Genomic DNA, 111,407 nt, shown 5'->3' with positions numbered 1-111,407 from the left:
ACACTACTATCTACTATGTAGTCATCAAACTAGATGACTACCGAGAGCCTGCTGTATAGCGCAGGGAACCCTATTCCGTGCTCTGCGGTGCCCTAAATGAGAAGGAAGTCCCCAAAAGAGGGGTATGTATATCTGACACATGTATAGCTGGTTCACTTTGCTGTACAGCAGAAACTAACACAATATTGCGAAGCAACTCTGCTCCAATAAAAAGTAATTCAAGGAACTTCTGTGGTGGTTCAGTGGCTAAGACTCCAAAATGCCAATGCAGGGGTCCTGGGTTCGATCCCTGGTCAGGGAACTAGATCCCACATGCCTCAACTAAGACCTGGCACAGCCAAATAAATAAATAGATATTTTAAAAAATAATAATTTAAAATAAATAAATTTAAACAAGCAAACAAACAAAACGCGCAGTTCAGTAGCCATTCCCAGAGACGTCTATGACAAAGCCAAGGGCTCCCTGGGCCCTCAGGGTTCTGTCCTTGGTCCTGAAGATCACAAACTTTTAATAAAGACGGATGAAATCACAGAAACTGTATTGGTTAAATCTACATATTAGTCTACATATTATTCAGGAAATGGGAGTTAGGCTTTGACAGAACAGGAGAAACAATGAACCAGGTGAATTTTAATTAGGATAAATGTAAAATCTGATTTAGATTTCAAAAAAATCAACAGCATAAGGAAAGAGTAAAGTCTATCTCGTAAAGAAAACCTGGGGATTTTAGCAGACCACACCCTCATCGTGAACCGAGGGCCATGATGAAGCTACCTAAAAAAGTAAAAAGGGTACAAGTGATTAACAGATGTAAGGCACCCAGATCAGGAGTGGTGACACTCCTTTTGCCCCCCCACTTCTGGAATATTGTCCTGGACACAGTATTTTAAGAGGGAATTTGGCAGGTTGGAATTGATCCCAGAGGAAGATGAGCAGTTAGTAAGCCAGCTTGGAATACGGTTTGATGAAGATTTTCTCTTTTTTTTTTAATTAGGTCTTCTTTGGGGCATGCAGGATCTTCAGTCTTCGTAGAAGCATGTAGGATCTTTTAGTTTCAGCATGTGGAATCCAGTTCCTTGACCAGGGATTGAACCTGGGCCCCCCTTCATTGGGAGCTCAGAGTCTTAGCCATTGGACCACCAGGGAAGTCCCCGATGAAGACATTCTGAATCTACTCATGTCTCAGGATTGAAGGTGCGTTCTCAAACTAAAACATAACAGGCTCTGTGCACCATACATATCCTAATGAAAGTTGGCAGACCCATATGGAAGGGCATACCCTTGTCCCAGTCTCCAGGAGAGAGAGAGACAGAGGGCAAAGAGGCTGTATGCAGCAGGAGTGCAGGGTGGCCAGCCCTGGAGAGCAGGTGTGGGTTCCCCTCTTCAGAGGGGAAAGGTGACACCCACCCAGGCAAGTCAGTGAGGCCTTTCAAGGAGATGACTCCTCAGGACTGGCCATCCCACTAGAAGCACACTGGGGTCCCACTTCTGGGGAGCTGTCTTCTAGGGCAGGGGCCTGGTTCATCTGCTCCCTGGGCCTTGCTGAGTAAAAGACACAGACGCTGAAGAGAGGTGGCTAGGAATAGAGGGGACCACCAAGAGGGACAGGTGAGGTTCTGTGTGCCAAGAGGGCTCTGTAAGAAGCTCTCCAATGGGCAGCAGGCTGTGGGAATCACCACTCCCAAGGGAACCTGAGGGAGTCTGGCTGTAGCACTGGATAAGTGCCAGTCACTCCCGTCTCTTGCCCCCTCCTTCAGAGAAGGAGGTCTCAGAAGGGGGCCTGCCAAAGTGTCCTTAAGGGACAAGAGAGAGAGACACAACAGTGTCATTTCCGGCAGTGGTCAGAAAGATCGAAAGCCGCTCATTCTGTTAACTCCCCTGCCTCCCGCATCTTTGTTTTTTAATGCAGAGGCTAAGGCAGGGGTGGGAAGTCACCCATTTTTTCCTTTTTTTGGCCATGCAGCATGTGGGATCTTAGTTCCCACCCAGAGATGGACTCTCTACCCGCTGCATTGTACGCGTGGAGTCTCAACCGCTGGACTGCCAGAGAAGTCCCGAGAAGTCACTCTTGCCTCGCTCCTAACTTGGCCCCTCTTTTTTATCTCCCTAACCCCCTTCTCTCTTCCAGGACTAGATGGGTCCTGCTGGACATGTGTGGCAGGCGTAACATCAGCAAGGAGTCATAAGTCTTTTGGCAACAAGAGATGGGAAGAAGGAAGAGAGCAGGATGGAGACCAGATGGTAAGAGAGACGACAACTTTGGGAAGCTCTGTACAAAGAGATCTGGAGAACTAGAGAGGGAAAGACAGCTGGTGCTGAAGAAGTGATCGGCAGAGCAGAGAGCTAGCCCAGGGCCCCTCGGGGGAGTCTGGCTTTGGCCTGAGAGCCTTGGGTCCTGGCTGGACCCTCCCTTTCCATCCTGCTCTTCCCCATCACATGAGGGAGGCTTAGAGCTGGAGCTGGAGCCGGGAGGCAGAAATGTTTCTTCTCTCTTCATTTTCTCCTTTCCCAGCTGGAGGGGTGATGGGGCTGGCGTGGCTCTGCACCCTTCTCCTTTCGCTAAGTCTCCAAACAGTCCAGATGGCCTCGGCATCCTCCATGCTGGGGGAGGGACTGAGGGACTGCAAGCAGGATGGGAAAAGCATTGCACAGAGAGTCTTATCTCTCGTGTGGTCCTGGCACAAAAATAGAAATAGAGATCAGTGGAACATGATGGAAAGCCCAGGGATAAACCCACACACCCATGTTCACCTAATCTATGACAAGGATAAGGTGGTATCTCATACCGGATGGAACGGGCATCATCAAAACATCTACAGACAATAAATGCTGGAGCGAGTGTGGAGAAAAGGGAACCCTCTTACACTGTTGGTGGGAATGTAAGTTGACACAGCCACTATGAAGAACATAACCGAGTTTCCTCAAAAAACTAAAAACAGAACTCCCACATGAGCCAGCAATCCCACTCCTGGGCATATACCTGGAGAAAACCACAGTTCAAAAACACATGTAGGGAACTTCCCTTGTGGTCGAGTGGCTAAGACTTCCCCTGCTCCCAGTGCAGGGGGCCTGGGTTTGATTCCCGGTTGGGGAACTAAGATCCCACGTGCTATAACTAAGGCCAAATACAGAAATATTTTTCCAAGACACATGCACCCCAATGTTTATTGCAGCACTATTTATAGGAGCCAAGACAAGGAAGCAACCTAAATGTCCGTTAACAGAGTAACGGATAAAGAAGATGTGGTCCATATATACGATGGAATACCACTTAGTCACGAAAAGGGACAAAATAGTGCCATTTGCTGAGACGTGGATGGGCCTAGAGACTGTCATACAGATGAAGTCGGAAAGAGAAAAGCAAATGTCATCTAATAACACATGTGGAGTCTAGAAACGTGGTACAGATGAACTTACCTGAAAAGCAGAAATTAGAGACACAGATGTAGAGAACAAACATGAATATCCAGGCGGGAAGCGAAGGCGGGATGGGTTCAGAGGTTGGGACGGACACACACACACTTTGCCGTCATTCACTAAGTCGTGTCTGACTCTGCTGCGACTCCAAGGACTGTAACACGCCGGACTCCTCTGTCCACAGGACTTTCCAGGCAAGAATACTAGCCTAGGGTGCTATTTCCTTCTCTAGGGGAGATACATAATACGTAAAATAGGCTTCCCAGGTGGCACAGTGGTAAAGAATCCACCTGCCAATGCAGGAGACCTGGGTTCAATCCCTGGTTGGGGAAGATCCCCTGGAGGAGGAAATGGCAACCCACTCCAGTATTCTTGCCTGGAAAATTCCATACACAGAGGAGCCTGGCGGGCTACAGTCCATGGGATCGCAATGAGTCTAACACGACTGAGCGTGCGCGCGCGCGCACACACACACACACACACACACGCACATATAAGATGGGAACTAATGAGAGCCTAGCATACAGCGCAGGGAACTCTACTCAATGTTATGTGGTGACCTAAAAGGGAAAGAAATCCAACCATGAGAGGATATAGGGATATGTACGACGGATTCACTTTGTTGTGTAGCAGAAACTAACACAACATTGTAAAGCAACTATGCTCCAATAAAAATTTAAAAAATAAAATGGAGCGAAAAAAAAAGTCTTGTCTCTCTATGCAACCTTGGACTAGTCAATTCACTTCTTTGGGTCTTGGTTTCCATATTAATTTATTCAAATAATATTTATAAAGCACATATTGTGTGCCAGGTGCACCAGAGGCACTAAATAAATATTATGAAGGGATAAAAAAAAATGACTATGGGGAGCCTCATCCTCAGGGAGCCAATAGGCATGTTGGAAGACAGGTGGAAACTGTAGAATGCAATTGGGTAGAGAGGCTTGATTTGGAACTGGTTCCAAATCAGGAAAGGAGTACTCAAGGCTGTATATTGTCACCCTGCTTATTTAACTTCTATGCAGAGTACATCATGAGAAATGCTGGGCTGGATGAAGCACAAGCTGGAATCAAGATTGCCGGGAGGAATATCAATAACCTCAGATATGCAGATGACACCACCCTTACTGCAGAAAGTGAAGAGGAACTAAAGAGCTTCTTGATGAAAGTGAAAGAGGAGAGTAAAAAAATTGGCTTAAAGCTCAACATTCAGAAAACGAAGATCATGGCATCAGGTCCCACCACTTCATTGCAAATAGATGGGGAAACAGTGAAAACAGTGACAGACTTTATTGTAGGGGGCTCCAAAATCACTGCAGATGGTGACCGTAGCCATGAAATTAAAAGACGCTTGCTCCTTGGAAAAAAAGTTATGACCGACCTAGACAGCATATTAAAAAGCAGAGACATTACTTTGCCAACAAAGGTCTGTATAGTCAAGGCTATGTTTTTTCCAGTAGTCATGTATGGATGTGAGAGCTGGACTATAAGAAAGCTGAGCGCCGAAGAATTGATGCTTTTGAACTGTGGTGTTGGAGCAGACTCTAGAGAGTCCCTTGGACTGCAAGGAGATCCAACCAGTCCATCCTAAAGGAAATCAATTCTAAATATTCATTGGAAGGACTGATGCTGAAACTGAAACTCCAGTACTTTGGCCACCTGATGAGAAGAGCTGACTCATTGGAAAAGACTCTGATGCTGGGAAAGATTGAGGGCAGGAAGAGAAGGGGATGACGAAGGATGAGATGGCTGGATGGCATCACTGACTCAATGGGCATGAGTTTGAGTGAACTCCAGGAGTTGGTGATGGACAGGGAGGCCTGGCATACTGAAGTCCATGGGATCGCAAAGAGTCGGACACGACTGAGTGGCTGAACTGACTGACTGACCGAAGTGATGAACTGGGGGGAGGGGACAAAAGAAGTTGCAGCAGGTTTAAGTTTGGGCCTTGGTCCTCCAGGCCAGCAAGCAGCCTTGAAACGGTTTTAAATTTAACCTATGTGATGACCCAGAGAGACGTTATGGGGAGGGAGGTGGGTGGGGGGTTCATGTTTGGGAACGCATGTACACCCGTGGTTGATTCATGTCAATGTATGGCAAAACCAATACAGTATTGTAAATTAAAATAAAGGAAAAAAAATTATTACAAAAAAAATAAATAAATAAATAAATTTAACCTATGGTAACCTGACCAGCTCTGCATCTTAGAAAGATAGAATTCAGGTGGGGTGGAAAGGAGACAGTCATGACCTAATGGCCGATGGGGAGGCAATTGCCACCTCAGAGGTGATGAGACTGGAACCTAGGGGTGGAGAGGAGGGAAGAGTATGAGGATACTTAGGGTGCATCCATTCCAGGAAGAGTTAGATGTGAGAGGAAGGAGGGCAGGGAAGATTCCCATACACGTGGCGTGGCCCTAGGGCAGCGAGGGATGGTGGCCCAGGGAGAGATGCTTAATGTGCAGGGCTGGGGATCACATTTAGAAAGAGGATGCCTGAATGGAGTGGATAAGGGGAACTGTGGGCATGGACTAGGTCATTCAGGGAGGGAAGATAGAGGGCAGAATAATGAGCTGTTCCCTTCTGACTCTCTGGGTCTGTGGTTTGATGAGCAACTTGCTAAGAAGCAGTCGCCTGACTCGGGCTCAGCTCGGGTGTCCACCCCCGCAAAATATTGAAAGGGGCTGCAGTGGGGCACAGCCACCAGGGGGCGCTATTGCCTCCAGAAAAGCTACATTCCCTGGGGAAATCCTAAGCGCGCGCCCAAGATTTCTTTTTAAAATTATATCTGGGTAGTGAGGCCGGTTGGAGAAGGAAATGGCAACCCACTCCAGTATTCTTGCCTGGAGAATCCTAGGGACAGGGGAGCCTGGTGGGCTGCCGTCTATGGGGTCGCACAGAGTCGGCCACGATTGAAGCGACTTAGCAGCAGCAGCAGCAGCAGTGAGGCCGGTAATATTATCATTGTCATTCATGATTTCCTACAAAGGAAACAACCCAGAGAACATAAGTAACCTATCCAAGACCACACGAATAGAAATTGAACTCAGAGTTCTGACTCAGCCTGTACCTCCCTATGGGGAAAAAGGTGATGATGCGGGCAGAGGAGTGGGGTGGGGGGTGCACCGTGGGGTCAGAGGATGAATCAGAGAGGACCACGTGGGGAAGACTAATTTTTTTTTTCACAGACAAGTTTGTGTGTTTCCTGTGATCCTATGGACCCACCAGGCTCCTCTCTCCATGGGATTTTCTAGGCAAGAAGAATACTAGAGTGGGTAGCCATTCCCTCCTCCAGGGAGCTTCCCAACTCAGGGATTGAACCTGGGTCTTACTGCATTGCAGGCGAATTCTTTACCATCTGAGCTACCAGGGAAGCCCCCAGGTTCTCGTTAGCTATCTATTTTAAACGTAGTGTCAACAGTGTTGTCAACTTTTAAAAAATGCACTACAGGAGAGTTGCGAGTTAAGTTTTATTGGAGGCAAAATGAGGACTGCAGCCTGAGAGACAGCACCTCAGATTAGCTCTGAGAAACGGCTCCAGTGAGGCAGAGAGGGAAATGTCAGTACATGTGTGATTCTGGTGAAGAAGGAATACATGTCAGCAAGCATGTATCTTTCCAGAAGGTTTCTGCTAGTCTTGGGAAGCTTTGCTAGTCATGAGGAATAGTCATCAACATGAAGGACTTCCGTGCTTTTCTAGATATGGGGAGATACAAGAATTGGGCTCATAAAATGCCTCCTGAAAATATCTAACTATCTGAAGACCTGTCGTGCCAATTTTCCCCCCTGAGTGCTCTCTACCCTGAACTCGTTCCAGGGGTGTGGAAGGTGCAGGTCAGCAGTGCAGTAGCACGTGAATTAATCCTTGTCGAGGTATATGGCAAGTGCCAATTTGTAGTTGACAGCGTATGTATGTCAACCCCAATCTCCCAATTCATCCCATCTCCCCCTTTCCTCCTTGGCATCCGTTTGTTTGTTCTCTGTGTCTGTCTCTATTTCTGCTTTGTAAATAAGGTCGTCTACACCAATTTATTTTCATATTCCACATATATGCGTTAACATATGGCACTTGTTCTTCTCTTTTTAAAATACCGCTTACCTGTCAGTTGCACCGGGTCCTCATTGCTGCAGAGGACTTTGTCCAGTTGGCAGTCCAGAGCTGCTCTTCGCTGTGGTGCACAGGCCTTTCACCATGGCAGCTTCTCCTTGCCCAGTGCAGGCCACAGGCTCTGGGCGATGGGCTTCAGCGGGTGCAGTGCACGGGCTCGGTGGCCGTGGCACACGGGCCTAGCTGCTCCACGGCATGTGGAGTCTTTTCAGACCAGAGATGGAACCTGCGTCCCCTGCACTGGCAGACGGATTCTTATCCACGGTACCACCGGGGAAGTCCTGTTTTTCTCTTTCTGACTTACGTCACTCTGTGTCTCTAGGTCCACCCACGTCTCTACAAATGACCAAATTTCGTTCCTTTTTTTGGCTGAGTAATATTCCGGGGTGTGTGTGTGTGTGTGTGTGTGTGTGTGTGTGCACGCGCATCCGCCATATCTTCTTTATCCTTTCCTCTGTTGATGGACACTCAGGCTGTCTCCATGTCCTGGCTGTGTGTTCAGTGGAAGTCCTTCATCTCTACCATCCCTCACGCTTCTTCTGGCATCTCACTCAGAACCACCTTGGGCCACATGGAGCTGGGAGATGATTAACTTTAGACTCAAACCTCTCTCCCCTGGTTAAAACCATCCAGTCTTCACCCTACCACAGCCCACCTACCCGATTTGAGAAGTGGACAGAGAAAGCCATCTGGGGCTGGACTGGAGCTGGAACTGGGGGCCAGGGTTGAGGCCGAGCTGGAGCCCCAGAACAGACACGGAAGGTGCCATCTGTGTTCGGCGGTACCCGATGCCCTGCCTGCACTGAGGTCCCCTCCGGTGTTTGCTGACTGATTGTCTAAACCCACGTTGGTCTGGCCACATTCCATAGCTGAGTTTGTCTCTGGGCACCCCTCTAGAGAGGGGCACAGACGCTCCATAATGCACCCACTGAGCGGCAAGACTGCTAACAGCATAGGCTTTGTGGACTTCCCTAGTGGTTCAGTGGTTAGGAATCTGCCCCGCGGTGCAAGGGACGCCGGTTGGATCCCTGGTCAGGGAACTAAGATCCCACATGTCCCCGAGCAACTAAACCCGCTTGCCAGAAGCAGAGAGTGTGTGGGCTTCAGTAAACACAGCACAAGGGTCAGGGTTAAGGCTAGGGCTAGGGTCAGGCACCACCACTGGCGAATCCAGGCACTGTAACGAAAGATTCCACGTCTGTAACTAAGGCCCAATGCAGACAAATTAATTAGTTAATGGTAAAAAAGAGTGCAGGCTCTGGTGGCAGACTTGAGTCCTGGAGAGACACTTAACCTCTGGTCCTCAGCTTCCTCATCTGTAAAATGGGGGCGATAATAACCCACCCTACCTGAGCACAGAGAGGTCACCCCTCAGTCTGTCCAAGCACCTGATCCTCAACAGGCATTCAGTGTATGTTTGTGGAATGAATGAATGAGTGAATAAGCTGAGGGGTGTTGGGTTGTTACCCCCCATGCTGCTGCAAACATTCTTTGCTGGGTCTCCTGGTGTGCTTGTGCGTCCTGCTCTCTTGGGATCCAACTGGAAGGAAATCGCTGCTGGGAGGGAAGGCATGTCTTCACCTCCACTGGACACTGTCACATCAGTGGATTTTCATGTTGTTTTGTTTTGGTAGTGAGGCTTGTCTGATCCCGACTAAGCACGGAGTGTTAACCCCGGACCACCAGGGAATTCCCGCCACACCATTTCTTACAGTGGGCATACTAGCTTACTCTCCATCCACAGTGCACAGAATTCCCATTGCTCCACGTTGTCTTGGTACTATCAGGTTTTTAAATTTTCCACAGTTGTGAGATGTGTTCATTCAGTGCAACTGTGAAAACACATAAACGTGGATGAACCTCACAAACATCTTGTCAAGAGAAAAAAAGCAAGCTGCAGTAAAACCCGCACAGTAAACCATGTGTTATTTAGAGATATGCACATATGTAGTAAAAATATTTTTGAAAGGCAAAATAATGGTTTGAATAAAAAAGGAGAGGATAGTGGTTCCCTCTGGGGAGGAGGGAGGAGATGTAAGGGGAATGGAGAGGTGCGCCTCTGTGCATAAGGTAATTCTTTATTGATGGAGTGCGTGAGGGGCTAAGGGGCTCTTGGGTAAAAGGGCCCAGACTTTTCTTAGGGGGCCCAGAAATGAGAACCAGACCTGATGGGTAGAAGCTATGGGCCCAGATGCCAGCCCAGACAAAGGAGGTGACCGCAGGACTTGTTTCTGTCCTGGAGGAAGTTGCCACTAGACGGAGTGTGAGCCCCGTTATTGGGGGGCAGGACACTCTAGGGTGATCCATTCTGGGCTCTGTCCTAGAGGACCTTGGTGGCTTCTTCAACCCCGGGGATTCCAACACTTCAAGAATGAAAAACAGTCTGTCTAGACCCCAGCCCCGCTCCATGTCCTCTCTGGAAAGCTGCAGTTCCAGCCAGGAACAACTGTCAGTGGGTTTTGTGTTTTTTTTTTTCCTGGGTGTGCTGAGCAGCTTGTGGGATCTCAGTTCCCCAACCAGGGACTGAGCTAGGGTTGTGGCAGTGAAAGCGCCAAGTCCTAACCACTGGACCACCAGGGAACTGCCTGCCAGAGTTCAGTTCTTTGAGCCAAAGCAAGAGGCCTGAAAGTTAATCCCAGGAAGAACTTTTCTGCCTTGTGGGATCAAGAAGAAATGAAGTGGGGTAAGGGAGAGGAAGAAGCAGTGGGCTCTTGGCCACCGGCCCCTCACCTGGTCAAGTAGAAGAGGGGTCCAAGGGCCGAGGCTGCGGCCAAGAAGTGACTCCTGGCCAGAGCCTCCTTCCCAGGGCTTTCTGAGGCCTGGCTGCAGCCTCCTGAGGGCGCGCTGGGTGTGATGTCTCAAGAAGCCACTAGGTGGAGCCAGGACCCCAGGACACTTCCCACCTCATCTATGGAGTTTGGGGGTCAATTTGTCTTCCTGCTGGGAGTCTAGGGTGGAGAGACCCACTAAGAGGGGCTGTCAGGGGAAAGGCATTTATCAAGTCTGAGGAGACTGGATAAATGGTGGGAGAAGGAGGGAATCTGGAGGAGGTGTCGGTCTGTCTCGGGCAGCTGCGGGGAGGGGAGGTATATTTATCTTCCGAGCCCAGGGCATTAAAAATAACCAGGGCCCCTGAGTAATCCAAGCTCTCCAGGCTTCTGTGGCAGAGTAGAAGCCGTCAGTGGGGACTAGAAAGCCCAGCAACGAGGAAGCAGAGGATGGAACCAGAAAGGTCTCGTCTCACCCCCGCACTCTAGCGTGGGGCTACGGGGCGGGGGGGCAGGGACTGGGCAGGCTGGTGCCCCTTGGGCTGGCTGGAGGGAGCAGGGAGGGAAGGAGGAGGGGAGCGGGGAGCCAGGCAGGAACAATGCTGGCACGCAGCCAGGAGCTGGAGTCGGGGACTGAGGAGAGAGGAGAAAGGGAAAAGGATCAGGGTGGAGAAGAGAGAAGAGAGAGGTGGAGAAAGTGTGCCCACGGGGGAGTGCCCACACTGCTCCTCTTGCCAGTCCCTGAGCCCGCTTGAGGGAAGGAGCCTGTCCTCTGGGTTCCAGCTGCCAGTGAGGAGTCAGAGCTACAGCAGGAGGCACTCCAGTTAGCCTCTAGGAAGGACTTCCCTGGAGGAATGGGGGCAAGAGAAGGAGTGAGCCAAAGTGGACTGTGGGAGGGGGGACTCCCTCCTGTTCTGTTAAGTCCTGGGACTCAGCTGGGTTGTGACCCATGTTCTTGCCTTAACACAGGTTACTGGAAGGATGACCTCACCTTTCTGTTTCCTTGTCTGATTCCTGAGTCGGGGCTGTGATGACAGGACAATTGCAGGAAAGGTTTACTGAAAGATTTAGCTTCTAGACACAGCTTCGAGGAAAGGGGCTGGCGCTGAGACCCAGGCAGCCTGAGGATGGCAGAGGCTGGCTATGGGAAGAGAGAGCCCTCCCTTGCGACACCTTGTCCCACAGAGTTTGCTGTGGGGGTTCCATGCTGGCTGCGGAACTGAGGACAAGCAGCCAGAATGATGTGCTCGGCACCTACGGGAAGGTCCGAGAATATTTCCTCAGTGGATGGGAGGATGGTTGAAAATCCAGGACTGCATTGACCCTGCTCAGCACAGGGTCTGGCACATAGCTAATGCTCCGTAAATGTTATCAAGGAAATAAATGCCACCCATCTTCCCAAGGCCGGGCCCGGGCCCTACCTTTGTCAGCATCTGCGGAAACAGTGATGACGCCCGTGCCATAGTTGACCCAACAGGAAGACCATCTGGCCCTTGGGTCTCCTTACACTTTGGTGCAACCCCTTGGGTGGCATGAGATGTATCGGAGCTGGATGATCAGACCTCTGAGGAAACTCCAGTATCCCACCCCAGAGCCCGGCCAAGGGAAGGAGACTGTCCCTCCCCGGGCAGCGCTAAGCTGAGCCCAGGAAGGATCCCCTCCCCTTAGGCTCCTGCTGAAACTTTAGCCCGTAATCCCCCACCTGAGGCTGATGGCCTGCCACACCTGTCCTGGCCTCGTAATCTTCAGCCCGGAAGGAGAGGAGAGGCCCAGCAAGGGGCAGAAGCTTGTCCCCTTCATGGGTGAGAGATGGAGGAGAGCCAAAGGGGAAGCGTAACACCTCTCCACCCTGGAGCACCCGCGTCCCCGGCTGTGGAGAAAGAGGGTGTGGAGGGGTCGAGCTGACATCTGTGGGAATCAGGCCTCCCCCTCTGCCTGAGTGACCCTCCTGCGGGCCACACCACTTTCTGGTCCTCGGCTTCTTTTTGAACAAAGGAGAGGCGTGATCCCTGAAGGCCCTTCCTTCTGGGACTCTTCTCTGGTTCTTGAGCTCCCAGCTTCTAAGATTCCACCTCGGGGCGGCCGGAAGGGAGGGCTCACTGCCGAGGACCGCGCAGGTGTCGGGCCGCTCCAGTCTGAGTCACCAGCTTGAATCCCAGCCTGACCTGACCACACCTGCTCACCTCAAGGAGTGGGGGTGGGAGCTGAGACCTGGGTCCAGGCGCCCCCAGACCTCCCCAGATCCCCCCGATGGCTGCCACTACTGCCTTCTTCTCTTCCGCTCCCCTGCAAGTGCCCTGGGGGGAGCTGGGAGAGTCTGGCCAACCCTGTGGAGGGCTGGGACAGGAGGAATAGGGTTTCTAGAGCGCTGGGTAGGGGCAGAGGTCAGGCAGACGTTTGATGAGGAGGCAGAAGAGTGGAGATGACCTTTTAAAGTCCCTTCCAGTTGGAGGAGTGGGGACAGGCGGCTCCAGGGGACGAGAAAAGGACGAGAATGTCAGGGAACATGAATGATGGCTCAAGAGGAGACCAGGGGCTGGGGTTAAGTAGGGTCAACCCTATCTCACCCTACCTCCTTTGGTGCCGGTGACCGGGCAAGGGGCTGAGCCTGCTGTCTGGGAGCTACTGCCACGGTCTAGTGGGGAGCGGGTGGGGCGTGGAGGAAGACAGGGGTAGAAACAAACCCCACCAGCCCAAACGGAACGGGGAATGTGGATGGCAGGAGAGGAACCCGAGGGCTCCTGGGAGACCCAAGGAAGAAGGCAAAGGAGGGACCCTGCCCCCTACAAGCTCCCACTCTGAGAACTTTTCTTTGAGTGGGTATGGGGCTGGGAAGGAAGGTGGGCCTGGACTGTGGGAGGGATGGCGAGGAAAGGGCCAGGCCGACCTCAGGTGGGCCTGGGTAGGGAGCTCTTAACAGCCCAGGCTAGGAGTGGGGGTGCTGTCAGCCGGCCAGGTTTCTGCCTCCGCCTGGGAAGAGCCCAGCCCAGAGATCTTTATCCAGGGCAGGAACAGAACTGGTTTCTCGACTGACAGCGCCAAGGGGTACAAGGACAGGAAGAAGCCAAGAGGTCAGGAGGGCTGCGGCAGGTCTGAAGGAGAGGTGGGAAGACCTGACCCGGGGACCCTTGTCCTTCACTACAGCAGCCGTCAACCTCCAGACTCCTCCTGGTGCCTCAGTAGGCATCGCTTTTGCATCTTATTTGCACATGATGGAATCACTTTCTGGGTTTCCCTGGTGGCTCAGACGGTAAAGAATCTGCCTGCAATGCAGGAGACCCAGGTTTGATACCTGGCTCAGGGAGATTCTAGATGGGCCGAAGGACTTTCCCAGGTCCCCTGGCTGTCCGGCTACCCTGTCCCTCATCTTTCAGGTATGACTGGCCCAGCCAAGAGAAATACCTGGTTGGACTCCTCTCCCCTGACCTTGCCACCCCAGTCTCTCCCTTTCTGATGACACTTGAAGGGTCCTGAGGTCACTGTGGAGAGGGGTAAGTAGGGGAGCCCACAAGAGGCGGGGGGGACTCTGAAGGACTCTCCTCAGAGCCTGGTCCCTTTAATCCTCCGCCACAAAGGGCCTGGAGGCCCCAGTCCCATCCATCTTGCGCCTGTGGTGGTCCTTATGCAGACCTTTGTTGGGACCTGGGGTCAGAGGCCCTGACCAGCATGCCTCCTCTCCTCTGACCCCCAGCCCTGGGGCCCTTTCTTCCCTCCTCTTCCCCTCCTCCTGAGTATCTCAGCCCTCTCCAGCCTAGATCTCCTCCTATCCCTGCTCGCTGCCTTCTCCCGTCTTCCCTCCCCTGGTCTCCTCCCTTCCCTCCCTCTCTCTCCCTCCCCCCCTCTTCTCTGCTCCTCTCTCCAGGCTTCCTGTTGGTGGCCCCACTTCGGCCAGTCCCTCCCATGTGGAGTAACTTGGCTCCTCCTGCCACACATGGGCACAGAGCTGCCCTCAGGTTCTGGGGGCCTCAGCGGTACCCCGGGCCCTGGCTTCCCCAGAGCCTTCTCCTCTCTGGTCTCAGCTGTGCCCTGCCTCTCTTGGTTTTGAGGCCTTTCTAGGCCTTTCTCTCAGCTCCATGCTCCTGTTTCTTGGTGTGTGCGTGTGTGTCTGTGTGTGTGTGTACCTCAGTTTCCCTGAGATGTTGGTATAGACTGTCTCGGTGCCCATCAGTGCCCCTGCGGGTTGAGCGCAGCGCCGACCCCAGGAGAGAATCACACACACACTCTCCCTTGTCTTTGCCTTCCTTTCCTCTCGGGCTCTGCTTGTCCTGACCCTTGCGGGGGCTCGGTGACCCAGGCAGGCCCCTCTGTAGCTGCCTCAGAGGTTTCACCCTCTCCTTCCCCTCTGAGAAGCTTGGACTCTCGAGAAGACACTGCCCACAGAGATTTCACAGAATTTTCAGGATACAGGCAGGAGGTGGGGGCTCCTATGCCTTTTCCCTCAAATGCACCACTGAATAATACGGGCAGGTAACGGAAGAGGAGCCCAAGAGGCCTCGGCGTGGGAGGGGAAGCTAGAGGGACTTTCTCACAGGTTGGGCTGGGCCAGATGGGTGAGGTGGCCACTCCCTGATCCAATCTCCTGTGTCCAGGGCTGTAACTTCCTTGTCATCTCAGGCTGGCAGGCAGGGAGGTGCTGGAGAAGCAGAGCCAGGAGGAAGGGCCCGCCCAAAGTGGGGCCCCCCCGTCTCAGGGTAGACAAATAGCTACTGTTTCCAGAGAACCCCCATTCTGAGGGGGGAGACCCAGTACTTGCCCTCCGAGATCTGGGAAAAAGAAATGTGTCTTCTCCCTGCCATTTTCAACAGCTGTATTCAGAGACAAACTAGGCAGAGAAACAAGAGCAGATGCCCCAAACAGACAGACAGAGCTCCACCCACAAGGGCCTGGGAGATGTGCAGGAAAGGCTTGGAGAAAGGGCTCTCCAGGGTGGGAATGAGCAGTCAGGCTGAGAGGGGATGGGGAGGCTGGGGAGCCAGCAACTGGATGCAGGTCAGACAGGGCCAGAGTCAAGGATGGGGTGGGAAGCGAGGCGGCGATGCAGAAAGAAGGTAAAGGAAGGGCTCAGGCTGACGAGTCAGGGCTCTTCTGGATTAGACCAAGCACAAAACTAGTATCCAGAAGGCCCACCTGATTCAATTTTCATTTCTTCTTCTTTTAATTTTTGGCTGCTCGGGGGCTTTGTTGCTTTGCGTGGGCTTTCTCTAGTTGCGGTGAGTGGGGGCTGCTCTTCATTTCGGTATGCAGGCTTCTCATCGCAGCGGCTTGTGGCACGCAGGCTCAGCAGCTGCAGCTCTCAGGCCCTAGAGCACACTGGCTTCAGTGTGTGTGGTGCACAGCCTTAGTCGCTCTGTGGCGTGTGGCATCTTCCCGTACCAGGGATCGAACCCACGACCCCTGCATTGACAGGCGGATTCTTATCCACTGCACTACCAGAGAAGTCCCTCATTTTTCCATTTCTGAAACCAGCACAAGCAGCAACCAAAGCCAGACAGCCATTCTTTTTTTTTTGTTTTCTTCAGTTCAGTTCAGTCGCTCAGTCGTGTCTGACTCTTTGCAACCCCATGAATCGCAGCACGCCAGGCCTCCCTGTCCATCACCAACTCCCGGAGTTCACTCAGACTCACGTCCATCGAGTCAGTGATGCCATCCAGCCATCTCATCCTCTGTCGTCCCCTTCTCCTTCTGCCCCCAATCCCTCCCAGCATCAGAGTCTTTTCCAGTGAGTCAACTCTTCGCATGAGGTAGCCAAAGTACTGGAGTTTCAGCTTTAGCATCATTCCTTCCAAAGAAATCCCAGGGTTGATCTCCTTCAGAATGGACTGGTTGGATCTTCTTGCAGTCCAAGGGACTCTCAAGAGTCTTCTCCAACACCACAGTTCAAAAGCATCAGTTCTTCGGCGCTCAGCCTTCTTCACAATCCAACTCTCACATCCATACATGACCACAGGAAAAACCAGCAGTATCTTAAAAAAATAAGTCATTTATTTGGCTGTGTACCTGGTTTTAGTTTCAGCATGGGAACTCTTGGTTGCAGCAAGTGGGGTCTAGTTCCTTGACCAGGGATTGAACCCTTGCCTTCCGAGTGCAGAGTCTTAGCCACTGAACCACCAGGGAAGTCCCCAGACAGCCATTCTTGACGCCTTCCTTTTTCTTCCCCCTTTCTAATGCGTCACAGTCTGGACCCTCCACCGAATTTATCTCCACCTTCTGCCTGAGCATCTCATCAGTCTCCTGATGGCTTTCCTTCGCCCCCGTGTTTCTCTGATCTGTCTACCTGGCTGCTAGAAGAAGCTCCTCAAAACACAAATGGAATGCCACTCCCTTTAAAAAATCCTCCAGTGACTTCTCATGGCTCTTAAAATAAGAAATGCTGGGAATTCCCTGGCCGTCCAGTGGTTAGGACTCCAAGTTCTCACTGCTGAGGGCCGGGGTTCAATCCCTGGTCAGGAACTAAGATCCCACAAGCTGCAAGTCTCAGGCCAAAAAAAAAAAAAAAGAAAAAGAAAAACTTACTGTGGCCCACATGTCCTTCAGGCTCTCCATAATCGAGTCACTGATGGCCCCCAGCTGCCCTGCACCCCAGTGCTAAGACCTTGAACTGCCCGAGCTGTCCGTAGGGCCTTCACCCTGTGATTCTCTCTGCCTAGAGCACCTTCTCCTCTGCTCTACCCCACTGAGGCCTCCAGGGCATCCCTAAGCGCTTTGTCCTCCAAAACACCTGCTCTTCTGACACTCTACCCACTCCCATTCGGAGTGAGCTCTTCTCTATGGCACTCTCTTCCTCCTCTCCCCTTCTCCTTCATAGCACTTACCACAACGGGTGATTGCATCTTTATTGGTGCATTTATATTTATTTATTGGTGCATTTATATATTTTATTGGTGCATTTATTTTGAATCATCTTTTCCTACTTGAGATCTATTCCCTCTACCCCGCCACATGCCCCATAAGGGCAGAAATCTTGCCCATTTTATTCATTTCGGTGTTCTCAGCATCTAGTAGAGTGCCCAGCACCCAGGAGACTCTCAGGAAGCAATAGTTGGATGATAAATGAAAGGGCCCCTCCGCTGCCCCAGCCCACACGCAGAGAGGGGCCTCACTTGCCCGGGGGCTCTGCACACTGTCTCCCTGCCCCCTGGTTCTGGTGCTCTGCCCTCAGCCGCAGCCTGTGGCCTCTCACGGGCTGCAGCGGCAGGCCCTGGCTCCAGGGCACCCTGGTCTTGTAGAAAGAGGAGGCTCCCCAGCCAACACAGAGTCTCTGAAGCGTGGCCACTGAGTGTCAGCACTGATGCGAGACTCCTTCAGGCTATGTGCGGTGCTAGGCTTTGAAGACGCATCTGGGTGCCAAGGGCCGGCGAGAGGGCGGCATGCCGTGCAGGGGAGGTGGGAGCAGAGGCCTGCCCCGAAGAGCAGCGCAGGAAAAAGCAGAGGCCACATCTTCAAAGGCTTCTAATACCTGTTTGGACTTTATTTTGGACAAAATGAGGGGCAGCAGCTAAGGGGATTTTGTACCTTGTTTTATTGTTTTTTAAACAGGTCGTGTGTGCTGAGTCACTTCAGTCGCGTCCAATCTTTGCAACTCTATGGACTGTAGGCCACCAGGCTTCTCTGTCTATGGGATTCTGCAGGCAAGAATACTGGAGTGGGCTACCATGCCCTCCTCCAGGAGATCTTTCCCATCCAGGAATCAAACCTGTGTCTCTTACGTCTCTTGCATTGGAAGGCGGGTTCTTTACCCCAAGCCCTTTTAACAGGAGACTGACAGAAAACATACTGGGTTGGCCAAAAAGTTCGTTCAATGTTAGAGGAAATGCAAATGAACTTTTTGGCTCAATTTGTTTTTGGCGGGGAGCATGGGCTTTTTAAAGTTTATTTATTTATGGTTGTGTTCAGTCTTCACTGCTGTGCACAAGCTTTCTCTGGTTGCAGAGAGCAGGGGCTACTCTCTAGTTGCAATGTGCTGGCTTCTCCTTTTTCTGTAGCTTCCCTTGTTGCAGAGTACAGGCTCTAGAGTGCAGCTTCAGTAGCGCTGAAGAAGGAAACAGACAGAGCTGGACTCCATCTTAGGCCAGGCTGCGAACATTGGGCTACACGCATGGTCTCCCAGTGGACTCTGAACGTGGTGCCCGGTGTCTGTAGAAATGGCATACCAATGGAAAACCAGACCCCCGGATAAAAGAGCCTCAGGCTTGTCCTTGGACCCTCTGTCGCCTAAAAGAATATGCTAATTATCTCTGAAACAGAACAAAGTGGTAAATTCCATTATGTTTATCGGGATATGACCACAGGCCTATTGATAAATGTCCACTGTTTATCTGGTCTTGTGACACATGAATCATGGATTAACTTTGATCGTATCTCTCTTTTACCTTGTCCCAGACTAGTTTCAAGGAATTTGGGGAGGTGGGTTTGAGCAAGTACACTTAGGCTGTATGAGGTTTTCACAAAAACTGGTCGGGGTCCTTGGCTAAGAGGAGACTCTACCTTGGGCCGCCGGGGTGATAAACTGCACTCCACTATCTGCATCGTCCTTCTGAGTGAGTCTGTTTCCCGGAACGCGTGGCTATAACAGTGCGCAAGCTTTGTTGCCCACTGCGTGTACTATCTTCCTGGGCTGGGGATTGAACCCATGTCCCCTGCACTGGCAGGTGGATTCTTAACCACTAGACCACCAGGGAAGTGCCCCAATATGTTTTGAAGGATCCCCTGGCAGCATTGTGAAGGCTAGATCAGAGACACCATGAGTTTACTATTGCTAAGTGCTATATACTTACTGAGATTTATTTTATTTAACTATTACAACATCCTTGTGAGGTAGATGTTATATATAATTGCTGTTTCCTAGATTAGAAGCCTAAGACTCATAGCAGCCCTCTTCACTGGATAAGTGCTTCTTCCCATCCCATGGGATCCTGATGGGATTGTTAATCACCTTGCCAGACCTGTTCCTTGGCCATGGGTGTGGTGTGAGGTCCAGGCCTGGCCAATCAGTGGGCCCCTTGCCCTGACAACAGCAACTAGTCCAAGGGGCCGAGGGATGGTCATGTGGTATAAACAGAAGCAAACTGAATCCCGGGATGTTCAAGATAAAGACTCTGGGAGAGAGTCCCACTTCTTTGGGGTTCTCACGCTGTTACAGTGTTAGCTGGAGGCATATGAAACTCATTTCCCATGACTTAGAGATCATGTCTATGCGACAGGATTGAAGGTGACCAGTTCACAAACAAACAGAAGAGCAGGATGTGGATGCAAAGGGAGCGGATGGTGTACGTGTTTGAGTCGGTGGATTTAGCCACACCTGAAGTTAGACCCAACTGAAACTTCCCAGTCCCAGTACGTAAGCCTTTCAATTACATTGTTTTGTGTTTTAAAAAAGCCAGATAACTGATTCCACAATCCCATATATCCAGAAAAGACGAAAACTCTAGTTTGAAAATATACACACTTCAAAAATATACATGTACTCTGCCCCCATGTTCAGAGCAGTGCTATTTACAATAGCCAAGACGTGGAAAAAGACCCAAGTACCCGTTGACAAACAGCTGGCCTAAGAAGATGTGGTATATGTGCTGGAACATTACTCAGCCACAAAAAAGAGTGAAGTATTGTTATTTGTAGCAACATGGATGGATGGAGATTATGCTTCTAAGTGAAGTAAGTCAGACAAAGACAAATGTTATATATCACTTCTATGTGGAATCTAAACAGTAATATAGGAAACTTGCTGGTGGTCCAGTGGTTAGGACTCGGCACTTCTACGGCAGGGGCCAGAGTTAGATCCCTGGTTGGTTGCGGAACTAAGATCCGTAAGCCACAAAGTGTGGCAACAAGCAAACAAAAACAGACGAACTTGTTTACAAAACAGAAATAGACTCACAGACATGGAAAATAAATTTATGGTCACCAAAGGGGAAAGGGGTGGGAGAGGCATAAATTACGAGTGTGTTATGATATTAACGAGTGTTAGTCGCTCAGTCGTGTCCGACTCTCTGTGACCCCATGGACTGTAGCCCACCAGGCTCTTCTGTGCATGGGATTCTCCAGGCCAGAATACTGGAGTGGGTTGCCATTTCCTTCTTCAATGATGTTAATAGATACACACTAACATATATAAAATAAACAAGGATTTACTGTATATTCACTCTCTTGTAATAGCATGTAATGGAAAAGAATTGCAAAGAATCACTTTGCTATGTACCTGAAAGTAACACAATATTGTAAATCAACTACGTGTGTGTGTGCAAAGTTGCGTCCAACTCTTTGCGACCCCATGAGCTATTGCCCACCAGGCTCCTCTATCCACAGAATTTTCCAGAAATACTGGAATGGGTTGTCATTTCCTACTTCAGGGGATCTTCCCTAGCGCAGTGGTAAAGAATCTGCCTGCCAGTGCCAAAATCAACTATACTTCAACTAAAAACAACGACCCAGATAACTGAGGCTCAGGGAAACTAGGTAACTTTTCTGAAGTCACAACTGGCAAGTGGAAGAACCAGGATTTGAACCTCTCTTATCACTTGTGCTCACTTGGCCCCAATCACATCGTGATAACATGAATTGCAAACAGGCAAACCAGTTAGGAGCTGCTGCTGAATAAACCAGGTGAGCAATGAGAAAGGAGGGTCTAGGCAGTGGCGTGTGAAAGAGATTCTGATGGAATTTGGGAAGACACAGAACTGAGCGTGGAGGCTCAGGGAGGTGCGGGGAAGGAGGACCTAAGGGGCCTGGAAGATCCAAGAGATGGGGCAGACGGGGCAGAGTGAGAGATCTCAAGGCAGAGATAGGCTTGTCTCAGACACAAAGAGACATGGGCAAGAGCAAGGCCATCCTGTGGGCGGTGATGAGTCATCTGGAGCCATGTGGGAGGCCAAGGCCAGGCCTGGGGTTGCCCACAGATTGGGGTTGGAAGAGAGAGAAGGAACAGTCGGAGGAGGAGGGAGCTATGTCACCATCGCAGGAGAAGGTGGGAGTCAGTTCCTCAGCACCTGCTGAGAGTCAGAGGATGAAGCCTTAGTAACTTTGGAAGCCAGAACTGGGGACAAAGGAGGCTGGAGGAGGGGCAGTGAAGGTGATGGTCATGGATTCTGCAGCAAAGGAAGGGATGGTGATGAGGAGGGTGGAGGCCAGGTGGTTCCCTCCCCCTTGTGAACTGTGCACCTATGCTGCTGAAACATCAGACTCTCTCACACTGCCTTTCAAAGGCGAAGTTGGACTCAGGTGACTTACCCAGCCCCTTCCCAGTGAGCCAGAGACAGGTTTTATTTCCTAAAACATTTTAATAAAATTAACCAATAAATATTCTACACTGTATGGGCTACAGGGACAGAGTGGAAGACAGAGGGCCAGTCTTTCCTACTTAGGCCCTTGGGTCCCCTTGCAGAAAAGGAGAGAGAGGGTGCTATGGGCTGGTTTGGGGCTACGACTGGGGCGGGGGTGGGGGGAGTGATCCTGGAATCGGTGGTCTGGGCTCCATCCATCATGTTGATATATGGGAGGAGAGGAGGGGTCAACAAAAGGAGAGCCCCTGCAGAAGGCAACCCAGAACCCCCAGAAGTGACTGGGGTGAGGGGAGAGCTAGCCTAGACGAAGGGTTGGGGCAGGAGGCAGGGAGCATGGGCCGGTGGCGGCTCTGGGGGTGCAGCCGCTTACTCTCGGACATAGACCCTGGTGCACACGATGTCATCCGCTGTCATTGTCTGAAGGGAGAGAAGTCACTGTTAGCCTGGAAGGCTCCTGGTTCCTGTGCTTGGGAGCAGGAAGGTTGCGTGGAAATACTCTGCTTGGCCTCCAGGTCCAAACCTACTTCTTGGCTCAGGACGGTTCACAAAATGCCTGGGCATCATGTGATGGAGGACAATAGAGGCCCAGGGTCCATTCTACATCTCCCTCCCCAAGCCAGGAAGATCTCCCTCCCCACCCCCACCCCCCCCTTCACCGCCCCAGAGATCTGCTGCAGCCTTTCAGAGCAAGTCCTTTGCTCCACGTGGAAAGGACACCCTTTTGCATTTGCACAAGGGTACTGCCTGGGACACAGACAGCCTAGTTCTGCCCCAGCAGCTCCATCAGGAGACAGAGAGACCAGCCACCACTGTTCTTAAATTTCCTGTACTGGGGAATGTCCTGGAAAATCTCTGAAGGTAGCACTGGGCTTGCTCTGTCTGAGCTTGGAGAAAAGCAGGAAAAAGCCTTACCAGGATCAGCTCTCCATCGTTGGTCAGTTCTCTGGTCCAGGAGGTCTTGGGACCCTCTCCCTTCAACAGCCTCTGCTCGCAGACCATTTTGTTCTCACTCTCCCATTTCACCAGGCTCTGTACGAGAGGGCGGCCAGGTGAGTTGGGCCCACAGCCGGGACAAGGCCGAGAGAGGGACAGAGGAAGCGCCACCTTTCTACCCGCCAGCACTACCTAGGGACTCTCCCCACTGGGAATGGAGGAGAGACTCGAGGGAAAGATTGGAAAAGATCCACTGGCGAGGGACCCCAGACCCTGGGGACCCCATCCCTGCACGCACCTTACAGGGCCTCCCATCCACAGTCTGCTCTTCAAACTCCTCTCCGACCTTGAAGTTGATCTCTGTGGTACGCACGGTGGTGGAGGTTTTGATGTAGAAAGTGTCCCCCTCCTGTTTGATCTCCACTGCTGGCTTGGATGCTGCAGCCACGGCGATCTTTCTCAGCATCACATTCACCCCTGCAGGGAGGGGAGAGGATGGACGGTCCAGGTACCTGCCTCACACCCTCCCCAAGAGACAGCAGGAGCAAGCTGAATTGTGAGTCGACTGGGAAGAGAGGGAGGCTTCCTGGGTGTCTGAAGAGCGCCTTGAAGGGAGGGCGGGTGGTGCAGCCCTGAGGGCTGGCGGGCTCAGCGAGGAGGGGCAGAGAGGCAGTGCCCTCCCTTTGGATTTCTGCTTTTAGCTTCCACCTGGATGAGTCAGCAGCCCTGGATTGGGATCCCCAAGTCTCAGCTTTGCAGCCAGTTCTCCCGGGTCCCTTCAGCCTGCTACAGCTCCCTTTGGCTCCATTCACCTCACTTTAGGTCCTTTGTCCACCTTGCTTGAGACCATCTGCTGGGGTGGGCTCATCAGAATCACTGTGTCCACACCCCGACTCACGTGCAGGGCAGACCCTCCTCAGCCAGCCCTCACTACTCATGTCCTGAAGTAGGGGCCACTTCCCTCTGTGCTTACTCACCTCCCCTGTCTGGTGGCCTTGATTTGCTGAGTCTCTGTCCCTCCAGAATGAGAAGGAACAGGGATTCTCAACAGGGGAGGGGGTGTGGCAGCTGTGTCCCCCTACAGAATGGTCTGTAGCCTGGGGAAGCCACAGGCTGTGAAATTAGATCCATTAGGCCATGATTTCCACCTGGCTCACCCTCCCTTCAGGCTGGGTGACCCTGGGCTAATGGCTTAACCTCTCTAAGGCTTAGATTTCTCAATTGTAAAATGGAGACAACAGCTTATTCAAGAGCCTATCAAATGGGACAATGTGTGTTTAGGCTGGAGCACACACAGTGCCAGGCACATCTGTAAGTTTTCAAAGGAAATGGCAACCCACTCTAGTGTTCTTGCCTGGAGAATCCTAGGGACAGAGGAGCCTGTTGGGTGCCGTCTATGGGGTCACACAGAGTCAGACATTACTGACGTGACTTAGCAGCAGCAGCTACTCTTATTGTTGTTGCTTTTACTGATTAAAGGAAGGCAAAGAAAAAGCCAGAGTTGGGGCTCAAAGTTCCATGCATCAGACTCCTTCCTGTTCACCTGCCCTCCTGGAAGACATCTACGTCCCTCTCCCCTCAAGGGACAGAAAGGGACACTCCCCTCCCCTCCCGTGATGTACCCCGACTCCAGGATCACCCACCCTACTTCAGGGCCCAGGTCTTCTCATTCAGCTGAGCCCCTGTGCCTGTCCCCCTGTCCTTTCCCAGACTGGACCCCTTCTCTCCTCTCCCTACTTATTTAAAAGGAATGGGGTAGCCGGAGAGAGCAGCCCTCTGCCAGGAAGTCAAGCAGGCTGGGAGGCACCTCTAGCTGGGGCCTAGGTCCAAGCCCTGCACCGCTTCACCTGACCTGGCCTCCAACCCTGAACTGGAGCAGAACCATTCCTGGAAACAAAGGGTAAGGATGAGGGGCCAAACTGGGCTGGGCCAGGTGAGTGGCCTGGGATTCCCCTGATGCGGGCCAGACCCCCTGCTCTCCTCCAGACTTGGATCCCTAGAGAAACAAATCCCCTTTTCCCTTGGCACCAGCACAGACCCACTCTCCTGCAGGCAGAAGGGAGTAGGAGGAGGAAGGCCTGTCCCTCAGGAGCGCAGGGGCCCACTTCTTGGTTGCTGATCTCTTGGGACCAGGGGGCAATGACTGAGGTTCCTAAGACAAATTGATCTGGTAAAAGAGACACATCCTGCTCCAACTCCTTGAACAAACAGACTGCTTCACTCTCTGGTGCTACCTGGGAAGTCCATCCTGCTATCTAGCAATTAGCTTTCCCATTACAGAAACAGGAGCTGCGAGCTATGTGCTATGCATGTATGCTAAGTCGCTTCAGTCGTGTCCAACTCTTTGTGACCCTATGGATCATAACCCGCAGGCTCCTCTGTCCACAAGATTCTCTAGGCAAGAACACTGAAGTGGGTTACCATGCCCTCCTCCAGGGATCCTCCCAACCCAGGGATCGAACCTGCATCTCTTACACCTCTTGCATTGGCAGTCAGTGCCACCTGGGAAGCTATGTGCCCTGACCATCATATTGGATGGGACGAAGAAGTGGAGTGAATTAGAAGTGAAAGTCGCTCAGTCATGTCAGACTCTCTGTGACCCCATGGACTATAGAGTCCATGGAATTCTCCAGGCCAGAATACTAGAGTGGGTAGCCTTTCCCTTCTCCAGGGGATCTTCCCAACCCAGGGATCAAACCCAGGTCTCCTGCATTGCAGGATTCTTTCCCAGCTGAGCCACAAGGGAAGCCCAAGAATACTGAAGTGGGTAGCCTATCCCTTCTCCAGAGGATCTTCCTGACCCAGGCATTGAACCAGGGTCTCCTGCATTGCGGGCAGATTCTTTACCAGCTGAGCCACAAGGGAAGGGACAGGTATCCTCCAAATACCTGAGCATCCCTCCCCAGGAGAGAGACCCTTGAATAGGACAAAGAGGAGTGAGAAGGGACTGAGGTTCCTGCGGAAGCAAGGCTAGGTTCAGAGGGGACACCCCTCCTGTGGCCTCTGGGGCCTGTGGTGCTGGGGCCAGGCTCAGCTGACCTTGGCTGATTCAGGACTGTGTTTGTCTAATGGGTCTGTTTTCAATCTGTCCCCTCAGCAAGCCCTGAGGAGGGCACGTGGCTCTGAGAGACCCCACAGGGAGTACAAACAGACTGAAGACAGACAACAGGGCTGGGCTTGGGCTCTAATCCTCCAGCCGGGGCCTGGGGGTGCTCAGTCCACTGCTTCGTTCACTAGGGAGAGACGTTCACTAGCATCCAGAGATGATGGGGGAGGGAATGGCATCCAGGCTTTCCGAAGGGAAAACTTTTCTCCTTTCATTTCAACAAGGGTAGAGCAAGAAAGGTTGACAGGAGTCCGAGAAATATGTGGTCAGATTGCAAGAAGAACTAACAGTGAGGAAGGGTGGGGAAATCCTCGCTTTCCTCACAGCATTCCAGACCTTTCCTCATTCCTAACTCATTTCTACAGCTCCCTGCCCCACGCAGGGTGCCCTCTGCCCAGTCCAGCCAGAGTCTGTTCGGGCCAGAAATGGAGGGCTCCAGGGTTTCCAGGTGGCTTCTGAGTCGCTGAATTCTTGACTAATCTCCGTCTTTCTTCAAAACCCTCTCCCCAGCGAGTCCAGGCTTTCTCTGCCCCCCACGCCCCCCGCCACCCAAACCCCAGACACCGGAGGGCACACAGGAGTTGGGACAAGCAGTCTGGGTAGATTCAACTTCTTCCACCTTTAACCAGCTGGGCTGCAGCCCGGCTCTCCAGGGAGGGAGGGAGGGAGGGAGAGGAGAACTCGGATTTTCCGAAAAGGAGTGGGTGGCTGGGGTTTCACACGAAGCCATTTGTTGAAATCTAAGAAAGTGATAATTATCCAGAGCGATTTTAGGACTCTAGTTGGTCGCTGTAGGAAAATATTTGTCTCACAGATGGGGGGTGGGGGGAGCACAGTGGAAAAGTTCTGAAAGGGGAAGAAAAGGGAATCTGGGGGCCCTGCTGTGACGGATCAACTAGTAGGCAGAACCCAAGGCAAAGAGGTAAGGAATCTGCCCCCGGAGATTGGGTTACCTGCAGGGGGCAAAGGGGAAGGAGGCAGGAATGCCTCCGGGGGGTTCGGTTGGGTAGAGACCCAGGCACTCAGCCTGGACTCAGTGTGTGCAGCTTCTGAACAGCGGAGAACCCCCTTGCCTCACCCCAAGAGATACCGACCTCGTGCTTCTGGTTTCTACTTGATTCAGAGGCTGAGTCACCGCAGCAGCTGGCACCGGTGGGCGTCCCGCCGGAGAAAGAAGGATTTAGGTATTCCGTCCGGCCCAGCGCCCCAGGACCCAGGCGTCTGGCCCCTATTCTTGGGGATGTAGGCGCCCAGCTTCCCACGCCCTGGTTCCAGCTTCCCTTTCTTTCTCATACCCACCTCCGATGCCTCGGCACCCCCTCTCCTCTCTCCGGCGATCAAAAATCTCCTTACCCAGCACTTTGAGCAAATCCTCGAAGTTCTCCGATCGGATGATTTTCCAGTTACCAGAGAAGTTGGGCATGGTGGCGGCGCTAGTGGCGGGCCCCTTAGATCTTTCCACTGGAGCACTGGACGCTGAGTCTTTTACTCAAAAGGGATGTCTCCGCCGCCTTGCGGGACTCAGGAAACGGGCAACGTCCGAGGACAACACTAAAGCCGGCCTGAGCTCCTGTGCGGACAGCTTTTATACCCTTCGCGGACCCGCCTTTGCCCAAAAACGAGGTGGCCCCGCCTCCCGTCCCGCCCGCCTCCCCACCTGTGGGGGCCTTGAGCCCGGTCCCTTCATTACCGTCCCACCCCCACCACCACTACGGCCTCTGGATCTAGACCCATGGGCGGGTCCAAAATTCGCAGAGGGGGCCCGAGATTGCTGGCTCCGGTGCCAGTGGGTGGACGAGGAGGCGGATGGGGGGCGAGCCCTAGGATTGGGCTCTCCACCGAGAAGAGAGGGCGCCGCCTCCGGGGCACAGAGGCTGGGGTCTCACGTCTGCAGTCCGAGGCGCAGGGTCGCATCTCGCCTGTTCCCCATTCGTCCCCAACCTGACACTGTGCACTCTGCTCCTTGGCGCCGGACAGCCGGCGACACCACCAGCTGGTGAACCACTCCTTGCGAGTCGGAGCTGGGGCGGCCGAGCTCCGCTCCGCTGAAGCTGGATCCAGGGTGACCGCTCCGAACTCGAGAGAGGCTGGGGAGTCCTGGGGTTCAGGGACCAGGCACCTAAGTGAGGCAACGGCACCCCCTGCTGGAACAACTCGAAGACGCTGGGAGGGGGTTCACCCCCGCCCGCCGCCCGAGACTCCCCACCCGGGTCTCGGGCTCCAGTAGTGCCTGGTGGGCTGAAAGTTGGCGCAGGGAGACTCATTCCTTTTAAAGAATTGGGCGGGCGTCGAAGGGTTAAACAGGAGCCTTGAGCGCGAGCCTGCAAAGGGCAGAGGTCACAGCCAATCACTTGACACGAGCTCTTTATTAAGGCGCTTTCTCTGTCGCTCTGCTCCCCAGACCCCCGAGGGGATCGCAGTACGTGGCAGGGAGGGGAGGCGGGGTCAGAGGCGCTGAGCCCCCGGCGCGCCGAGCTGCCACCTCCGGGTGAGGGGGCGGGGGAGCGGGGGCTGGGTGCCCCGGGAAGGGGAGGAGCAGGGTCTCAGGTGTCACCGTTCTGAGCCGTAAAACGGCGGAAGGAGCGGCCGCCCCTCGGCGAGCGGCTTTGAAGTGGGAGATCAAAGGAGGGGGGTAGGGCACGGCTCCACGCGGAGACCCAAGTGGGAGTGGGCGACACAAGAGGGAGAGGGCCGGGAGACAAACAGAAATGGAAGTCAGGCAGGGAGCTTCGGAGACAGGCCAGGAGGCCGTAGGCCGCCGACCGCAGAGGAGCGGGGTCGGGCGTGGGGAATACGGTACTCCTGAGCGAGCGGAACCCGGGGGCCTGTTCCGAGTTGAGGGAAGCTGCGGCCCCGCTGCCCTCGGCGGATCGGCGCACGTGGTCCCGATGCCCTTAACGCACCCCCAGCCCCGCCACCCTCCCGGAGCTGTCCTTCCAGCTTCTTCCGAGGCGGGGAGAAAAATCCCCACATCTGGTCCCAGCCCTGGCCCCACCCTGCCAGCGTGGCCAAGGGTGGAGCTGAGCACCAGCTCTGCGAAATTCTGGGCCCTTTCCTTTAGAGCTCTGGAACAGTCTAGGAAGTTAAGGGCCTTAGTTGGGGAGGACCCCCGTGGAGGAGAGCCAGCGGAAAGGGGCTGGAGGATTTACCAAAGGCTGGAGAACACTCTGGAGGTCCAGCCTCTGTGCTGTAAAGAGGAAAACCTCTGAATAACGGGTGTGTAGGGGAGAAGGAAACGGCAACCCACTCCAGTGTTCTTGCCTGGAGAATCCCAGGCACGGGGGAGCCTGGTGGGCTGCAGTCTATGGGGTCGCGCAGAGTCGGACACGACTGAAGCGACTTGGCGGTAGCAGCAGCAGCAGGGGAAGATAATGCAGCTAGGGTGACTCTGGCACAGGAAGGATGGAGATTAGACTGTAGAAAGGGCTTTTTGACGCCCCCCACACCCCTCAAAAACCAATGTCAATTCTGAAAAAGGAGCTGGAGGCTTCAGCCTGGTTTTAGGGTTCCAGGTTTTGTGTAGGAGACTTTAATTGTGGGGAGCTGGGTGGGGGTTGGCCTGGTCTTCTGCAAGTGAGGGGGCAGCGGGCTCTGGGAAGATGGGTAGACAAAAGCAGAGATGGTGGAGGGCAGGGGTGGTCCCTGGGGGGTGCTTGAGGCACTGCTCCTCCCCCATCATTCGTCTGCAGCTTCGCTGTAGGTAAAGGGAGGGGGATTAGGTTTTGACAGTGAAATCAGGCTCCCAGCCAAGGGGATGAGGAGAGGCTGGGGGAGGGAACAGGGCAGAAACCAGACTCCTGCTGCCTCTCCTGCCCCCTCACTGCCCCCTGCCTCTTACATCCAGGTCGCCTGTCCCTCTCCCCTCCAGCCTTCTTGAGCCCCCAGCCAGAAGAGTCCAGTCTCCTCCTCAGTAGGCATCTCTCCTACTGCAGAAAAGAAGGGCCAGGGCTGACCCTCTCCTCCGCAAGCTTGTGACCAAGGATGTAGAAACCTCACCCAGAAGATGGTCAGCAGGATGAGGGGGGCCTGGACCTACAGGAGCGCAGAGGAGGGATGTGGTCTGGCTGAGGGAACTAGACGGGTTGGAGGGGGGGCTCCCTGGGGTGGAGGCAGGCCAGCCTGGGCCCACTCCCTCCCTCCACTTCCTCACTCCCCCCACCCCACCCCACCCCCACCCCCACCCCCACCCCCACCCCCACCCCCACCCCCACTGGCCAGGCAGCCAGAATTACCAAAGAGACAGAAGTAAGACAAAGGGAAGTTGGGCTGGGAGGAGAATTTTTTCCAGATGTGAGTGTTTGTGGTTTGGCAGCTCTGGCCCTGAGCTCCAGCCCCTGCACCCCAACCCTGGCTGAGAGAGTTTGGGCAGAGGGTCCAGAGCATGGTGCTGAACAGCCAGGCTGGAGGTTTCAGCCTCCAGCAGCCCTGTTCCCATAGGAGCATGGAGGCACACGTGTAAGGGGTACTTAGGAAAAAATGCAGGGGAAGGGGGTTGGGGGGCGTGAGGTTGGGGAGTAGTGGGATGAGAGGGCTGGGGGACTGGGAAAGGGGGCTAACAGAGGAGGCTGGGGGAACCTAGGGGCAAGGGGTAGTGGCTAGAGCCCTGGAACCAGGTGATGGGGAGGAGCTTAGCCAGCATCAGTCACTCAGTCACAAACAACTGGCTTTAATTTCCCGCCGGGATCCATAAGGAGAAGGAATTTCCTAGTGTCGCTGGCCTTTTAATTATTACCAAATCTGCTGCAGATCTGCCTGGGGCAATGCGTTCCCCTTTCTAGGAGCCTGGGTCATACCTCTCTTGGGGATCCCCCAGGAATTTGGAGACTCAAGTTGGGGGGGGTGCCAGATTGGTGAGAAAAGGTGGGGGAGCAGAGGCAGGATGGGGTGAGGAAGAAACAGACAAGCTAGAGTTAGGAAAGAAACATTCTGGAGCTTTGTTCCCATTGCAGTGTGGCTATGTGGAAAATGGCTGGTTTTGCAGAAGGAATGCAGATGGGCAGGCTCCTGAATGGTTGCAAGAGTATGGGTGTGAGTGGATGTAGATGTATGCATGATTGAGGGGTCTGGGGGCTTGGGAAGAGGAGGCTGCCCCACCTCTCTCCATCATTCCCTTGAGGCTGAGTGGGGGAGGAGTGATGGCAAGAGTGGGAGTGTTGTGAACCCCTCACCCTCACCCCCAACGGGGATGGGGAGATTCTCCAGCCAAATGCAGCACTTGTAGAAGGGCCTCACCCTGTGCAGTGTTATTGCATCTGCTGGATCAGAGAGTTTGTTGGCGGAGAGTCATGTAGAAATTAAAGCCAGGTGGGGCTGTGCACCTAGGTCTCTGCCATACAGGGTAGGGGCCGCAAAGGAAGCAGGAATTCTATAGAGGGTGCTGGGCCTTCCCCTGGGCAGGACAGCTGTATCTCCTAGCCTCCCTGAGCCCTCAGGATTCCGGCAGCACCCAGCATAGACTTAAGCATCCTGCCTCCAGGGCTGCTCTAATCCTCAACATTGAAGGAAATGTTCCATTCGTGTGTCTCCCTGGGCTTAAGGACCCAGCCTTTATCAAATCGGTTAAGGCCCGGCTCTGATCCTCCCCCAATGAAATTGCCATTGCAACGGGATAGATGCAAGACCGAAAAAGAGCTTCCAGCAAGCTAAAGTGCAAGCTGGGAGTCAGAGAGTAGAAAGCAGGCAACTCATTCCCAGGAACATCTGGGTGCAGGAGAGAGATCCTGGGAACTAGGGAAGGTGTGGCCAGAGAATCTGAGTGATGGGGGCAGGGGCAGCCAGACTCAAAGGAAGGGTATGACAGCGAGCGCTCCGGAGCCAGCCCTGGGGCCCTGGCAAAGGGGGAGGCAGGTGGGGTCAGAAGCACAGAATGTGAGGAGGGGGCTGCCTGTGACAGGAGGGATCACAGTGAGACCAGGGGAATCTGCAGGCACCCGGGCAGCCAGGCGGCTCCTCTGTTGTTTTTGGCTCTGCTACCTGGTTCCCAGCTCCATCTGCCAACGCTCTCCTCAGGGCTGGGCTGGGTGCAGTGAGCCGGGCAGGCTGAGCAGTGGAGGGGGAAGGAGGAGCTGGGGGCGCACTGGCGGAAGACGTGTCCGGAGATCGAATCTCTGTCCCCTGGGAGAGGCCCCTGGCTCTGTTCGCCTCTTCAGGGGCAGGCGCAGAGGTGTGGGCAGTCATCGAAGAGCCTGGAGAACCCCTGCACGAGGCCTGGGCTCTTTTTCTTCTGTTCCTCTACCCTGCCTCCACCACCCAGACTGTGCTTCTGGCCGATCTGGGGTAGCTCAATCCCTTCCCCCACGTAGGCCCCTGCTCCGTTTTCTCTCCTACCGACCCCCCTTCCTCTAGAGCCTCCTTGCTTCTCAGAGAACCTCCAGGCTGAGGTGGGGATTCAGTGTGGCCGGGATTGTTGGTGGCAGCTGCCAACATCTGAAGCCACATGGCCCTGGGCCTGACTCTGGCCTGCCATGGCCCCTTCCCCTCTCCAGAAGGAATCCCCCCAGGGCAGCACTGCTGGATGAAGAAGCCAGTCAGCCCTGTGACCTGCTGTTAAACTGGCTTTCATGATGCAGCGACTAGGGCCAGACCCCTCTGCCATTTCCATTCTCGGCACTGGCCCCTTAACCCCTGGAAGCCCAAGGCAGGAGGGAGAAGGCTATATCTATGATAAACCCAGAGTGGACCTTGGGTTTGCATGGTACCTGGGGACAGTGGCTAACCTTGGAAAAGATGAACAGCCTGCGGTCCAACCCAAGACTTTTTCTGGGGAGTTCAAGCCCCCTCCCAGATATCTCTTCTCCCACTCTCTGGGGATGAGAAATGAAAGAACCAAGGCTCCACAGAACCCCTCTGTCCATTGAGACGATCTGGAGTTTTTGGAGGAAGAAAGAAGTCGATAGGGCTGCAGGCTGATTCAGGGCTACATTCCTTCTCTGGCCTGAACTGTGGAAGGTGGGCACTGGGCCAGATAATCAGACTCTGCGATTGAAGAGGAAAGAAGTAGGGAGTGGTGGGGGAGAAGGGTGAGATCCCAGAGAAGAGACTGAGGGGGCCCTAGGCCTAGGCTTTGAGGTTCTGTATGGAGATAGAAAGAGAGTATTGGACCCACTGTCCCTGGGGCACAGGGTAAGTGGGACTGATGGATCAGATTCAGGAACATCGGCCAGCTTGGGGGGAACACCTCTTCAAAGCTCCTTAGCGCTCCCATTTCCCTCCCTCTCTAACCTCCCAAATGCAGCTACTTTCTCCAGATAAGACCTGGTAGTTTGGCCCCCAGCCGGGCTCCTATGGAAGCTGGTTGTGCTAATGGCTCCAGGGAGGAGGCTGGAACCCCATGAGCTGGGTAATAAGGACCAGCTTCCCCAACCCCAGGTCCCTTCTTGCTGTAGACCAGGCCCAGGACAGTGGGCCAGACTCCCCAGAAACAAATCAGAGCTGCAGGGGGATTTGAGCAGAGTAAGGGTGGGCCCCAGGAGCCCAGATTCCTAGTCCCTGCCCCCATCCTCCCATCTTGAGTAGGGAGGGAATTAAGAAGGGATACAAGAGTTCAGAGTCTGGCCCCTTCACCAGGCTAGGGCCTTGTCCTTCCAGTGACCCCACCAACCTACCCCTCCTTAAATTAGGGCTGGAGACACCGGCGGGTAGGGGAGGCCCCAGACTGACCTAGCCCTAATGGCTTTCCCTGGGCAGCATGAACAAAATGGGAAAAAGATGTGTGAGGTGGGAAGCTCTGATTTCCTTTCCCCTGCGGGCGCCAGCTCTGGAAAATGTTAGCTGTCAAAGAGAGACTGTATAGTCAGTCCCCCTGCCTCCCTCAACCCAGTACCCCTTCACCCCTCCCCATCCACCAGCACCCCCCTCCCACTGCCTGCCCAGATTCCCAGGGGGCACCGGGCTGGCTAGTGCCTGTGAATTTCAGTTCATTAGGCTGAGGACACACACTGTCTGAATAAAGCCCCCATCTCTCCCTGCCTGCGTCTTTTCCACCAACCTGGGAAAGACATCCAGACGGGAACTTTGGCACTTGGGGATCCTCAGGGATATGTCCCTGGGGGGTCAAAAGAGCCAGCAGATCCTGGATTTCACAATTGCCAACCTCCTCACCACGGTCTCACGCCTCTTGATTCCTAGCGCTCTGGGACTGTTGGCTACACATTTCCAGGTTTCCAGATGATCTGGATTTCCTGTTAGCCTTCCAGCTGAGCTTGCAGCAGCTGGCATAGAGAGGGTGCCATCCTGAGTGGAGGACACACAGGGTGTGCCTTTCTCCCTGCCTGGGGACAGTGTGGTCTCCATGGGCCAAGTCTCCTCTGATGAGCTCCCAGACCCCCTGGTACCAGGTTCCTGGGAGTCCCAGGGAATTGATTCCAAAGCTGGGAGGAGGCAGTTCCTGCCTTGGAGTGGAGAGTGGGCATGGGGGTGGCTTCTAACCTAGCAGGAAGGCAACAGAACACTCTACCCAGGCTTCTTTGATCCAATCCCAGATCCACCCTCCCACCCTTCAGGAAAGCTTCCCAGATCCACCCACTCTGCCAGCCTAGCCCAACATCCCAGCCCCAGCCTGAGGTCTCAAGCTGCCAAGGTTGGATTATCTGCCTCTGACTTCCCATTGGTCCTGGGTGTGGGCTCCATCTCCCTCCTCAGCTCCCAGGGCAGGGGCAGTCTGTCTTCTTCCTCCTTTGGTTGTGGTTTGGATCCATCTCACAGAGTCTTTCCAAAGAAGGGACTGAGTAGGATTCCGCAAGATAGAAGGGAGTGAAGGACCTGACCTTTCGGTGAAGCTGCCTCTGGTCTGGGGATGCCAGACAGTTTAGGTTCCTGGTGCTGCAATGGGACAGGAGAGTCAGGGTCACGGGCGAGGGCCCAACCCTCAGTGCCCAGGTCTGGGAGAAGAGTGTCTCCGAACCCACCACTGTGCCAGAACTTCCTATACGCTGCCTGGGGTCTGATCCCAAAGCTCTTAAACACTTCAGAATGGAATCTGGTTAAGCCTGGGAGAGGATTAAGATGTGCTTGTCTTTCCATGCCAAATTCTTAAAAATATCTTCTTTCTCTGCCTCTCCCTCCACCCCCACATCTCTCAAAATCCTATGCATTATATACACTCTTTCAAAGAAAGCACAGAGTTGATGGCATCCCTAAATAAGGCTAGGAGCCTCACATATTAAAGAAAAAAACAAAACCAGCGAAGTCAGCACAGTGAAGCGGTAGAAGGGCAGAGAGCAGAGCGGGAAAAAAACCTGTGCAGCAGTTCCAAGAGACCAGGGGCAGGGGTGGCAAGGGCTCACCAGGACCCCTCCCTGAGCTCAGCAACACTGCTAGATGTCACCTACCCATTCAGTCACTGCCTGGAGGAGATGGTGCAACCCTGACTGTCCACCCAGAAACGGTGGCAAACCTCCACCCCTGACCACACACGGGTCCCCTGCTGGTGAGGGTGCGTGTACGTCCTGAGCTATCTGGTGGGCTAGTATGAACAGGAACTTGGGTGAGAGTTGAAAGGCCAAAGATCCCAGTCTTGGCTTGAACGTCTGTTCAGCATCAACCGCACAAGAGATCATCTGTGTGTGCAAAGTTAATCAGTTTCAGATAAGGCTACTTACCACCTCCTTGGCCTCAACCCCTGTCATCTCTTGCGTAGATTACAGCAAGAACCTCCGCTTTGGTTTTCTGTTCCCAGTCTCTTCCAGTCTCAGCACCCAGGGGGAGTCCTTTAAATCCTGAGTCAGTTCACACCATTGATCAAAACCCTGCACTGGGGCCCATTTCATGCAGACAGTACGTCCCAGTTCTTACAATGGCCTACAAGGGTCTATATTATGGGCCTATATCTCCCCCTGCTCACTGACTCTGTCAGCCCCTACCCACTTCCCCTTGGCTTCCCCTGTTCCAGCCATGCTGCTGCCTAAATATATCAAGCATTACTCCTGCCTTTGCACTGATCTCTTTCTCTGGAATATTCTTCCCCCAGATACTTACCTGACTTGCTCCCTTACTTCTTTCAGGTCTGCTCAAATGTCACTTCCTCAAAAATGCCTCCTCTAAACAAACCATCTAAAATCTTATGTACACATGTCTGCCTTATCCCCTTGCTTTTCTTCATATCACTCATCATCCCCACTACAAGGGAGGTCTGTGCAGACTTCACTGGCCCACAGCAGCACTTGGGTTGTGCTCAGTAAATATTTCTTGAACAAATGGATGAAAAGTGAATGACTTCGGCCAAAATCAATGATGGCTAAGGCTGAAAAAAATGTCTGTCTTTCATTAGTACACTTGTTCTTGATTTAATCACTTATTTAACTGTCCTTGAAGACTGAAGGCAAGAGGAGAAGGGGACGACAGAGGATGAGATGGTTGGATGGCATCACCGACTCAGTGGACATGAGTTTGGGTAAACTCTGGGAGTTGGCCTGGCGTGCTGCGGTCCATGGGATTGCAAAGAGTCAGACAAGACTGAGCGACTGAACTGAACTGATAGGTGCATGAAAGAGGTACTCTGATAAAAATCAGGTCTGAAAACGAGAGGGATACAGCCGTGGCGGAGGCCACGCCCACTGGCTGGGAGAGTTCAGAACTCTCCATGATGCCTCAGCTGCCCTCTTAGAAATCACAACCCAGCTCATTAAGGCTCACACCATGTGTTTATTGCATCTTCAACTCCTTGTTTGCAGCATCTGTCCACCTCAGGTCCCTGAGGATCTAGCTCAAGCTCCCCATCCTCCTGTTTCTAGTCCTGGGGCATTCCCTGGTGGTCCAGTGGTTAAGACTCCGGGCTCCCACTGCAGGGCACATGGGTTCCATCCCTAATCAGGGAACTAAGATCCCCACACACAGTGCACAACCCCCCAACTTTCCCCTCAACTATATATGTGTGTGTGTGTGTGTGTGTGTGTGTGTGTGTGTGTGTGTGTGTGTGTGAAATCCTGTGGCCCCCTGGGGGCTTCCAGCACCTACTCAACAGGTCAGCCTCTCAGGTCCTTGACTCCACAGACTCCATCAACCTCGTCTCCATCTAGGTTTAGGCACTTGCCTCGGGGACCACACACTGTTAGCTGTGAGCATTTAAACTCACTTTTCTGTTTGGGTTGCTGAATGATGCTAGAAAAAAATGTGACGAGCAGTTTGCAGGGGCCCTGCAAACTCACTTTCTGCCCTCAGTCAGGAACTCTGCCGCTGCTCAGAGGCCCTTCCTTGTGTTCTCAGTCAGCTCACTCTCCTGTCTTCTTAGCGGCTGCTCCACATCATCTTTACTCTAAGTTTCTGTCCCTTGGCTTCCCTCTCATACTCAGCCGACCACTCTGCTTCCAATTTAATGAGCAAGCAAGGTCACCAGGTCCTAATCACTTTATTCCACCATCTTCCCAAATCAGCTCCAAGAATTACCTTGCAGTAAAGTGGTTAGGACTCTGCGCTCTTAACACCAAGGGCCTGGGTTCAATCCCTGCTCAGGGAACGAGGACTGCACAAGCTGCCACGTGGCCAAAAAGCACCCCCCAAAACAAAACAAAAAACCAACCATCTCCATCTGCCATCTGCCTTACCGTTTCCTTTTTCCTTTCTGACCCAGCAGACGAGGGATCCTGATTGCTGGCCAAGGCTGAGCTTGGCATCCCTCCCCTCTACTCTTTCAGGATCCACCGTAGCTTAATTCACCTGCCCTTTTGCGAGCCAAGTTATGCTCTGCTGGCTTTGTGTATTGGCGCCTTCAGGCCTCACACTCCCACAGCAACCCTCATCTGCTTCTCCTCAGAGCCGAGAAAGAACAGCCCACAGGCTCTCCTTCCTCGCCTCGTTCATTCTCCAGCCCGCCTTGGCTGAGCTGCTGCTGCCCTCCTCATTGCTCAGATGAAGGGCACTGAATTGCTGCAAAATAGACCCTTTTGTTTGCTCTCAGCGGGCTGGCTGTCCATGCTGCTAATGCTACCTCCTCCCTCCTGGGAGGAGTCTCCTTAGCTGTCCTCTTACCTGATGGTCCTCTCTCAGACCTCTCTTCCTGCAGCAGCCTCTCAGGACAGGTACTTCCTGAGACTCCGATTTTGACCTGCTCTTTATATACCTTTCCAATCCAAGGCTTTTATCTCACTGTTATACTCTTATCTCTCAGGTCTTAGTTCCCAGCCCCAGATCTCATTTACTCTGCTAAACTCCAGTCTGGTACATCCAGCTGCTGGCTGGACGTCTACACTTGGGTATCTTCAAGAAGCTCAAAGTCAACCCAATCAATACCAAGCCATCTTCCTCAAAAACCTGCTCTCCTGCCTGCCATACACTCTGTCTTGGTTAACACTGCTGTCTATTCACTGTAGTTCAGAAATATCAAGGCAACCTTGCTCTGATCTCTAAATCTTATTGACTCTACCCCCTCAGTGATGCTCATATGCACCTTCCCACTTCATTAATTCAGGACTACATCACTGCTCATCAGATTACTCAAACAGAAGAACTCATGTTCTGGCCCTACTCAATCCTGCTTCCATTTGGCTGCCAGCACTGTCTTCCTAAAACCGAAATCTGATCACATCACTCCCCTATTTTAAATTCTTCAGTGACTCTAGACAGTGCTTGCCACAGGGCATTGATATTAATTTACTGGTTTCTCTGCTTCAGGTTACTGTAAGCAACTGGGGGGACATGCCATTTCTGGGTGCCTAGCACAATGCCTGGCACATAGCAAGTGTTTAATAATAAACATATGAGTGGCAGGATTCCAACCTCATCAGATGCTGCCTGGCTGTGTTACCAACCGAGTCGGAGAGTGGTTAAGAGCTGAGGCTCCAGACACAGACCTGGCAGGTCTGTGTGCCAGCACTGCCAACTTCCAGCCATTTAGCCTAGGGAAGACTTCTTACTTTTTGTCAGCCTCAGTTTCCTCAACTGTTCCATTGGAATACTACCATCTCCCTTACAGAGAATAGGACCACGTTCCTGAAGACTCAGCACAGTACCTGACACAGAGAAGCACTCAACAAACGGCTGCCATTATTATTACTGATGATAGCAACCATTAGCTAGGCTTCAAAGATAGAAGCCAGGATTTTAACGCTAGGACCACTGAGGCTCCTAAGAAGCAAACTGACTTACCAGCACAAATTGAGTAAGTAGCAAAATCCAAACTGATGCCTGGTATCTACAGAGCAACAAAATGCTGTTCTGCTATCAACTGTTTGGTGGACTTGCCCTAAGTTACAGGGTAAATGAAAGTGCATTGTGAACAATACACAGAGTGTAATGCAGGATATTCGTAAATGCACTTGCCCACATGGGAATCTGTCTCTAAACTTGGACTTGGGCTAATGTGCCTCAGGGCAAGTTCATAATTACAGTACTGTTCATCTTTCCTGCTGTCAGCTGTAATCATCGTTAAACTAGGAATCAAATGATTCCTTGTTAGAGTCTTGATTCAATCAGTATTGTTTTTTTTTGGCTGTACCACGTGGCTTGCGGGATCTTAGGTCCCTGACCCGGGATTGAACCTGAGCCCTCTACAGTGAGACTATGGAGCCCTAACCACTGGATTCCCAAGGAATCCCCTCAGTCAGTGGCTTTTAAGGGTAGAGAGAATGGCAGCGCTATGGCCTGAAATTTCCAAACACACTTCCCCTTCCAAGAGTCACTTTACTATATGAAATTTCAGAAGATCAGTATGTTTGGCAGGATATACTTCTCATATTCTTTTGCCCTTTATCATTCTCACCTGCAGAAGGGGGTTCAGCATTAGAAAATATCAAGACATGGAAACAGTATTATCGGAAGAACATTTGGTCTTTTGTGCATATGCTCTAAAGGGCCTCAAACTTAAGGCAAACCAGGACTTGCTGACTGGTATTTAGGTAGAAATCTGCAATGGGGCTTATCTGTCATCAACTGGATGAAGCCTGCAAACAAAGGGGCAGAGAAAGAAGGGGATTAAAGTACAGGGATCCCCAGGCTCCCTGAAGGGTGAGCTGGGCTCTGACCAGGAAGTATCATACGAGAAAAGAGCAAGAAAATGGTTGCAAGGTCCTCTGGTCTCCAGATTCTTTTTGGTGAGCAAAAGTGAGACTTAGCCCTTCCCAATGCTGGACTGAGGGTGTCTGAGTTGGGGGGTGAAGTAGAGCATAAAAGCCAACTGCAGCTAGAGATTATCATATTAAGTGAAGTAAGTCAATAAGAGAAAGACAAATACCATATGATATCACTTATATGTGGAATCTAGAGTATGATGTAAATGAACTTATCTGTGAAACAGAAACAGACTCACAGAGGGCAGACGTGTGGCTGCCAAGGAGGGAGGCGGGGAGGGATGGATCGGGAGTGCGGGGTTAACAGCTGTAAACCATTAGATGCAGAGTGAACAAGGTCCTACTGTGGAGCATAGGGAACTATATTCAACTTCATATGATAAATCACAATGGAAAATAACATGGAAAAAACTATATGATTGTTACATATAACTGAGTCACTTTGTTGTACATCAGAAACAATATTGTAAATCAACAGTGTACTTCGTAAAATAAATTACTAAGCCAGGTACCCTAAAACCTGAACTCAAAGGAGAATTTTCCACTTAGCTTCTAGTTTCCTGATAGTAATGCAAATAAGACTCACATTCATTTCAATTAAGACTTGTAACCCCAGTTTTTGGTGTGGCCTTCCTACATTATTCCCACTTAGAGGTGTGTAAGAACACCTAGCGCTTCTTTGTGAAGTGTCCTGGACATTGCTTATGTTGGGTTCAACAAGAACCAACTTGCTCAGAGCTCAACAGCTGCCTGTTCAAGCAGATGCCGTAGTGCAGGACACCGCAGCAAGACCATGTCCGAGGTCTCATTTGGCTGCAGCAAATTCCCTTCTATAGGCAGCCACAACTGTGACTCTGGCCTCTGGAGCCAAAATAGCCACTCGAGAGGGCACAAGTCTCGGTGTATACACGGAGTCTGCATTCTCTCAAGACAGAGTGCAGACAGTGATTCCAGCCACAAGGTCAGACCTGTGACTCACGTTCCCAACATCAGGGTGTGTACCACCAAGGAAGAGCTGGCAGGAGCAACCAGGCTGGCGTCACTGAGCACCCCCTCTCTCCCGCTCCATCCCTCCCACACGCCCACTCTGAGTCACTCTCCAGGTCACATACCCTGTGTGAGGGTGTTCGCGCAGCTTCAAGTGTCATTTTTGGTGTGCTTGTTGATTTGTGGTGGGGCGAGAAGGCAACAGAGCACACGGGCCACAGACAAAGGCTTCGTCAGCGCTTCTTGATGACTTCCAGCAAACCAGGGTCCATTCAGCGTCATCCACAGAGACTCTAGCCCCCCTAACAGAATTACAGCGCTAAGGAATCTGTGACAAAGCTATTTAATGTGAAGTTTAAGGAAAACACCACACAATTGTTTTTCCTTTATAAAAAATTTATCAAGGGAATAATTTGCATTTTCAGAGGCTTGGTTTAGCAAAGTAAAAGACTAAAACTCATTGAAACATTTAAAAATTCTTCTTTAACCTAGCAAGTGGGGTTTAAATTAAATAAATTCTCTATTACTTTAGGAGACTGCTTTCCTAAATCAGAAAAATTGATTTCCAAGTCACTCTCTTACCTGTCCTGCCCATAACCCTAAGGAGAACTAAACCTCACCAGGAATGGCTTCTCTGGAATTCAAGGCGGAAAGAACAGGTGATATCCCAACACAAACCAGATGTAGACTCTGAGCAGAAAGCAGAGTCTGAGAGACGCGTTGTGATCGTACAAGTTATCATCTGAGAGTGAAAGAGGGTGCTGTTAATTGCTTGAAAGGAAAGGCATGATGGGACACATAGCCACCCTAGTGATAAGGCAGTTTGGGAAAAGACATTTCCCGGTTTGCCGTGCCCTTTGAAAGTCAAAAGACTTTCCCAGAAGCAAAGCACCTTGGGACACACGGTTAGCACCATTTAAGAGGTAAACGGCCTAGGGGTGGGTTCTGACATGGAGGCGTCCTCCTTCCAAGTAACAGTTAACCGGACACACAACACCTGAAGTGGACCTCAATGGATGTTAAGTCTGGGGTGTGGCCTCCCTCTCCCCAAACCCCCTAGCTTCCAAAGGCGTGGAGCTGGTGGAGCGGTCCGTGGCCCACTGCCCCGTCCTGGGTGTGGTGCCGCTTCCGCCTGCCTACATCGCCAGTGTCCCCGCTGGCACTAGTCTTTAGGGGGATTCTGGGCCAGGTGCTGTTCCCATTCAACTTCAACCAACTTGTACAGCTCCATGGTGGCCTGAGCATCTTCCACTGAGGAATGTCCACTTTTCCCAGCCTGAACAAGGGAGGAAGAAAAGAGCGTGAGGCTACAAGAGACCGTTTCCTCCCTTCCCAACTGGTGCTCTCCAACCTCAACGATGCTGCTGCTGTGCAGTTAGCTGGCTGCAAAGGCAGACCTCTGGTGGGGCCCCACTCATCATCTGCTTTCAGGGGTTCAACTCTTACACTATGGTCTGCCTCAGTCCTTTCTGTGGCAACAAGTACACACCATATTGTTCTACATTCTTCTGCAGAAGCAGAACAGACCAGATCACAGACAGACCTTCTGAGTCTTCCATCTTCCCCAGTTCTTTAACTAATGTATGACATGTGTCTATACCCTCATGACAGGCAGACCACCCCCTCTTCGACTGCCAAACATATGAAATATGTAAGAGGCCCCTGAAGCCACTTTATGGTCATTTAGGCCACCACAACTACCTGCTTCTCTCTTTTCTTACTTGGGGTTTTAGTCCCACTTTTAGGCTCTTTTCCTTTTCCAAGTACCCTGTGGAACACTCTGGGAGGTAGGAAACAAGAACTGCTTTGCCTAAGTAGAGGGGGGCCTCTCTGCCCAAAGCTCTTCCCATCAGAGCACCTCCCCCTGGATCTCTCTGCAATCAGAGGAATCTGAGTGTCAGAGCCTGGAGAGAGGCAGCAGCCGGCCTTTCCCGTCCAAGCCAGAGGTCTGGCAGCTTTTGGGGAGACGCTACCTGGATGTCCCGGTTTAACAGCTTCTTGGTGAGACTCTTCAGAGACATGGTGGCATTCTCTGGGCAGTCAGCCTTACGGTTGAGGAGGGGGATATGAGAGGTGTCTCGGGTGAGGGACTTGGGATGAACGTACTGAAGGGCTTTGAAGTCGTTGTGGATGGCATGCCCCACCACTATCTTCCCTGTGAGAATCTTCAAGATCTGAAACAGACACGGAAGAGGAGGTGGAGAGGAGCACGATCCACAGATGCAGCCTCTGCATTCTAAAAGCCCAACACGGCTCTAAGTCCTTCTAGGCTCTTTTCACCACTTGCTCACTTGCCTCATCTTTGAAATGCCTTCTCCCCCAAGTTTTCTTTCACCTGAAATCCATCTCCTCTCCCCGAGGTAAAGGTAGGCATTTTTCATGGTGTAACCGTTTGGACATACCTAGCTAGTGGTTCCTTATTGTCACATTAATTTCTACCTCAATGTGATGTTCATGCAATTACCTAGTTCAGTCCTGGCTTGATACTTGAAGTTCTTTAACCATGATAATTGTTACGTCGGCCTTAGATACAAGCTGGGACAAATACTGTAAAGATGGGCTCCAGGGAGGTAATGGAAGCCCCAAATTATATGCAAGTTGATATGCATATGTTTCTGTGTTTGTTTTTTGGGAGGGAATCTATGGCTTTCATCAGACTCTCAAAGGGCCTACAAGCTATAAAAAATTAAAAATTGGGAATTAAGAATTGGCAGTCCAGTGGTTAGGACTCAGCACTCTCACTGCCAGGGGGACCAGGTTTGATCCCCGGTTACAGAACAAAGATCTCACAAGCCTCGAGGTATGCCCCACCCCCTAAAAAAAGATAAAGACTCACTTCCAATGAGGACGATAAAGAATATGCCATGAACTCGGAGGGCCATTACCAAAATGGAGTTCCAAACAGACTGCGAAAGAGTTAACAGGCCTGGAATCAATGCCTGGCCTCCCAATGGGACCCTTTGGAAGGGTACAGACTCATCTGAATGTACCTTGGTCTCATACCCCAGCTTGGGCACTGATTTTTATGATGAAAACCAGATATAGTCTAATCAACTTGGTATTTAGTTGCCCCTACAGTTTGCTGACCACTAACACCTTTACTTTGCATTAATTTCAACACACAGCTTTCATTAAAGCTAAGTGGATGTGCTGTTTCAGACCCACCCGATCTTCTGACTCTCCCAAGCCTTTGCTCAGCTATGCCCCTGAGGGTGCACAGGATGTTCTTCAACTCTTCATGTTCTTTCTAAAATCTAGCTGTTCTACCTCTGATGAAATTCCTCCAAATGACTGCTCTGGCATATGAGAGATTACTGGAACAGTGTGTCTAGACAAGACAAAGAATGTAGAGCTGAAATTACAAAGTGGACCAAGGGTGCCCTCTGGAGGCCTTCCAAGACCAGCAGCTCCTTTCCCCTTCTCCTCTACCAGCTCATCTTCCTTTCCTGTTCATTCAGCGTGCCTCCAGTTTTCAGCATAGAGCTTACAGTGGCTAGGATTGCTCAGTGAATGAGATGAGAACCCCAGCATATCAGCCCTGTGTCTTTTACCCCCTTCATTGCAGGCTGCCTGTTCCAGTTATCCACCAACTTTCCACACTGCCACAGACCACTTCTTGCTTGGGAAGCGCCCTCCACCTCTCTGTTCTCAACCCTAGACCCACCTTTACAAGGTATTCTCAAATTGAACCCTTTCCCCCTGGCATTCACGCCTGCTACTCTGTCCATCATGGGTTGCTGTTTTTCTAGCAGAGTCCCAATTATCCAGATGAGGATTCCACTTGGGATCTAAAACAGATCTAATACAGTTTATTACACCAGCTATTTTTAAGTTTCCAGGTTCTTACCACTCTTCATCCCCAAAGAAAAGCCTTCTCTATCTGCTACTCCATCCACTCCAACCCTCCCTCCACAATCCTTTGGTGCCTTCCCAGAGTGATATCCTTTGCTGAAAAATGATTTGGACTTCACCCTATCTGCTTCGCTGCTACCACCATCCCTCACGCCTCTTACCTGGTTCCGAGCAATCTTGAAGGGCGTAGCATTCACCATGTGCTGCTTCCGGATACCACTCCATCTGGTCCGGTAGTCCACAATGTGGCAAGGGGGCAGGATGTACTCATCATAAAGCACATCTCCGTTGTAGCTGACAATGCTACATCGAGCCAAGGAACTGACATGCCCCTTGGGTCCAGTACCCACCATCTCACAGTCAATTGCCACCATCTTCCCCGGTATCTTCTGGGATGCCCCAGAGTATTTATTCTCTGAATGTGTTTGGGTGGAGTTCTGTGGGCCATTCTTGGGTGGAGGATTCTTCTGGGAGCCCTTCTTCTGGGGGCGAGTTGGGTGGCTCTTAATCTTTGGTAGGGCGCTCTGGAACTCCCCCAGCAAATCTACTTTAGCCACAACAGAACCAGCCTTCTGTGAAGGGGCAGGAGTCAGCCAAGGCACTGCAGCTTTCTTGTCCAGGGACTGCTCTGACCCACTGCTGGAGGCAGCTGTTGTCTTCTTTGGAAGGGGAGTGGCCTTCCAAGTGCCATCTACCCTGGGAGTTTCCCCTTTCTTTGAAGGTTCTGAGTGCAGCTTAGGCACCTTGCTAGGGGGCTGCTTCTTCTTATTGAGGAAGCCTTTCCGTTCCAAGAGTCGCCGCTTCTTGACAAATTTTCGGTGCTTGGCATTTCCCTCTAATGCCTTTTTGGGGGGAGGCTCGCCAAAATCCAGATTGAGGAGTAAGGTAGACATGATGACACTGGATGGTGAGAGAACAGTTGGGAAGAACAGCTTACAGATGAGAGGAAGATAGAAGACTCATCTGCTGAATCCCACAGACCAGCATTTGGAGGTTTGCAGCATACCCTAGGGAAGAAAACGATCCTGATAACGGAGCCCATAGGCTTGGGAATCAATAAGACCCATCTTTGCAGGACTTAAGAGAGGGGAAAGACATCAGAGTAACCTCTCAAATAATGTGATATGATGGAAGGAGAACTTCATTCTGAACCAGGAAGCCTGGATTCTAGAAAGCTCCACAATTCACCAGCTGTATGGTATTAGGAAGGCCAGGTCTCCTCTCTAGATCTCAGTCACATTTGTAAACTTAGGGGGTCGCAGGGCCAACTAGCTGAAACAGCGATCTACAACGCCAGAATAGGTGAACTCTATCATCTACCCATGGAGGGAACGTCTAGGTATGCTCAAAGGCAGTGACAGGTTTTGCAAAGCTGATCTCTGCATTACCCTAGCATCCTCACGCGGGTCTCACGAGTGGAGATACAAATTCAGGCACTCATCTCCCTCGTTTCCAGGTGGGGGAAATCTCCACATGCATCTCACTCAAGTCTTTGTGCCACGAAAGGACCTTTGACAACACACATTGGTAGGGGAAGGAACCGAGTCTAAGGAACAGGTGCCATGCACGCGGCGGAGCCAACCTCGCACGCTCTCTCACCTACCTCCTAGATGGGTCCGCTAAGACCGGAAGCGCCAAGAGCCGGATGCGGAAGTTGGCGCGCGTCGGCGATGCCCAGGCCGGCAGGCCCGCGGGTTGGGACGCGCTGGAGGCCGGCGCCCGCGTACCCGCACGGCCCCTGCCTCCGGGAGCGAGGCCAGGGATTCGGAGTGTGTGGGCAGCGGCAGCGGCGGCGGCGGCGGGGGCGGTGTGGGTGGGGGCGGGGGCGGGAGGCGCTCCCCGGCCCCTCTAGCCCCGTGGAGGTACAACTCGAAGGTGTGGGGAAGCCGCGACAAACGGGAACTGAAACGCGCGGGACAACCCGCGGCCTCACTTCCGGAGAGGAGAGAAGTGTACGGGAAGGGGCGGGATCTGGAGGCGGGACCTCGGACTTGGCCCGCCCCTATTCGTGAGCAGCGCACTGCGCGACGCCTTTGTGGCGTCACTGCGCTGGCCCCCCCCACCCCCAGTAGTCTCAGACGTAGACACCTTGGCGCTGTGGGGCGTCGCGACCTGTGACGTCAGGGGTGCGCCTGAAGTCTGCGTCCCGAGCCTGGAATCCCGGAAAGGCAGCATCGGGCACCAGATTCCGAACACTTTTTCTTCTGAGACCACCTGAAGTGCTGAGCCCAGCCCGGGTCCCAGACCCGCGTGGTTCTCACCCTGGTCCTCTCCTCGTTGCTTTCTCGCTTCCCGCGCCACCGTCTGGGCCCCGGAATGCCCGGGGTCTCCGCCCGGCGCCTCTCTCACGAAGAGAGGAGACAGCTAGCGGTGAACCTCACCCGGGTCGTGACGCTCTACCGTTCCATCCTGGACGCCTACATCATCGTGAGGCCATAGGGATGTGGGTGGGGTGCTCCTGCTTGTGTGATTGGCTACTAGCCACGACTAGGGGAGAATCTGGAGAGTTAGCGTCTGATCTTTTTTTCTAATAGGTTTTTTTCAGTTTTTTGTCTGTACAAGAAAGGGTTAAAGCTAGGGCAAAAACCCCGATTCTTTTTTTTTTCCTGATGACCTAAATATTAATATTTCTAGCATCTAGGTTGTTTTTCTAATTCTCGCGTCCAGTAATAAAGCGCATGGACATTTGAGCCATGCTGCTGCGGCAATGTTGAACTTTCCCAGGAACATGTGAGGTGTTTTCAAGAACACACATGATCGTTCATTCAGGTTTTGAATAAGTTCCTGGTTTTGCCGTGTAATGGACAATTCCAACTCTGAAGTCGACTGAGTCGGACTAGAGTCCCGCCTTCCCTATCGTGTTAACATTAGGCATAAAAATTCCTCCTAGCCCCAGATCCTCATCAGTAAAATGGATCCCATTTTGAAGGATCATTGTGAAGAATAAATGAGATGATGTATAAATGCCACCAGCATCCACTGAATTATTCAATTCCCAAACCCAGAAGCCATCCTTGATTCAGCTCTTTTCAACAAGTCTGTTGATTCAACCTCCAGAATAGATATCAAATTCACCCATGTGTCTCCATTGACACTGCTACCACCCTAGGCCAAGCCAACATCATCTCTCTTCTGGACTGCTTCCTAACTGATTTCTGTATTTGCTTCCTCCCTTCCATTCCCATTTCTTCACAAAACAGGCAGACTGTTCTTCTAAAAATGTAAATCTGATCGTGACATTTCTTGCTTCCTAGGTACTCTGGGATTTCCCAGGTGGCGCTAGTGGTAAAGAATTCGTCTGCCAAAGCAGGAGGCCCAAGAGTTGCGGGTTCAATTCCTAGGTTGACAAGATCCCCTGGAGTAGGAAATGGCAACCCACTCCAGTATTCTTGCCTGGATCCTAATTATAGGTAATGGTAGTTACCATTACCGATAGAACCCTACAAGCTCCCTTTAAAACCTGATCACATTTCATTCTCTCCCACATTCACTATACTACATCTACACTGGCTTGATCAGGGCCTTTGCACTTACTGATCTTCCTGGAATGTTTTTTTTTCTCAACAGAAAGGCAATTGAGTAGGGTGGTTGACAGCAAAACTCTAGGGTTGAATTGGTTTCAGATTCCAGCTATACTACTTACTAGCTTCTTGACCTGGACAGATTAATGAAATGCATTAACATATATAAAATGTTTCAGACAGTATCTGGCATGTTAAAGTATTCTGTGGTTACTGCTACCTGAATTTTTAAAAGGGGAGATAGAACTGACATGTAACATTTTAGTTTTAGGTGTGTAACATAATGATTCCTATTTGTAGATATTATGAAATAATTGTTGTTCAGTGGCTGAGTTGTGTCTGACTCTGTGTGACCCCATGGACTGCAGCACATCAGGCTTCCCTGTCCACCACTATCTCCCAGAGTTTGTTCAAATTCATGTCCACTGAATCAGTGATGCTATCTAACCATCTCTTGCATCAGTTAATATCCCATCGCTGTAGTAATTTTTTTCTTATGATGAGAACTTTTAAGATCTACTCTCAGCAACTTTCAGACATACAATATAGTAGTATTTACAACAGTCACCATACTATACATCTCCATGACATTTACATTGTAACTGGAGGTTTGTACTTTTTGACCCTCCTATTTTATTTACCCCCACCCCTGCCTCTGGGCAACCAAAGCATGCAGTGTTTCACATGTGCTGTATTACTCTGTCTAAGAGTACACTCAAACTCTCCATTATGTTACTGTCTCATTAGTGTTTTATTGTCTATGTGGCACTTGATGTTACTTGAAATAATTTCTTTAAGTGTAAACTCTGCAAGAGCAGGGATCTTGTCTGTCTGTTTTGTTGCTTGTATCCGCTGTGCTTAGGATAGAACTTGATGCCTAAGCAAAGCTCCAGAATTGGTGTTGAACAAATAAATGAATAAAAATACATTCTGGCGGGGAATCCCTGGTGGTCCAGTGGTTAGGACTTGGCGGTTTCACTGCAGAGAGCCCAGGTTCAGCCCCTGGTCAGGGAACTAGGATCCCACATGTCACATGTGATGACCAAAAATAAAAACCAACATTTTAGCATATATAATGTCTGGCATCTGTGGTGTCTGGCACATGTAACAGTAGGTTACTAGATGGTAACATACTGATAGTGTGTGTTAGTCACTGCTGTGTTAAGGAGGCAAGTGCAAAGCAACCACACACACCCTTCTGTTCAGTTGAGTGGCAGACACACATATAAATAAAGGGGACACTGCTAAAAGAAGTGTGTCCAGATTGCAGTTTGGGCTCAGGAAGGAGGGGAAGGCTAGAGCGGACTTCAGAGAAGTAACTCCGATGAGGAGAGGTTCCTGCTAGTTGCAGCTGGTGGCCGTGTGTTGTGTGGGTAGGGAAGAATGGGAGGGGAAGTAGCCTGTTGACTGCTTCTCCCTTTCCCCTCCAGGAATTTTTCACCGACAACCTGTGGGGCACACTCCCTTGCTCCTGGCAGGAAGCCCTGGATGGACTGAACCCGCCACAGCTGGCCACGCTGCTGCTGGGGATGCCCAGAGAAGGGGAAGTGGCCAGGTATGGGCAAGAGGGACCCTGTGCCGGGGGACTCGGAGCTGAGCCCTGCAGGGAGCCATCGCTCAGTCTCACGAGGGCTTCCTGGGTTGTAGGCTGGCACACTCAGGATGCAATGGGACTATTCACTGGGGGCCTGGGCGGGCTATCTCAGGTACAGGTCGGTGTGGCCACTCACCCTGCTGGCCCTGAAGTCCACAGCCTATGCCCTGGCCTTTACCCGGACGCCTGGGTTTCAGACCCCCTCAGAGTTCCTGGAGAATCCCAGCCAGAGTTCCCGACTGACAGCTCCATTCCGGAAACATGTCAGGCCCAAGAAGCAGCATGAGATTCGGAGGCTGGGAGAGGTGAGATGGCTGGGGTTCAGGTAGTATCTGGGGGCCTTGGGGACTCCTTAAGCCTATGGGTTACAAAGGTTTGGGCACCTTTTATCACCTATAGGACCAGAGGCCCTGGAAGGTCCCTTTCTTGGCATGTGTACTATAATCCTATCTTCATCCTTTTGTTGGGTTGGTGGCAGCTATAGTTGAATCACTGTCTTATTCTTGTTCTGATAATCTTCACAATCTGCTGATGGCATCACCCAGGGCTCTTGTTCTGTGGGGACTGAATCACTGTCCTGAGAGGAGCAGAGACAGTAGCCTGAGCCTGGGGTCAGCACACCCTGTTTTGGTTCCCATGTCTCTTGTCTCTCCCATGGCACCCCCTACCCGTCTTCCTCTGCCATCCTCAGCTGGTCCCTGCTCTCCTTATCAGTGTTTGCCCTGGGTGCCAACAACCAATGGCCAGGGGCGTTTGTTCCCTCTGCTTTCAGCTGGTGAAGAAGCTGAGTGACCTCACAGGCTGCACCCAGGTTGTGGATGTAGGCTCAGGCCAGGTGAGCCAGACCCATAATAGTCTGCTTTTTTTTTTTTTTTTTTGCTTTTGTTTTTTGTGTTTTTTTGGTCATGGGGATAGAACAACTAGAAGGGGGGTTGTCAGGCCACGTGCCCAGAGGTGCAGGTAATAAGGAGCGCAGGAAGTAAGCTGGGCAGAATTTAAGCCTCTGGGGGGGCCTGGTACCCAAGTGTCCAAACCATAGATAGGGATGGGGACGATGTAGGGGACCCTGAACAGGACTGTCTTTAACCCCCTTCTCTTGACTCCAGGGCCATCTCTCCCGCTTCATGTCCCTGGGGCTGGGGCTGATGGTAAAGAGCATTGAAGGGGATCAGAGACTGGTGGAGAGAGCCCAGCGCCTAGACCAGGAGCTCCTACAGACTCTGGAGAAAGAGGAGAAGAGGAACCCAAAGGTAGACCAGCCCTTCCTGCAGCCAGGACCATGAGGCCAGGATTGACTTGGCTGAAACTAGGCACCAAGGCTGAATTCTCTCTTTTAAGTGTCTCAGCTCGAGGTGGTGTGTCCCTGTTTCTGCTACCTCCTTCACCAAAGCCTCACCTTAAAGGCACTTTCTAGTTAAAAAGTGCTTTCTACACCGATACATCCTTCTCACAGCCACCTGTACAAAGTGGCCAATCAGATATCAGCCTCATTACAAATGAGGCAGCTGGTACTCAGAGATGAAAACATTTGCAGTTAGTAATGACCGACGCAGAATCTATCCCATTTCTCTGCCCCAGCTGCTCTCCCACCTTCCTCCTTGGGAAGGAGCTCAGGACAGATCCCTTCCTGTGGCCTGAGGTGGCGTATGGACAGGAAACAGGCCTCTCATCTGCCTTTGTTCTGTCCTACCTCCACAGGTGGTCCAGACTGGCCCTCGCCACCCCCCACACCACGTGGTTAGGTGGGTGGACCCCACGACCCTGTGTGAGGAGCTCCTGCTTCCGCTGGAGACCTCCCCTCAGAGCGGGGCCCGCCTGCTGCTGACGGGCCTCCACGCCTGTGGGGACCTGAGTGTGGCCTTGCTGAGGCACTTCTCCTGCTGCCCTGAGGTGGTGGCCCTGGCTTCAGTGGGCTGCTGCTACATGAAGTTGAGTGACCCTGGTGGCTACCCACTGAGTCAGTGGGTGGCTGGGCTGCCCGGCTATGAACTGCCCTACAGGCTTCGGGAGGGGGCCTGCCATGCCCTGGAGGAGTATGCTGAGCGGCTACAGAAAGCAGGCCCCAGCCTCCGAACCCACTGCTACCGCGCGGCACTGGAGACTGTCATCCGGTGTGCCCAGCCTGAGCTCCGGCGGCCAGGCGTGCAGGGGATTCCCAGGGTCCACGAGCTCAAGATTGAAGAGTGAGGCTGGGGGATGGGGAGGGGGTGGTGGTGAGATGGGGGGCATCACCTACTGGGGGTATGATTCCCCTCCCACCCTCACTTGTTAGCATGTCCTAAAGAAAATCTAGATGTGCTGGGTTGGGGGAGGGGGTAGTGACTGAGTTCTGAGACAGCTTCAGATTGTCTTTAAAAGGCAGTTGTCACTCTTATCAAATTTTTGAAATGATAAAATACGGCTAAGTAATTGGAGATGTGTGCGTGCTAAGTCGCCTCATGTCTGACTTTTTGCAATGCTATGGACTATAGCCCACCAGGCTCCCGTCCATGGGATTCTCCAGGCAAGAATACTGGAGTGGGTTGCCATGCCATCCTCCAGGGGATCTTCCCGACCCAGGGATCGAATCCCACATCTCTTAGTCTCCTGCATTGGCAGGTGGGTTCTTTACCATTAGCGCCACCTGGGAAGCCCAAATAATTGGACAGGTTTATCTAAAAATAAATTTTTGGATTGATTTGCTATTGAATGGACAGATCACAGCCAGAAAACTCTTTAAATAAAAATGCGTCTTAAGGGACTCCTTTGGTGTTCCAGTGGCACTCCCGCAGGGATCCCAGGTTCAATCCCTGGTCAGGAAACTAGATCCCACATGCCACAACCAAGACCCAGAACAGCCAAATAAATAAACATGTATATTTAAATACACCTTAAGGTAGAAAAGCAGAGCTGGAATTGAATTAGAAACAGTTTGAATGGAGTGACTTTCTAAGCTGAGTGCTGTCTATGACTGACCCAACAGATACGTGCAGCGGGGGCTACAGCGGGTGGGGCTGGACCCCCACCTGCCACTGAACGTGGCTGCCCTTCAAGCTCACCAGGCCCAGGAGAACCGTGTGGTGGCCTTCTTCAGCCTGGCCCTGCTGCTGGCCCCACTGGTGGAGACTCTGATTCTACTGGACCGGCTGCTCTACCTTCAGGAGCAGGGTAAGGGGGCCCGCACCAGGGACCCGGGGCTAGAGGGGCTAGAGCTCTAGGGGTCTCCTTCAGGTCCCTGCCCCTACACCTGCTGGGACTTGGCCCATCACCATGGTGATTCTAGGACCAATAGCTGTTTCAGCATCAGACGGGGGTTGGGAGGGCCTGTTAATGCAAATTCCTGCTGAACCTGGATGCCTGTCACCATAGGATAGGTGAAACATCCCTGAGGTGCATCTTAAGCCAGCATCCCTCCAACGTGCTGAGGCTTGCCTCTTCCCAAGTCAGCGTCTCGGGCACTCATGTTCCTGGTAGAAAGCGGGGTTTCCTTAGATCCCCTTGGGCCTCTCCTGTGCGGAGAGGAGCTATGCCTAGAGGTCAGGCAGGAAGTGGCTACGAGTTTGTTTCATTTCTCTCCTGAGTAGTCCTGCCTTTCTCACAGGCTTCCACGCTGAGCTCCTACCCATCTTCAGTCCCGAACTCTCTCCAAGAAACCTGGTTCTGGTGGCCACCAAAGGGCCTCTGGGTGAGGCCCTCTCTCTTCTGGAGACTGAAGACAGCTGACGCAGGCAGAGGAAGGGAGCAGCTCAGCCCCCATCTGAAACTGCCAGGCACCACGCTAGGAGGCAGTCTTTGCCTCCTCAGCCAGAGAACCAGCATCCTGCATCCTGCCTGGCATCTGGGTTCCCTGCAAACCAGCGTCATACCCTTTCTCTCCCTGTGTATGTTATATAATGTTATGCAGAGGTTTATTTTCAATTTATTAAAAAATTGAAATCTTTACTTGTCTACCATTTCTATTAGGTATAAAGGACAGACCAGCACCCTCCCTACTGAGTCCTGCTGAGGTTCTAATTTAGGCCTCGTACTCCCAGTCCTTGCGGTCTTCCTAACAGGCAGCGCCCCGTTATTCAGAGGTCTCTGTGAGGGGAAGCTCTCTCCCTTCGACCTCCGAGAAATCTGCAGGCCCTGCCCTGTGAGAGGACCCCCTTAAGACTGTTAACTTCCATCTAGGTTTTGTCATAACATCAGGACAGATGCTCCCTCCCTCAGCCCCTGAAACAGGGGTCAGGGTGCAAATCTTACCAGAAGACAGAGGACCCAAGGCTCTTTATTAGCGTCTGAAGAAGAGGTGGCCGCAACCTTCGAGGCTAAGACGAGGAGAGAAGTGGCTCCCCCAGACTCAATACCAATAGACTTTCTTGTGTCTCCGGGTCTCCTGGATCCCCATCGCCTCCATCACCTCCTCCTCCAATGTCTTTAGACGAGGCACATAGGTTTTTTCTAGAGCATCTTCCACTGATGTGTCTTTGGGGCCATCTATTGAACCAGAGGAAGGAAGATGGGTGGGAGGGCTTCTTCACATCTCTTACTCCCCCACCCCCACTTTTGTTCCTGCCCCTCACCCAGCCTCACCAATCCATGTTTCAGGGACGATGCCATCAGCTCTGGGAACATCAGGTTTCGGGATGATCCTTCCTGACCTTGTGGACACTCGTACTCGCTCTCCTGCCTCGGTGAATCTCCACTCCACTTCAGTGGGTTTCCTAGTAGATAGAAGCGAGACCTCCAGGGAGCAGTCTCCCTGCTATCTTTCAGCCCAAAAGTCACCATCTTATTTCTCTGCTACCCCTGGACTGGGGCTTCCTACAGGAGGTCATGTCCATGAGATGGCCCCTCTCAGTTTCCAGCACATCCAACCCACCATTCCCTTTGGATAAATATGGTCAACAACTTTCCAACAGAAGGCAGGAAACCCTCTGACCAGAGCCCCTTAGGCTTGCCTGTCCATAGGATCCACAAGTTTGACTTGGTTGTGGAGCAAGGGTGCTTCGCTGGGGACCATGGTTCCTCGGAAATCCACAGTCTTGCCAACATAGCGGTAATGCTGTCCAAAAGAAGGGGGGATGGTGGCTATCAGAAACCAAAGGGTGTGAAGGTGGCTTGTCTACCGCAACTCAGAGCATTCAGTCCACGCTGAAAAGTGAAAGGTTTGGAGGCTCGGCTGCCGCACCATCCCCTCAGCCAGTCTCCTTCTTCCCCGCGCCGTCCTTCATAGACGGGGACGGATGGCACAGGCTTCCTGAGCATCACCACCTCACTCTTTACTTACTGTATTCAGTCCCTCGACAACCACCCAGTTTCGCTGCCGGATAACTTGAACCACTTTGCCTTGCTTCCCGGCATCCTTGCCTTCTAGGATCTCTACCTGTGGGAAGATAGCGAGCGTCAGGGAGGGCGATCCTTGCCCGGGAGCACTCCACCACCCAACCCTGTCTGAGACTCTCACCCTGTCCCCACAGAACAGATGCCAGTCTTCCTCAGGGATGGGCTCCACAGCCACCCGGCGCCGCCTGGTCCCTGGAGGGTTCTTCTTCTTATCTGCCAAGGAGCCTGGGCGGCTCATCCCATAGCGGTAGTTGGGAGGCAGGGTGACCTTAGATGCCAAGGCCAGCAGAGCAGAGAGCCGCATGGCTGGAGGCTGTGAGAAGTCTCCTGGCCAGCAAAAGACTCAGAAATCTTCCTAGTCAGCTCTGAGCTAGACAGAAACAAGAGGGCAAAGAAACAAGGGAAGAAACACCTTTTTAAGCACCTGCTCCATGGCTCAAGGGACTCCCTCCTACTGAATCCTCATAAGACACTGTCTTCACTATTACAGATGATGATACAGACTCAGAGAATTTAAGTGACTTGTCAACGGTCATAAAGTTACAATGTGGGAGAATAGGCATTCAAACCCACAGATACCTGACTTCAAAGTCCAAAAAAGTTCAGTGAGGCCAAGACCATGTTATCTAGATTGCCTCTGAATCTAGAAGATCCTAGTAGGGTCTGGCACGTATTGTTTAGTCACTCAGTTGTGTCTGACTCTTTTGTGACCCCACGGATTGTAGCCAGCCAAGATCCTCTGTCCATGGGATTTCCCAGGTAAGAATACTGGAGTGGGTTGCCATTTCCTTCTCCAGGGGATCTTCCTGACCCAGGGATTGAACCCGAGTCTCCTGCATTGGCAGGTGGATTCTTTACCACTGAACCACCTGAGAAACCCTTGTCATGTATTAGGTACTCAAAAAAAAGTCTTTCAATAAATACACCAATTGCAAGATGTAAAGAAAACACTGGCGTAAGTCCCCAAACCAGGCAATTATAGGGTAAGACAAACAGGTAGCAGAGATAAAAACTGGGATTAGGATGTCCCTATGTGCACGCACAGTTGCTCAGTCATGTCCAAACTCTTGGCAACCCCACAGACTGCAGCCTGCCGGGCTCCCCTGGCCCTATAAGACTTCCAATTCCTAATCTCAATCAGGAAACAATCACTTCCCCCTGAGATAGTTTGTTTTCTAAAGGAAAATCATCCAGAGCAAGACTGTCGGATTACAGAGACCTACAACTCCAAACTAAGTATGTACTCTAAGCTTCCCAGTTCCTGAAGGAAAATGGACTAACCCAATGGGCACTTGCTACCTTCCAGCGGCCATGCTAAGTGCGCTCCTGTGTCATCTCATTTAACCCCAAGGACAACTGAGGAAAGAGGCACCATTCACCTTGCTCCGTAGCTAAGAATGAAACCTAATTCAAAGAACAATTAAAGTTCACTATGATGACATTAAAAGCTCTGGACTGGGTAGTCAGAGGACCTGAGATCTAGTCTCTGCTCCACCATCAACTCATTCAGTGACCCTTGTCTTCTGAGCTCAGTTCCATTATCCATAAAATTTTACAGAGCTGTTTCTGTCATTTAAGTTATTTCTAATATTTTAACAAAGACAGAATTATGTGGATAGTACTATCCTTTCTGGGTAAATTAAAAAATACATATTCTGTCATAGGCATAAATATTTACCAGAAGGAAACAGGGACCAACTAAAGTACTTGTTTTGGGGAAGAGGAAGTTTGGGAGAGCTGTTCCTTTCCATAACGTTTGCATTTTCTAACTACATACATTTAAAAATATATATCAACTGGTTTATCTGAACACTGAGATATTGGGTCATTTTTCTTCTCTATACTTCTCAAAATGGTAAACAAAAGACCTAGTACTATTTTAAATTAATGCTGGATGAAGATGTGGCCGCAGGACTGGAAAAGGTCAGTTTTCATTCCAATCCCAAAGAAAGGCAATGCCAAAGAATGCTCTAACTACCACCCAATTGCACTCATCTCACACACTAGTAAAGTAATGCTCAAAATTCTCCAAGCCAGGCTTCAGCAATATGTGAACCGTGAACTTCCTGATGTTAAAGCTGGATTTAGAAAAGGCAGAGGAACCAGAGACCAAACTGCCAACATTCGTTGGATCATCGAAAAAGCAAGAGAGTTCCAGAAAAACATTTATTTCTGCTTTATTGACTATGCCAAAGCCTTTGACTGTGTGGATCACAATCAACTGTGGAAAATTCTGAAAGAGATGGGAATACCAGATCACCTGACCTGCCTCTTGAGAAATCTGTATGCAGGTCAGGAAGCAACAGTTAGAACTGGACATAGAACAACAGACTGGTTCCAAATAGGAAAAGGAGTACGTCAAAGCTGTATATTGTCACCCTGCTTATTTAAGTTATATGCAGAGTACATCAAGAGAAACACTGGGCTGGAAGAAGCACAAGCTGGAATCAAGGTTGCTGGAAGAAATATCAATAACCTCAGATATGCAGATGACACCACCCTTATGGCAGAAAGCGAAGAACTAAAGAGCCTCTTGATGAAAGTGAAAGAGGAGAGTGAAAAAGTTGGCTTAAAGCTCAACATTCAGATAACTAAGATCATGGCATCCGGTCCCAGCACTTCATGGCAATTAGATGGGAAAACAGTGGAAACACTGGCTGACTTTATTTTGGGGGGCTCCAAAATCACTGCAGATGGAGATTGCAGCCATGAAATTAAAAGATGCTTACTCCTTGGAAGGAAAGTTATGACCAACCTAGACAGCATATTAAAAAGCAGAGACATTACTTTGTCAACAAATGTCTGTCTAGTCGAGGCTATGGTTTTCCAGTGGTCATGTATGGATGTGAGAGTTGGACTATAAAGTAAGCTGAGCGCAGAAGAATTGATGCCTTTGAACTGTGGTGTTGGAGAAGACTCTTGAGAGTCCTTTGGACTGCAAGGAAATCCAACCAGTCCATCCTAAAGGAGATCAGTCCTGGGTGTTCATTGGAAGGACTGATGTTGAAGCTGAAACTCCAATATTTTGGCCACCTGATGCTAAGAGCCGACTCATTTGAAAAGACCCTGATGTTGGGAAAGATTGAAAACAGAAGGGGACGACAGAGGATGAGATGGTTGGATGGCATCACCGACTCGATGGACATGAGTTTGAGTAAACTCCAAGAGTTGGTGATGGACAGGGAGGCCTGGCGTGCTACGGTTCAAGGGGTCGCAAAGAGTCGGACACGACTGAGGTTTAGGGCCTCAGTGTTCGCTCATTCAGAATAAAAAAATGCTTAGGGAGCACTACTATGTGACAGACCGAAGGTCAGGAACCTTACCATTCCCGGCATTTGATGGTCACACTGCTGTTTGGGGGTAGGTTGACAAGAGACGAGGAAACCAAGGCCCTGAGAGCTGGTGACTTGCCCTAGTTCATACAGCTTGATAGTAGCAGCGCGAATCTCAAGACCTGAGTCTCCTGCGTGATTGCCCTAAGACTCTCCTTAACCTCAGCCGTTCTAGATCTGAAGCTCAGACATGCGATCCCAGAAGCCACCCCGCTTAGATCTTTTTCTTTTCTCTCCAAGCCCTGGGGAGGCTGGTGACCTTCCGCTGTGGGGCTTCCGTTGCACGCTCTAGGGGAACTGTTGTGTAGGTAATGATCCCCCAGGCCCCAGCGCCAAAGGCTGCTTCCACCGCCAGTCCCATCCTCGGTGCGGGTAATGATCAGCCCCCAGCGGTCTTCAGTACCCAGCCACTCCGAGCTTCCGGTGCTTGGAGACCCCAGACGAAGCAATTGAGCCATGCCGGGGTAAAGGACCTTCCCGTTCTCACCTCCCCGACCAGCCCAGAGATCCCGAAATCTCTGGTTCACGAAATCCTCACCTCAGCTTCCCGCTGATCCGCTGGCCTCCGCGGGTCCCGTAGGCACGTGGGACCCACGCCCCGCCCAACCCCATCCCTCAGATTTCTGGGAAATGTAGTCTAATTGTACAATGGGCGCTCAACAACGAACCTAGCCTCTCTGCATACTGGGAGTTGTAGTCCGCCGCTACGAAGCAAGCGGGAAGCAGGAAATTTGACCGGGTCGGAAGTCGAGGAAGCGTAAGAGCACCGTGAAGCACGTCGGGAGTTGAAGGCAAAGTCGGATAGGCTGCGGCGCCAGGCACATTCCTGCACGTGCTCTACGTGGAGGCCGCTGGGAATTGTAGTTACCCGGGACCATGGCTCCATTTTCTAGGTTATTGCGGCTTCTTCAAAGCAGAGGGCCTTCCCTTCTAGTGAGACCAGTCAGTACTCTCCTCGTCCGCCCTTCTCTGCTGCCTCATCTGCCCAAGGCAGATGACCAGTGTCATAGGCTTTCTAAAAGGATCAAACCTGGGCCTTTCGGTGCGAGTGGATGAACTAGTCACAAAATGTCAGACTGGAAGAAACCTCAGAGAGGGTGAAATCCAACAGTTTCACTTAATTCAGGAGTATTGAGGATTCCATGCTATGGACCGCCTCATCCTTCAACAGTTATCAGTAGCAGGCATCCCTAGCTTTGCCCCTGAGCATCCAATTTGTTTCTACAACCAGACCCAACCCTCTCTTTCCTGGCCATTGTGAACCTACTTCTTGTGCAGACTTAAAAAAAAACTTTCCTAGGTGCTTAAGGAGAAGCTATGTTAAACTGGCTGGGCAGAACCAGAGTATTGGGTGCAGTATTCTGTGACCTTGCCCTCATGTGGAAATTTCGCTGTTGTTCAGTCTCTCAGTCATGTCTGACTCTGCGACCCCATGGTGTAGCATGCCAGGATCCTCTATCCTCCACTTTTCTCCCAGAGTTTGCTCAAACACATGTTTCATTGAGTCAGTGATGCTACCTAACCATCTCATACTCTGCCGTGCCCTTCTCCTTTTGCCTTCAATCTTTCCCAGCATCAGGGTCTTTTCCAATGAATATTCAGGATTGATTTTCTTTAGGATTGACTGGTTTGATTGCCAGACTCTCAAGAGTGAAATTCTATGTGGAATTTTAGGTATTTCTAACAGACTGAGAATGGAGGAAGCTGGCACTCCTTACTTGAATCTGAGAAGTGAATTTGGAAATCATTTGTAGTCTCTTTCCCCACTCCCCTGCACCATCAGTTAACCAACACACCTCCAAAGAATCAGTCAAAATCCAATGTAGTAATCAATGGGTTTTATTTTCCTAGAACTGAAATCATCTACGGTTTTCAGAGCTAAACTTCCAAAGCTACAGTCAGCAATTTTTCATCAGAGCCCAAGGGAGAGGGGCAAGGGTGAAAGAGACAAGAAACTGAAGAGGCAAATAGACCACTAGAAAGAGGTTGGGAGAGGGCGATTACTTCCCTCTGGCCTCTCAGTGGGTTACAAATTGGATCTGGTGACAACACTGAGTGGACCAGGTCGGGGGTATGTGGATGGGAAATGACATCAGCAGGAACACCAAAGCTCCAACTACAACAAGAAAAGTCATCAAGCCCCAAACAGAAGGGGAGCCTCCCAGTGCACCTCAGAAATGGGGGCAAGAGTGGGGGGCACAAAAAGGGATGGGGGGGTTCTTTAAAATTTTTTTTTGTAATTTTCTTTTATTAAAAACATTTCCTAAAAAATGTGTCTTTTCCTTTATGTCTGGGTGACGTGTGTGACTGTAGGCTGGCCTTGAGCACTGTGAGAAGAGGGAAAAGGGTAGCTAAGGGTCTCCCCAGGGCACCCCATCTCTGGCCTGAGATCTAAAGGTGGATGGATACTCCTCAACACTCCCACCCAAGCTGGGTGAAGTCAGCCCTTCAGATCTCAGGTCCTTGACCCGAAGAACTTGGAAGACCCCAAATCTTTTGATGATAAACTATAACTCCCATGACACCTGGGATCTGCATAAGTGAGACAACTGGGCACTGTCAATCATCAAAGATTTATGGAAGGGAGCACCTCTCCCCCTCCCCACGCTGCCCCCACCCCGGCTGTCCCACTTTCCCTGAATCCAGACAGCTGGGATGATAGGTGTGGGAGGAAGGGACAGGAGCTCAGGGAGATGTCATCCTCTTACCCATCCCCCCACCCCAATTTGAAGACTGCCCCTCCCAGACCCCAGAAGCCTACCCTGCTATTCATTCTCCATCCCTTCCATTCATAGCCCTGATCCCAGCCAACCTAGACGTCTAGAATGCCCGGGGAAGGGGGCGAGGGGTGTCAGGAGATGCAAATAGCCGGTCCAGGCCCTAACAAGTACACTGGGAAACAACTCCAGGCAGGGAGGGACACAATGGCCTCATCTCATCCCACAGAGCAGAAGACACGGACCTGACTCAGGTCACAGGTGTGTGGGGACACGGAGGTGAGGGCCACGTGGCCTGCCCCTTCGGGGTCAATCTCCAGGCTCTGAGCTCAGAGGGGAGAGTGAGTGGGAAAAGGGGAGTGGGTTGGGGTGGGGAAGGGTTCCCAGTTTGGAGGCCATGGCCCGTTTCCCCAGTAGCACCCAGACAGCAGCCGGAACGGGGCGGGGGCTCCTCTTGAAACATTGGTGGCTACAGGCTGCGGGGGAGGGTTGGAGGGGAGAAGGGTTAATGGTGTGGCCTTGGCCTGGCCAGGCCCCAGCCAGCGCCATTCTTCTGGGAGAGCCCCCCCTGCCTCCCGAGAGGCTGACTGCTGCAGGCCCTCCTCCTCCTCCTCTCAGCAGAGGGCTGGGCCCTCCCAGCCCAACTGCCAAGGGGCAGGGGGCTCACTCACCTCTCGTGATCTCTCAGGCCCGGGGCCTCGGCATCTTCCTTGGCAGCCTCTTCCTCTTCTTCCTCCTCTTCTTCCTCCTGAGGAGGCCCCCGGCCAGAGCCGGGCTCAGACGGGGTACTGTTCTTCTCCGCCTCCACTGAAAGGGGCCTCTCACCCTCCAAGGTGGCCCCCTCCTTCTCCTCCCCTTCAGGGTCTTCTGCTTCCTTGGGGCGTTTGGGGGAGTCCTGTGCCGGTTGGGCAGAGATGAGGCACGGCTGAGGCAGGACGGGGAGAACGCCCGCCTCCCCCTCCTTTCCCCAGAGGCTCCTTCCCGGGCAGCCCAGCGCTCTTCCAGCCCTCTGCCAGCTCAACTGTCTCCTGTGGCCCATCTTCTCAGGAGGGACCACCCCCCAGAACTAGCGGCTGAGCCTCTCAGACCGGACACTCCCTGAAAAAGTAGCAACTTCTCTCCTCAAGACTAGGGGCCTTGCTTCTGGGAGCCCAGGCAGAGGACGGTTACCTCCAGCAGGTCCCCCGCTCTCCTCTTCAGCGCTCCCTTCTCATTCTTCTCCTTGGCTGGCTCGTCAATGACTAGCTTCCCTTCCTCATCACTGCTTCCCTCGGCATTCCCCTTCTTGTCGCCATCACCCTCAGTGGCTTCGGGCTCGGGTTCGGGCTCTTCCACACTGCTCTTTTTCTGGGAGGACTGCGGTGGAGACAGCGGAGGCTGAGTGGCACCAGCGGCTGCCGCGCAGGGCCCCCTCCCCAGACCCCTCCCTCGGCCACTCACTCCTTCCTTCGCCCACCTCTCCCCCGCCCCCACCCAGGTGCCCAGTCTCACAAGTGATTTGAGACCCACCTCTGTCGGATTAGCCCCGGGGTAAACCCACTGGCCGGGCAGGCAGGGCTCTGTGCAGGAGGGGGGAGGGCTGGAGCAGGAGGCAAAACCTCGGGTCAACTTCTCCCAAAGGGAGCTGGGACCCTTTCCCCGCCAACCCCCGCCCCCCACCCTCCCGCCTCATCCTGCCCGGCTCACGAGCACCTCCTCCTGGAAGCCTTTGTGGAAAGAGTTGAGGCCACATCTTCTATTCACTCTGGGCCCGCCAAAGGCCTGCCCCCACTTACCGCCTCGGTCCTGTTCTTGCCCCTCCCAGGTGCTGTCTAACAAGTGGCCCCTCACCACAGCTACACTGCTCACCCAGAGCCCCATGCCCTCTTGCAGGAAGCCCCCCACCCCTCACCCCATGAGCTCCTACTCTGAAAGCCCTGGAGTTGGTTTCTGAGCCCCACCCTGTTCATGAAGACTAAGCATCACACGCGGGCCCTGTGTGATCACACCTATGGCCACACCTGCTTTCCAAAGGTGGGGGGTCTCTGGGGGCGGCTGGCAGCTCACCTGGTAGCCAGAAGCCTTGACGGTGGGGTTGTTCTCGATCTCCCACAGCCCCTCGCTGAACCCTTTCCTCTTGTTGGGCTTGCCAAACTTCTCCTTGGACTCCTCGTAAGGGAAGAGGTCTTTGGGGCCCAGGAATGCCCTGGTGAGAGATGGGAGACTGTGCTCTCAAGCCCCTCACTGCATCTGAGCTGCGCAGCCCCACAGGCAAGGGGTGCTGGCACCACCGCTCTTCCCCCACAGCCGGCCCTCCCTCCCACTTCTGCCCCCTCACTCACGTCTCGTGGGTCCCGAAAAAAAAGACTTGGTATTTGTTGGCTGTTGATTTCACGGCAGCCTCCGGCATCTCGTCAATCTGAGAGCAAAATGAGGAAAGGGAGCATGAGGTGGAGTCCTAAGGTCATGAACTGGAGGCCAGATGATAGGTGCTGCAGGGGCTGACCTCTAAGGCACATACCTGGAAAATCAGACTGGAGGCACCCAGGAGTTCACCAAGGGGGTTTCTAAACCATTTTTAGCAGTGGGACTTTGTTCAAAGGAAGTCAGACACAAAAGCCCAGCAGAAATCCTCCCTCTCCTTCACAAACCAAACAGCATCCCTAAACAGATCCCGTCCACAAGGCTCCATGTCTCCGCCATCACCCTGGCGGGTCCACCCACTGTCCCGCCTCGTGCCTGGACTGAAACCAGCCTCCATTCTTGTCTCACTACAACCCATTCTCCACGCTGCCACCAGGGGGAGCCTTTCCAAGTGCGGGTCTGAGCATTCTTTCTCCTTGCTAGAGGCTTTTCAGGAGTCTAGGGACCACCCATTCGCCACTATCCATAATGTCAAGGTCTGAATTCCAGTGCTGCCACTAGTATTTGTATGACCTTGGGCAACTTACAGAACCTCAGTTTTCTCATCTGTAAAATGGAGAGTGTCACAGTCCAAGGGTTGTAAGGCTTAAACGATCATAACGTGGTCCGTCCCACACATATGCTCGCTATCATCTTCTCCCAGCACACTGTCCTGCTCTCTGCTCCAGCCACACTGATCTCAGTCTTCTATACTCACTAACTCCTGATCAGCCTTCCGACCTCAGGCCCATCATCACTTCCTCCAGAAAGCTTCCCCATCTCTCCCAATCTGATCGGCTTCCCAGATAAAACTCTCAGCACATCTCCTTCACAGTGCTTTTTACAATTCCAGTATTAACATCTATGTCGAGTATACCATCCCCAAGATCAGAGAAGTCTGTTTATGTGTCCAGCACAGTGCCTAGCACACAGTGGGTACACAATAAAGAGTCACTGGATGACTATGCAACAGACAAAAGCAGACTGCTCTCACTGAAAGTGAAGAGGCGAGGCCAAGAGGCTGCCTATTTAGTATTACCCAGCAGTAGCCGCTCCCCGAAAGAATTTTGGGAAACTCTTTTTGAAAGTCGTGTGATATAGACTCTCATCTTACAGACAAGGAAACTGCAGCTCAGAAAAGAAAAGTGATTTACCCCAAATGACAGGACGAGTTAGGGAGGGCCAGATTTCAGAAACAGCTCCTGACTTGATCCTCTGCCTCAAATGTCCCTCGGGGGTGAGGGATGCTGTGATGGAGAAGGTGCAGAGGTCTGAGGCCAGGGAAATAGTGAGATGTAGTGGCCTACACAGCTTCTCCCCGATCAGGCCCCAGAAGCCCAGGCCAAGCTGAATTAGGGGAGGAGAACTACAACTCCCAGCAACACTTGCAGCGGCCCCAGCGGCCTGGCTTCCCGCCGGACAGAGGCCAGGTGGCCATGTTGACTGGGGCCCCAGGCGCAGATAGGAAAGAGACAGGCCAAAGCAGTGATTAAACACACAGAGAGTAGAACAGTGTGTCTGACTAGGGACCTGGGGAGACAGGGAGGCTGGGTGGATGGAAATAAGCTGACACACACCCAGGAGAGGGGGTGGAACCTGGGCAAGAATCTGAGGGGCATCTTGCTCCAGATATGGAGTCTTTAGGCTCCTGAGCACCTCCCCCCTTGCCCTGTGGCCTCTGGGGACAGAGGTCCAGCCCCTCCCCCCCAGGAAGGCCCAGCACAAACTGCGCCCTCCTCACCACCCAGAGACACTGGGGTGTGAGAGCAGGGGGTGGAAAGGCATGCTGTCCCCCCACCCCAGCTCAATCCCCATCGCCATGACAACCCAACCCCGCCCCCAGGGCCACTCAGCAACCAGGAATGTGACTGCTCCTCCCCCCCCCAAGGCCCTCTCTCCAGATTGGGGAGGAGGGGACACTAACTCACACCCCACCCCCAGGCCTGGAGTCTGGCACCTGGGTCCCAGGCTGTGCCTGAAACCCCAGCCAGGGCTGAGGGCCGGGGCCCTGCTCAGGAAGCCAGAGCTGGGGTGTGGGCAGAGGAGGAGCAGCCTCCACCAGGACACCTGGGTCCTGTTGCCAGCTAGTTCCCCACCCTCCTCTCAGAGGGGGGAACAAAAAATAAAATGAGAAGCTCCAGGGCTCAGAAATCCCAGGAGACAGGCCTAAGACAATAATAGCAGAAGGCCTTTCCTAGGCCTCTTCTCGGTGGATCTTTGTGCACCAGGAAAGAGAACTGGGGGTGGGGGGTGGGGGGATATCTAAGGGTCCCAGTTAGGAACTCATATGGGCTCCATGTTTTCAGTGCCACACTTGAGCCAGGCAGTAACAGGCTTGTAGGAAACATGTGATGCAAGGGCAGAAACTGAGGCCCAGGAAACGGGGTAGGGTGAGCAAAGGGGTCAGAAACAGGAGACACGCACGAGGTTCTCTCAAGGAGCTGAGACCAGGAGAAGCGGCGCTCCGGCCTTCAGTCTCCTTCCCGTGGGAAACAAACTCAGAGAGAGAGGTGGCTGAACACTGTGATGGGATCCAGGAGGCCACCAGCTGCCCAGCCTCAGGGGCGGGGGAGAAACAAAAGAATGGATGGGAATTAAAAATAGAACGAGACACACCAGATATACCCACCCTGCTGACTTCTAGCAAAATAAAGGCTGGGTCGAGAGCAAAGAGGGAGGCCAAGGACCTGGGCAGATGAGCATCTACCCCCAAAAGGGTAATGCCACCCCCACCCCATCTGACCTTGAGAGTAGGCACCTGTGCGGGAAGGGCCAGGACAGCAAGTGCTCTTTTCACTTAATGAAATTCCTAACCCCTCACCCCTAAAAGGGGAGACATTCCTTCTCCAGTGGACCCTTCATCCTTCAAGCCACAAAGGAAATGTCTTATCTTGCATTTGGAAGTGAAAGGAGGTTCTTCATCCACGACACAGAGGATATGAGGTCTCAGGGGAGGCCTGTACCCCCAGTACAGACATGTGTCTCCCAGGCGGTGCCTTTATATCCAGACTGTGACTCAGAACAAGTGAGTCAAGGCTAAGTGGGTCAGGGTGGGGCCAGAGAAGTGCTGGAGACCCCACTGCACCTCCTCCACTGGCCAACAGGGGAGGGGGCTCTGCTCCTTCCCAGCCATTTTAGGAATCCTGGCAAGTTACTTCCCCCTGGCTGGGGCTCTTCCACTCCCACGCCTGCCTACTGCCTTTGCCTGGCTCCTTCAGACAGGCCGGGGCACAGGAAGTCCCACCCTGCCAGAGCCCATGGACACCTTCTAAGGTCTTAAGTTCCTAGATGAGGAGTGGTGAGAGAAGATTAAACACCTCTCCCCAGCCTCATACCCAATCCAGGCCCAGGGGCGCCTGGCTCAGCATACAGGAAGGCAGCCCAGAAGGCTAAGCCCACACTGACTGCCAGCCAGGGTTCTGACCACCACACCCAGGGCCCAGGCCTGACCTGACCCAGGAACCGGAAAATCTGGGGCAGGAGACAGTTGGGGCCAGGAAAGTGTGGCAAGCTGGAGAGGCAGAAAAGGTGGTGCCTGGGTGTGGGGGAGGGGCAGAGGGAGGAAAGATGGGTGAGGCCCTCTGGCTGCGCAGGTTTTCTGGGACTGTGAAACAGGAAGTGGAGAAAGGAGGAAGGAACCGAAGGGGAAAAATCCCTGAGTCTTGCAGGTTAATTGTTAAGTGCTTGGAGATCCCCCGGGGAAGTTAGGCAGAAGGAAGAGGAAAGGAGAAGATTAAGATGGAGTCACACTGTCCTTCCAGGAAGGTCTTGCCTACCACGTGGTCCCTCTGGCTGGACTCTGAAAGCACTGGACTGTTCCAGTCTCACCCAGAGTCAGTCACCCTCCCCAGAAGTAGGGCCTAAGGAAGAAATGCCCACACAGCTGCCTTCACCAAGGCTGAGGGCTCTGGTTGCCTATTATATGGAACAGTTAGCAAGGTTCCTCTGAGTCCTCCTCCATCTCAGGAAGAGCCAGACCCTCTTCAGGCTCTGCCACTCTATAAACTAAGAGAGCATCCAAGGATGGTAGGGAGACCCCAGTTTGACTGCTCCTTTGGCATTCAAGCAGAATGTATTCAGAACATAACAACCTTGGGTGTACCACTCCCTCTAATTTTCATAATCAAGACCCAGAGCGCAGGCAAAGGGTGGGGTCCTATCTCTTTGGGATTCAGTCTGGTCCCCCTCCCCCAACTCTTAACTTTATCTAAAGGGTCCAGCCCTCAACCGAGCAACAGACTGCTCCCCTGTCCTAGAGGCCTGGGATGAAGAAGAAATAAACAGTATTCCCAGCCCCAGGTGCTGCCCTTACTCCAAGGCCACCAGAAACCCGAAGGTCTTCTTCATATGAGCCAGAATACGTCCATATGGGGCCCTCCCCTCTCTGCAGCCCGAAAGGGTCCTCCGCAACCCACATTCCAGCTGAGCCCCCTCCCCAGTCTCTGGGCTTTCTCCCACCCCCAGGAGGTAGGAGCAGTAGAGACCTGGATTCAGTTCTTGCCCTGCCCACCAGGACCTTGGCATCTGAACCAAGAAGCCAGATGGATCAAAGGTGCAGGGTAAAGTACACGTGTCCACACACCACGCACAGACATGCACACACACAGCTGACCATGGCTGCTTGCTCACACTGCCCCCCGCGGCCACCACCACCCAAGTCCCCTCGGAGGCCTTGAAAGTTGGGAGAGCCCTGCTTCACTCTAGACTTCACTCCCACTCCAGAGGCCAGACATCTAGAAGTTTCCAGGAACAAGGAGCTCAAGGCATATGGGATTAGGCACATTCCTGAGGAGAGGGTACAGAGTGAGGCTCTCCTGGATTTTCTCAGGTGGGCCCCAAAGTTGGTCTGCACACTCTGAACAGGACGCAGGCGGGGGCCTGGACCAACTTTCCTCAGAGCAGGGTCTGGCCCAGATGAAGACACAGACTCACATGGAAATGAGCAACCCACAGCCAGTAACGCAGTTCTGCACTTGGCCCCCTCGCCCCTCTACTTCTCTCTGCCCTTAGATTTCACTCTAGATTCTAGGGCCAAACCCAAAGGCCCTACACCATCTTTGAAATAAGTTGCCAGAGGCACTGTCCCTTGTGACATCCCCAACCTCCTCCAACAACCTCTGGCAACCTCCCATACTGTTACTTCACCTGTCTCAGTTCTTAGGGGAAACACGACCAATGCTGCAGGCTGGGCTGTTGGGCCCCACCCTCCCACCTGGCCAGGTGCTGGGTGGAGGTGGTGGTGGGGCGCCTCATATTGGCGGGCTCAATCAACCACATGGCAGACTGGACCGTTCTGGCGGGAGAGGCTTAAGAAATGGGGAGGAGAAGCAACTCGGGTTCCCTCCACCTCCACCCACAGGGAGGGCAGCCAGGACTGGACTTCTCAATCCCACAAGGGCCCTGCCACCCTCAGCCCCAAGTCTGAGTTGGCAGCACACGAAGGAGTATTTTTGTGGGGTTGAGGAATGAAGGGTACTAGCGGGTGATTTCCAAACCAGACAGATTCCCTCTTCTTCCGTCCCCTCACAACGATTCCTCGACCCTCCCAAGCTTCAGATCTCTTACGGATGCCCCAAACCAAAGTTTTGTAGAAGCGAACTCCGCCTCCATTTATCCCTTTCTGGGCTGAGTTCCTGCTTAACCGTCTCATCTAGGAAGAAGAGAGTTTGAACCAGGGGTAACAATCAGTGAAGAAACTGGGGGTCTCTAAGGGGGTCCCTGAGGGGGGTAGCGGTGGCGCTTGGGGGGGTGGGAGGAGTTACACGACTGGCCCGTGCCCGTGCAGCGCGCCCGAAACCGCTGGGAGTATGGGGGCTGGGGGCGGAACTGAGCACGCGGAGCCGGGGGCCGGAAAGTGACCGGCGCTCTCTGTTCCCCACGCCGCGCACACGCCACTACGCGCGGACGCCGTGTGGCCAGGTGTTCGCCGCCGCCGCCGCCGCCGCCCCACCACCCCGCCTCCACCATTATATAACCGGCGGGTGGGTTTGGAGTCGCTTGGCTAAGACTCGGGGACTCAGACGCCCCCCGCCCCCACTCCCAACCCCTCCGCGCGGAGCGCTCGTGCCCTCCCGGGTGTTATGCAACCCAAGCCTGGAGGTGGATAGGAGGCGGCGGGCCGCGCTGCTCACCCGGGCCGGCCAGTGTGGGTAGCCCTTCATCTTGGCGAACACCAGGTCCCCGCATTTGTACTCCTTCTGCCGGTTGGATCGCGACATGGCGGGGCTCCGGGCGCCCCGGGCTCCGCGCCGGGCCGGAAAGCGCGAGCCCAAGTTTGCGCGTGCGGCGGTAGCGGCGCCGCTCCGCTCCGGCCCTCGCGCGGCCCCCGCCTCGATGGTGGCCCCCGGCCCGGGCTCCGGCGCGGCCACGGCGACTCCGCCCGCGCGCCGCACGGACGGGGCGGGCGCGGATCTGGGGCAAAGCTCCGGTACGATGGGTGCGCGCTTGTGCAGTTGTTTGTGTTTGAAATTCAATTGCTCCCTCCGCTGCGCGAGGCCTCTTCCTCCACCCCCCGCCCGCTCCCCACTCCTCCTCCCTCCTCCTTTTCCCACTCCTCCTCCTCCCCCCTCCGCGCTCCCTCCCGCGGCGGTTTGATGCGTGCAGCTTATTGACGCCCTGTGCCTGCCACTGCCCGCCGCCCAACCTAGAGCCGCCTGGCGGCGCGCGGCGACACAGGCGTGAGGAGCCGATCGCCGAGCGAGCCGAGTAGGCTTTGTGTGCCCGCTGTCGGTGGGTGCCGGCCCGCCCGCGCGCCCGGGAGGAGCTGGCGCCCGGCTGGACGGAGCGGCCTGGCGCCCCTCCCCCGGGCCCATGGGGCGCTCCCAGCCGCGGCTTCAGCGCAGCCAAGTGTCGAAGTTTAGGCGTCGTGCCTCTTTGCCCTCGGCTCCATCCCTATCGGTGAATGTTAGCTCCGTACCCGGTGCGTGGCTGCGTGCTGGGCGCTGGGGCGAGGGCTAGGTACGGCGCCACTGAGCACACAGAGGTTCGGCCTGGGCCTCGACGTGCTTAGAGTCAGCCGGGTGTTCCCTGAAATGTCGGGCATTACGCCCTACGACGGCCTTTGTGAGATTTGTTAGCAAGGAGATTTCGGAGTGCTTGTGGCACAAAGTGGCCACGTTCCGTGTGCATTAGATAGAACTCTCTTCTCTCTGTACTTTCTGGCAAAAGAGATCTGGGCTTCACCACCAGCTAAACCTGCAAAGATGAGCTCCGTTCTAGTGGTAATAGACAGTAGAATGCCGATAAATCCCAATCCCATTTCGATGAAGCGTGAAGTCACTACCTCTCTTGGGGAGGCGCAGGTGGAGGTGAGAGCCTGGGAGAATTTGCGAAGGTTTTACGAAGGTGTTGACTTTGAGTTGGGCCTTAAAGGACAAGAGTGTGATTTTGCTGGATTCCAGAGACCACATTTCAGCTTTAAGTTATATATTAAGAAATGATAGCGCCAAAACTTGGATTGGGGTTTTACCATTAAACGAAACAAAACTTTGCCATAATTACATCTTTATTTTGCTGTTACTGTATTGGTTTTGGATTTGCCGAAATTCCAGACACCTGTGGTAACTTAGAAATAAGATATTTGGATCTTAAAGTATTGTCTAGTTTCTTAAAATTTTGCAACAAAATATTCTAGGTTTGAAGAGAGAAAATATGTGTTTTTCTTCCCACAATTTCCTGATCCTACTTTAAAGCATATGCAGAGTCTTCCTGATAAAGAACTGCAAGATGAAGCCAATAGGCCCAGGTCCAGGGCCACATCCTATCATGCTGTTCACTAGCAGTGAGAATTGTGCTACCCTCTGAACATCTCCCTGAGCCTCAGTTTGCTCAGCTTGAGATGGGATCACTCCTGCCAACATCGCAGACATGGAATGGCTGCTTATCGCTAGCCAAGGCCTGAGCTTGTTTCCTATGGTCCTTCATATCAGTTGGTTGTCCTTATGTCCATGGCAATGCATTTCACAAGTTTTGCCTTTAAAAAGTATGGCCTCAGCATAATCCAGCCTTGTGATAGGAGTCCCTCTGGCCCTGTCCACAGGCATTCCAGGGCTCGGGCTGCTGGCACAGCAGGACACACTGTAAGGTCCTCATGCATGCCCTCAGCCACAGACTTGCCGATTTGTTTCAATAGCAAATCCAAACTTGTTGCAACAGAGCAGCTAGGTCCCAGTTAGTGTTTACTCTACCATGCATTCCAGTTTGAAATGCAGTCAGTGTGATAGTCCAGATTCTGTCAGTCTAATACCTTTCTTTGTTGTTCTTATTGTCATTAGGAGAGAATCTTGTCACAAGTTCTTAGAGATATTTCAGTAAATCCAGTGTCACAGTTGGTTCCCTTTTAGTGTCCAGGCCAGTATTATAAATATGCTGCTTCAGTGCAACCAATGTGTTTTTAAACTATTTTCCAATTTAGCACACCCCAATTTAGTTCAAGCCAGACTCCTATCCATTTTTCCACTTTATTGCGTGGAGATGGCAATAAGGCTTCTTAAATTCTTATTTTGCAGCAAATCTCTTGGGCCTGTTATTCAGCCCACCATGCAGATGCTGGTTGAAATAAAACAACCAGAGTTCCCTTTGTTGCAGTAATCTCCCAGGCCTTGGTTGCAATTTAATATCCAAGTTCTCCTTACAATAACATCATCAACCAATTCACAGCTGCCTCTAACAACCAAGCCAAGAGCTGAAGAGGGTCAGTTACAGGGGCGGGTGTAAGCCTGCATCCCCTGGGATTCAGGTCTAACTTAGTGCTTTGCAGAATTCAATGTGCAAATGAATCACCTGGGGAGCCTCTTAAAAAGCAGATTCTAACTCAGTAGGTTTGGGGTCGCCTGCATTTCTGTTTCATCATCCCAGGTCCTGCTGCTGATTTAAACCTCCGTTTGATTAGTAAGGTCCAAAACACAGGGTCACGGCCCCCAGATGGCTAGCTCAGCTTGGAGCTAGTTCACAGATGTCTTCGTGAAATGGTTCCTTTGACGCTGGTGTTGGTTCTACATTTGTGTGGGAGGAAGGTCAAGAAAGAAGTCAGTGGACTTGGGGCCCTAGGGCAGAGAAGACTTGTGGGTGCTGATCTGGCTCTAGAGTTCTGAAGTGAGTCTGGAGGGGCAAGGTCAGGGAGAGATGGTGGGGGACTTATTCCTGACCATGTCAGACAGAAGGAGGAACTGGCACAGCAGTAGGGTTGTGAAGCTTAGAATACTAGAGGAAGGTGATGTGGTCTAGGGGAAACTGTGTTTGCATCTCAAGGGACCTGGGTTTGAGATTTGCTTTTAACAGTTGACTTAACTAGAATTTCTAAAGACAATGTTCTTCTACTCCAAAAATACTAATACAGATAGCTACCCTTATGGGGTGGTTGTGAAAAGAAACGGAGATCATCTGAGCGAAAACCTTACCTGTTCATTAGGTTCAAAGGAAATGTCAGTTTCCTTCCCTTTAACTCCTAAGAGAGAGTCGAGGGATTTGGCTTCTGTCCCAGCCCTCAACACCGTGTGACCTGCTCCCATTACCTCTTCTTGGCCCTGGTTACCCCTTCTGGGAAATGGAGGCGAGGATGATAAATAGTTTAGACCAATAGTTTTCAAAACTGCCTCCGTTGCCCCCTCTCACTGGTGCCACCCAAAGTAAAAAAAAAAAAAAAACACACACACCCATGCTTTTATGCATTTTACAGTGAGTCAGAGTGGTTAAGAGTCTGAGATAACGAAGTCTAAGTACCTGCTTCACCATTGTGAAACACTATGTCTCTTTAGGAAAACTACTTAACTGCCCCCAGTCTCAGCTTGCATATTTGTAAAATGGTCTGTAAAAAGGAGTTGTGATAAAAAAAAAAAAAAAAAAAGGAGTTGTGGTAAAGAGTGAATGAATTGAATGTATTTTAAAGTGCTTTGAATAGAGCCCAGGAACATGGTAAGTGCTTGATAAAATCACCTATCACTGTATTTATATTAGATTTTGAATAATATTTAGTTCAAGAAAATGGGTTCCTTTGCAGTGAGCTTCTAGGTACCAGCCTTATGCACTGGTAAAACTGGCACTACTACAATGGGTGTGTGTGTTCACACGGGCTTGGAAACCCGTTTACCTGGATTTGAGTCCCACTCCACCACCATTCACTTACTGCGTGACCTGCCACAAGTTACTCAACCCTTGCCTCAGTTTTCACATCTGTAAAGGGGGATGTTGATAAATCAATTAATACGTTGATATTCATAAGTGCTTAGGACAGGGATCTTAGTTCCCCGACCAGGGATTGAAGCCCTGCCCTCAACAGTGACAGTGCAGAGTCCTAACTGCTGAACCACCAGGGAATTCCCAGGTATTTAGTTCAGTCGCTCAATCTTGTCCAACTCTTTGCAACCCCATGGACTGCAGCACGCCAGGCCTCCCTGTCCATCACCAAATCCCAGAGTTTACTCAAACTCATGTCCATTGAGTCAGTGATGCCATCCAGCCATCTCATCCTCTGTCGTCCCCTTCTCCTCCTGCCTTTAATCTTTCCCAGGGTCAGGGTCTTTTCCAGTGAGTCAGTTCTTCCCATCAGGTGGCCAAAGTATTGGAGTTTCAGCTTCAGCATCAGTCCTTCCAATGAATATTCAGGTATCCCAGATATTAGCTGTTAATATATTTATATTAAATTATATTAGCTATTTTTAAAAAATGCTTATGTTGTATAACTCTTCCATACATATAATATCTTTAATAATAAAAATATTTTTTAAAAAGGGTTCTGTTTTTTGTTGTTTATTTTTATTTTTTGGCCATCATGCAGTTTGCAGGATCTCAGTGCCCCAACCAGGGATTAAATCTGGGCCACGGCAGTGAAAGCCCAGATCCTAACCACTAGATCTCCAGGGAATGCCTAGATTCTGTTTTTTTAAAGTGAAAATCATCGGATTCATTCTCTAAAGCTATTCTTCTAACATATCTATTTAAACTTTGATTAAAATTAAATGTTCCCTTCCTCAGTCATATGAGGCACTCTTTAAGTGTTCAGTGGCCTCATATGGCTATTGCTGGCTGTACTGGACAACACAAATATAGAACATTTTCATTATCACAGCAGTCCAAGGACAGCGCTGTTCCAAGGCCATGGCTTCCCACTTGAGCTGTACATTAGCGTCACTTGAAGAATTTAAAAAATACTAATCCCTGGGCCCAACTCCTCAGAGTTTAAATTTAATTGGTTGACAGTGGAAGCTATTAAAGGGTTTAGGTAGGAGAGAAGCATGAGCAGAGGTGAACTTCCCGAAGCTTCATCTGAAGGCAGCATGGATGTGGAGGGGCTTAGACTTGCCAGGTCACAGAAAGGTACTGCAGTGGTCTCTGCTGAGGGACGTATGACCCCGCATGTGGAAGGGGCTCGGGAGCTGCATTCCTGGGTTCTCTTCTCTGCTCTTCCAAGAATTATGGTGGCAGTAGCTCCTTAGCCCTCAGGGGAGAGAACTTCAGGCTTCATAGAACAGGAAGGAGGGATTTTCTGGCGATCCACAGCTTAAAAATCCACGCTTCCACTGCAGGGAAGCAATCCCTGGTTGGGGAATTAAGATTCTGCATTCCAAGAGGCATGAGTCAAACAAACAAAATAACCCAGGAGGGAGTTGGAACACCTCAAGATCCCCATGAGTTGTAGATGCCATTTAAAAAAATCAGCTTAATTAAAAAAAAAAGGTGAAGCCAAACAATAAGATAAAATATTAAAATTCAGCTTATTTTTGTATATGGAATTAATATGTGCATATGATACAAAATTTAGAAAGTCAAGAAGATAATTTAGTGAAAAGTCATCTCATGTTACCCCTCCCCATGCCCTGCCACCCCAATTTTCTTCTTAGAGTCAAAAAATTACCAATTTCATGTGTCTTCTTCTAGTAGTATTCTCTCTATATAAATTTCAAGCAAATATAGAGCTGTTCCCTTTAAGCAAATTGTAGCATCCCATACACACTGTTCCACACTTTACTACCTTTTACTTAACATATATCTTAACTCCTTCCAATTCAGTCCACAAAGATTTGCCAGTCCACATTCATTTTTATGACTGCATAATAGTTCGTGACATTTCTGTGTCAGAAATGATGTATTTAGCCCCTGTTGATGGGCGTTTAGGTTTTTTCCTTTTTTTTTTTTGATAATAGCAACAGGTACTGTAGAGAATAATACTGTACCATTTCATCTCAGCAGTGAGGATCCTCGCCATTTCCCTTTCCAGTTTGCAAGATGATACAGGTCATTTGGTTGCTGCGCTAGTGGTAACGAACCCACCTGCCAACGGAGAAGATTGAGAGAAACCGGTTCGATCCCCGGGTCGGGAAGATCCCCTGAAGAAGGCATGGCAACCCACTCCAGTATTCTTGCCTGGAGAATCCCATGGACAAAGGAGCCTGGTGGGCTACAGTCTGTGGGGTCGCATGGAGTCAGACAAGACTGAAGCGACTTAGCACACACACACAAAGGTCATTCAGTGACATTATTTGCAGGAGTTTGGTGACAGTGCTGGAAGTAACCTTGCTACTTATAGACAGAGGCATCTAAGGTTGAATGAGGAGCCCCCACTGTGTTCGGCCACAACCCCCGGGTCTGTCTGCTTTTCCCTTGGTCCCTGAGACTTAAAGGGAACCAGAGTCAGGCTGACAGAGTAACTGGCTTTGATCACGTCTGACTGCTCTCTTCAGCCCCTTCCCATCAAGGGCATTGCGCTGAGACAGTGGGGAGGCCTGGGGAGGAGAAGAGCCTGGGAAGTGCATGGGTGAGGAAGGGCCAAGTGCCCTTTTCTGGAATGATAAGACTGAGCCCCAGGATTCTTTGCCCCTCCCCCTTGGGGGAGAGAGAGTAACAGTTTTGGCCCTGCTGGAGGAGGCTGATTATGGCTTCTGTGGGCACCGATGGCAATGGAGGTAGTGAAAGGCCTTTTCTGCTACCACATTGCCATGGGCCTGAAGCCTCTTTCATTCATTCCCACATATACCCCTAGGGCATTTTCAGGTGCCGTGCCAGGCCCTGGGGGAGTGTTGGGGGGAAGGGGTAGGTCTGAAGATGAACAGGTAGCTGGGAGTGAGTAGTCTGGTCTCTCACTTTCCTCCTGGAATCTCCCTTTCTGAGCATCCTGGGGATTTCCTTCACCCCTCTCCTGTATTTTCTAAGCTCTAGGTTTAGAAAACCCTTTCATGGTTAAACATCACCACCCCCCACCTTTTTCTTTGATGGAGCGCATCCTCTGGTAGCTTCCTGAATAAAAATACTTGGAATGGAAAATTGGAGAACTTACATGTTTGAGTATGTCTTTATTTTACCCTCTTACTTGATTGATAGTTTGGCTTGGTGTTGAATTCTAGATTGGAATCTTTCCTTCAGATTTCTTTTTACGTTTTTTTCTTAAAATTTTTTTTTGGCTGTGCTGGATCTTTGGTGCAAAGTGTGGGCTTTCTCTAGTTGCAATCGAGCAGCATGTGGGATCTTAGTTCCCCAACCAGGGCTCAAACCCTCATCCCCTCAATTGGAAGATGGATTCTTACCCACTGGACCACCAAAGAGGTCCCTCTTTTGGATTTCTGAAGCTCTTGTTCCATTTTCACCTATGTTACATTCTGTCCTGATCCATTTTAAGAGATCTGTTTTTTTTCTCCGGGAACTTTCAAGATCTTCTCTTTGTCTTCAGTGTTCTGAAGTTTCATACTGGTGCCACTATGCTGGTGCCATTTGTAACCACTATGCTGAGCAGTGGGTGGGCCCCTCCAATCAGAAAAAAAAAATGCTTGTCCTTCACTTCTGGGAGGTTTTTTGTAATTATTCCTTTGATATTTCCTTCCCTCTTTTTTTTGAGGTAGGGGAACTCTTATCGTTCAGATATTACACCTTCTGGGTGGTTCTCTGATTTTCTGAACTTTTCCAACTCTTCTAGTGAGAATTTTATCTGTGCTCTTGTATTTTTACTCCTCAAGAATTCTATTGTATTTTCTGCTTGTTACTTTTTTATGGCATCCTGTTCTTGTTTCATGTATACAATATTTTCTCTTATCTGAGAAAGAGGATAGATTTTGTAAGTTTTCTTCTCCCTGCAGTTTCTCCATTTTCACTTGTTTTGTCTCTATCATTCATGATAGAGTGCCTACTCATGTTTGAGTGAGGGACTTAAAAATCAGTGAGAGACTAAAAAGGCATCTTGGACCTATGGGCATGTGGTTGGAGCTTCTCATTTGAGAACTCGGTGTGGGGGTTTTCTGGATGGGAAATTTGTAGGGGGAATCTCTGATGTGGGATTCCATAGATCTTTCCTCTTGGGCTGAACACATTTCCTGTGGAGATTTCCCCCAGTATCTAGCCTTTGGGGTAAAGGCTTCTGGCCAACCTTCTGGGAAAAACAGATCTGGGGTCTCAGTACTCTGTGTGCATACTGCTTTAATTTCTTTGATGTCTATAAAATACCCATGCCCTTGACTGTGCCTGGTTTTCTTCATGGCAGAAACCCTCTCTGTTTTACTCCTCTAGGAAACAAACAAAAACCCCCAAAACCTTCCTTTATTTTGTCTAGGTTTGGAGAGAGGCAGTCTTCCATTAGTATGAAGTGGGGGAGGGGATTCAGGGATCTAATGTTTGCTAACCAGCTTTTAACCAGCTCTCACTTTTGTTCCCTTCCCTTCTGGAGGTACTTGATGCCATACTCCTGAGCCTTCTGAGGTTTCTGCAGATAGTTCAGACTGAGTCCCACCATTCCCCAGGGCCAGCTTGCTTCTCAGCTCTCTTGAATGTGTCAAATCAGTACCATTGATGCTTTCCGCCTTCCAAAATGTCACTGTGCTCTCCTCTTCTCATGTCCCCATCTTTGTGGGTTCAGATCTTTTCAAAAGGATCTTTCAGTTCAGTTCAGTTCAGTTGCTCAGTCATGTCCCACTCTTTGCGACCCCATGGACTGCAGCATGCCAGGCTTCCCTGTCCATCACCACCTCCCAGAGCTTGCTCAAACTCATGCCCATTGAGTTGATGATGCCTCAGAAAAATTCCTTTAATTGAAGTTTTAGTAGAATTTCAGGAGGGAACCAAATGAGGTATATCTATTCAATTTACTATCTTAATGGAAGACTTTATTAATGTTATTACTACTTTTGAATAGGTAATACATGCACAAGTTACAAATTTTGAAAGGTGTAAAGGAGTTAGCAGTGAGAAATAAATCTCCTTCCCATCCTCGTCCTCAAATTTCTTTAACCAATTTCTCGCATGAAAATAGCCCTTTGAGGACAGGATATCTACCTATTAAGGGAAATCATTAATGTTCACAGTAAGAGGACCCTGCTTAGAAAATATTTGTTAAAAAAAGAAGATCTCTGGCCTTTTATGGTGTCTCTTCACTGCAGGGCAGCAGATGTGTTGATCAGGAATAAGGATAATCATTTCCCTTTCAAAGTTTCCCATTCTCTTTCCTGTCATACTCTATCCATTTTTCAGAGGAGGAAAATGAAACTCACAGAAGTGACTGTCCAAATTCACCAGAAAGTAGGTTGGGGAGCCTAGATTGGAAAAGCTGGTATTAGAAGTCAGCAGTGTGCAAAGCATTCCGGGTGCAAGGTAACACTGGAGAGTTTAGTTTCTCAGTGTGGTCCTTAGTACACCTGCTTTGCAATCAACAGAGGAGTTGCTTAAAAATCCAGACTTCTGGGTCCCACTTCTGGGCCCCACCCACTGAAGAGGAATCTCTTAGGCTGGAATTCAGAAATTTGCATTTTTTAAAGTTTTTCAGTGATCTTGGGCACATTAAAGTTTCAGAATTGGTCGGCAGAAAAATGCTCTGGGCATCCAGAGCAGGGAGCAGACAGATTTAAGCAACAGATGGAGAAAGCAGCATATGAGTTTGTTGGTGAAGGCAGGGTGAGCTTTAGACACATGGAGAAGGTGGGGAGGAGGGGAACATAGCAGGCTTGTCTAATGCAGAAGTCATGCTTAGGCTTCCACTGTCCCTCTTTGCGTTGCCATCATCATCACCCACGTTGGTCATCCTTTCCATCTTCCTCTTTAGCTTCCTCCCTAAATCTTAACAGTCTCTCAGGGCTGAGCTCAGTAAAGCCTTCTGCTCTGGGAATAGGGAGATGGAGCCCACACAGAGGTGGTTTAGAATATAAAGGACACACACATAGTTGATGAATGGAGGGCACCCAGTCACAGCCAGCAGGAAGGGGCAAAGATGAATATATAAGAAAAGGACACGAAATTACGGTGGACAGACGACAGCTGCAGAATCACGAGCAGAAACATGAAAGGTGGAAAAGGATACACATAAACATGGGTGGATATAAAAGGCACTCACAGAGACCAATGGACAAGTCATACAACAAGGCACAAGGAACACCAAGCACAGAGACAGATACAAAGGACATATGCAGATAGATAGCTGAGGGGACAGGCAGATAGGGGTGAACTTAAGGGATGCCTCAAATCTGTGAAGGGGACTGAGATGTAGCTGGACCCCCATCCCCCCTAGGCTGAGTTGAAGGGATTAACCTGAAGTACCAAGCTCTGCCTTCCAGGGCTCTTGCCCATCTTTCTGTTTCACTACCGAGTGAGGTCAGGACCCCGGCTGGAAGGGCGAGGTGTGCTCCTGGATGTGCACCTTGGTAAAGGCGAGATCACTTACACCCACTTATGTTATTTATTTCAGCTCTCAGATGTTTTTAATTAGGCCTAAGGTCTTGAATCTTTCTGGCTCGCAGCCCAATTTCGTACAGGTCTCTAGAGCCCTGTTTGTTCTTGGGGTGTTTTATTCTAACTTGGGGTGTTTTATTCTAACTTGGGGTTTCAGTGGATTAGGAGACTTCATCAGCCTCATTTACAGATTACTTTCTCTTTAAGCTACCCTACCCACCCCGCCACCCCCGCCACCTTCCCAGACGCCCTTTCATTCCCGACATTACTTGCAGTTTCTAAGAGCACTACGTTTCCCATAAATCTTAGCGCCCAAGCAGCTGCCCTAGAGAACTTCAAGTACCGAAATGCTCTCCTATCTGTCTCCGTGACTACCGCGGTGACCGATGGGGCTTGTAGTTATCTAGGAATTGTCAGGGGACCGAAAGAAAAAAAACCAAACAAACCCAAAACTACTCATCCCAGGAGTCCTAGTATCAGAGGCGGATTTAGCGCCTGTCTTTCTCCAGGCCCCTCAATCCGTCCTCTGACTCCAACTCCCGCCGTGCCTTGCGCCGCGCTCCCTGCGGCGGATAATGGTGCCGTGGCCAAAGTGTTCTCTGGGAGTTGTAGTTCTTATATTAGTGAGGCGAGGAGGAGGCGGAGTGACTCGGCGGCCATTAGCTGTGTGTAGTTGCCCGGGACTAGGAGCTTAAGTGAAGAGGGACGCCTTATTCGGTGGAAATCAACTATGGGCATGGGCTTCTGCCGGGGCTAGCCCTAGAGTACGGAGAAGGCGGGCTTTTTGGTTCCCCTTCCCGCCGAGTGGGGGGGGCACACTAGGCCTCCGGACATCCCCGGTCTCAAGTAGGCCTCGTCTGCCGGCAAGGGCGCCCCAAAGGCGGGCGGCGCCATGTCGCTGGTTGCTTACGCCAGCAGCGATGAAAGTGAGCCGGATGAGGCTGAGCCGGAGCCGGAGGAGGAGGAGGAGGCGGCGGCCCCTACTCCTGGGCCCACTTTAGGGGGCTTGTTCGCTTCTCTTCCCGCACCCAAGGGTCCGGCCTTGCTGCCTCCGCCCCCGCAGATGCTGGCCCCAGCCTTTCCCCCGCCGCTGTTGCTGCCCCCACCCACCGGCGACCCCCGGCTCCAGCCTCCTCCCCCCTTGCCCTTCGGCCTGGGAGGCTTCCCCCCACCTCCAGGCGTGAGCCCGGCTGAAGCGGCGGGAGTTGGGGAGGGGCTCGGATTGGGGCTGCCCTCGCCCCGAGGCCCTGGCCTCAGTCTGCCCCCTCCTATCGGCGGTGCCGGGCCCCCCCTGGGGCTTCCGAAGCCAAAGAAGAGGACAGAGCCGGTGAAAATTGCGGCGCCAGAGTTGCATAAAGGGGATGTGAGTATCCGGGGAGGGCACCCCCACTGTCCATTGGGTTTGGGCATGGGCTCAGCTGTGGGAGGGACTTGTGGAGGCTCGGAGACTCTCTCCTGTAAATGCATCCGGTGATTCCAGACCACTGGATTCCTGGTACTGTGCGATTAGTCGAGCTGAAGTTTGTCGGCTTTGGGGAGTTAGGGTATTTGTCCTTGCGTGTTTCTCCAAACTGGACCCGCCCGCGGAAAGGCCTTACACCATCACCTGACACTGATAGGGCCAGGCCTGGGGCTCCTTGATTGCATTCCTGCTGTTGCATCGTCACCGCAGGTCCCCCCCAAACCCCCGAAGTACTCACAACAGCATGAAATATGGCATTTGAAGAGGTAACAGGAGACAATTCCTGAGCCCTTGGCCAACATTCAGAACTAATCTTTTGCTTTGCCTCTGAACTTAAAAGCATCAGGGTCTGAGCAGAAAGGATAGGAATCCTGGATTCTATTTTTGAGCGAAGTTAGGGAAGAAATTCAGTATTTATTGAGTACAGATTATTTGCCAGGCGTTGGCCCTTTCCTTGAATTACCACAGAACTGTGAGAGAGAACATTCTAATTTTTACAGATGGAGAAACAGGTGTCCATTGTGTAAGATCTTACCTGGTGAAGGGCAGAGTGAAGATTCGGGGTTTAGGTGAACTGCAGGCCTATACTTCGGTTTCACTATTTACATATAGAAGAGGCAACCAAGCTTGTGTCGTTTTCTGAATGTTGGATCAGAAAAATTGAAGACCTGTTCTGGAGTGAGCACTTGGGAGATAGAATAGACATCTATGGGCAGGTAATACTTTAGAGTTATCTGGAGTTCTTCCCATTCTTTCACTTCTTAAAGGTCTGTTGGTCCATGCCTCACTCACCTCTGGTAACCCTCAGAGGGAAGCTGATTTTCGCCCTTGCTTCTCTTCAGACTTCCGCCTCGGCCTGGAGGCTGTTTCTGTTCTCTTCCCCCCAGATGTCTGAATGTTCTCTCCCTCACCTCTTTCAAATCTGGGTTTAAAAGACAAGTTCCCAGTGAGGACTTGCTAGCCAACCTATTTCGGTTGTAACTTCCTGTCACCCACTCCGCCCCACCCCACTTCTTTTATTTTTCTCCATAGCACCACCATCTAAGATACTTTATCACCATCTAGTTCAATTCAGTCGCTCAGTCATGTCCGACTCTTTCCAGCCCCATGGACTGCAGCACTCCAGGCTTCCCTGTCCATCACCAACTCCTGGAGCTTGCTCAAACTCATGTCCATAGAGTTGGTGATGCCATCCAATCATCTCATTGTTTGTCATCCCCTTCTCCCACCTTCAGTCTTTCCCAGCATCAGAGTCTTTTCAGATGAGTCAGTTCTTTGTATCAGGTGGCCAAAGTATTGGAGCTTCAGCTTCAGCATCAGTCCTTCCGATGCATATTCAGGGCTGATCTCCTTTAGGATTGACTGGTTGGATCTCCTTGCAGTCCACGGGACTGTCGAGTCTTCTTCAATGCCACAGTTCAAAAGCATCAGTTCTTCGGCACTCAGGTTTCTTTATAGTCCAACTCTCACATCCATACACGAGTATTGGGAAAACCATAGCTTTGACTAGACGAACGTTTGTTGGCAAAGGAATGTCTCTGCTTTTTAATATGCTATCTAGGTTGGTCATAACTTTCCTTCCAAGGAGCAAGCGTCTTTTAAATTTCATGGCTGCAGTTACCATCTGCAGGGATTTTGGAGCCCAAGAAAATAAAGTCTCACTGTTTCCATTGTTTCCCCATCTATTTCCCATGAAGTGGTGGGACCAGATGCCATGATCTTAGTTTTCTGAATGTTGAGCTTTAAGCCAACTTTTTCACTCTCCTCTTTACTTTCATCAAGAGGCTCTTTAGTTCTTTGCTTTCTGCCTTGAGGGTGGTGTTATCTGCATATCTGAGGTTATTAATATTTCTCCCGGCAATCTTGATTCCAGCTTGTGCTTCTTCCAGCCCAGCATTTCTCATGACGTACTCTGCATACGAGTTAAATAAGCAGGGTGACAATATACAGCCTTGACGTACTCCTTTCCCCATTTGGAACCAGTCTGTTGTTGTATGTCCAGTTCTAACTGTTGCTTCCTGACCTGCATACAGATTTCTCAAGAGAGAGGTAAGGTGGTCTGGTATTCCCATCTCTTGAATTTTCCACAGTTTGTTGTGATCCACATGGTCAAAGGCTTTGGCATAGTCAGTAAAGCAGAACTAGATGTTTTTCTGGAACTGTCTTGCTTTTTCGATGATCCAGGGGATGTTGGCAATTTGATCTCTGGTTCCTCTGCCTTTTCTAAATCCAACTTGAATGTCTGGAATTCACAGTTCACATATTATTGAAGCCTGGCTTGGAGAATTTTGAGCATTACTTTGCTATGTATGAGATGACATACTAACCATCTCACATACTGTTTATTTTATTTGCCTCTCTTCTTTTGCTAGTATACATGCTCCATGAAGACAGGGCTGATTATTTTTTTCACTGCTGAATTCCTAGTGGTTAAAGCAATGCCTGGCACATATTGAGTACTATGTAAATATTTTGAGTGAATGAGTTCAAATGACTGTGGATTCTTTATGGAAAGTATTTCCAGAATCTCTCTTACTATCTTGTTCCAAACTTTTTCCAAATCATTTCCCCCTTCTTTTTTACCCAAGTCTGTTATTTCTAAGACTAGGGTTCCAAAAAGCCTTCTGTTGCTCCACTGAAACTTAAGTTTGCTCTTGATTTAACCTGGAACAAAGGAAAGTTCCTAAGACAGAGGAAAATAGATTCATTTTTGGGGGCATTCTGTTTTCACAGTTTTCTTCCCAAATTTCCTTTCAGCCTAATTACAATATGTGGGGGAAGATGGCACTTTGAGCTAGCTTGCGTCCCTCCACAGTGACAGTGGAAAAACTCATTTTTAGGTCCTCAGAGGTAGCATCAGGAAAAGTTGCTGGTAGAGGCTGTAGAATCTTCCATTTAGGCCAACTAAATTGGCGGAAAATTCTGAGGACTTTTAACTATCCCTCCTTTGTAAGTATAATTTGCTAAATTCCTGAGATAAATTGTGAGATGGATGATTAGAATAAAACCAAATCCTAGCCCTTAACTGGTTCAGTTTCCCATTTTTGTTCTGTACAAGTTAGTGTTTTGTGTCCTGAACATGTAATTCCTGGGAAAGGTAGCCTAAGAGAGTTCTAAGGTGAATAGGCAAGGGTGACCTTCGCCTTTGAAATATCTGTGGGTTCTAAGCTCTGTGTCTCGTGCTTATTGGGCTTTCAGTAAACATCTGAGTGAATGAATTAGGTTTCCTTAAATAATTTTCCTTTAGAATTTGGTGCTGAAGTGGGATCAATTAACTCTGAACTCTCGTTCATGCCTTCATTCACTGTTGAGCTGATTCTCTGTACCAGGTGCTGAGTACAGTAGTGAGCGTGATAGACCCTATTGTAAAAGGAGCTGATGGTCTGTGTGGGAGGAGACAGGCAAGGTCAAATCAGGAGGACCGTGAGAGAGCTGGTGCCATGGGACCTCTCCTTTGGGGCACTAATCAACTTCAGAGGTTGGGGAGGCTTTCAGGAGGAGATGATGTCTACACTTTAGAGATAAGACAAGTGATCAGAAGGTAGCCAGAGAAAGAGGCGATGAAGAGGAGGACATCAGGCGGGGGGAACGGAATGTACAAAAGCCCAGAGGTGAGAGAATGCAAACGCTTTGCGGGAAGCTTTAGTAAGACACAGTGGCTGCAGTGCATGGTGGGCAGGGGCAGTGACGAGAGAAGAGGCCAGAGAGAAAGAGATTGAGGCCAGATGATAATAGGCCTTGGATACAATGCCAAGGCCTTTGTATGTAATTCTAGGGTAGTGAAGAGCCCTTAAGTCTGAGCAAGACTCCTCTGATCACAGGGTGCCAAGAGATCTGGAGGGAACCAGACTGGTAGAGACAGTGTGAGAGATGATGATGCCTGGATGAGGGAGTAGTGGGGATGGAGAGAATTGGAGGTTCCAGGTCTTTTTTGGAGGGAGAAGTGGTAAGACCAGGGAATTGATTGGATGTCGTGGGTGAAGGCAGAGAAGGCAATGGCACCCCACTCCAGTACTCTTGCCTGGAAAATCCCATGGATGGAGGAGCCTGGTAGGCTGCGGTCCGTGGGGTCACTAAGAGTCAGACACGACTGAGCGACTTCACTTTCACTTTTCACTTTCATGCATTGGAGAAGGAAATGGCACCCCACTCCAGTGGTCCTGCCTGGAGAATCCCAGGGACGGGGGAGCCTGGTGGGCTGCCGTCTGTGGGGTCGCACAGAGTCGGATACGCCTGAAGCGACAGCAGTAGCAGCGTGGGTGTGGGAGATGGGTCAAGACTGACCTTTTGGCTCAGGCAGCTGGGATGGTAGTGGTGCTGTTTATTTGGGGAATACAAAGGCAGAGCAGGTTGGGGATTAGTTAGATTTAATTGGTTACAAGTATCAGAAACTGCTCCAAGCTAGCATAAGTGGAAATGCATCATAAATATACTGAGGTACCCTGGAAGGGGCCTGGAATCAGGAGTTGGAGATCTGTCAGGGACCCACACAGCTTCTCTTTGCACCTTTAATTCATTCTTCTTTGTCTGCAGACCAGTTTCCTCCACTTCTTAACTTTTGTTGCAGACGAAAGATAGCCACCTATACCTCCTTGGTTTTTCATTCCTTCCTTTTAGTGATTGGCCCAGATTGAACTATAGTTTTAGTTCGGTCTGGTTTTCTGGGAGAGAGACTATGATTGGTGTGATTTGAGTCAGCTCATCGATCAGCCACCACAGTTAGAGAACGGGAAATTCTCTCTCCAGGTACGTTTCAATATCAAATTCAGCCAGCTTTTGACTTATGTGAGTCAAAAATTAGGAATGATCCATAAAATGGGAAGACATTCCTTTTCCCTTCTTACTGTTCTTTTTCTGAACAGTGGTTAAGAAAATCAGCCCGCTGATTTTGCGGGCTTAGGAGACTTCTAAAATTAGGATACCAAAAAAGGAAAATTAGAGGAATAAGTCTGCTCTAAGGGTTTTCGGTCATGTAATGTGCCTTCCAACACAAATAGAAATTTCAGAGTTACTTGGATTAGTGTTACACGTCCTTTCAAATTGCTTACCCAGGTAGTGAAAGATTTGAAGCTGTGAAATTGAAATTTCACTAATTTTGGTCACTTCTGCTAAGAGTTGACTGCAGTGAATTTAGCTAGGATTTAACCCTAGATAGAAAGGGAAAGAGGAATGTGCCAACATCTGTGGGTCACCTGTGGAGTGTCTGACACTGTGCTGGGCACATCAGCGACTCTAAGTTAAGTCTAACCCCTAGTTTACAGGTGAGGATATAGGAATTTAGAGAACAGAGCTAAAATCACATAGTTTGAGAGGAGCAGAAGTCATATTTGCTCCCAGGTGTGTTGTGTTCCTTTCTGTCTTCAGTTCAGTTCAGTTGCTCAGTCGTGTCCGACTCTTTGTGACCCCCATGAATCGCTGCACGCCAGGCCTCCCTGTCCATCACCAACTCCCGGAGTTCACTCAGATTCACGTCCATTGAGTCGGTGATGCCATCCAGCCATCTCATCCTCTCTCGTCCCCTTCTCCTCCTGCCCGCAATCCCTCCCAGCATCAGAGTCTTTTCCAATGAGTCAACTCTTCGCATGAGGTGGCAAAAGTAATGGAGTTTCAGCTTCAGCATCATTCCCTCCAAAGATATTCCAGGGCTGATCTCCTTCAGAATAGACTGGTTGGATCTCCTTGCAGTCCAAGGGACTCTGAAGAGTCTTCTCCAACACCACAGTTCAGAAGCATCAATTCTTCAGCGCTCAGCCTTCTTCACAGTCCAACTCTCACATCCATACATGACCACAGGAAAAACCATAGCCTTGACTAGATGGACCTTTGTTGGCAGAGTAATGTCTTTGCTTTTTAATATGCTATCTAGGTTGGTCATAACTTTCCTTCCAAGGAGTAAGCGTCTTTTAATTTCATGGCTGCAGTCACCATCTGGAGTGATTTGGGAGCCCCAAAAATAAAGTCAGCCACTGTTTCCACTGTTTCCCCATCTATTTCCCATGAAGTGATGGGACCAGATGCCATGATCTTAGTTTTCTGAATGTTGAGCTTTAAGCCAACTTTTTCACTCTCCTCTTTCACTTTCATCAAGAGGCTTTTGAGTTCCTCTTCACTTTCTGCCATAAGGGTGGTGTCATCTGCATACCTGAGGCTATTGATATTTCTTCCAGCAAGCTTGATTCCAGCTTGTGCTTCTTCCAGCCCAGTGTTTCTCATGATGTACTCTGCATATAAGTTAAATAAGCAGGGTGACAATATACAGCCTTGACGTACTCCTTTTCCTATTTGGAACCAGTCTGTTGTTCCATGTCCAGTTCTAACTGTTGCTTCCTTACCTGCATATAGGTTTCTCAAGAGGCAGGTTAGGTGGTCTGGTATTCCCATCTCTTTCAGAATTTTCCACAGTTGATTGTGGTCCACATAGTCAAAGGCTTTGGCATAGTCAATAAAGCAGAAATAGATGTTTTTTCTGAAACTGTCTTGCTTTTTCAATGATCCAGCAGATGTTGGCAATTTGATCTCTGGTTCCTCTGCCTTTTCTTAAACCAGCTTGAACATCTGGAAGTTCACGGTTCATGTATTGTTGAAGCCTGGCTTGGAGAATTTTGAGCATTACTTTACTAGCATGTGAGATGAGTCAACTGTGCGGTAGTTTGACCATTCTTGGACTTCCCTGGTGGCTCAGACAATAAAGCGTCTGCCTACAGTGCGGGAGACCTGGGTCCGATCCCTGGGTCAGGAAGATCCTCTGGAGAAGGAAATGGCAACCCACTCCAGCACTCTTGCCTGGAAAATCCCATGGACGGAGGAGCGTAGTAGGCTACAGTCCATGGGGTCGCAAAGAATCGGATTGTTTGGCATTGCCTTTCTTTGGGATTGAAATGAAAACTGACCTTTTCCAGTCCTGTGGCCACTGCTGAGTTTTCCAGATTTTCTATCATAGTTCCTACTAAAAAGTTAGAATAGTCTTGAGCAACCAGAACTAGGAAAGTGGTACTATGAGGAGTGCAAAAGTGAGAGAGAAAATGATGCTCAACTGAACGGGCAGATGTAAGAACATATTTGAGACCAAAGGGGAAAACAGTTGATGAATCTAGCTAATTGGGATAATAGCAGAGAGGCGTGTGTAAGTGATTAGAGTTTGGAGCCTGGGGGTTGGTGGGGGGCAGTGGTCTGTGCTTGGGCTCTGATTTTCTTCTTGGCTTCTGGCCCTGGCAACTAGTGATTGCTTTTTGGAAAGGGAGTCTGTCAGAACCAGAGCCTGGGAAGATAAGAGGGAGGCTGCCATGGGGAATGAGGCTCTCATAGATTAGCAGATCCCACTGGGCCTGGCTTAATGGAAAATGTCTGTTTCCGTTCCTGCTCAGCAGTCTCGGGGTGTGTGTGTCTTGTCACTCTTGGCAGCTGGAACAGAGAGGACAGTGGTGGCCACTGAGGCGCAGGCTCTTATGAGGCCAAAAAGAAATACAGCACGTCGTTCTTAAGAGACACAGCCAGTTTGTGTCTTGAAAACCTGGGAATGCCTTTTCTGGCTCAGCCTGCTGCTTCCAGCCCTGGGTGATCCTGTGCCTCTAGCATCCTCCTCCTCCTCTCTGGGTCAGGTGACACAGACCCGCTTAGATCGCCTTGCGCTGGTCTTCAGCACTCTAGGAGTTGACTCAACAGCCTCCTTTTAATATACTTCTGTGGAGGACAGTTTGGCAGGTTCTCAAAAAGTTAATTAGAATGATCCAGCAGTTTCACTCCTAGGTAAAAAGAATTGAAAACAGGGACTCAAACAAATGCTTGTATGCTAGTGTTCATAGCAGCACTGTTCACAGTAGCCAAAAGGTGGCAATAACCCACATTTGCAGCAACAGATGAGTGGATCCAGAAAGTGTGGTATATACATACAGTGGAATATTACTCAACCTTAAAAAGGAGTGCAGTTCTGATACATGTTACAATATGGATGGACTTTGCAGACATGCTCAGTAAAATAAGCTCGACCCAGAAGGACACATTATATGATTCCATTTGTATGAGGTACCTAGAGTAGGCAAATGAAGAGATTGAAGGTAGTATAGAGGTTACTGGGGAATGGGGAGTTATTGTTAATAGGTACAGAGTTTGGGATGAGGAGAAGTTATGGAGAGAGATAGTGGTGATGGTTATACAATATTATGAGTGTACTTAATGCTACTGAATTGTATGCTTATAAATGGTTAAAATTATACATTTTATGTTATATATGCTTTACCATGATAAGGGGGGAAAAAACCCAGTATGGTCATGTACCTTTCACCATCAAGGAAGTTCTCATTGTATCTAAATTAAATACTGTGCTTAGGCTGATCCTGTTGCCTCTAACTGGCTCCTGATAGAAGCTGAATTAATCTTCCTTTTAAATGCTCTGAGAGCCCCTGGCCCCGTGACTGGTAGATATATGGCACCTCTTTCAGATTTTGGATTACTCATCTCCTCCTTTTTAGTACTCTGAACTGAAATTTATTTTTGTGTGTGAGGTATTTGGATAAATCCTTGCTGAGCTTTCTTTGGTTTCCTGTTTTCATCCAAGCCCACACATGCCCGTAAGTCCTTTGAGTGCCCTCTCAGCCTCTTTTCCACAGTGAACCAGTGAGTTCCATGTTTCCAGCCTCCCTAGTTGGCTAAAGTTAACTCAGGGGGCAAGTCGTTCTCATTCTGCTTCCCTACTCTCCCAAGGGCCCTGGACTTCCTCTGTGGCCCAGGCAGGTTACTGAATGTCTCAGAGCCCTGTTTGTCAGCTTTAAGAGGTAAAGATTTATTTCTGCCCCTCTCTCAAAGATGAATAGTCTTAAGAAGGGCTTAGGGGTTCAGCACATTTTTTGAGGGTCTTAGAGTTCTGTGTTAGGGAGTCCTATTTGTGCCCATCATGAGGTGATTTATAATGGGGCTCAGTAGATTAGGACAAATGTTCAAAGAGAGAAGGATGATTGTGAGTAACCGTAGCAGTCCTCTAAATCCAGAATTAATAAGGTGTTCCTAAAATCTTTGTACAGTTTTTCGTGTGTGTGCTTTTAAGCTTTAAACTTAGGTTGACAGTATAATGGAAACCGTCTGTGACATTTAAGGAAAAATTGAATTTTCTTCCCCCAGCTGATCTGGCCTTCAATTCTATTAGCCATAGGACAGTTTGCCTACAATTTCAGAGTAGCCACTTTTTGTTTGTCACAGATCTGAAAAATAAAAATATGCTTGTACGGTTTTATGAATGTAATCGTCTTAAACTTGATAACATTTTCTTTTCAGATTGTTTCCATTGGACATATTACCTAAGATGTTAAAGTTTAAACGTGCCTGGGGACTTCATGACAACCTTGTGTACCCCACAGTGAGGTGGTTCTGTGTGGTCTGCTGAAAAGGAGAAAGTCTTCATAGTCAAAAAACAAGGGAAGGAGGAGTGAGGGGGAAAAAAAAGAAAAGGGAACCGGTCAGTAAACCCTGAGGCAGTGGAGTTTGGAACAGAGAGAAAAGGTAAAAAATGCTTGGGTGTTTGGGGCTTAAGTCTTTTCTTCGATTGTGTTTGACCTCTTGGCAGAACAGAGAGAATAATAATCCTTGAATTCTGTTAAAAATTTTAGTTAGTATACATTTTTTGCATTTTCACGGATCAGTTCAGTTCAGTCGCTTAGTCGTGTCTGACTCTTTGCAACCCCATGGTCTGCAGCACCCCAGGCCTCCCTGCCCATCACCAACTCCTGGAGCTTGCTCAGACTCAGGTCCATCGAGTCAGTGATGCCATCCAACCATCTCATCCTCTGTCATTCCCTTCTCCTGCCTGCAATCTTTCCCAGCATCAGGGTCTTTTCTAAGGAGTCATTTCTTTGCATCAGGTGGCCAAAGTATTGGAGATTCAGCTTCAGCATCAGTTCTTCCAGTGACTATTCTGGACTGATTTCCTTTAGGATGAACTGGTTGGATCTCCTTGCAGTCCAAGGAACTCTCTCAAGAGTCTTTTCCAACCCCACAGTTCAAAAGCATCAATTCTTCAGCACTCAGCTTTCTTTATGGTCCAGCTCTCACATCCATACGTGACTACTGAAAAAACCATAGCTTTGACTAGATGGACCTTTATCAGCAAAGTAATGTCTCTGCTTTCTAAAATGCTGTCATTGGTCATAACTTTTCTTCCAAGGAGCAAACGTCTTTTAAATTTCATGGCTGCAGTCACCATCTGCAGGGATTTTGGAGCCCAAGAAAATAAAGTCTCTCACTCTTTCCATTGTTTCCCCATCTATTTGCCTTGAAGTGATGGGACTGGATGCCACGATCTTAGGTTTTTGAATCTTGAGCTTTAAACCAACTTTCCAAGCTCCTCTTTAGTTCCTCTTTGCTTTCTGCCTTGAGGGTGGTGTCATCTGCATATCTGAGGTTATTGATATTTCTTCCTACAATCTTGATTCTGGCTTGTGCTTCACAGCCCAGCATTTTCATGATGTACTCTGCATATAAGTTAAACAAGCAGGGTGACAATATACAATCTTGTCGTACTCATTTTCCAACCTTATTTTCTGTTGTTTCATGTCCAGTTCTAACTTGCTTCTTGACCTACATACAGATTTCTCAAGACGCAGGTAAGGTGGTCTGGTTATTTCCATCTCTTTAAGAAGTTTCCACAGTTTGTTGTGATCCACACGGTCAAAGGCTTTGGTGTAGTCAGTAAAGCAGAAGTAGATGTTTCTCTGGAACTCTTGCTTTTTCAATGATCCAATAGATGTGAGCAGTTTGATCTCTGGTTTCTCTGCCTTTTCTAAATCCAGCTTAAACATCTAGAAGTTCTCGATTCACGTACTGTTGAAGCCTCACTTGGTTTGAGTATTACTTTGCTAGTGTGTGAGATGAGTGCAGTTGTGCAATAGTTTGAACAGTCTTTGGCGTTGCCTTTCTTTGAGATTGGAATGAAAACTGACCTTTTCCAGTCCTATGGCCACTGCTGAGTTTTCCAAATTTGCTGGCATATTGAGTGCACTTTCACAGCATCATCTTTTAGGATTTGAAATAGCTCAACTGGAATTCCATCACTTCCACTAGCTTTGTTCCTAGTGATCCTTCCTAAGGCCCACTTGACTTCGCATTCCAGGATGTCTGGCTCTAGGTGAGTGATCACACCATCATAGTTATCCGAGTCATGAAGATCTTTTTTGTATAGTTCTTCTGTGTATTCTTGCCACCTCTTCTTAATATCTTCTGCTTTTCTTAGGTCTATACCATTTCTGTCCTTTATTGTGCCCATCTTTGCATGAAATGTTCCCTTGGTATCTCTAATTTTCTTGAAGAGATCTCTAGTCTTTTCCCATTCTATTGCTTTCCTCTATTTCTTTGCATTGATCACCAAGAAAGCTTTATCTCTCTCCTTGCTATTCTTTGAAACTGTGCATTCAGATGGGTATATCTTTCCTTTTCTCCTTTGCCTTTTGCTTCTTTTCTTTTCTCAGCTATTTGTAAGGCCTCCTCAGACAACCATTTTGCTTTTTTGCATTTCTTTTTCTTGGGAATGGTCTTGATCACTGCCTCCTGTACAGTGTCATGAACCTCTATCCATAGTTCTTCTGGCACTCTGTCTATTAGATCTAATCCCTTGAGTCTATTTGTCACTTCCTCTGTATAATCATAAGGGATTTGATTTAGGTCATACCTGAATGGTCCAGTGATTTTCCTTACTTTCTTCAATTTAAGTCTGAATTTTGCAATAGGAAATTCATGATCTGAGCCACAGTCAGCTCCCGGTCTTGTATTTGCTGTCTGTATGGAACTTCTCCATCTTTGGCTGCAAAGAATATAATCAGTCTGATTTCGGTATTGACCATCTGGTGACGTCTATGTGTAGAGTCTTCTCTTGTGTTGTTGGAAGAGGGTGTTTGCTATGACCAGTGGGTTCTCTTGGCAAAACTTTGTTAGCCTTTAGCCTACTTCATTTTGTACTCCAAGGCCAAATCTGACTGTTACTCCAGCTATCTCTTGACTTCCTACTTTTGCATTTCAGTCCCCTATGATGAAAAAGACTTCTTTTTGGGGTGTTAATTCTAGTAAGGCAAGTATATATGCACATGAAAAATGCACCATTTACAGAGCAAGCACAAATGAATCTTTGTTAGCCTGATGCCACCCAGACAAATAAATAACATAGGGACACAGTGAAAAAGAGCAAGGTGAGCTTCTTTAGGAAGACTTCAGAGTTTCAGGTCAGAAGAACAGAATACAGACTGACGGAGAGTGAGAGGTGGCAGTCACCCAGGAGCCTGCAGGAGGAGTGATAGGGTGGGGAACCCACGTGAAAGAAGTACACACGGAGGCTCGGCCAGTTCTTTGAGGAGATTTTGGAGTCGCAGTTGATACCCTTATCCTTAACTGCTTTTATTACAATTATTTGGGTACTTGTCTTCTTACTGGACTCAGGTTTCTTGAGGGCTGGTACTTTTTCCATGTCTTGGCATACAAGAAAATCTTTGAAGCACAGTGGAGAAAGTAGTCCAGGTTGTGCCTCTGGATATCAGTGGGCCAGGACTCTGCCTGCTGCAAGTCCTATCCTGTTGCCTGAGTGGATGAGTATCATCGTAGTACCTGTAACCCAGCCACAGGACACCAGTTGGAGCTGTGTCTGTAGTGCCTGGCACAGTGTCTTGCATACAGTAGGTTCTGAGTAATGATGATCAAAAGGTCCTTGTAGCAGATGAATCCAGTGGGGAACTTGTGACGTATGAGGTTCAGTTGAAAAAAATAGGCAGAGAATTTGAGTTGTTTAAAATCTTAGGGATGGAAAGAATCTTAGATTCCTGCCTAATCATCTTTATTTACAGGTGCCCCAAACCAGGGTCTTAACGACAAATGCAGAACTTTTGAAGTTCTCAGTTTGGATATTAATTTAAAAAAAAAAAAATGTTACAGCTTGCTTTTCTTATGCCTTGCATCTTTCTGATAGCTGAAGATGGCTGAGGAGCTGATGTTGAACTAAAAGTTTGGCCATTTTTCAGTGTGAGAGCTTGTTCTAGAAACAATCCTGATGAATCAGAGGGATAACACAGAGGGACCTCCCTTCTTGCCCCAAATTCTCACAGTCATCATTTGCTTGCCTTCTTCTTGGACGTGAACGACTCTGTCTGGCATACTTAAACAATAGATCATACTTGGAGAGGAATGGATTTCTCCAATGGCTTTGACCTTTAATGTCTCATAGAAGAGTAGTTAACACACCACTTAATCCCACAGGAGTTCCCCGGCCCTGTGGTTATGTAGTCTATGTAAGTGGTTTTAGAAGTGAAGCTGAGATTGGGTGAGATTGTGGGCCAAATCCCATTCATCTTCTACTGGACAGATTTATAGGAAGAAGAATGGGTATAACTTTTTCTTGCCACCAAAGACTGAATGAGAGGAAGTAGTCTTAATTTAAAGGACAAAATTGATGCAAAAGGCTCTGGAACAGGTCTGGGGGTTTAAGAATGAGTGACCAGGAAAGGTCAATGCCTGCCTCATTCTCTGAAGCTGTTTGGCTGGTCCTGGGAGATACATCCCTCATACAGAGGAAGGGCCCAGACAAGATGATAGCCACTGTTGTCCAGGCCTTTATTTCTTCTTCATTTAAGGTGAGTGCTTTCCTTATTGTCCTTAAACAGCGAGGCCTTATTCTGTTTATTTTTCTCTTAGTCAGATTCTGAGGAAGATGAACCCACAAAGAAGAAAACTGTCCTTCAGGTAAGCTTTGTGACAGAAGCCATTTCTCCCCATATTGCTTCCTGGAAGATGGGAAATTTCCAAACCAAGCTTAAGCAAATGCAAATGCTGATACCGAGGACTGCCTGTTTGAGTGTAGTTTTGTTTTCTAGGTAACATCAGACCTTGTGCTTTTCTGCCCTCCCCTCACTGTTCACTGACTTTAGTGTGCTGGCGTTGCCTCTCCTAGAGGACAGGCGTGGTAGGGAGATGAATTGGAACTCAATTTGATTTATTACATTTCAGGTAAAAGGATTATTTAGGAACAGTAGAATAAATGGATTGGTCAAAATGATGTTATGGGACTTTTGAACTTTAAAATTATCCATCTTCTCCCAGTCTCATCTTTAACCTGGAAAAGAAACTTAAATAGTACCAAGTGCTATACCAGTGTTTAAGTGATTTTATCCTCTTAATAGTACCTAAACCAGAGTGTTACTATCATTCCTGTATTGTATATGAGGAGAATGAGACCTTAAGGAACTTGCCCAGGGTCAGACAACTAGTGGGGGCAGAGCTGCGATCGGACTGAGGCAGTCTGACTGTAGGGTCCATGCTCTCACCTGCAGCGTTTGGCCGCTGCTTTGTCGTAAAGACCAGAAGTCCTTAACCAGACAGTGCTGGGAGATGCTCTCGCTGCCATTTCCTGTTTCCCCTTGTCCCAGGGCCTCTGTTCTGCCTCCCAGAAGTTTCTTCCTGTTCAGTTCCACACTCAGTGATTTACACACCCTCTGATCTCATGTTAATTGTATGTTTCCGGAAGAGCAAAAGAGGCTCTTCCTTTATAAGGTTGTCGTCTCCTGACTCAGGTATATGATCCTGAGGTGGCCCCTTCCCTGAGTCTGTTAAGGCGTCACATCCCATGTTGGGAGGTCTTAGAAGGACACAGTCACATGGAAGTTAGATAACTGATGAGAGTGATGCTGTGTCCATGTCTGTCATGGGTTATGGAGGAAGAATCATGAAAGATAGTCACTTGCTGGGACTGAATAAAGCCGGTTGTTGCCTGTAGTCAGAATGGCTTTCCTGGAGGAAGTGAACTGGCAACTAAAGAGATGGAAGGACACTGGCTCAGAACGCACTGTAGGAGTAAAGAGCTGTCTTTCAGATGCTAGGAAGAGATGAGTGCCTAGAGAACCTCTGAGCTGATGAGGCAGAGTGTGGACCAAGCAGTGCAGAGGGATGTAGCCATGATCCCAGATGGAGCTGAGAAGTCAAACGCTCCAAAGGGAGCCTGAAGGATGTACATGCTCCATCTTCCACCTCAGTCTGGTTTTTATGAGCCTGAGCCTTTGGCGTCTGCCAGGATGGAATGACCTAAGTCTGTGAACGCAGACAGCAGGGAGAAGAGCCCATTTTCTGGGTGGACAGTTCTGCCTGGGCTGCTTGATTCAGAAGCCCTAGTTTACTCATTCTGGGCATTTCTTGGCCGAGAGTGCTGAAGTACATGGTTACTCCAGGACAGTGACACAGTGTCCATAAGTGACACTAACTCCATTCTCCTTCTTCAAACCAGTACCTCCCTCAGCCCGACAGTTAGGCCAGCTGGCCTTGTTATTCAGAAAGCAGAATCCGAAAGATTCTTGTGAGTGACAGGGACTCTGGATGGGCTGAGCCAGTTAGCTTACAAATTGATAAGCTAAATGCTTGACTCTGGCATAAACAAGCTGGATATACCACATCTCTAGGGCTTTCCTTGGGTGGGGAGGGAACTTTGGGCGGGATGTATGAAGGTCTTTTTAGGACAGAGCCTTGCTACTGACTCTGAGTGGCAATCCAAAGGAAGCAGGGAGTTGCCATGCTTAAGAGGAACCTTCAAGATATTGAGAGATGTTCATTGATCAGCTGGAGAGAGCCCTGGGCTTTTGGAGAAGAAAGATGATGTATTTACTAACTGTATCATATTAGCAAAAAGATAAAAATCAGGAGAGGTTTTGTGGCAGAGGAGCTGGGAGATGTGGACATTAGAAGGGCCTGAGGGAGGAGGAGTCCAGTCCAGTTTGGATGACCTTAGTAGGCAAAGGTCAGACAGAACAGGGCTGGTAAGATTTTAGGCTGGAGCATGTAACTGTGATGTTTGTTCTTCATGTCAGTAGTATGTATCATAACACCTCACTTGCCACCTTTCTTCCCTCCTTACCCGAACTTGGGCTCACCAGGGATCCAGTGAGGGGACTGGCTTGTCTGCCTTGCTTCCCCAGCCTAAAAACCTGACTGTGAAAGAGACTAACAGGTTGCTCCTGCCCCACGCCTTCTCCCGGAAACCCTCGGATGGCTCCTCTGACACTAAGCCCTCCAGGCAAGCTTCTAAGACCAAGTCCTCTTCTCTTGCCCCCGTTGTGGGCACCACAACCACCACTCCGTCACCCTCAGCTATCAAGGCTGCCGCCAAGAGTGCCGCCCTGCAGGTGACGAAACAGATCACGCAGGAGGAGGACGACAGTGATGAGGAAGTGGCCCCTGAGAACTTTTTCTCCCTCCCTGAGAAGGCCGAGCCACCTGGAGTTGAGCCATACCCTTACCCCGTTCCCACTGTCCCTGAAGAGCTGCCTCCAGGCACGGAACCAGAGCCGGCCTTCCAGGACGATGCAGCCAATGCCCCCTTGGAATTCAAGATGGCAGCAGGCTCAAGTGGGGCCCCTTGGATGCCTAAGCCTGGGGATGACTACAGCTACAATCAGTTTTCCACATATGGCGATGCCAATGCCGCTGGTGCTTACTATCAGGTGGGTAGGCGGCATGGAGGGCAGGCCAGGGAATGTTGGAGTCTGGCAGTCAGGGAGAGCTTTGAGCCTGTGATCGGCCTCTCTGGCATCACTTTGGCTGAATTAATGAGTCTTCTGGTGTCTTGGTGTTCCTTATCCGGTCTCAAACATTATGGCTTTATGCTGAACCATATTGATCTAAAATTGCCTAAGTCTCGAAGCCTGACGGGTTGAACCACATAATTGACCCCTTTATTCTGAACACAAAGTCATTGTAGGAGCTGATGGGAGGTATAGGGAGAAAGTGGAAGAAGAGCAGTCTCTAATCTTAGAGATCCCAGGGAGCTTCTGCACATGTGGGTGAGGAGGATGTGAGAGCTTCGGCGTAGATGACTAGATAGCAGTGAGTCCAAGGAGAGTTCTGGAGGTGGGGCGTGCTGAGAACGTAGGAAGTGGGGAGGGAGAGGAGGGACTCTGGAGAGTTGGGTGCAAGGGAATAGGAGAATGGCGAGAGGCCTTGAGACATGAGAAGTCAAAGGACTAAAGTCAGTCTCTGGAGAGAAGACACTCGGGGACCATAGTTTGGGCAGAAACAGGAAATGGGGTTTAGATTTTGAATCTCAAACTATGTGAGTCGGGGCAAATTACTTATCTGCCCCTCTGAATCTCAGATTTCTCAGCTCTAAGATGGGAAGAATGATAGAACTTCAGGGTTACTACAAGAGTTATATTGGTAACATAGCAAATGTTCAGTAAATGGTTTTGAGAACTTTTATTCAAATGTTATGTGGAAGAGCTGTTTAAATTGTTCTCTAGGGCTTCAGACGGTGAGAATATATGAGGCCAGGTTGTGAATAGTTTAAGACAGACTTCCAGTGGTCAGAGCTTTCTTAGATGGAGAGGGCTCGCAGGAGTCCAGGAACTCAAGCCGCGGTGGTGGTTGGTCAGAGGCAGCTGGCTCGCGCTGTGGCTGGGCAGCTGTAGGAAGTTTTCCTGCCAGCGTGCGTTGGCTGCAAGACTTCAGTCTCCTTCAACCACTGTGATTCTCTGAGTGGTCACTGTTACTCTTGTCTGTAATCTAGGCCTGCGTAGGGACCCATGGTAGGCGGACTTTGAGGGTGCTCTGTTCTGATCAAAGACTTTGAAACCTATTTGCCATTAAGCCTTGCTGTGTCCTGTAGACTGGTCACAGGGACAGTGTATCTCTCCTCAATGATGTCGGAAGGAGGAAGATGAATGTTTTGACCTCTTTAGCAGAGAAAGAGGAAAATGTAAGAAACGACTAGTTTATATTCAGCCAGTGAATAACAGTTGGAATTTTGTGCTCAGTCACAGAGACCATGAAGGCAGTCAGTGCGGATTAAAGCGCTCTAATCACTCTAGCGGGCCCTTCAGCCTAAACGTATGTTTTTATCAACACTTTTAATGAAAATTAATGCTTTAATTACTCTGGTTTTTTATGTATTATTTTGATTTAATATTAAACCTTACTTTTCATATATAAAATGAATGTTCTTAGAGGAGCGTTTCTTAGAGTTTGGGGCAAAGGTGGAAGAATTAGGAAAAAGTGCAGGCAGGGAGGAAATAGTTTCTCAGCCCTACAGCTGCCTGAGTTGGCCACAGTAGGGGCCTTGCCCTTGCCTTCACCCCTCTTCCTCTAGGGTCCACAGCAGCATCTGGCCAGCTCACCTCTAAAGGGGCGTCATCAATTCCTGAACTGAAAATCTGGTAATGCAAACCTGGTTTGTTCCCAGCTTTGTAAATTCCGTACCACCCTGATGGTGGTTTATTTTTATCAGAAATCTGCAACCTCCCTGCCTGCTAAGGGAGGGAGTCCCCTGTGCCCAGGGCTGCTAGATCGGACGAGAAGCAGGAAGCATGCCTCACACCTCCTCATCTCGGCTCACACTGGAGCGTATTGGGGTCTTCTGAGCAGGAGGAGCCCGGCTGAGGCACGGTAGAGGTCAGCAGTAGCAGCCATGCTGGGGAAGCAGCCAAGGGAGCAGGCTGTGAGTTAAAGCAGGAGAGAGTGTCTCTATTTCTTGTATCTCTTCCCTAAAAAAAAAAACCCATCTGTCTGGATGGTGTAGATCAGGAAAAACTCTGGTTCTTGAGTTGTAGGGTAGGTCCTTGGGATCTGTGCTTTGGCTGGTCCGCTTGAGGGGTCTGTAGTGTGGGTATCACCACTGCCTCTTGGATGAGGGTTTCCTCTGTCCTCTGCACTGTGCCCTCAGCTGGTGTGTTTTCTCCCCTGCTTGACTACAGGATTATTACAGTGGTGGCTACTATCCCGCACAGGACCCGGCTCTGGTCCCCCCCCAGGAAATTGCCCCAGATGCGTCCTTCATCGATGACGAAGCAGTAAGTTAATAAAGCCCAAGTGACCATCTCTGACCCCTAGACACCAGGTTTCAAGTCTGAAGCTAAAGGAAATTCCTTTTTAAAAAAAAGCAAAAAAGCTGTATTCATTTGGGATTCAGTTTGACAACATATAATTGAGAAACTTCAAGTAATAATGGCATATGTAAGGGAAGTTAACTTTTTCTTTATAAAAGAAGGCTAGAGGTAGGCCAAGGCTGGTATGGCAGCTTCCAAAAGTTGTCAAGATCCAGCCCCCTTCGATAAGAATAAGAATGTAGCTAAGACCACTGCCATCATTATTGCACACCAGGCAGCAGAGTGGAAAAAGAAAGTCACCTCCCCCTTCAGGAGACTTCCTGAAAGTCCCTAAGAATACTTTTCCTTCTGTCTTACTGACTAGAGCCTGTCATATGGCCGTATTTAGCAAGGGAACGTAGTAGTCTTTTCATCGGGTGGTACTATGCCCAGCCAAAAGGTTGGGTTCATTCATACTAACAGAGTGGGGGAGAGTGAATTTTGGGGAGGGAACAGCAGCCATCACATCACTGTATTCCCTGCTGCTGAGCCTCTCCCTGACTCGGCACAAGGGAAGATGAAAACCTCATGTTTCGCGACCGTCCAGTCATGTTCAGGAGATAAAGTATTCCTTCTGTAGGGAGGCCACAGCTTACCAGGAGTGGGTTGGAGAAATAGGGGACACAAGTTCTTATAAAAATAACATTCTCCCCACCTTTTCACAGAAACTTTGCAAACTTCTGCCTGTGGTTAATCCTGTGTTCGTCCACTTTCCTGTGTATGTCCTCCTTGACAAGTTCAGTAGTTAGGCCCTTTTTGTTCTAAGCCTAGGAGGCAGCAGGGAGCTTATCCAGTGGCAAAAGTCAGCTCCTTATGGGTAGAGAGAGGCATTGCTGATGCTTAGACCACAACCTGGGTTTCACTGCAGATTTCCAAGTGTTCTTGAATTTAATTCCTCTTCACTACACTCCTCAGCACATCTTCTGGTGACTTAACAGTGTGATAATTTTTCTTTCTTTCTTTCTTTCGGAGGAAGGGGAAAGAGTAGCAGTCTCCTGGAAATTTTGCCAGGCTCTTTTTTGAGGCTTCCTCTCTCTATCTCGAATTACATTCTCCTCTAATGTCTAATCTGGTGTGTGGTCTGCTGATGTGGTGATACTGAACCAATGAGAAAGAACAGACACGTTAAAGAACTAATTTTTAGAAGAGAAACCCTAGAAGTGTTTTTGTACCTTTAATTCTTAATTTGAAAATAGTGTGCAGTTCTTTTAGGCATATACAATTTATACATAATTTGAGTAAAATTCATACCAGTGAATCTCTGCACTCACTATCAGGAATACATTTTGGCCTTCTTTTCCCTGAGGCCAGGAGAACTTCTGAGAAGTAGCCCTTCACCTGGCATCAATCAACTTGGTAGGTGGCATGGTGAAAGGACATAGTGCACAGAGAGAATTAAGGGTGCAGTGGAATTGGGGGAGCCCCAAAATCATTCCATAAACTGGATCCTTGGTGACATCCCCTGATCCCCTACCCAGACCCCCGACTCCTGAATTTTTTCCCCCCTTTTCCAGTTTAAGCGGCTGCAGGGCAAAAGGAACCGAGGGAGGGAAGAGATCAACTTTGTGGAGATCAAAGGTGACGACCAGCTCAGTGGGGCCCAGCAGTGGATGACCAAGTCATTGACAGAAGAGAAGACCATGAAGTCATTCAGCAAAGTAAGTGGGAAAGGAAGGTCTCCTGGGTGGCCGCCTTGGAGTCCCCAGAGTAGAATCTGACCCCTCACCTCACTGTTACTGTCCCTACACCTTGAGCAACACGTGTTCCGCTTGGTTCTGCAGTGTACACCAAGCCTCCCAGGCACAGCTGCTACTTTCCACAAGTTTGCAGCACTTCGCTCTCTGTCTAGATGGTAGTCTGGTTGCTGAGACTGGACGGCTGAAACAGTTTCCCGTCCTGCAGTTGGGAAGAAATCAGTATGTGCGGCTCCTTCCCGGCTGGACAGAATCCACAGCTGCTCTTCCCTTTTCCTGCCGTCCTGCCTCTCTCTCCATCCTGTTCAGTTGGGACCTGGTGCAGCACATCTTTGAGGTGTGGGCACAGCAGAGCCTCCGAAGTCCTGGGGTCCTGGGTTCTGAGTGTGCGTCCCCTTCTCTCACCTTTCTTTCCCTTGTTTATTGTACCCAGCTGCGGTCTTTTCAGACGCTTTATTCCTCACATTTCCCACACCACACTCCGGCCTTCTCTGTGCTAGTTTTCTTCAGTCAGTATGATGAACTTCTCTCCCCCTAGTAGCTGAGTACAGCAAACGTGGACATTTATGAGCCTGCCACAGTGGGGAAGATGTGGGGGAGCCTGGACTCTAGCCCAGCACCAGCAAGGCCAAGGTCGGGCATTTATTCCCTTCTTCTCCACCCATTGTCTTTGCTTTGTTCTGTGGCCACAGATGGCCATCTGAGCGCCAGCCGTTTGTTTTAACTGAAAGCTGGCGGTCGTACAGGACAGAGCAAAGGATTGTGGTTAGATCAGCATAGATCCATCACTGTTTACCGGAAAAGCCACTTAGGAGAGCATGCTCTGCTAACTGGGTGGAGAGGCATCCTCACACAGGAGTAGCTGCTGTTGCTGGTGCTCACTGCAGACCAGGAATGGAGCTGGCTGTTTTATGTTTGTCATCTTTAACTGTCATATTAAATGACATAAATAGCATCAAGGAATTGGAGTCTGCTGTTTTCCCAGGTTTAAGTCTTTTATTTTTTTCCCACCATCTCATTGTATTGAGCTAGATTAAAAAAAAAAGAAGGATGCAGTTCCTGTCCTTGACAGGTTTAGAGTGTAGTTGAGAAAAAGAGTTTTAAGGACACTTGAGTATAAATGATTATGGTGCAAATTGATTACATAAGTGCTGAGGAGACTCCAGAGAGGAGTTTTGGGAGTTGGGTGGGGCTGATTAGGAAGCTTCTAGTCTGAGACTAGCACTGGCAGAGGACAGGAAAACCGCAGAATGAAAGCCCAGACCAATATAGACTTTGACAGTAAATCATTTGCATCAAAGTTTGGGTAGGGGTTCAGTGCAGTTACGGGTGAAGGCTGGAAAATTGGAGAGAGGCGTGGTGATTGTGAAAATCTAATTCCAGGGAAGCTGCTTGTTGGTACTTGCTAGAATGAGGGAGTAGGGTTTCAGCCAAAGGTGATTGATGGGAGAGAGCTTAGTAAGCAGTAGGCAGGAGATAGGCTAGACATCTGGCCTGACTGGGGAGAAGTGGACAGAGACGAAGAGGTCCTTAAGGGCAGAGGAGGTGGCGGGAGGTAAGAAAGGAGGGAGGTCTCCTGGACCTTTAAACTGTTTTAGACGGACTGCAGGCGGTAAAGCTGGTATCAGCTGTCCACTGTGGGCAGAGCCCCATGCTTGGTGCTGAGGGTGGTGGGTTACCAGAGATACAGAAGGCGGTCCTGACCGCAAAGTGTCTCCAGTCTAATGAGGGTATTGGCAGACTCTTAGGCAAGTATTCTGAGCTTGAGAATTTTACATAATAACTTTAATAAAAATAACTATCTTGTAAGTGTATAGACTTAAAAACTGCTCCAAGCTGACTTCTTCCCCCTAGGATTTGGGCTGTGTAGTTTTTTTCTTAATACCCATCCTTGTCCCACTGGGGCACATGAGAAACGTCCACTTTTCTTTCAATGTGTTAATGATTGTCTCTTCCCTTACAGAAGAAAGGGGAGCAGCCAACAGGCCAGCAGCGGCGGAAACACCAGATTACCTATCTGATTCATCAGGTGAGAGGCCTGAGGGCCCTGTAAACCTGGGGATTTGAAGGCTGAGATCTTGGCTAGAAGCCGCTGTCAGACACCTGCTTCCAGCAGGCACCCTCCCCAGTTCTCCACATGGCCACTAGGTGGGGATGTGTCCTTCAGAATTATCCTGCTCTGCCTCAGGCTCACTTCATTAAGACTGAAGTACAGGTGCTTGGAATAAACTGTAAATGAACATTCAGGTATTTAAAACATAAAGGTAAGGGAGGGGTGAAATGGTTTCTTATAAGGTTCTTTTAAATATCAAGTTCATCTGATAATTTAAAAAACTAAAGAAAAACTGGTTCAGCAACTTTTAGCAGAACACACACCTCATGAGGAGGTAAGGTTGGTTTTGTGTTCTTCATTTCTGTGGCAGGAAACATCGAGTAACTCAGAGTTACAGATAATCTAAAAATATCTTTTGGAATTGGAATATTTCTTGGTATTTATTTGATAGGACATGGCAGCTTTCAAATATTTATTGTGTCATTAAGTAACTTTTTGAGACCTAGTGTACTAAGTGCTGTCAAGAGTACAGAGGAGTAAGACTCTTTGCTGGTCACTTCCGGAGAGTGTATGTGCTGGTTAGTGGTTTCAGTGCCAGAACTTGCATTCATTGTTCTTACCATATTTTCACCTTCTTTTTCATGGACTCCTTTGTACCCTTACCCTCTCTTGTTATTTGTAGGGAAAGAATTTGAGGGTAGTGTCTTAAAAAATTCTTTTTCAATTTTAAATTATTTTTTACTTGATGTTCCCCTGTAGGGTCTTTTTTTTAATCCAAACTTTTAGCACCCTACTCCACCCCAGGGGAAATGAGCAGGTGGGGGTGGGGTTGAGGAGCCCCGTTTCTAGGGTGGCATTTGTACAGTCCCAGGATGCAGTCTAGAGCTAGGAGTTGTCACAGTCAGAAGGGGAAAGCATTAATTCATGTACCTTCCAGTCAGTTTTTCATAGCTTCAATTTGTGCTCTAAAGTGGTGTGAATTTCTCGGGTACCATATATTCTATATTCAACACAACAGCGAAACAGTGGCTCCAGACTAAGTTATTGTTGGTAGGTGTCCTATTTTGACCTGCCCAGGAAGTCAACGCTGTCTTCTCCCACATGGCTCGTTAGGTATCCCAGGCAGCTGATTGTGTTCCTTTCAGATGCCAAATTCAAGTTCTCATTTGGTCATTTCCCATTTGAGCATTTCAGTTTCAAATCTAGCTGATGAAGGACCAGCATTCTTTTTTTAATATTTATTTATTTATTTGACTGCAGCAGGTCTTTATTGTGCATGCAGGGTTTTTAGCTGTGGCCTGCAACTCTGACCAGGGATTGAACTCTGGCCTCCTGCATTGGAAGCATGGAGTCTCAGCCACTGGACCACCAGGGAAGTCCCGGGACCAGCGTTCTTGAATTTCCGCTTGAACCCTATTAACTCCCCAAAGAGATGGTTTTCCTTTGCTTTCTGAGGGTCCTCCCCTTCTGCTTGAATAAGAAAATTAAATCCTTCAAGGGATTTACTTGTTCCTCATAATCACTTTGATGGCAGAAAGACTTTAACCTGGGAAGCACACAGAGGCATGAGAAGCTCGTTTCTTAGGGCCTTGGTGTGACTCTCCCATGCCCCCTCTTCCTTGCACAGGCTAAGGAGCGGGAGCTGGAACTGAAGAACACCTGGTCGGAGAACAAGCTCAGCCGCCGGCAGACCCAAGCCAAATACGGATTCTAGGGCTCTGGCCTGACTGCCTCTGGATCTCCTGCAGCCCAGCTGGCTCGGCCCCCAGCTTCATCTCTGGGACCCCAGCCGATCCAAGCCCAGGATCTCTTTCCCTGAGGACCCAGCCCTCGCCTCTGCGAGAATGAACATATTTGATAGATTTTTCTTAACAAAAGTTAGAAAATTCAGCTCCTTTCTGTCTTGGAGCTAGCAAAGACTCAAGCGATGCCTCAGAAGGGGCTCTGAGTTCTTGGATGGGAGTTTTGCTCCCTGTTGGGTGTGATGATATCCCCCCTCCCTCCATCTTTTTTTTTTTTTTTAAACCAGGGATGTCTGTTGAAATAAAATATTCAGTCCAACAGACACTGCGTGCCCTGAACCTTTTCCTACTTTTAAGTGAGGTCTCTCTCTCTCTCTTGTTTGGACGCTTCTCTTTTGTTGTCCTGTCCTTAGATCTTAGTTTTTACCTTGGGTAAAGCAGCCTGCAAACTGTTGTGAGCTATCTCGTGATTACTTTGTATTTTTTCTGAGTGCTGAGCATCTTAACTGGGGTCATGGCCACTGAAGACTCTAGGAAGTGTATGTACAGTTTTGTTTGGCACAGGGGCCTGTGACCCCAAATATGGAAAGTATTGCTGATCTCAGGTATCTTGAAGTCAAGGAGATTGTTTCTGGGATGTGAAAGTTGTTGAACATGAAAAAATAGTGAAATGCCTGTCCCCAAAGATGATTCAAATTTTTACTGGTTGTCATTGGCCTGGACTGGTTTGGAAGCTTTGCATGGAGATTGGGGGCTAGACAGATATCCTTGGAGCTTCCACTGGGACTCCGAGCTTTTTGCTTGAGAGGATGGGGTAGGTTTGGGGGAGGGTGGTGGATGAGGAAGGGAGGTGGCAGGGTCTGTGGACTTGAGTTGGCTGTAGGGCACCAAGGTGCCCAGGAGCCACAAGATAGTGGCATGATTGCTCCTTCTCAGAGGACAGTTCAGATAGAGATGGAAGATACTGAATATTGGCCACAAAGCAGCAAGCACATCCTACTGTAGACACTGAGGGGACTTGGAACTCTAGTAGGGCTTAATTGCAGTGACTTCATGCAGGAAGGGAGTGTTAAACTCCTGTGGAAAGAAAGGCCTTGGATGCCAGGCAAGGGAACACTGACTGAATGAAGATGCAGATTCTGAACAGGAAAACACTGGGAGGAATTGGTGTTTGACAGTCTTGGTGACAGAGAGGAAGGCTGAGACCTGAGGGGCAGTCTTGAAGAAGTGTGTGGTCGGGACTTGGGGATGAGAAGGAAGTGAGGAATCTCACCATGCTTCTGGTCTTGTGAGCTGGGGTAAGTTGAGGAGTCTGTTTCTCATTAAGTACAGAGGAGGGTTTCATCACTTACAGGAAAACCACCCGCTTATCTGAAATCTGACCTACTTCGGGTTGGAGCCAGACAGGGCTCCTGCATCCCACAGGGACATGCAGGCTGTAGTTGTCCAAGTCACTGCATCCAGCCAGCCTTCAGCAAGGAGCCTTCAGCCCTTACCACCACTCCCACCATCCACAGAGGCACTGAGGACTAAGGTCGCCCCTTGGGTGTCACAGTGAAGTGAGGTGGTAAAGTAGGCTCAGCAGGGCCCCAAAGTCTGAGGTCCCAAGGAGTCAGCTACTCTTTCTGTATCCAGGGCTCTGTAGATGGGGTTGCCACACTCCTTCCCGAGTTGCCAGACTCCTGGGACTCAGTGGTCCAACTTTGTCATTTTAGGGGCTGCGTCATGGGGACCTGGCAGTGCTCTGGGTTGGGAGGCTGGCATGCGGGTAGGGAGGGTCCTGATGTCTTCTGCAAATGGACAGGTTTAAGCCAGACATCTTGCAGCATCCTCTTCGGTCCCATCTCCTTTGGTTCTCCACAAGTAGTAAACTTTTTTTTTAAAATGGCAGAGCAGCATGGGGGATCCTAGTTCCCCGACCAGGGATTGAACCCATGCCGCTGCAGTGGAAGCGCAGAATACCTACCACCAGGGAAGTTCAAGCCACTTTTTATCCCTACTATAAGATGGCATTTTACTTGATGGTTGGAATTTCCTGGTCACCAAGAGAAATAAAAGTTAGAAAATGGGAGGGCTTCCTGAGGTGATAACCTCAAGTCGTCATAAACAGGAAAGAGAAGACAGGGGTAAGGGAAGCGAAAGGAGGCAAGAGGGATAACTTGGCTAAAGTTGGCGTGGCAGCAGCCGCCGAGGGCCTGGGCCGGGGGAGAAGGGTGGTGGAGGTGTTGGTCAGATATGGATTCAAATGGCCTGTAAGGTGTTGGAGGGGCCTGGGGCAAAGCCCAAGTTGACCAGGACAACGGAGCTGAGGAAGCTGGGATCCACAAGGAGCAGATGTAGGAACTATACGGAGATGGCCCAGCTGTCACAGAAGAGGGCATTTCAGCTCCTACCCCAATGCTCTGACCCCTGGGCAGGAACCCAGCCATGTCTTTGTTCCAGCTGGGTGCTGAGCTTACTGACCAGGAAGCCGCAGTCTTGAAGGGAAGGCTGGAGTTCTGAGGGGTGGCAGGGTGGTGGAATGCTCTGCTGCCTGCTCCCAACCTTTTTTGTATTCCCTCTGCCTCTGCTCAGCTTCATTTCAGGTGGCGACAGATGTTCTAAGGCCAGTAGGGGTAGCTAAGGGTAGAGACTAAGTGGTAACTGCCCCTAGCCCTCCTTGAGTGGGTTCACGCTGTAGAATTAGGATAGCTAAGGTTGGGGGGTTAACGTCTTTCAGCCCCCTGCCCCTGCCCTGGTCGCCCGAGCCAGAGTTACAGAGTACCTTACTGAGACTGTCTACTACATTAGCTGAGGGGGCTGAGCTGATAAAGAGGACAGCTTAAGGGAGACGGGGAGGAAAAAGGCGTCAGCGCAGGCGATGGTGCTCAAGGGCCTGGAACCAGAGGACAAAGCTGGAAAGTTTACCTGCCGCAGGGCCTTCTGCAGGCTATGAAGGGGATCTGGGGGTCTGAAGGAGACTCCTCTCTGATATAAGAGGGTTTTGAGCCCGAGAGAGCCCTGCCTAGAGGAGGCTGGTAGGGTGGAATAACCATGGAGAGATTGAGTCAGCTGGGAAGTGCCCTTCCCCTCCTGGCCTGAGTGGTCCCTGCTGGGGCAGAGTAACCTGCCCAGCACAATTGCAAGGCTCCCTTTCCTGTACGTTACGCGGCTTCTCCATCTGAGGTCTCGCTGTAGCCCCGGGCCTCCGAGGGAGTGAAATCAGCAGGATGGTGTGGGGGTGCCCGTGGCTGTGGGGAGCGGGGAGAAGGGAGGCTCCACTGCCTGCGCCATCAAGGCTGGGCCTGTAGCTGGAGCCCTGGGGAGGACCTCGGCCTTATCCCAGGCCTGGGAGGGCCCCCACGGAGTAAGGGGAAGCACGTGCTTGGGATGACAGGATCCTCCCTTACTACCTCCAGTTCCCTGTCATTTCCCCTCTCTAGAATGCATCTTCTTTGGTTGAACCAAAAAGTCAGCCACAAAGGGTTCGAAGTCCTTTCTATCCCCACAGTCCTGCACTGCCAAGCCCCTTGCTTGCCTGGTCTCATCTGATGAGTACAGCAGCCCCACAGGCAAATAAGACATTCCCTCCATGTCAAAGGAATGTAGGGAACAGTGGCGCAGAAAAAAGCTTCCCTGTTAAAGCTTGGGCAGTGTGCTAGCAAAGAAGCACGGTCTGCCGATGCTGGTGGTCAGGGTCGCCCCACCCACGCGCTGAGCCTGCCCCTAGCAGTGAGGAGTGCTCACCCCTTCCTAAAGCAGGCTCTGCTCCTTCAGAGACACTGAGTGGGTCCCCTCCCCAAGCCTGCCCATCCTGTTCTGTCATGAAGTCTAAGGAAATCTCATCTGCTGACTTTGATTTCCAGCTCTTGCCGTACAGCAAGCCTCTCCTTTTTCTACCTCCTCCACTGCCACAAGGAATCAGCCACCAGGTGACTCCCTGAGTCTAATCTAAGACCTTTCTTGCACTTTCAGCCTCTCCTCCCCAAAGCCATCTGCTTCCCTCCCCTCCCCTCCACACCCCCCTACCTACCCCCCCCCCCCGCCCTGTTTTCCCTCCCACCTCTTCTCTTGCTCAGGAGGGAGTTTAGACCTATAGACAGAAGGAAGTGGAACCCCACTCTGTTGACTCAGCAACTGTATTTCTCCTTGAGCTGATTAGCACTGAGTGGAAAGGAGGGGAATTCACTAGTCACTGGGGCTGGCCCTGCCCCAGGCTGGGGGGGGCATGGTGGTAGCAGCACCTAGACCTAGGGACTGTGTCTTCAGGGAGGAGTCTGGGGGACTTCTGTGATTCTGGCAAGTACACAGCGGCCCTTGGGAGGGAGAGAGACCCCGAAGGACACTGATTGTCTTGACTGAACTGTCCTAGAAATGAAAGTAAGAACAGGGTGGGACCACAGGAGTACCAGAAGCCTTGTGAGTGGTTCCCGGGGTGGGGGTGGGGGGCAGTCTCTACTGTGAGTCCTCAGGGCGATCCAGGGGCAGACATGGCCCTGCCTCAGAGAGTCCCCCATCTGAGACAAAAGTAAAACCCAAGGCAGATTCTTCTAGGTGGTTGAAGCTTAGAGTATGGAGCTTGGCCACTGGGGCAAGAGGCCCTGAAGTGGGTCTGGGAGAGAAGAGGGAGCCTCATAAGAGGAATGGGGGAGGCCTAAGCCTAAGATGGGGTAGCCGCTGCCAGGGGCCCCCTATGCTTCTAAGGGGCTCACACACAAAGGCTAGGAAGGCCCCTCCCCCTTCCAGTCCTGTGCTTGGCAGGGGGGTTGAGGAAGGAGGTGCGGGGGGCTACCTTTCAACCACTCCCCTCCCTGCCCCTCTATCTTCCTGGCAGCCCCCAGGTGATGTAGTCACCCCTCTACCCCTAGCTGCCTAGCCCACCCCAGTCAGGGAAGGAATACTTTTCAGAGAGCGGTCTGTGTCCCTTGCCTCGGTGTCTCCCCACCCCCAGCCCGTAGATCTGTGACCCTTGCCCAGGTATCTTTCGGCCACCGACCGTTCTCTGATTGCAATGGCTGTTTGACAACTTGCCTTCCACAATATAAGAGTCAGAACAGAAGGCGCCTGGAGTACTTGAATCCCTGTTGGGGGAGGTGGTTGGTGATGATTTATTAGCCAGACAAGAATCAACAAACAAGTTCTAACATCTGTTCTCGCCAAACCATTCCTCAGACAGCAGCAGCATTGGACCAGGGCCCAGACTCAAAGGCTCAAGGGCCAAGGAAATCAGACTCCAGGAGGGGAAACCAGGGCAGTGGGATCCAGCAGGGCCCTCCTAGCCCTCTTCCTTAGAGGCAAGCACTGAGCCACTGGATTCTTGGGAGGGAACCAGAGGGTGTGTCCCTGAAAGGAAGCAGACCCCACATTTGCTCCTCCGGCCTCCAGGTTTCTTTGTGTGGGCCCAGACCAGTTAGGGGAACAGGGCTATGCTGGAATCTAGAGGAAGGGACCCAGCACCCAGGCCCCCATGCAGCAGAACTCTGGAAAGCAGCCAGATTTCTTATCTAAGGAAATCTGACATTTCCCATGGAGAAGAGTTAGAGTGGGGGCACAGAACAGGGCACTAAACAGAAGAGTCAGGAAGCCTGGGTTCTAGTCCTTGACCTTGACTAAGCCACCATCCCTTTCTGGGTTTGTTTCTAAAAACAAAGCTGGAGTTGGACTTGATCA

General features: G+C 50.4%; 6 protein-coding genes across 12 annotated transcripts; 2 read left to right on the top strand and 4 right to left on the bottom strand.

The window, feature by feature from the left end:
• Positions 1–21,938: 21,938 nt before the first annotated feature.
• CRABP2 (cellular retinoic acid binding protein 2) lies at positions 21,939–27,034 on the bottom strand. Its single transcript, XM_068966167.1, has 4 exons — positions 26,965–27,034; positions 22,804–22,982; positions 22,485–22,601; positions 21,939–21,989 (listed from the first exon to the last, which is right to left on the bottom strand). Exons 1-4 carry the CDS (start codon positions 27,032–27,034, stop codon positions 21,939–21,941), a joined length of 417 nt encoding a protein of 138 aa, XP_068822268.1.
• Positions 27,035–41,031: 13,997 nt separating this feature from the next.
• Positions 41,032–45,452, bottom strand: ISG20L2 (interferon stimulated exonuclease gene 20 like 2). Its single transcript, XM_068965661.1, has 3 exons — positions 44,612–45,452; positions 42,572–42,772; positions 41,032–41,874 (listed from the first exon to the last, which is right to left on the bottom strand). Exons 1-3 carry the CDS (start codon positions 45,341–45,343, stop codon positions 41,761–41,763), a joined length of 1,047 nt encoding a protein of 348 aa, XP_068821762.1. The 5' UTR covers positions 45,344–45,452; the 3' UTR covers positions 41,032–41,760.
• Positions 45,453–46,605: 1,153 nt separating this feature from the next.
• On the top strand, positions 46,606–53,398 carry METTL25B (methyltransferase like 25B). Of its 2 annotated transcripts, XM_068965309.1 has the most exons (8): positions 46,606–46,877; positions 49,402–49,526; positions 49,678–49,870; positions 50,338–50,400; positions 50,672–50,815; positions 51,264–51,748; positions 52,528–52,712; positions 53,146–53,398. In XM_068965309.1, exons 1-8 carry the CDS (start codon positions 46,767–46,769, stop codon positions 53,265–53,267), a joined length of 1,428 nt encoding a protein of 475 aa, XP_068821410.1. In that variant the 5' UTR covers positions 46,606–46,766; the 3' UTR covers positions 53,268–53,398. The 2 variants fall into 2 exon arrangements, with proteins under 2 accessions (XP_068821410.1, XP_068821411.1); XM_068965310.1 differs by lacking the exon at positions 50,338–50,400.
• Positions 53,399–53,817: 419 nt separating this feature from the next.
• MRPL24 (mitochondrial ribosomal protein L24) lies at positions 53,818–58,782 on the bottom strand. 4 transcript variants are annotated; one of them, XM_068965874.1, is made up of 6 exons: positions 58,743–58,782; positions 54,994–55,242; positions 54,817–54,912; positions 54,488–54,591; positions 54,120–54,250; positions 53,818–54,023 (listed from the first exon to the last, which is right to left on the bottom strand). In XM_068965874.1, the coding sequence occupies exons 2-6, from the start codon at positions 55,174–55,176 to the stop codon at positions 53,887–53,889; spliced, it is 651 nt and encodes a 216-aa protein (XP_068821975.1). In that variant the 5' UTR covers positions 55,177–55,242; positions 58,743–58,782; the 3' UTR covers positions 53,818–53,886. The 4 variants fall into 4 exon arrangements, with proteins under 4 accessions (XP_068821975.1, XP_068821980.1, XP_068821976.1 ...); XM_068965879.1 differs by having other exon boundaries at positions 54,994–55,237; positions 58,743–58,761; XM_068965875.1 differs by lacking the exon at positions 58,743–58,782 and adding an exon at positions 58,692–58,731.
• A 1,273-nt stretch (positions 58,783–60,055) lies between these two features.
• Positions 60,056–69,602, bottom strand: HDGF (heparin binding growth factor). Of its 3 annotated transcripts, none has more exons than XM_068964017.1 (6): positions 69,435–69,602; positions 63,243–63,319; positions 62,968–63,106; positions 62,092–62,277; positions 61,593–61,816; positions 60,056–61,397 (listed from the first exon to the last, which is right to left on the bottom strand). In XM_068964017.1, the coding sequence occupies exons 1-6, from the start codon at positions 69,519–69,521 to the stop codon at positions 61,391–61,393; spliced, it is 720 nt and encodes a 239-aa protein (XP_068820118.1). In that variant the 5' UTR covers positions 69,522–69,602; the 3' UTR covers positions 60,056–61,390. The 3 variants fall into 3 exon arrangements, with proteins under 3 accessions (XP_068820118.1, XP_068820119.1, XP_068820120.1); XM_068964018.1 differs by lacking the exon at positions 69,435–69,602 and adding an exon at positions 66,754–66,776; XM_068964019.1 differs by lacking the exon at positions 69,435–69,602 and adding an exon at positions 63,422–63,434.
• An 11,026-nt stretch (positions 69,603–80,628) lies between these two features.
• PRCC (proline rich mitotic checkpoint control factor) lies at positions 80,629–106,031 on the top strand. Its single transcript, XM_068965128.1, has 7 exons — positions 80,629–81,304; positions 95,063–95,110; positions 97,288–97,854; positions 100,099–100,194; positions 101,784–101,927; positions 103,927–103,992; positions 105,644–106,031. The coding sequence occupies exons 1-7, from the start codon at positions 80,834–80,836 to the stop codon at positions 105,728–105,730; spliced, it is 1,479 nt and encodes a 492-aa protein (XP_068821229.1). The 5' UTR covers positions 80,629–80,833; the 3' UTR covers positions 105,731–106,031.
• The last annotated feature ends 5,376 nt before the right edge of the window (positions 106,032–111,407 follow it).

This window comes from Capricornis sumatraensis, chromosome 2, assembly GCF_032405125.1.
Source record: "Capricornis sumatraensis isolate serow.1 chromosome 2, serow.2, whole genome shotgun sequence".
NCBI lineage: Eukaryota > Metazoa > Chordata > Mammalia > Artiodactyla > Bovidae > Capricornis > Capricornis sumatraensis.
This window is presented reverse-complemented; position numbering and strand designations above follow the sequence as displayed.

What these genes read in the sequence shown, in the direction of transcription:
- CRABP2 (XM_068966167.1), bottom strand. Translation starts at nt 27,034, where the DNA reads ATGCCCAACTTCTCTGGTAACTGGAAAATCATCCGATCGGAGAACTTC. An exon ending in GGATTTGCTCAAAGTGCTGG is followed by an intron (nt 22,983 to 26,964) that starts GTAAGGAGATTT and finishes CCCTCCCTGCAG; the next exon opens with GGGTGAATGTGATGCTGAGA. An exon ending in TGGATGGGAGGCCCTGTAAG is followed by an intron (nt 22,602 to 22,803) that starts GTGCGTGCAGGG and finishes CCTCTCGTACAG; the next exon opens with AGCCTGGTGAAATGGGAGAG.
- HDGF (XM_068964017.1), bottom strand. Translation starts at nt 69,521, where the DNA reads ATGTCGCGATCCAACCGGCAGAAGGAGTACAAATGCGGGGACCTGGTG. An exon ending in TCAAGGCTTCTGGCTACCAG is followed by an intron (nt 62,278 to 62,967) that starts GTGAGCTGCCAG and finishes TCTCCACCGCAG; the next exon opens with TCCTCCCAGAAAAAGAGCAG. An exon ending in GAGCGGGGGACCTGCTGGAG is followed by an intron (nt 61,817 to 62,091) that starts GTAACCGTCCTC and finishes CAACCGGCACAG; the next exon opens with GACTCCCCCAAACGCCCCAA.
- PRCC (XM_068965128.1), top strand. Translation starts at nt 80,834, where the DNA reads ATGTCGCTGGTTGCTTACGCCAGCAGCGATGAAAGTGAGCCGGATGAG. An exon ending in CAGAGTTGCATAAAGGGGAT is followed by an intron (nt 81,305 to 95,062) that starts GTGAGTATCCGG and finishes TTTTTCTCTTAG; the next exon opens with TCAGATTCTGAGGAAGATGA. An exon ending in CCGCTGGTGCTTACTATCAG is followed by an intron (nt 97,855 to 100,098) that starts GTGGGTAGGCGG and finishes GCTTGACTACAG; the next exon opens with GATTATTACAGTGGTGGCTA.
- METTL25B (XM_068965309.1), top strand. Translation starts at nt 46,767, where the DNA reads ATGCCCGGGGTCTCCGCCCGGCGCCTCTCTCACGAAGAGAGGAGACAG. An exon ending in AGAGAAGGGGAAGTGGCCAG is followed by an intron (nt 49,527 to 49,677) that starts GTATGGGCAAGA and finishes GGGCTATCTCAG; the next exon opens with GTACAGGTCGGTGTGGCCAC. An exon ending in AGATTCGGAGGCTGGGAGAG is followed by an intron (nt 49,871 to 50,337) that starts GTGAGATGGCTG and finishes CTCTGCTTTCAG; the next exon opens with CTGGTGAAGAAGCTGAGTGA.
- MRPL24 (XM_068965874.1), bottom strand. Translation starts at nt 55,176, where the DNA reads ATGCGGCTCTCTGCTCTGCTGGCCTTGGCATCTAAGGTCACCCTGCCT. An exon ending in ATCTGTTCTGTGGGGACAGG is followed by an intron (nt 54,913 to 54,993) that starts GTGAGAGTCTCA and finishes ATCTTCCCACAG; the next exon opens with GTAGAGATCCTAGAAGGCAA. An exon ending in TTGTCGAGGGACTGAATACA is followed by an intron (nt 54,592 to 54,816) that starts GTAAGTAAAGAG and finishes TCTTTTGGACAG; the next exon opens with CATTACCGCTATGTTGGCAA.
- ISG20L2 (XM_068965661.1), bottom strand. Translation starts at nt 45,343, where the DNA reads ATGTCTACCTTACTCCTCAATCTGGATTTTGGCGAGCCTCCCCCCAAA. An exon ending in TCAAGATTGCTCGGAACCAG is followed by an intron (nt 42,773 to 44,611) that starts GTAAGAGGCGTG and finishes TGTCTGTTTCAG; the next exon opens with ATCTTGAAGATTCTCACAGG. An exon ending in TGTTAAACCGGGACATCCAG is followed by an intron (nt 41,875 to 42,571) that starts GTAGCGTCTCCC and finishes TCCCTTGTTCAG; the next exon opens with GCTGGGAAAAGTGGACATTC.